Below are 132,313 nucleotides of genomic sequence, written 5' to 3'. Positions count from 1 at the left end.
GGGTGGGGTGGGAGGGATGGGGTGACTGGTGATAGACACTGGGGAGGGTATGTGCTCTGGTAAGCACTGTGAATTGTGCAAGACTGTTGACTCTCAGATCTGTACCTCTGAAACAAATAATGCAATGTATGTTAAGAAAAAAAAAAAGAAGAAGAGGAAGGAGGTAGCAGGAGGGGAAGAATGAAGCGGGGGAAATCAGAGGGGTAGACGAACCGTGAGAGACGATGGACTCTGAAAAACAAACTGAGGGTTCTAGAGGGGAGGGGGGTGGGAGGATGGGTTAGCCTGGTGGTGGGTATTGAGGAGGGCACATTCTGCATGGAGCACTGGGTGTTATGCACAAACAATGAATCATGGAACACTACATCTAAAACTAATGATGTAATGTATGAGGATTAACATAAGAATAAAAAAAAATTAAAAAACCAGATCTCTAAAAAAAAAAAAAAAAGATTATGACAGAAAAAGACTAAGGAGCTGTCCCAGACTGGTGAAGACAAAGGAGACCTGATGACTAAATGTAATGCCAGATCCCGGATTGGCTTCTGGAACACTAAACAGACATGAGTAGAAAAACTGGTGAAGTGCAAATAAATACCGTAGTTAATGCTGTTATACCAACTTCTTTGTTTTGACCATTATGCAAGATGTTGAAATTGGAGAAAGCTGAATGAAGACTATATGAAATTGCTCTACCCTACTCTTGCAACCTTTCTGAAGTCTGAAATTAGGGATGCCTGGGTGGCCCAGTCAGTTAAGCATCTGCTTTTGGCTCAGGTCATGACCCCAGGGTCCTCGGATCGAGTCCCGCCTCGGGTTCCTTGCTCAGCGGGGAGTCTGCTTCTCCCTCTCCCTCTGCCGCTCCCCCCTGCTTGTGCTCTCTCTCTCTCTCTATGACTAATAGATAAATACAATCTTTCTTAAAAAATGGAGTCTAAAATCATTTCAAAAGGTGGGTGGAAAGGAGACAGGGCGGCCAGGAGAGTGCCATTGCATCAAATTCCAATCAACTATGTAGGGTTAGTGAAGCGAGAGATGCGGTGGCGGGTGGCGGGGGGCGGGGGGTGGGTAATCAATGCATGCCTGGCAGGTACCATGGGATGAGATGTGAACTTATAAGATCTCTCACCAGCTCTCCAAATCCACATATAGTCAGAGCTTCCCACAGGGCTAAATGTGGTTGGACTCTTTAGAAAATACAATCCCTAATGCAAGCCAGTTACTTCATCTGGTGCTCAGCTGAAGAAACAGCTCCTGTACTAGGAAAAAGTGATTGCACTGCTTTATGGAATGTGGCAGAGAATACCTCCCAGCTTCCATCTGCCCCTTCTTCTTCAGCAATACACCTCCTGGTCTTCCGGCTGGAACATTGAACCTGGCTAAAAGAAATTGAAGTGTTTCTCTATTTGTTTGGAAAAGAGCATCACGTGGTAATGAAAACCAGAGCTTCGGGGTTCATCATATAGAGCAGAATCAAACCTAGCTGTGTGATCTCAAGCAAGTTATTGTCCATCTTGAGGCTTAGTCACATTGTCTGTGAAACAGAGCGATAATGATAAACTTACTTTATAAAATTGCTGTTACTATTAAATTTTTTAACCCACGCAAATGCTTTTCATTGAGCATAGTAATCTGGCACAGGATATGTGCTCCGTTAAATATTAGCTATTATTTAAAGGCAAAAAGAAAAAAACCTGAAATATGTAGCAGTGGAAGGTTCATGATGAGACATTCACCTATAACTCTGATTGCACACCCCATTAACCCAGTATTCAATAGTTTTGAAATTGTGACCTTGTACTCAGCTTTCTTTTCCCATGCTAGAATTTACTCCTTGGGGGATTCTCACATTCTCTGTATTCTATCATCCAAATCATTGAATCTCTCCAGTTTCCTAAAATGGAGGTGAATCCATCCTCCGATCTAGTGAGCAGAGAAGGGAACCTGGAAAAGAAGGTGAATCTCATTGCCTGTCAGTCCTCTCCCTAATCATGAGATAGCTTAACCTGATGCCCTTGTCATCTTTCCTTCCTTCTTCTTTTCCTTATGTCTACATATAATTGGTACCCCTATTAAATAGCTCTAATTACTAAGATTAGATAGATATGCTTTTATTTTTAAACAGCTGGGAATTATAAATAAGAATTTCAGAATTCATATATATTCATATGTATTCATAGGAATTCATGAATATATATATATGTATATATATATCACATCTTTTTAATCTATTCATCCATTGGAGAACACTGAGGTTGTTTTCTTGTCTTAGCTATTATGAATAATACTGCAGTGAACATGGGAGTGTAGATATCTCTTCAATAACCTGTTTTCATTTCCTCTGGGGGAAAAAAAGGCTTTCAGTTGAATTAGAGCACCATTTTAATAGTTGCCTTTAAAAAAAATCCAAAGTACACGTACAGTCTAAGAATGTGTGTTTTCAACCTGAAAGTGAGAAATGAGGACATTATTACTTACAAGCAGTGCTGGCTTACATAAACTAAGCGTGAATTAGGGTATCAGCAAGTAAATTTCTAATGAGAGCCAACTGTAAAACGATATTTGTGATTGTAGACAAACATCACAGCATCGTCATGTGATACATCATGACTGTTGGACTTCTTATGCTTATTCTATCGTTTTCTATTTTAATGTGGAATCGCACGTGGTGGTGGAGGTGGGGTACCATAATTTCCCAGTACTTAGGATCTCAAGCCATTTTTATCCAGCCTGCTGATGGAAATCACAGGATAAGGGAGCAGGCTTGTGCGGCGGGGGCATTGGGAGGAGGAGAAATCCACTCTCTTTATAAATTTCTCTTAGTGATATCTTTGTAACTTTAGCTACAACCATCGTCATCCTTCTTGATTCTTCTCTTTATTCATCCCCTATATTCAACTCTGCCTTTTTTTTTCCTTTGAAATTATGATCTGGATTTACCTTCCTCTCTTTCCTTCACTATTACCGTCTAGCATAAATCTTTATCACATCATTTCAGGATTATTTGAACAATCTCCTCATCTGGTCTTCCTGACAGCAGTTTATCCCCTGGCTCTTGTCCGATTAATCCTCCCATAATACTACTTTAATCGTATCACTCTACTGCTTCAGAATCTAAAATGAATCTCTGTTGCTGAGTGACTCATCCAAACTCTTCTGTCTGACTTTGAAAGCGTCTAACAATTTTATACCACCTGAATTATTGCAATTTATTGCCCTCTATTTCTTTATGTGGATTATCATCAGACTGGTCTTTGCCTTTCTTTCCACCTTACTCGTGCTGTATTTTCCCTGAGGACACCAAAGATTTGTATACATTCCCATCCAGAATTAATTTTACCTTTTGGGAACATCACCCACCATTTCCTTTGAGAAACATCAAACTCATCAAGTCCATATTTTGGAAGTGGCTGACTCCACAGCCAGTTCTGGGGTGGACATGTGACCCTGGCTAATCAGAAAACCACAACCCCTTGGTCAAGCAGCTGATTCAATGTAGAACACATGACCCAAGTTGTCCAGTGAGACCCCGCCCAGATCTTTTGTTGGAACCTTTAAAAAAGAGTAGTACTTGGCAAAATACAGTACATTACAAGAAACAGCCACTAACAGATTCCTGAGGATATAGTTTGAGCTTCTAGATCTACTTATGCCTGATCTTTTCACTAATGAGAAACGATAAATCCTTCTTTCTGTTTGGCTTAAACCAACTTGAATTGGTTTGCAAAGAGCATTCCCACCTCTTTACCTCTTCGAGTTAAATTCATCCTTTGAGATCTAGCTCTCATGCCACTTTTGAACTGTCCTTCCCTTTCCTTAATTCCCATTACACCTTACTTCATCTATACTACATTAACACTAGATCATCTCAGTTGTGCAGTATTTTCTAGTTTTGCTCCCCTGCTGTACTTAAAAGCTTGGACCATGAATTACATTCCTCTTGTGTCCACCACCCTGAAGAATCTTTCACACATAAGATGCAGAATGACTGATAACTTCTTGGTTAAATTACTTTGCTCTAGGAAGTCAACAGTCAGAATCTCAAAGAGTAAATGAAAAGTGGGCAAATTGTTGCCAATCAGAGCCCTGCTCTGTGGATAATTCTGTTCCCATCTTCCTGATTAGAAACAAATATGGGAGGAGAGAATGAGAGAACCCATATCAGTGACCATGGTATAAAGTCACACTTTGCACCACCTTCCGAAGCTATCTGTTCAGGCTTTTGGAGGGGCCCGATAACACCTACCCGTTCTAGAATGTGGGTTTGCTTTTTATTCAGGAATAGTAAAACCAATAAATCAGGAGGTGACTGCCACTGAAAAGACAGTTACAGTTCCCAAGAGGAGGGGGCCCACCACACCATGCAGGACCATATGGGGAAGCATAGCGGGGGTTCTGCAGATAGAAGGAGCAAGGGGAAAGTATCACGGTCTCCAAAGGAAAGGCAAGGCAAGCAAAGCAAGGCAGAGTAAGCAGGTTCAGGATCGGCTAGTTTGAATAATTTCAGCGGGCTCTAGGGTGTACGGGGAGTCCCAGATTATCCGGTTCCTGGTCCTGGATTGATTAGGGGAGAGGAATATTGGTTTAGTGTGTAAGAGTTTGATAAAGGAGACAGTTGGGGAGATGTGGGTTCTGGATTTGTCAGTTTGCATATGAAAGGTTCTAGAGAGTTATTTGCGGTCTCTGGGAATTAGCTAGCCTTGGAGGGGCAGTCTAGCCCCAGTCAATGATGTCCTGGATGGCAGAGTATCACGAAACCCAGAAAATAAGAACATATAGTTGACACACACCCTTCTTTTCCACCCGAGTTCAGAACACATTGAACAATAAGACAAAGGAGAGGCAGATAGTGGACAAAATATCCCCTCTATTACAGAGAAAGCCTACATTTGAGAATGTGACTTAATGTGAGAGTCAAAAAGGCCTTCTAACCCCATCCAGAATTGGTCAGACTTACTCATGTGGTCATAGGCAGCATTGGATCAGGACACCTTTCCCAAGTGGGAAGGACTTTACAGCATGAGCAACAGACAAGAAATTGTGCTTACTGCCAGCAAATTTACTTCCAAGAGGGGGGAAAAAATCAGGTCGGGAGATGAGTCAAGCACACCCAGTTTATTCTTCCCAAATGTATCAATCAGATAAGACAACCCACCTTGCCCAGGCAGAGTGAGTAGAGTAGGGAATGTCAAGGGGATATTGCTTGACTAAACTCCCTTTTCATGGAGGGACACAAAAACCAGATTTTTCTAGAGATTTAGGAAGACTGAAATTCTGGCACTTTCGTAACCATGATTCCAGCTTCGTGTTTTATATTTTAAATCAGGAGGTTCAGCTAGTCGATAACTACAGGTTGATTCAATTCCCCCACCTCACAGCCCAGGATTAGCAGCACCTGCGTGGCTGCTAAGCCAACTTTCAGACTCTTGGTGTTTGGGAAATATCCTGCTTATGGCTCTTGGTTGTATTCTGTCTCACTTACTTCCACTCTTTTTGATAAAAACAGGGAAAGGGCCAACAGGTCCAGACACTGGGAAACTGTCATCTGGTAGATCAATAAAGAATGACCTAGAGATAATGTTCGAGGCCCCCAAGGGCCTTAAGATGGTGTGGGAAAAAAGGGAAAAACTCATTATGGCAACATACATGTTTATTCTCAACATTTATTCATCTATAACAGGGCAAGAAAACTATATTCCACTGTCTAAATCTAGGCAGTCACCTATTTTTTCTTTTAAATAAGGATTTATTGGAACACAGCAACACCCATCCCTTTATGTGTTCTGTGTGGCTGTTTGCATGGTATAACAGCAGAGTTGAGTGGTTGTGATGGACTTTATGGCCTGCAAAGCCAAAAATATTTACTATATGGTTCTCTGTAGAAGTTTGCCAACATTTGCTCTATATATGCTCATTGAATGCTTATAGATTTACCTACACATCCTGGGAGCAGGGCCAGTCTGTGCCTTAAATGAGCTCACAACCTGCTAGGGAGCCATAGTCTTTATTTATGTCTTTTATTTTTTTTAATTTAAAAAATTTTTTTAAAAATTAAAATTCAATAAGCCAACACTGGGGAACCAGGTATTTTAAACACTACTTACAAAGCAGTGTGAGAAACACAGAACCAGAGGAAGGAGAACTCTGAAGTTGTAAAGGAAGGAATGACTTTTGGGGGTGATAAGGTGAGGGATGGGAGGTGACTCCTGGGACATGACAGGAAAGACTGCCTTTTGCCTACTGGGAAGGATGTTATGTTATGCTCAAAAACTTAGAATTTATCTGAAGGGTAGTGGAACACCACTGAGGGATTTGAATCAGAAAAGCAACATTATCAATTTACTTTTGGAAAAGAAAATTATTTATTGAAAAAAGAATCATATGAAATTTCTCCTATATCTAATACACAGGAAGGAAGTCTGAAGGCTGGCAGATAAGTTAGAAGTATTGCAATAGACCAGATTTTTTTTACCTAAGCCAAGGCCTGCCCCAAATAATTTTTATGTAAGCCTATTTATTAGCAAGTAAAGTACACATCAGGGTTTCATTTGGCATAGAGTATAGAGTGCAATAAAGTAAACTGAAGCCAAACATTAATTATATGCACATGTATAGTTATGCTTCTAGCGTGGGTATATATTAAATCAGTGAGGATTCATTGCTTAGAGAGGATTTCTGTCATCCCTACTCTATTCTTTTTTTTCTATTTACACATGAAGATGAAGTTATTATCAGTTACCCTCCCTGCAAACTCTCCCCTCCCCATCTCCACCCCACCTTCCACCTTTCTTCTTGATAAGAGGTAAGAGGCCTGAGTGGTTTAAGAATCAGGTATGTGTTTCAAGATTATGAAGAGGGTATTAACTAGTCTAAGCCCATCAGTTAATTCTATATCATTTGCCTATGGTCATTTTAGAAATGGGAATGTGATGCACTAATGGGAAGTTGCTGGGAGGCTTCCAGGAAAGGTGTACCTACTGAAGAAAAGGGACATAGGAGGAAACAGACTATCTGCTTTGCTAGATCTCATGTGATGCCTGGAACTGTGGCAGCCATCTTGATTGTGAGGGACTACGCTAACCTACTGAAAATAGCATGAAGGATGGCAGGGACTGGGTTGATGATATGGAGGACTCAACCTGGAGCTGTCTTACCTTGGAACTTCATGTTATTCAAGACAGGAAATGTCCTTATTACTGGAGCTTCTTTTAGTTGGGTGTTCTGCTCATTCTGACATAGGCTCCCAGAGAGAATGACATGTATGAGCTTTTGATTTATCAGCAAAAGGGTTCATAGATACATGTTCTGTGTTGTTTCTAAAGCAGTACTTGTCAAATTTTAATGTGCCTATGAATCACCTGGGGTCCTTGTTTAGCGGCAGATTCAGATTCAGGAGGTAAGGCCTGAGATACTGCATATCTGAGAAACTCCCAGAAGACTGGATGATACTGATGCAACGGCCACACCTTTGAGTGGCAAATGTAGGCAACAGGTGTAGCTCACTGAAGGCTAGACCATGGGAAAACCTCCCAGAAACTGATAGGACTTTTAAAGGGAGAGCCAGGAGTCATGGTGTAATAGTGATTCTGATCATTCAAATAAAATAGGCTGATATTATGTCTTCTTAATAATTTCAGAAAAGTTGGGTGCCTGGGTGGCTCAGTTGGTTGGGCAACTGCCTTCGGCTCGGGTTGTGATCCTGGAGTCCTGGGATTGAGTCCTGCATCGGGCTCCCTGCTCAGCTGGGGGTCTGCTTCTCCCTCTGACTCTCCCGCTCTCATGCTCTCTCTCTCTCAAATAAATAAATAAATCTTTAAAAATAATAATAATAATAATAATTTCAGAAAAGTTGAGGGACAAATGGTGAAACAGGGACAAGCTCTTAGAGACTGTCTGGGCACAGAAGAGAGAAGTAGAAAGTGTCTTTCTTAAGAGGTCCCCAGACAAAGCACAAATCCATGGTTCTGGCAAAGCTTTCAGATGACTACAGAGGCCTTTCGCCCTGAAAATTCAGTGGCACTCAAATTCAGTTTACTTCACCACTGTAGGTAATTTAAACCAACAACAACAACCAAACCTATAAAATAAGTGTCAGGAAGCCCAAACGAACTCTGATTTTTCCCCCCATGATTACTACTTTGATGCTTTCTTTTTTTTTTATTTTTTTAAAGATTTTATTTATTTATTTGAGAGAGAGAGAATGAGAGACAGAGAGCATGAGAGGGAGGAGGGTCAGAGGGAGAAACAGACTCCCCGCTGAGCCCTATGCTGGACTCAATCCCAGGACTCCAGGATCATGACCTGAGCCGAAGGCAGTTGCTTAACCAACTGAGCCACCCAGGCGCCTCACTACTTTGATGCTTTCTTTGGAAGTAATAGTTATATAATTCTTCCCAAATGTTTTTTGAGGGTACATTTGCTTGGCTGTTACCTTAATCATGCATGAGTATGCTTATAGGGTAACTGGACCCTAGATTTTAGGATGAGAAAGCTTGGAACAATGTCAGTTCAAAGCATCTCTTTAATTTGAAATGTTCCCCAAAGGCAGCAACAAAAAAGATTTAGAGCTTGTGGGATGGGAAGATAACTTTGTAAGGACTATGTTAGTGTTCTTGGGAAGAAACAGTGACTCCTAGCAGTGATAATCTATGATATATTTTGTAAACCAACTACCTCTTGTAATTTACACAAAAATCCATTTTACTTTACTTTTTATTTCAAAAAAATTAACAATAGCAATAGAATTTTCATCCCAATTTTGAGAATAACTATTGGGAACATTTAAAAAAAAAGTGCATACAAATATTACAATTGGCTCCTGGTTCCTCTGATTAACAATATAAACAATCACAAAAAATACAAGGAAACCATTTATAAGAGTCATATCTCTAGTTTTATAGGGGAGAATGTGCTTGTTATTTTAAGACCAAATGATGGTATACTTTGTCTAGATCTAGCTATTAGAAGAAAGAATACAAAGGCAAAACAAGCTAGTTCTGAGACAAAGACTGGACTCATAAAGAGCAGAATTAATAGAGGAATTCCAAGAATAAAAATTATAAATCCTAGAACAAGGATCATTATTATATGGGAACTCTGTTAGTGAGCCAAGGAAGTCCCAAGTGGCCTTTTCCTTTTTTCCATGAGATCTTAGGTCAATAGCAATTTGAGTCTGTGTGATATAAAATCAAGATATTTCACACAAGGAGTAAGAAATATTTTGTCTCCACAAACATATTCCTGGGGCAATCTAGTCTCTCAGTTTGGGTTAGCAAAATCTGTCTCTCTTCCTGCCCACCTAGAATGTTAAATCTCTGTAAATAATTATTTGCAAGTTAATAAGGTTTTCCAAAGTAAAGGGACTTATTGAAATTTGTCTAAGGAGAAACAAGACCAACTTCACTACAGGCAGTAGATTCAGTGGTTAATAGTTTTTTTGGGCTTTGTAGACTTGTTTCCAAATCAGGGCTTTCCCATCTAATAGCTGCATGACTTTGATAGAGTCACTTGAAGTCTTTATAGTGTTCTCATCTGTTTTTTTTTTAAAAGGATGGCAACACTATTGTATTAAGTTATATGCAATTATATATGTGCAGTGTTTAGCATGGTATTGGTAGTTATAAATTCACTTATTTGTTTCACAAAGTGGTTATAGAAAATCTTTATATGCCAGACACTGTACCGGATGTTGGGGATCTGGGCATGAACAAAACAAATATGCCTCCCACCCTCAAAGAAGTTTTACCTCAAAGTAGGTAAAGCAGCTGATTAAAAGGCAAACCAATATAATATATAAATATAAACTTCCAATGAAATATCTTCTCATTGTATAAGTATAATCCTCTATACTTAGGCTTAGTAGATGAGTAGGTCCGCAGATTTCTGAGCCTGTATTTTCAAACATTTAATTGTTATGAAACCAACTTGAGAATAATGAGGGAGTAACTTCATTGGCACACTAGGACAACTAAGGGATGCTTTCGTTAACCATTTTACTGAAAGCAGAAGAACAAGTTTGAACTCTTTGTTCAGATAATAGAGCATGGAGTTTCCGTCTTTCAAGTCATCATGTTTATCCACTCTGTACCTCAGTGGAAGATCAGCTTTGGAAATGGTATACAGGAATTCCATGCTGGATACCAAGGTATTTAAAAAAATTGTTTAATAGGCAAATTGAGAGCAGAAGAAAACAACTAAACATAGATAACTGCAGATATGGGACGCTCGGGTGGCTCAGTGGGTTAAGTGTGTGCCTTTGGCTCAGGTCATGATCCCAAGGTCCTGGGATCAAGTCCCACATCTGGCTTCTTGCTCAGCAGAGAACCTGCTTCTCCCTCTGCCTGCCACTCCCCCCCTTCTTGTGCTTGCTTGCTCTCTGACAAATAACTAAAATCTTAAAAAAAAAAAAAAAAACTGCAGATATAAAAATGGCTGACTGACGGCTTTTTCTTTTTGAAGAAGACTGCTTGAAATCAAAGGATATTGCCTGTTAAATTATTTTTAAATCATAGAATGTTAGAGCTAGAAGGATCTTATAAGAACAGTTGTCCAATGGTTTCATTTTATAGATCAGGACAAAGTCCGGGGAGGTTAGTTGATGTCCCTAAGGTCATATACCTACTCAAGTCAGTGTCAACATTATAGCCTAGACCTCCTAAGCCAGATCCGGTGTTTTGGCTCCTTGTCACTTGGACCCAGTCAACCAGCGTTGACTACACTGTTGATTAGTGACACGCAGATAGTCATTCTGGCAGTTACATAGATTAGCTCTCTGAAACCACCTCCTTCCACTTTCCTGCATGCCTTCCTCTATTTTAGAGGTTAGAAAGCCAAAAAGCACATGCTCCGCACTCCTTTGTAACTAAGATTCTAACTTGGAAGGCAGATGTGAGCATGAGTGAGGTGTCGCCGAGAATGGGGAAATTTGATCTTATGGCAGAAGCCTTTGTTTTTTTTTTTCAGGGTAATTGTAACACAGGCTTTGTTATCTGTATTTGGTCCTTAACATTATAAGTGATGAATGGTGGGCAGTAGTTGGATTAGTGTCCATTGAAACACTTTCCCTTGGAACAACAGGTATAGCGCTATATTATTTCTGTATGACATTCAAGCTGGGTTGCCAGGTTTTCCTAAAAATTTTGTGTGCCAGCATTTTAATAAATCATTTTCTGCTTCAAATAGCTAGAATGGATTGTGTTGTGTGCAGCTAAGAAATCTGACTTGGGTTGAGTAGCTTCCAACAGAATCTTAGTGATAAAAGATAGTCCTTTAGCAGATTCATTCACAATTGAGAAGAAAATTGAAATTAAGCAAATTAAGTCTGAAGGCCTGAGACTAGGGGATTGATGGTATACGTCCAGGTCTGAGTCTGACAGGCTGAGAACCAAGAGCTCTGATGTCCAAGGGCGGAAGAAGCTGATTGTTTCAGCTCAGGAAAATTCACCCTTCTTCTGTTTTTTCGTTCTACTCAGTCTCTCAAAGGATTGGATGATGCCCACCTACATTGGTGAGAATGATCTTCTTTACTCAATCTGTTGTCAAGACACCCAGAAATAATGTTTTACCAGCCGACTGGACATCTCTCTCTCTTTTTTTTAATTTTTTTATTTTTATTTTTATTTTTTTTAAAGATTTTATTTATTTATTTATTTGAGAGCCAGAGAGAGAAACAGCATGAGAGGGGATAGGGTCAGAGGGAGAAGCAGGCTCTCCGCCCGAGCCGGGAGCCCGACGCGGGACTCGATCCCGGGACTCCAGGATCATGACCTGAGCCGAAGGCAGTTGCTTAACCAACTGAGCCACCCAGGCGCCCTTTCTCTCTCTTTTTTTTTAAAGATTTTATCTATTTGACAGAGAGAGACACAACGAGAGACGGAACACAAGCAGGGGGAGTGGGAGAAGGAGAAACAGGCTTCCCGCGGAGCAGGGCTCGATCCCAGGACCCTGGGATCATGACCTGAGCTGAAGGCAGACGCTTAATGACTGAGCCACCCAGGCGTCCCCCTATCTGGACATCTCTTTTTTTTTTTTTTTTTTTAAGATTTTATTTATTTATTTGAGAGAGAATGAGAGACAGAGAGCATGAGAAGGAGGAGGGTCAGAGGGAGAAGCAGACTCCCCGCCAAGCAGGGAGCCCGATGCGGGACTCGATCCAGGGACTCCAGGATCATGACCTGAGCCGAAGGCAGTCGCTTAACCAACTGAGCCACCCAGGCGCCCTGGACATCTCTTAACCAGTCAAGTTGACATATAAAATTAACCGTTACAGAAGTGCAATGTCAGGTAGTGCTAAGTGCTCTGAAGAAAAATAAAAATGGATAAGGGACCTGGGGTGTACATGAAAAAAAATAAGATGTCTTCTAATAAAAAATAAATTGTGATATGTTCACCCAAGGACTACCTCATGGGACAAACGATAGCTCTATACAATGTGGATAAAGCTTTGAAACACAGTATTGAGTAAAAGAAGCAAGAAATGATGCCATGAGAAAACGATCAGCCAAATACGGAATATTCTGCAGGTCAAATGATTTAGCTTTCCCCCCCCGCCAAAAAAAGGCAAAAAAGGGCATGATAACAAGAAGAGGGGAAGAAGCAACAATCAACAAGGTGAGGTGAGCTAAAACAAGATTACTAAACTTGACAATTGGTGAAATTGGGTGAAGGATTATAATAATGTAATAGATTGCTTATGTAATTGTCTCTACTTTTATTTCAGTTTGAAAATTGCCATAATTCAAATTTTTTAAAATGAGAAAAGTAATTTGCTTAGAAACTTCTTCTGGGATGAAAAGTAAAAATATATCTATAAGAATAAAGTAGAAGTCACAGGTTTATGTGTCATTATAAAGACCTTTTGTTCTGAGATTATTGTAGGTTCATACACAGTTGTAAAAAATAATTCAGACAGATTCCCTATACCCTTCACCACAATGGCAATATCTTACATAACTATAGCACAATATTGCAATCAGGAAGTTGCCATTGATACAATCAATGAACCTTATTCAAATTTACCAGTTTGGTATGTATTCATTTATGTATGGAATTGTTCTCCTCTGTGCTTTCTTTTTTTTTTTTTAAGATTTTATTTATTTATTTGACAGAGACACAGCGAGATTCATTTAAGTTATTAAGTGTATAAATAAATCATTCCCTTTCTTATTGTCAAGTAAGTATCCCAGGGTATGGATATGGCCCAGTTTGTTTAACCATTCATCTGCTAAGGGACATTTGGGTTGTTACTAATTTTTGGCCTTTACAGATAAAACGACCATGAATTTTCATGTAAATTAGGTTTTTGTGTGAACACATTTTTTTCATTTCTCTGGGATAAATGTCCAAGAGTGCAAATTACTGGGTGTAAGAAACTGCTATACTTTTTTCCACAGTGGCTGTTCCATCTTAAATTTCCATCAGCAGTATATGAATATATGAGTGTGTGAGCTGTAACTGCTTAACTAATAGTTTTTCAAAATAACCGAAGAAAGAATGATGGTTTTTGGTTATTAATGATGAAAATGTTTCAGCCCAAATGACCCCATGGTTTGGGAAGATTTCTATAGGAGAAGCTCATTGCAAAGAAATTAGGTCAAGGAAGTCCTAAAAGTGTTTTAAAACAAGGCCAAAAAAATTATCCTAAAGACACCTGAAAGGAGGAGAGAAAACCAGCATTTAATGAGAAGATATACCAGGTATTTCCCATTCTTTATCTCGTTTATTCCTCCTGATGATCTTGTAAGAAGGGTTATATGTCCATTTTAGAAATAATGTAATCAAGGGGCACCTGGGTCGCTCAGTGGGTTAAGCATCTGACTTTGGCTCAGGTCATGATCTTGGGGTCCTGGGATGGAGCCCCACATCAGGCTCCCTGCTCAGTGGGGAGTCTGCTTCTCCCTCTCCCACTGCCCCTCCCCCTAGCGGTGCGCTTGCTCTCTCTCAAATAAATAAAATCTTTTTTTTTTAAATAATGTAATCGAAGTCTCAAATAACATTTGAAACAGTCACAGTTACCAAATGGCAAAGTGAGAATAAAAAACGCAGCTTCTAGCTGCCTTTAGCTCAGTGCCAGAAACATAGGAGGCAATCAGCACATTTGTTGAAAGGAATGAATGAATAGATAAATGTCAGCTCTGCTATTTATGTACCCCATGGCAAGACTATTAATTTCTCTGAGACTGTGTCTTCATTTGTTAAAGGAAGATGATAATAACACCTCCTTCAGAGTCGTGAACAAATAAGGTGATACAATAGGAAAAAAACAATTTGGAAAATAGAAAACGTTAAACAAATGTTAGCATAATATTCAGTCAGTGTTATAGCCAAATACTGATAAAATACAGGCAGGACACTTGGGTAGGTAAGTGTAGTGCCAGAAATGTACTGTGTCCCGTGGATCACTTAATAGCTGTTTCCCTAGTTTCCTCATCTGTGAAATCATAATTGAGATTAAGGTTGAGCACCTTAATGACACAGACCCTAAGATTCTCACCAACTAATGAGACAGAACCAACAAAGCCTCTACATAAGAAATTAATTTGAAAATTTTGGGGCACCTGGGTGGCTCAGCATTTAAGCATCTGACTCTATTTCCACTGGGGGCCTGATCTCAGGTTGTGAGATCTAGCCCTGAGTCAGGTTCTGCTCTGATTGTGGAGCCTACTTGGGATTCTCTCTCTCCCCCTGCCTCTGCTCCACCAACCCCGCTCTCTTTCTCTCTCTCTCTCAAAAAAAAAATGTTTATTATACTTCCCAGGATGATAAAAAGAATGTTGCTGATTATAATTATCCATGGCATTCTGGCCTATATCAATTAGGTCGTTCAGAACTATATCAGTGCATCAAAATTATTACATATATAATTTGTGTATTGGTGTGTGCATTTACCAACAGTATGAGTAACAGTTAATAACATAAGAATATATGTATAACTTACAAACAGGGGTCTCTAAGAAAAATCCGCACTGGATATAAAATGTGGAAGAGTGGGCAAGAAATTGATATTTTGTGTCTGTGTAGGGGATAAGGCTGGCTAGGGTAAAGAAACTTCACATTTGTAACACTTTGTACTTTCCTTTTGAATTTTGGACCATGTATTACTGCATTACTATTTAAAAAAAGATTTAAAACTTTATAAAAATCTTGTATAAAAATGGAACATTAACATAGAATAACCACAGGACTTTTTAAAGCATTGCCTTTAAATTATTAATTTAAATTATGAAAATATGAAGCTAGTTCCTTTTCAGTATGATTATATGTTTTTACAGAATCTTAGCTTCCTGGGAATGTTTAATTCTTCTGAGTAAAGCAATCTTTTAGTATTTTTTTGTAAGACTGATATGATGAGTGGTACATAAAATTGAATAAAATGAGTTATTTCCTAAGAATAATAATAAATGTGGGTGAGGCACCTGTTTGACTATGAGCTCAGAGACAAATGAGGCAGAAAGTGTATGTAGGTGAAGAAGAGGAAGAAGTTAAGTCTGGCATTGCTAAGGGCCACCATTAGATGCAACTAACGCCAATGCTGAGGCATGACGGCTCCTGTGCATTTTGGTGGTCTTCAAAGCGCGGATACTAGATAGACTGGTTTTAACATCTTCATCTGCTGCCATCACCAGTTAGGGCGGGATTAGGATTTTCGCAAGCCCCTGAATACTGAAAAGATGATGGTGACTCTCTTCCCTATGTAATTAAAAATGGAAATACATTTAGAAAATAAATTAAAGCTTAAATCGGGGTGAACGCAAGACCTTCCCTCTAGATTTTCTTGAATAAAAATTCCTAATACATTCATCAAAGCTGAACTTTTTTTCTGCTTTGCCCTTCTTTAGACTTAGTTCAACTGCCTGTTCCACAATCCAGCACTCGCAGGCTCTTAAACCCAAACCACGCGGCTTCTCGCAGGTGCCAGCCCCACCCCACGAGGGATCTCCTCCTTCGCTCCTCCCACCTGACCCTTCGCCCCGCCCACTGGGCGCGTCGTCGTTACGGCAGCGCGCCGTCGCCGAAGGCCGGCAGCAAATGAGCGCAGGCGGCGGCGGCCCTCCGTCGTACCCTCGCAGGCGCATGCGCGCTCGTGCCGGGCGCTCCTGAAGACCTGGCGGAGCCCGGCGCGGATGGAGGCCTGAGGGCGGCGGGGGCGGAGCGCACCGCGAGCTGGGGGCATGTCCGCGGCGGGCGCCGTCTAGAGGAAGGCCGAGCAGCCGCCACCACGCTCTCAGTCGCGGCGAGACGCAAGCGAGCCAGGCCTAGGGCCGCGGCGGCGATGCAGCGACGGCGGCGCCCTCCGCCGCCAGCTTCTCAGCTGCCCGAGGGCTGCGGGGGAGGCGGCGGCGGCCGCGGCGGGAGCGAGGAGGTGGAAGTGCAGTTCTCCGCCGGGCGTTTGGCCTCGGCCGCGGCGGTTTCGGCGGCGGCGACGGCCGCGCGCAGCACGGAGGAGGAGGAGGAGCGGCTCGAGCGCGAGCACTTCTGGAAGATCATTAATGCCTTCCGCTACTACGGGTAAGAAGCCCGTGGCGGACCCCGGCGCAGCCCATCGAGGTGCCCGCCGGTCGCGGCGGACCCGCCGGAACGGGGGCGCCCGCCGCGCTCGCCCTCGGCCGCCACGCCTCCGGGGCGCCCGGACCGGGCCGCCAGATCTGACCTCCGGGTCCCTGAGTCACCTCGTACCACCTTAGCCCCTCCCGGCCCTGCACAGCCGCGTGTCTGCCGCGCCGTCTGCTGCTCAGCCTCGTGTCTTCTAACCTCAGGATCAGATTAGCTCTCTTGCCTTCCATCCCTCGTTAAAGGTTTGGCTTTGAGGCCGGTGGGGGTGACCGGAAAAGTGCTGTTAACAATTGCAGATAGAAGATGATGGTGGTAAAATCGTCCAGTGCTGGGCATGATCTGTATGTGTTGTCGATGTCCTCCAAACTGAACACACGGAGAACCCAAGTCCACCTACACGTGGGATGCCGTAGGACGAATTTTCCCAAACTGTTGCCAGTTCTTGTGAGAGCTGCATAGGATTTCCACCCCAACCCCCTTGGCGCTCTGAACGTACAGGCACATTAGTGGTGAATGATGGCGCTCAATGTCTTTAACTGGTGGGTGAAATTAAGGTCGGAGGTGGTCCGGATGTTCTAAAATTTGCTAATTATTGAAGAGGGAAATGAGAGAAGGCACAGTAAAGAACCGCTTTAATGATCTTTTGTTCTGCAAATATGTATCGAATTCTCACTATGGGCTGGGTACGGTGGTAGGACTTTTAAACTCCCTAACTTCCACTTTTTTTCTTCCTAGATAGATGTTAAAATAGCATAGTCACAAAATTATAATTTCAAGATCTGAAAGGGACTTAGATTTTCAGGTAAACAGAGCACTTTTATTTGTGTAAGAGTGGAGTCCACCGACGGCTATGTTCTGAGTCTGCATTTGGAATGGGATAGACAGGACCTGCACAAGTAAAACTGTTCCCTTAGATGGGCTCCTGCTGTGATTTATGCAAACTTTTTTTTTCATTGCTTGACTGTGACCTGTTCAAGGGCAGGGACTAAGCCTTATTTGTTTTTGTGTCACCAGTGCTTGGCATATGTTGTTGAAGCTCTGTTTTTAACAAATAAGACAAGTAGTAGCAAAGAAATACATTTGTCCTTCCTGGATAGCATCTGAATTTGTCACAAGTCGGTAGTTTGTTACAATTTTGAATCTGTAAACTTGCTTAATAAAAGCCTAAAGTTATTTAGAATCTGATGGCCTTTTTGTAACATGAGTTTTTTAAGTGCAAAGATCTTGATGAAATAATCTACTGATTAAACCCAGGCATAGGAACTGGACGGCATTACCTATGGAGCCCAAAAGGGAATTAACTAGTGTGGGGATTTTATTTAGTATCAATAGAGGGAGGAAGGCAGACAACCACAGAATTGAATTTGATGCAGTATTGTGTCTGAAAGAATCACACAGGGAAGAGAAACAACTAACCCTAGATTTAGATAGCTAGGAGAGGTAGGTACAGAAAAGTCTGGTACGTTTTACTGTTGAAAAATCTAGAGAAGGTTACTGGACTATGTCCTGGAAAGATAGTGGACCCAATTAGTTACAGTGTGTGTCTGTGCTGGTTCTAATATATTAAGACTAATTTAAAATTGATACTTACGATTAGTTATCATATGGGCCTTTTTGTGGGCAGACAGGGACCTTGGACCTGAAAGTAGGGCTCAAGTGTGGCAATGTAGAAAAGAGTGCTTGTGTGCATATTCTAATGGTTGTGATATAGTTTCCTATACTCTAATCCCTCTTTAGCAGTTTAATGTGGGATTGAGGATAATTTCATTTTTTAAAAACAATCCTTTTTATTTGCGTGTACTCTTGATGAAACGCTTCCAATAGACTGAACATAGTATTAAAAATACGCTTTTTAAAAACATCACTGGAAGGAGTAGGGGTATGGAAAGCACTTTGTAGCAGAAAACACACTGGGTTGTTCCATTCCGACATTTTATGATCTAGACCTGTGCTGTTCAGTACCGTAGTCACTAATCACATCTGGCTAAATTTAAACTTAATTAAAATTTAATAAAATTTAAAGTTCATTTCCTCAGTCTCACTAGCCACATTTCAAGTGCTCAATAGCCACATGTGGCTGGTGTCTGCTCTACTGGACAATGCAGATGTAAGCCTTTCCATCACTGCGGTGAGTTCTGATGCACAATCCTATTGTAAATTTTTAGCAAATACTTCTAAATTTTGGAGAGCTTAGTTTCACTGCTCAGGGTCTTTTAGTCATTATATAGGGGATTTAGATTAACGGTCACAGGGCAAGAAATGGCTTAATATTTTTCCAGTGGCTTCTAATTTTGTGTTTCCTATGGGTTTTGCTTAGATGAAATATTTTGATTAAGGCAAAAATGATTGTAGTATTGTAGCGAATAGTAAAAAACAAAACAAAAACAAAACGTTGTTATCCTTAAAATACCAATCTTGTTATGAATGAAGATACTCCCATTAGAAGATACTACAGTTGAAAAATTAAAGGTCTTGTCAGAAACATCCTACTTTTAGAAATAGCAGTTAGGTAAGATTTAAAGAGATGTAGAGTTCTTTTGTACAGGTGAAGGAATAGGCATATAAAGAGGTGAACACCTTGCCCAGGCTTACACAACCAAATTGTGGTAGAGTCTGGCCTGAAATCCAAAATGGTTCACTGCATTGGTAAATAGTGATATTAGTAAGACAATTTTAACTTTGTGTTTTAATAAATTTTTTAAGTGGATTGAGACAGATTTTCCTTCTGAAAAGATATGCTTTCCTGTTTAGAATGCTAGAGTAGTTCAACAGGTGCAGAGGAATGGGTCTATGACATTGGTCCTTGGCTCAGACCCAGTATCAGACCCACCCTGATGAAAGGAGACTGAGAGTTGGGGTCACTGCCAAGACCAGCCTTCTGGAGAGAGCTGAAGGTAGATACCCTTGAAATATGGCTGGTCACTCTATTTTGTCCCCTTAGTCACCAGAGGATATGCTCTTGCTGCTGACAGAGTTCAGAACCACGGAGAGTCTGAAGGTTGTAAAACATTCCTTTAAAAAAAGCAGCGTTGGGAAACTCTTTAAAGGGCCAGGCAATGAATATTTTAAGGTCAGAGAGCTAGGTAGTCTCTGTTACAACTATTCAACTCTGCCCCTGTGTGGAAGCAACCATAGGCAGTATGTGAACAAATGGATATGGCTATGTTCCAGTAAAAGTCTTTATAAAATAGACCTAGCAGCCAGGGGGGGTCATAGTGTGCCCACCCCTGCCTTAAAGTACATTGGTAGTGTAAGCATTTCCAGAATAGTGAAGTTAGCCCCATTTAAAATAGTAAAGATTGGACTCTTGTGTCAGCTTCAGTAAAATCTCACTTATTTCAGGAGACTCACTGTGGATGTACGTTATGGATAGTTTTGCAGACCATTAAAAAATCAAGGGTTAAGAGATATGCAGCAACTCATCCTGTTCTGTGTAGTTACATCACTTCTGTTATCAGTAATTGACAGCAAATATGTGTGGGCTCTTCTGACCAATCCATAATTTACCTCAACTACCCGGCAATCATGGAAGTTAAGTAGTCCTCATGGAGAATGAAAAATGGCACCTAGGGGGTATATAACTGAACATTTATTGATTGTTATTTGCACGGGCTGAAATCTGGAGATTCAATTGGGACAAACACAAGACTTATTTCAGAAGAATTCATTGGGAGTGGTAGACTTTACCTGGGGACAACATTCCTAGGGAGCAGGCCTCTTAGGGATCTTTGAGAGACCTAATGAGGGCCTGGGAGAGGTAGTGATTGCAGAGAGTTTATGAAGTAGAATCAAAAGGATCTGGAGCTTGTGGTTGTGGGGTCTGTGAGAAGAGGCATTTTAGGATGACTCATTTGTTTCTGACTTGAATGGATGTATGGCATACCATTCATCAGTGTCAGCCATATAGGAAGAAGTGCAGGGTTTTTGGGGGGGGCGGTGATCATGTGCTAAGTTCAGTATGAATATGTTGAATTTTGAGGTATGCTGAAAGGGATATGTATGTTGTGTGGCATCCAGTGCCCAAGAATACTAGAAATGAAGTACTGTGAGAATATTTAACCAGTTGACTCTGAGTTGTAACCCTTCACAACTCTGCTGTTTGCCTAACACATTATGGTCACTTTAAATAGTTCCTTTAGTGTCCTGCTCTATTTTATAGGAATGTAAATTGATACAATCCTTCTGAAAATCAGTTTGTATCAAGAAGCTTAAAAAGGGGCACCTGGGTGGCTCAGTTGGTTAAGCGACTGCCTTCGGCTCAGGTCATGATCCTGGAGTCCCGGGATCGAGTCCCACATCGGGCTCCCTGCTCAGCAGAGAGTCTGCTTCTCCCTCTGACCCTCCCCCCTCTCATGCTCTCTCTCTCTATCTCATTCTCTCTCTCAAATAAAGAAATAAAATCTTTAAAAAAAATACCTTTTTTTTTTTTTTTAAGATTTATTTATTTTAGAGCTAGCCGGGGGGGAGCAGGGGAAGAGGGAAAGGGAGAGAAACAGACTCCCCACTGGGCATGGAGCCCACTCAGGGCTCAGTCCCACAACCCATGAGATCATGACCTGAACCGAAACCAAGAGTCAGATGCTTAACCAACTGAGCCACCCAGGCGCCCCAGTACTTAATCCTTTCTGACTTGGTAATTCTTCTTTTGGGAATTGGTAGTATTTTTTTTCCCTAAAATACAGACAGATTTAGAACACAGAAAGTTTATCATATAGACAAGTGAAAGTATCTAGATGCCCAGTGTTTGAGAAATAACTAAGTAAATTTTGGTGTGTAGATGGCATAATGAAAAGTCATTACAGTCATTTGCCCTGTAAATTAGAGAAGTTTTTTCTGATCTGGGAAAATTCTTTGATAAAGATGAAGAATTACAAGTTCTTCTAAAAAGTTGATGTGCATGTGAATCATTTTGAGATCTTGTTAAAAGGCAGATTACATTTCAGTAGGTCTTAGGTGGGGTGTGAGATTCTTCATTTCTAGTTACCTCCAAGTGATACGCTGTTCTGTGTACCACGTTTTGACTGGAGAGGCACTTAAATGACTTTGTCTTGACAACAACAAGGAGAAATATGCCAAAAAGTTAGAAGTGATTGCCGTTAGGAGAGGGACTATTAGTAGCTTTTTTTGCTGGAGTACTTTTACTTCTCTAGATTTTTTGTATTTTCTCTGTGAACATATTAGTTATATAAATTAGGTATTCCTACATGTTTGAGCTATGTTTCAGGCCCTGGGCTAAGTGATTTGTGTGCATTATTTTGTTACATTTTCAGTGAAATCCCATTGGGTTGGCAGAGGAATATAATGGTACCTAACCTTGTGGGGTTTTATGGAGATGTTTCAGAGTAATCCACGTCAGTGACTTGGTGTAGGGCCTGGCTTTTATTAAATCTCAGTAAGTGATAGCTTCTGTAATCATCATCATCTCATCATCACTGTAGTTATGTATTACCTTGTTTTGTATGTGAGACAGTGGGGGCACAGAGAAAGGAAGTAACTTGCCAAGGGTCACGTATCAAATAGGTGGCATAACCTGGATTTCAATCCAGATCTGTTTGACTCCACAGCTCACTATTACACTGTCTCTAGGGGGACAAAAGCAAACATCAATGTAGCCATTGACAACTTAATCTTTTCACGTTACCCTGCCACCCCCCCCCCCCCGCCCCCGCCAGCCACCACAACCACCACACACAAGCTTCTAAAAACCTTGTCAGGTTATTGCTTTACTCAAGAGCTCCTTCAGAACTTCTTTATTACTATCCAGAAATTAGAGAGTGATTTGGCATAAAAACGAGACAATTTGGGTGAATAGAAAGATTCAAGCAACCAAATGAAAAAGCGTTTTTCGTTTTCATTTAGTATGGAGTAAATGCCAAAGAACATTGAGAAGAAACACAAACACTGGTTTGTATATATAAAATGTAAAGAATGATACAGTGAATACCCATGCACCTAACACCTGGTTTAAAAAAAGAATCCTTTCTCCTCAAAAAAATCACTTTCTTGAATTTTCATTTCCTTGCTTTCTTTGTAGTTTTTTTTTTACATGTGTTCAGTCCCTGTAATATATTATTTTTATATAAGATGGAATTGTACATTCTGTATTTTTCTGCAACTTGCTTTTTTCAACAAATATTTACATTCATGAGTTTTATCCATACTGTGTATAGTTGTAGTTTATTTAATTGCATTCCATTGTATGATTATACTGTACTTTGTTCATTTTACTGGTGATGGACCACTAGGTTGTTTGCAGATTTCTTGTTTGTTATATATAACAGCGCTAATAAGAAGATAGTTTATGTTTCATGGTGCCCATTTGCCAAGTTTCTTGAGTATGTGTCTAGGACTGTAATTGCTAGGGAGTGTGCATATTAAGATTTACTGGGTAATGCTAAATTATTTTCCAAAGTGGTTGTACTAATTTATGCACCTCTCATCAATCAGTATATATATTCAAGTTATCCCATATTTTTCAGTATTTCCTAATATTTTTTCCATATTTCCTATAGTCAGGCTTTTAGATTTTGCCCATCTGATTGATGTAAAATGGCACTCATTGCAAATGTAATAATCAGCTTTTGAAAATGATGGGGTTTTTTGTTTGTTTTCAGGTTTTATAAATAGGTAATCCCCAGAGTGACCTTTAGAGTTATCTGGAAACTTCTGGAATGCAAATTGTGAATAATATCATGTAAAAGGATATAGAATTACAATTTTTCCTCTGTTTACTACTTTTGTAGTACATAAGAGCCTTTGTGTTTTTAAAAAAAAATTCAGCTTGGTTGGTTCTTAATTTCAAAACACATTTTGTATATTCTAAAGTAACTTCAGAGCAGTATTCTGCTACTTGATGGAGAAATTTAAAGTATTCATCTAGTTCGATGAAAATTTTAAGTTTGGAAATTAAAATCATAAAAATAAACTAATTGTACATTAATCCTCTTTATGTTTCCTTTTTCCCTCCTAATTGGTGCAGATATTTACTTTGCTAGTTATAAACTATTTGTCTTTTGTTTGGTTGCTTAGAGAATTTGTAATAAGGTAAAAACATAAAACTTTCTAAGATGATATTCTTTAAGAAACCAGAAGATTGTAAATCACAGGACAGTATCCCAACATTATAAAGGAATAATTGTACAGAAAGACAACCTTAAAATAAGATTGGCCCTGGTGAGAATTCTTTTGCCAATTTAAAAAACACCTTTTATGTTTTAGCACCAGTATGCATGAGCGAGTGAACCGAACAGAAAGACAATTTCGATCACTTCCAGATAATCAACAGAAACTACTTCCTCAGTTTCTTCTTCACTTGGACAAGATTCGGAAATGCATTGATCATAATCAAGAAATACTACTGACCATTGTGAATGATTGCATACATATGTTTGAAAATAAAGAATATGGAGAAGATGTATGTGAAAGTTTGTTCTATTTTTATTTTAGGGTTTAACCTCTGTATTTTGAGGTCTTTATCTTTCTGGATTTCATTTTTATATTTTGCATGGGCCATTTGCTCTACTCAGAATGTTTTCACTTTTATGTTCAGGTATTTGATTAGGCTTAATAGAATAGTATGCCAGAAACTGGATTTGTTCACAGATTCTTTTTTCTAAAAATAGTAAGATAATTGTTGGCATATTGCTCTACGTTTCACATAGTGTTCTGGCTCTTCTAGCATACAGAGTTAGTGACTTTAATTTTTATAACCAACTTTACTAGCTGTGTAAAATTAATTTCTCTTGCTAAATTCATTTTCATTATCTTGTATCTATTGATATTTATCTTTTACTTTAAGAAGTTATTTTCACTTATAAATCTCAAGGGACTGGCAGTAATAGAAACTGAAGTCCTCTTTTTGTATCCACAGGATAGATACAGTTGGGCCACTGCAGTGTGAGCCTCTCCATGCTGCCCCATCAATGACCTGGAGGGACTTTCTTCCCTCTCTTAGAGAGAGAAGATGTCCTGTCTCCATAGCAGCTCAGTTCTGGTCCTCTCCTGAGTAAAGACTGCTTAATTTTATGGTGGTTTCATGATTAATGGACCTTAAATCTATTGAGGGTAGGAGTGAGACCACCAAACTCTTTTCATGTAGGATCTCAAGCTGCACTTGAACCCCGGTTGAGGTGAGAGGCTAGTGATTTATCCACTAAACCATCCATATAGCCCCTTAGTAGCACGTGCCTTTGACCCTATTCAAGATTGATTCCTTGGTCAGAAGCTAATTGATTTCTGTTTTTAAACAGGGGAATGGAAAGATTATGCCAGCATCAACATTTGACATGGATAAGTTAAAATCTACACTGAAACAGTTTGTGAGAGACTGGAGTGAGACTGGGAAAGCAGAGAGGGAAGCCTGCTACCAACCAATCATTAAAGAAATTTTAAAAAATTTTCCGAAAGAAAGATGGTAAATAGTATCTTATTTTTAACCAGTTTCTTTAAGATACGTAAGCACTAAGTTTCTCTGTAATAAATTTCACAGTCCTGATTCATGTTTATAGTTGCTGCATGCCTGTATTTTTCCACATATGGGTGTGTGGTGTTGTATGTGTTCGTAGATGCTTTCTATAAGGTTGCAGTTAATATTTTTGAATACTCTTTGCTCCAACAGTTAAGGGAAATCACTCCATCTGGAAATTAATAAGGTTAGATTGTTCATTATCAGTGATGGGTTCTTTTATAATTTGCTAATGGCAACGCAAAAAGCTGCAGACTTTCCATTTTCCTCATTATGACAAACTTGTAAGTAGATATGGGATCTATAGCTGAGAGCAAAGATTCTTTTTTGTGCCATGAAAAGCCCAAGCAGTCCACTTTTCAGAATAACACTTATAAATAAAAGAAAATGCATAAGATTGCAAAGAAACCAATTTTGAAGAATAGTTACCAAAATATTTAAAAAGCAGATTTGTGCTATCACATGCTTCGTATCCTGTATCACATTAAATAAGATCTAGCAGCAAGTATAATCACTATATTTTTGAAAATACCAGCACATGTGTTATTTTGAGACTCTCAGCAACTTCAAAATAACTTCAAGATAAGTTGCATGCATTTTATAGTGCTATATACTTTACCTAATCACTAATTCTTAACGTTTTACATTTTATTATTTCTTCTTTGTACTTCCCTCCCTCCTCCCTCTGCTTTATGATTATGTCTAAAACCATATATATGCACAACTATTATTTAAACCATTTGAGAGATCAGTTTGTATATGTCTTTTTTTTTTTTTTACCTCTTAATACTTCAGAGTTCATTTCTTAAGAACAAGGATATTCTAACATAAACACAGTGCAGTTATCAGATTGAGAAAATTTAACCTAGAATACTGTTTTCTAATCTATAGCCTATATTCAGGTTTTATAAAATTATCCTGAAAATGTTCTTTATAAACACTTCTCTGTCCAGTCTAGAATCCAGCCCTGGATATTATATTACATTTCATTATAACATTTTAGTCTTTAATCTGGAGCAGTTCCTTGGCCTTTCTTTGACTTTCATGACATTGGCATTTTTGAAGAATACAAGGAAGTTATTTTATGGAATATTCCCTCAGTTTGAGCTTATCTGATGTTTCTTTATGATTGGATCTGGATTACATGCCTCTTTTCAAAATAATACATAATTGATATGTAATTGATTGTTCCTCTCAGGATATCACATTCAACAGTGTCTGTTAGCCCATCATTTTTTTTTTTTTTTAAGATTTTATTTATTTGTCAGAGAGAGAGCGCACAAGCAGGGGGAGTGGCAGGCAGAGAGAGAGGGAGAAGCAGACTCCCAGCTGAGCAGAGAGCCCATGCGGGGCTCAATCCTAGGACCCTGAGATCATGACCTAAGCCGAAGGCAGACGCTTAACCAACTGAGCCACCCAGGCGCCCCTGTTAGCCCATCATTGACAATTTTAATTTGATTACCCATTCAGAATGTCACTTAGTTTCTCCATTGTGTAGTCACTATCTCTCCTCTTGCAACTAATAAACAATCTCTTAAGACACACTTTGAGACCATACAATTAATATCCTGCTCCTTCTCAGACTTTCTCTGCCTTAGAATTGTCAGCCATTGATGATTCTTGCATGAACTGGTCTGTCCTGTGCTGGTTATGGAAAGGTGATTTTCTAACTTTTCAATTATCAGTCAGCATTCTACTGTATCTATAAACTATTACACAAAGGACTTATGGTTCCTGTTTTATTCAGTGGGTTATGATCCATTACTATTGGTTTTTTGTTGTCGTTGCCTCAGATTTAGCCAGCAGGAGTCCCTTCAGGTTGGCCCCTAAGTCCTTTCACATAGCCCAATTCTTCTTGAGCACTTTCTTATTTTCTGGCACAATAAGATATTTCAATCCCATCATGTATCTTCCCTACTTTAGTCCTGGAATTGGATATATTTCCAAGGACCTCTTTCCTTTAATGTGAAATGATATGTAGAAACCAAGATCTGGCACTCGGCATGTTCATTGTTACTAAGATGTCAGCTTTTGAGCCTTTTAGTGGGTAGAGCGCGCACACACACACACACGTTAGAAAGCATTCATTCCTACTGATCCCTTCAATTCCAGTCCAACCCCAAAGGTTTCCTTCTTGGCTTCCCCTGTTCTGTATATCTGTCTTTTTCCACAGTGAGAACCTGGCTCCTGACAACATCAGTACATTTACTCATTCACTCAGTTCTACAGTAATCACGTAATGGTTTCAGAATTGCTACCTCCATACCACTATGAAAAACAAACTACAAGCAGGAGTTTAGGATTTGCTAGCAATCAGTTTTTCCCCTAAAAGAAGGGTATTCACAAAAATATTCTTCACAAGTTACTCAAATTAGCTTTCCTTCAACCCCCTATCCTCAGTGTGGTTGTGTTTTTTATTTGAAACTCAGTATATTGGGGGTTTTTTTTGTTTGTTTGCTTTCAGTTTTTAGGGTTCTGTCTTGCCTCCACTCCCCATCCTTGTTGATTTATATTTATTTTTTGATTTGTGGGCTATCAGTTATTAACTGTGATACTCAGAAAAAGTGTTATTCCCTTCCCTGTTCCTTTGATAGCCCATCTCAACTCCTCATTCTCAATCCCACACACCATGTAGGTAATCAGTATCATTAATTTCTTGTTTATCCTTCTTGTTTTTATTTTTTGTTTCTTATGTAAGCAGATAGAGGGTTTTTCTTCTAAATTACCTCCTTTTGTTTCATACACAAAATGCAGCAGCCTGTGTATTCTATGTTGCACTCTGCTTTTTCACTTAACAAAATATCTTAGAAATAGCTACATATCAGTGCATGGAGATCCTCCTCAGCCTTTTTTACAGCTGTAGAGTACTTCAACCAATCTCCTGTATTTGGTTATTTAAGTAGTTGGCAGTATCTTACAACTATAAATTATTTTACAATTAATAACTGTATGCATGGGTATTTTTGTACTTTTGGAAGTATCTCTTTAGTGTAAATTCTTTTTTTTTTTTAAGATTTTATTTATTTGACAGATAGAGAGCATAAGTAGGCAGAGTGGCAGGCAGAGGGAGAGGGAGAAGCAGGCTCTCTCCTGATCAGGGAGCCGGACGTGGGGCTCGATCTCAGGACCCCAGGATCATGACCTGAGCCGAAGGCAGCTGCTTAACCAACTGAGCCACCCAGGCGCCCCTAGTGTAAATTCTTAGACATGGGATTGCTGAGTCTGAAAGGTAAATGCATATGTAGTGTGGCAAGTGTGTTAGTTACCTATTGTGTGCAACAGATTACCACACATTTAACTGCTTAAAACAGCATAGATTTATTTTTTTTTTAAGATTTTATTTTTTATTTGTTTGACAGAGACACAGCGAGAGAGGGAACACAGGCAGAGGGAGTGGGAGAAGGAGAAGCAGGCTTCCTGCAGAGCAGGGAGCCCGATGCGGGACTTGATCCCAGGACCCTGAGATCATGACCTCAGACGAAGGCAGATGCTTAACTGACTGAGCCACCCAGGCGCCCCAAAACAGCATAGATTTATTATTTCACAGTTTCTGTGGGTCAGAAGTCTGGGCATAGGATCTTACAAGGTTGCAATCCAGATGTCTACTGGGCTGTGTTCTCATCTGGAGGCTTGACTGTGGAAATACCTGCTTCCAAGCTCACTCATGTTGGCAGAATTGATTTCATTGTGTTTCTAGGACTGAGGGCCCTGGCTTTGTGTTAACTGCCTTGGTAGAAGCCAGTTGCAGTTCCTTGTCTTGTGAGCTTTCCCAAAATGGTCGCTTACTTCATCAAGCGGGCAAGGAGAGTCTTTAGAGCAAGCAGGCTTTCAGTGGAGTCTTTGATGATGTGATGCTATCACAGGGGTGGCTGTTGGTTAGAAGCAAGTCACAGATCCCTGTGCACACTAAAGGGAGGGGATTATAAAAAGGTATGAACACCGGTAGGTGGGGGCCACTTTAGGGTCTGTGCCAGTTATTGCCACATACGCCTCTAAGGGTTGTGGTGTTTTGCCTTCTTGCCAGTGATGTATGAAAGTGCCTGTTTACTCACAGCCTTGCCAAACATTGTTCTGCCAAGCTTTTGAACTTTTGCCAATCTAATGGGTGGAGAAGCATATCTTGGCCTACTTCTCGTTTGGATTTCTCTTGTTATGAATGAAATTGAGTATCTTCATATGTTTGAGGGCAATCTATACCTTGTTTTGAGAAATATATATTCATGCTTTTCCCCTCATTTAAAAAAGTTGAGGTGAGGACGCCTGGGTGGCTCAGTCGTTAAGCGTCTGCCTTCGGCTCAGGTCATGATCCAGGGTCCTGGGATCGAGCTCCGCATCAGGGAGCCTGCTTCTCCTTCTGCCTGCTGCTCCTCCTGCTTGTGCGTGCTCTCTCTCTCTCTGACAAATAAATAAAATCTTTAAAAAAATAAAAAATAATAAAGTTGAGGTGAAATGTGTAGAGCAAAAGTGATGTTTTTAAAGTAAACAGTTTGATGGTATTTAATAGATTCACAGTAGTGTGTATCCATCATCTCTACAGAGTTTGATAACATTTTCATGAACCCGGAATAAATCCCATACCCAGTAGGTGGTTATTCCCCATTCTCCTTACCACCCCCCTCCCCCCCCCCGATCTCTGTTTGTCAGAAGTTTGACTATGAGGTGCCTAGGTGTGGTTTTCTTTGAATTTATCCTGCTCGGTGTTTGTTTTGCTTTGAAGGGTTTGGGTAGATATGTATCACCAAATCAAAGACTGCTCTTGTTTTTTTTTCCCTTCTGGGACTTGAGTTACTTGTATATGAAACAGCTTGACATTGTCTCTCAAGTGTCAGATGACTCTTTTCTCATGAACTCTTTATATTTTAGTTTGGATAATTTCTATTGACCTTACTTGAATTTTACTGATTGTCATGCCGGTGTGTTGATAAACTCATTGAAGGACTTAACTCTGATACCAAAATAAAAAAATGTCTAGGACTTCCATATACACATATATTTCCATGCGTGTGTTCTCTCTGTGCTCACATATCCTATTTGTGCATGTGATCTACCTTTTCTGCTTGATGCTTTAATGTATTTTTTATGGTTAGTTTTAAGTCCCTGTCTGATGATTCCAACATATGTGCTATTTGTGGGTCAGCTCTGATGATGGTTTCCTCTCATAACAATGGGTTACATTTTCTTTCTGGTTTGCATGTCTCATTTTTTGTTGAATGCCAGGTGATATATGGAAAAGAATAGTAGAACCTGGAAGTAAATAATACTGACAACTAGAAAAAAAGGCATTCCCCTTCTGTAAGCTGTGAACATGGGGGGATAAGTGAAAGTTGTATTTTTAATTTTTAATATTATTACATATATTAGCTGTTCCAATTACCTAAGAAAAAATTGTCTATAAACCTTTCATCTAGAAATGTGGCAATGTAACAATTGTTGCTTTCTAGAAAATGAAATAGTTTCTAAGTTTTCATCTGCATCTCACCTTTTACTTCGCGTACATTGATTTTAGTATCTTTCCTGTGGTAGATTAATAGGAAGATCTTTGCAATATTAAGAAACACTCGGACTCTCAGGCATGAAAATATAGTTACTTCTTCAGCAGTAAATGAACTACTGTGTCCACAGGAAACCATTGGTGTATTGGAATTGTCATCTGCAAAGTAAAGGATTTGGGCTCTTGTATCATTTAGTCGGCCTTCGACAGGTAATGGCTGCTAATCCACCTGGTTTGGATCTCTACATGGGTATGCCATGTAGATTGTCTATAGCTGGATGCCATGAAAATCACCCACTGTTTTTTCCTTGTGGCCAGTACATTTTTGACGTGCTGTGCTATAATTACCTGCTGAACACACAGTTGAAGGAATAATAGATTCATTATAGACTTTGATTCCTGTATCACCTAAAGCTTTCATTATTTTCATTCCATTGTTGATGACAGTTGTGACATTTCACTGATTTTTTTTTTTTTTACACGATTTTATTTATTTGACAGAGAGAGCACAAGCAGAGGAAGTGGGAGAGGGAGAAGCAGGCTCCCTGCTGAGCAGGGAGCCCCACTTGGGGCTCGATCCTAGGACCCTGGGATCATGACCTGAGCTGAAGGCAGACCCTTAGTGAGCCACCTCACTGATTTTCTTTTTTTTTTTTTTTTCTTTTTTTAAAGATTTTATTTATTTATTTGACAGAGAAATAGCGAGAGCAGGAACACAAGCAGGGGGAATGGGAGAGGGAGAAGCAGGCTTCTTGCCGAGCAGGGAGCCCGATGTGGGACTCGATCCCAGGACCCTGGGATCATGACCTGAGCCGAAGGCAGACACTTAACGACTGAGCCACCCAGGCGCCCTGATTTTCAATTCTAAAAATATTTCTTCAATCTGATTTGTAGTGTTCTGGGTCTGAGGCCCAGAAATAACTCAGTAAGTGAGTAGCATTGGAAGCACAGGTGAAATTAATATTCCAGCCATGTTATCACTCAAAAAAAAAAAAAAAAGAGCAGTGCTTCTAGTGCTTGTTTCTACATGTCCAAATATCTGATATACAAGATTCAGAAGTAATATAGGTAATAATTCACTGACTTTTTTTTAAAGGTATAATTTAGGAGGTTTTCTCATGACATGTTTTTCTGGAAAGAAGTTTATTTATACGCTTTAAATCTTCAAATACTTCAACTACTAGAAATGTTTGACATGTATAACACTCATTTGAGAAGCTTTTAATTTACATTTTTACTGTCCATAGACTTGTTAATGAATTTTATATTCCCAGTTTTATCAGTGAGGATACAGTATGCTTGGGTTTCCTAATTTTTTATAACACTGACTCTTTTCTTCATGCTTTTTGTAGTCTTTATTATGGTTGGGTTGAAGATGATTTGTCAGAGATGAAATTGTGTGGTTTTTGTGATCTTTGCCCCCCCCCCCTTTTTTTGCTTGTATTGATTCTTTGTTGGATATATGATTTACAGATATTTTCTCCCAATTCTGTAGGTTGTCTTTTCACTTTCTTGATGTCCATTGATGTACAAATTGTATAATTTTGGTGAAGTCCAATTTATCTATTTTTTCTTTTGGTGCTAGTGCTTTTCATGTCATGTTTATGAAATCATTGCCAAATCCAGTGTCATGAAGATTTTCCCCAATACTTTCTTCTAAGAGTTTTATGGTTTTAATTTTTAAGTTTAGATCTTTGATCCATTTTGAGTTCACTTTGTATGTGGTATCAGGTAAGGGTCTAACTTCATTTTTTTACATATAGATATCTGGTTTTCCTAGCACCATTTGTTAAAAGACTGTCCTTTCTCCCATTGAATTGTTTTTGTACTATTGTTGAAAATCAACTGACTGTACATGTGAGTGTTTATTTCTGGGCTTTCTGTTCTATTCTTTTGGTGTGTACATTGGCCCTTATGGCAGTTCCATAGTATTTTAATTTCTGTAGCTTTTAAGTTTTGAAGTCAAGAAGCATAAGTCCTTCAATTTATTCTTTTTCAAGATAGTTTTGGCTGTTTGGGGCCCCTTGCAATTCCCTATGAATTTCAGACAGCTTTTTCATTTTTGTGAAAAAGGCTATTGCAATTTTGTTAGGAATTGTGTTAAATATGTAGATTGGTTTGGATAGTATTGACATCTTAACAATGTTAAATCTTTCTGTCCATGAACACAGAATGTCTGTTTAGATCTTCTGTAATTTCTTTCAACACTGTTGTGCAGTTTTCAGTGTACAAATCTTTCTTTTTTTTTTTTTTAAGATTTTATTTATTTATTTGACAGAGACAGTGAGAGCAGGAGCACAAGCAGGGGGAGTGGGAGAGGGAGAAGCAGGCCTCCCGCCGAGCAGGGAGCCCGATGTGGGACTCGATCCCAGGACTCTGGGATCATGACCTGAGCCGAAGGCAGACACTTAACAACTGAGCCACCCAGGCGCCCAGTGTACAAGTCTTTCTTGACCTTGGTTAGATTTATTCCTTAAGTATTTTGTTCTTTTAGATGTAATTGTAAATGGAATTGCTTTCTTAATTTCCTTTTGGATTAGTCATTGCTGATGTATAGAAACACAGCTGATTTTTATGTGTTGATTGTATAACCTTGCAACTTTGCTTAATTTGTTTATTACCTGGAGGAGCTTTCTTGTGGATTCTTTGCAATTTTCTACATACAGATTCAGAGCATCTGCAGATAAGAGATGGTTTTTACCTCTTCCTTTCCCCTTGAAAAGGTCTGGCCAAAACTTGTAGTACAGTGTTGAACAGCGGTAGTGAAAGGGGGCATCCTTACCATGTTCTGGGTCTTAGAGGGGAAACTTTCCTCCTCTTACCATTGAATATGATTTTAGCTGTAGGTTTTTCATAAATACCCCTTAACATATTAAGGAATTTTCCTTCTATTCCTAGTGTCCTGAGCATTTTTATCAAGAAAGAGTATTGCATTTTATGAAATGTCTTTTCTGTGTCAAGTGAAACAGTCATGTTTCTTTCCTTTGTTCTATTAATGTGATATATTACATTGATTGATTTTCTTATGTTGAACCACTCTTGCATTCCTTACATAAATTCCTTTTGATTATGGTGAATAATCCTTTTAATATGTTGTTAGGTTCAATTTGCTAATATTTCGTCGAGGATTTTTACATCTGTAAAAAGGGTATTATTAATCTGTTCTCTTTCTCTTTTGTGAAAATTCTTGTGAATTTTCTATTCCTGTCATGTTATCTAATTTTGGTATCACGATAATGTTGGCCTCATAGAATGAGTTATAGGACGTTCTTTAATTTTTTGGGAGTTTGAGAAGAATTGGTGTTCATTCATCATTAAATATTTAATAGAATTTACCTCTAAAACCATCTGGTCAGACTTTCTTTGTTGAGAGACATCTCTGCCTCTTTAACGATGGAATATTTTTTTTTTTTTTAAAGATTTTATTTATTTATTTTGAGAGAGAGAGAATGAGAGAAAGCACATGAGAGGGGGGAGGGTCAGAGGGAGAAGCAGACTCCCCGCCAAGCAGGGAGCCCGATGCGGGACTCGATCCCGGGACTCCAGGATCATGACCTGAGCCGAAGGCAGTGGCTTAACCAACTGAGCCACCCAGGCGCCCTTTAACGATGGAATATTAAGGTGGCAATGTTGAAATATGCTTTTAAGTTTTCTTTAGGATATGAAGTCTTTCTCAATAATGCTTGTTTTGAAAACTGTAGGCTTTTGTTGGAATAAGTAGTTAAAAATCACACAGTTTTTAAAGGCTACCTTTCTTTAATAAATGCTACAGGTCATTCTTTTTTTTCTTTTTTTTTTATTAAAGATTTTATTTATTCATAAGAGACAGAGAGAGAGGCAGAGGGAGAAGCAGGCTCCCCGCTGAGCGGGGAGCCCGATGCGGGACTTGATCCCAGGACCCTGGGATCATAACCTGAGCCGAAGGCAGACACTTAACCATCTGAGCCACCCAGGCGCCCATGGTCATTCTTTTTTTAAAAAAATTCTGATCAGTAGTCCTACATTAAATATTCTATGACTGTTAGACTTATGATACAATTATTATGGACTTTTATAAACATCGATGTATTGTTGTAGGATGTATTGTTATATTGTAGGATGTTATATTCCTTAAAGTTTCTAGGTGGTACTCTCTGTCAATGTATATATTCAGTGCTCTGCTCTAAAAATAATATATAATAGTTGAATAGCTTCTGTGAACATAAAGTCCAGGTCTTTCTCAAAATTCAAAATATTTGTTTTTGAAAAGTGGGTTATGAAGTAAGACATTACAATTGGACTATACCAAAGTTTGCATATATTTGGAAGGCTGAATGCCAGATGCTTATGTTATCATCTTTCTAACACTTCCTTTTTTTTAAGATTTTATTTATTTGACAGAGAGAGACACAGTGAGAGAGGGAACACAAGGGGAGTGGGAGAGGGAGAAGCAGGCTTCCCGCAGAGCAGGGAGCCTCATGCTGGGCTCGATCCCAGGACTCTGGGATCATGACCTGAGCCGAAGGCAGACGCTTAACGACTGAGCCACCCAGGCGCCCCCTAGCACTTTCAACATGACTTTGTTCATAGTCACTGAATCATGATCATTGAATCATGTGTATTACCATGGTGTCCAAACAGCATAACAGTGTCAGCTTTACCAAAGGGCATGCATGCTATTGTTAAAGGTACTTAGTGGACTGACACAGAGTATTACTTTACTGTTACCTGTCTACTATTTTATTATCCTTATTGCTACCAACAAATAGAATGTGGACTGGTGAGGAAAGAATGAATTAACTCTTAATGAATCTAATAGGTTATTTTAAAATAAAAGAATACTTTTTTTTTGATTAGGTAAAACATACACAGTGTTAAAAATTTTTAAAACTTCACAGTAAAGTCTCTTTCCTATAACTGTTACCCAGCCGTCCATTTCCCTTCCCTGAAAATAATCAATATTATAAGAGCAGATGGGCAGATAAACTTGAAATGAAGAGTGCCAAGATCTCTGTCAAACTTCTTTTTGGTGCCATTCTTGGCCCCAGTGGAAAATTTTCGTTATCTCTTCCTATGTCATTTGTTTTGCTTGTTTAATTTAGATTGGTTTCCTTATAGTTAATAAGATGAGCTATCAAAAAACCTTAAAAAAATAAAACTAATAAAACAGTAAAGTCCATATCCATGTTAAAGGCATAATTTTGCCATAAAGAAGTAAACCCCTAGGCCTGAAACAGGCACATTGATTACAACCCTTCAGTATCCAGGTTGATTCTTAGATAAATCCTCGTCAACTTTGGGTCTCAGATGAATTTCCAGGATCCTCTTATGCCACAGTAAGCACATGGGAATTTGATGTCCTTACACTTGGCTGGATTTGACTCAGATTTATGTCAGCTTGTGTTTGTTCTTTTTGAAATTTCAGTAAAGGCCCTTTCTAACTGAGCTGTCTATAAAAGATAGTATACTTAAATATGCATAGAATTAACCATACCTGTGTGCATTAAAATATTTTTTCCTATGAAAACACACTTGTCTTATTTGTCCAATTTGTCTCTGTTTAGAGTTTTTATTTATTTTACTTTTTATTTTTCTTAAGTAGGCTCCACACATGAGGCTTGAACTCATGACACTGAGAGAGAGAATTGGATGCTTTACTCCCTGAGCCAGCCACACCCATGTGCCCCTATTTAGAGTTTTTAAATGCCTGAGTTTGCAAGCACAAGCAGCTTTGAAGCCACAGAGTGACATCTATATTGGGGTCTATTTGTTAATTAAGGAAATGCTATTTTAATTGTGCTGAATGCCAACCATTTCAGGAGTTATTAGCCTCTAATCTATTTTGGTTTTAAATAGATTTGAACTGTACTTTAATGAGCAGTTGCTCATTGAAATTAGCAATACAATTTTTCTTGAAGTATGAGCTCAAAATTTAAACTTTTTTCTCAAATATGAACATAAGCGCAGTAACTTTTCATTTGATGGTCTGAGCAGTATGTATTGAGAGTTTCAGTTTTTCAAGTGACTAATCATGTTTGTGCTATAAAGTTTATAGTTTCTAAGGAAAGAAATTCTTAAGTTTGAGTCCTACCTGAAATGAAAAATCACAACCATGTGGAACCATATTCTCTTGTGAATCCGGAAAACTGTTGGACTATATTTTTATATCTTAATTTCATTAACCCAACCCACTTTAGAAGAAAATGAAGTGATACTTTGCATGTGGGAGAAAAATCGATCATGTCTTTGCATTTCACTCCCAGAAGATAGAGATATATTATTGACCAGTTGAATATAGTTTTTCTTTCATATAGTTGGACATTAGAAAAATACATGGTAAGCTTTGAAGAAGCGTTTTTTTCTACTTACATTAAAGAATATAAATTGTAATTTGTAAAATGATTCTTTTAGCTGAAAGAAACCATTTAAAAAGAGAAAATGGAGGAAATGTAGACTGCCAAATAATGCAAGAGTAGAGGTTGAAAATTTAGATTTATCCCTCATCCTGAAAGCCCTCTTAGACCAAAGACAAATATTTATTTCACATCTTTCAAAGAAGATCTTAAGCTCTTAAAGTTCAGGATTTCAAGAGCTTATAAATCTAGAGTAATAATTCAGTGGAAAAACAATTCAAGACTAATAACCCAGTAGAAAAATAGTGTAAATAGTTTACAGAAAAAGAAATACAAGATCCTCAATCTCATAAGAATATGCAAATGTGAAAACCAAGCTAAGATGCCATTTTTTCCCCTGTTACACTGCACAGTTTAAAAAGTTAAATAACTTATTAAAGGTATGAGGAAACATAGCTTGCTGAAGGAAGAATAAATCAGTAAAATCTTTTGGAGGGCAAAAGATTGGTAATATCTAACAGAATTTAAATTCCTATCTTTTGACTCTTGGAATTCAATTTTGGGGAAGTTTTCTACAGATTCCTGCATGTGGAAGATCATTTATGCCAAGGATATTAGTTTTAACATTATAATAACAAAAGCTTGGGAAAAAATCTAAATGTCATTAATTAGTGGATTTTGATACGTTATGGTACAGTCATGCAGTGGAATATTTATTTAGTCATAACAGATTAAGGAAGCTCTGTGTACAAATAGGAAAGACGTTCAAGATGCATTTGATCAGAGATGGCCAACTTTTCCTTAAAGGGCCAGCCAGTAAATATTTTAGGCTATTCAGGCAGTGTAGTCATTGGGTACGACTCTGTTGTTGTGGGACGCAGCCATAGACAGTTTGTCTATGTGCATGACTATGTTCCAGTAAAACCTTATTTACAAAAACAGGTGACTGGCCTGTGGGTCATAGAAAAACTTGGTATATAAACTATAACAGAGGTATGAAGTGCTGAAATTATTGAGAGGTGAATTCAATCCCCATGCCTGGGATGTTTGGGAAAGACTTCATAGATAATGTGATAATTTAAACTGAGTTTCTGTGGGTGTATAGGAGCTCTAAAGATTAAGGTGAGAAAGTGTTTTCTAGAATTGGTGAGAAGTTATTTGATACATGGGAGTTCTTTGTTGAGAGTGGATGAAGAGGTGAACTGGAATATTTTTGAAGGGGCTAGACACTAAAGGAATTTCTAACCCAGTTGTAGTTGGGTTTTTTTAAGATTTTATTTATTTATTTGAGAGAAAGAGTGCACAAGCAGGGAAAGGGGCAGAGGGAGAGAGAGAAGCAGACTCCGCTGAGCAGGGAGCCCAACATGGGGCTCGATCCCAGGATCCTAGGATCACGACCTGAGCCGAAGGCAGACGTTTAACAGACTGAGCCACCCAGCCGCCCCCCATTTTCTACTTTGAATACAAAATATTTCAATACCTAGATCTGTTAAACCTTGAAATTTTGCCATACTTACTTCATTCAGGGTTTTGTTTTGTTTGTGTGGTTTTTTTAATGTATTTTTTAAAAGAAACATTACAGATACAGTTGAAACCATGCCCTGAAAAGCTCAGTATATTCTCTTTCCAGAAGTAACAACTAATATGAAGTTGTTACTCTGATCTTACCTTCCTACAATAACTACATATTTATATACCTTTAAACAAAACATTTTATTGTTTATATTGTAAAAGCTCATAGACGGCTTGTGGTGTCATTTCACAATTGGCTTTTGCTCAAAATTGTGTTTTTACTATTTCTCTGTGTGGATCAAGCACTGGTCAATGGAAATATAATGCGAGCCATATATGTTATTTTAAATTTTCTCGTAGCCACATAAAAAGCCACAGGTGAAATTAATAATATACTTTAATAATTCAGTTTATTTCAGCATACAGTCAGTATGTGAGATTATTAATGAGCTATTTTACATTCCTTTTTTATACTGAAATCCAGCATCTGTTTTGCACTCGCATCACATCGGACTAGCCACATTTTAAGTGTTCAGTAGCCACAAGTGGTGAGTGGCTTTTATTGTACTGAGCAGAGAACTGCTGGGATTCAGACAGAATCGAACACTTTGAGTGCTTGGAAGTGTGCACACCCCTAACCGCCAGGGGTCAGCTAAGTGTCAGCATGTTGACTCAAGAGAAGGTATTTTGTGTGTTGGGACTTGCTAATCTGCAGCTGCAACGCAAAAACCATTCTGTGTCCAATGAAGGGAAACCTCTCTCAGGAACCACATTTACTGCTGGTAATTGTTGGAGCACAGAACGTGGTACCAGCGAGGGCCACGGCCTGTTTAGATACACGGGAGCTCCATGTTCTATCCGTATAGGTATATCTCTTTCTTCTTGCTTGTCTGGAATGAACTGTTGAAATTTTCCCTGCTGTTATCAGGGGTGTCATATTTGTAGTAAATATACTGCTTGTCCGTAGTTGGACCTTAATAACTAGGTAAACTTGTCTGCTTACTTATTTTTGCTAAGAATCTCCAGCGGCACCATTTGAGTACTGAGCCAGATATTATGTGCCTCTGTTCCTGGTTTTCTAAGTTTTAGCCAAGCTTAAAGTCACATCACACTCAAGGTCTATATGTAGACTTTATTTCCCTTATTTTCCACAGAAATACCTTCATAGAAATGCCCTAGAGCTAACATGCAGTCATAGCAGGAACTGCCTATTAAAATGCTTTATTTTTATACACGTAATTAGAGGGACTTTCCATTATGCTGTTAATGTCCCTCATATAATGACCCAATGAAAAAAAAATCTAAGAACAAAAACTTAGGGAAAAATTCTCTCCATCTCCCTCATTCATTGCTTGATTTTTTTCCTTTTTTTTTTTTTTTTTCAATTCTGGGCATTTGTTTTAATGTGTCTCCTTTTGTATGGCCACAGAAATCCTTTTGTCATAATATAGATAATTGATAGATCTATCATAATCTTTGCTAACTCCTAGTCAAGGGCCTTGATAAACAGTCTGCATTCCTCGGCTTGATGACAGCCTTTTAATAGCAGTTTTATACAGCACTTTCTGCCACAAGGTGGGGGTAGAGAGTTCTGTCGGCCTGTTTGGGTACGGAGAATTTGATAGTACCAGTCATAAAGTTAACTTTGCATAAGTTGGCAAAAAAAATTGTCAGTACCATTATTAACACGACTTTGCCTTAGGATTAGCATGATTTCTAATTTCTTCTTGGTAGTTTTTTACTCAGCTTATCAGCCATCCAGACGTTATTAGTGATTATTTTTGTAATGATTTAAATACTCTGAATTTACTTCTAAATCCATTTACTTTTGTTGCATTACTTTGCCTTTTTTTTTTTTTTTTTTAAATCTAAGGTGAGAACAGCCACTTGGTAAAAGTGGGTGTTTTGATTGGGCAAATGGGAACTGAGAAAAGAAAAGAGGTAATTCTGGGAGAGTACGGGTTTGGGTGGGTCTGATAGGGAGTGGAAGATGAGAGAGAGGCCCTGGGCCCGGTGCCACATTGGTAGGTCCGTCATACAAAGGGTAGCATAGAGTGCGGCCAGTAGCTTTTCAAATTCTCATACTAAAAATATGTATATACTTTATATGCTTGTTAGATAACTGATACAGGTAGGTCTAAACCACATGGGAGGATGTTACCCATTCTTTTCATTAGAAATTTAAATTAAATCAATTAAAAATTAAAGTGTTCACACACAAACATGTGTGTGACCTGAAATGAGAAGAAAGCATTTTATATGGCAGCTTGGCATCGGTTTGCTCATACCAAGTATTAAAGGATGTCTCCTAATCCTAATAAGCCTGTTTGTCAGAAGTCGTTTTTTTTTTTTTTTTTAAAGATTTTATTTATTTATTTGGCAGAGAGAGAGCGAGAGCAGGAACACAAGCAGGGGGAGGAGTGGGAGAGGGAGAAGCAGGCTTCCCGCTGAGCAGGAAGCCCGACGTGGGGCTCGATCCCAGGACCCTGGGATCATGACCCGAGCCGAAGGCAGACCCTTAAACGACTGAGCCACCCAGGCGCCCCGTCAGAAGTCATTTTTAACAAATTTTGGTTTATGTCTTATTGTATATATAAAATTCAACAGTGAAATTAAGTAGACTTTGTTAAGGTTTTTATACAAATACATATACATTTAAGACTGGATGACCTGGGCCAAAATTGCCATGTTACTATATTTGTAGACTGAATTTCCAAAAGCCCTGTAGTTCTCTTTGTTTCTTCTTGATTTCAGAGTGGGAAGGGGCAGCGGTTACCATATGGGCCCCTAGTTGCTGTTTGGAGCTCACCAAACTTAAAGACTATGTAGTATAAAGATTAAAAAAAAAGAGAATTATCCATGGGGTAGATTTGGAAGTTGGTTATGATTTATGAACTAAATTTGGAGAATGCAGATAATAGTGAAATTCTTTGTAATTGATATGATGACAGCTGATTATACACATTTGCCTTTGGTTTTCTATAAGAATACCATTTTGGTTTCCTTAGGGTTATATTGATTGGCTGGAATTCCTGAGAAGGTCCCTTGCTTTGCTAAGGCTTTTTAGCCATTTGAAAGTGGATGGTGGATTTTAGAGTGAAGAGAATTTGTTTCTGTAGTGTGATGCCAATAAGTGAAGAGCAGTTGGGTTGTGAGTCTGTGATTTGATGTGATGTACTTGCAATTAATTATGCTCAGTTAGAAGGCAATTCCTCATTTTCTGCATGAGAATACCCTCCCTCCAAATTCTTTTGCCAGCTAAAATATATAGGATCTTAAAGATATAACTAACGCATTAAAAATCTACATATATTTCATCTATTTAATCACACAAACTATTGTATTAGTTACAGAATTTAGGGATAATGTTTTGTTTCAGTGTCTGATGATAAAATGATTTTGTTCAATCTTTGTGTGTGTTGGGATCCCTTTGGGATAATTTGTCTTCTTGAGATAGTTGTTCAGGTGACAGCTACTATGGGGGTATGAGTGTCTTCTAAGTCTTTAGATATAAGGCGACTCCTTTTTTTTCCTGAAAAGTATTTAGGGCATAAAACCCTCATCTGATATTTGAACATATGATAATTCCTCATGCCCTTATTTTTCATTTATATTTAGAAGTATTTCTCAATTTTAAAAAGTCAATTTTGAGTGACCTTATTCTTACTGAATATCTAAGTTTTTAGTTGTTAATGTGGATTTTGCCTTTTCTTTTTTTTCTTTGAGGGGTTGGACATAATTGCCTTATTTCATTTCAGGGATCCTTCTAAAGTAAATATTCTGGTACCTGGTGCTGGACTAGGAAGACTGGCCTGGGAAATAGCTATGCTAGGTTATGCTTGTCAAGGAAATGAATGGAGTTTTTTTATGCTCTTTTCTTCCAACTTTGTACTCAACAGGTATTTAATTTACTTTTTGCTGGAAATAGTAATTTCTCAGAATCAGATTGACTTACCTATTTTGAACAATTCTGAATTTGAAGATAAATACAGAGTGTTTAATTATGATATGTAATCATAAGTGTTTCTTATATTAAAATCAAGTTGCTTATACAAATTACCACTTGTAATTAGTTCTTAGTTAACAGAATGTTGAAACAGGATGGATAAGTGACTTTTTAGAAAATGATGGGACATCCCATGAAACTGAAATGCTCCCTGTGCAGAATTTCAAGACTTTGGATGATCCAGGAAGGAGTATTTTCTCATTGTTCCTTGAACTTCTTCACCCCTTTGTTTCTTCAGTGGAATAAGTGCAGTGTAGCAATCATAACTTTTCCCCTTAATCAAATTCTTATAAAATGGCCAAGTATGCTCATATGATTGAGTTGGAAACATCTTTCAGAATTTCTGTGGCCTCTTTTAGAAAATAGTGGAAAAGAGTTGTTATTTTTAAAGCCAGAAGAGGTGCATTGGAAAAAATAACTAGCTGCCTTGTTTAAATAATATGTTGTCCAGTATGGGTTAGGGAATGGTGAGAAGGTAAAACGGAGAGAATGAGAATAGTTGGGTAGCAAACAAAACCCATACCACTTTTTTGAGAAAAGAGGTGGTCTGTTTTTCAGTTTGAAGTTTGGAAGTTTGGAAATACATTTTTTAAAATGTGAATGAACAACACATTTATATCTCTGAAGTTACTTTAATTTTTTTCCTGTCTTTTAAGTCATGATTGGTTACTCATCTACATATGTGTATATGTGCATTTTCAGATAATTGGTTGGGATGTAGTGGTAACACCTTAAGTATTAATGAATTACATAAGTAAATCTTCAGATTATATTTTAGTATTTAAAGTAGATTTTCTTGGTAAAATTTTTAGTTAACACTGAATTTTGTGCTCATATTTTGCAGATGTTCTGAAATTAATAAATATAAGCTTTATCCCTGGATCCATCAGTTTAGCAATAACCGGAGGTCAGCTGATCAGATTCGACCTATCTTTTTCCCTGATGTTGATCCCCACAGTCTTCCTCCTGGTTCTAATTTTTCTATGACAGCAGGAGATTTTCAGGAGATCTACTCAGAATGCAGTAAGTCCAAAACAAGCATTTAAAAGTTCTTGTTCTTTATTCTAAATTTAATGAACTAATTTTATACTAAGCCAAAGTATTGGTCATTCGTTTTAATAGCAGAATATAAGATATACTTCAGTGGCAAGTTAGGATATTTTCAAAGTCCTCTATAAGGTAATGATGGGAAATATAAAGAAGTATAAGATCCCACCATTAAGAAATATAGAATCTGTTGGGTCTATTAATATAAGACACATGTGAAAAAAGTTCATGAATAATGAATATAATAAAGGTAAAAGATTATAGTGTGGGAAAGGAGATCTTTGTAGAGAGAAGGCTGTGACTTCAAGAATAGGGAGGCAGGAGCGCCTGGGTGGCTCAGTCAGTTAAGTGTCTGCCTTCAACTCAGGTCATTATCCCAGGGTCCTGGGGTCGAGTCCTGCATCAGGCTCCCTGCTCAGCTGAGAGCCTGCTTCTCCCTCTCCCTCTGCTGGTCCCCCTGCTTGTGCACACTCGCTCACTCTCTCTCTGTCAAATAAATAAATAAAAATCCAAAAAAAGGAAGAGGGAGGCAGAGGTAGGAAGATATAAATGAATAAGGTAATCAGGGATGGTGGGATAGCCTGACTGGAAGGAAAAGAGAGGTTGGTTTGGTAGTTTAATAGGAGATATGGCCAGAAAAGTAGGTTGGTTCCAGATTATAGAAGACCTTTAAAATCAGGCTATGAAGTTGGGACTTCATCTTGGCAAACTGTTGAAGTTTGAGCTAGCATTAGAGAAAGGGAGATGGTAATGGAGAGAGGGGTGGTGGTGGGGGGAGTAGATTAGCTTTAGTAAAAGGAAGAAGAAAAATAGTATCCTAAGAGGTCAGCAAGATCATTCATTCAACAAATTTATTTGAGCACCTGCTAAGTCCCAGGTATGTTCTAGGCATGGGAAAGAGCAGTGAGCAAAGCAAAGTTCCTGGTCCACAGGGAATCTGTGTTCCAATAGGGAGAGAGGGGCAATAACAAATTTAAAATTCTGAGGAAGAATACTAAGGCAGGGTAACAGGGATACAGAGTGACTGGGGAGAGGCTGCTATTTATAGAGTTATCAGGGAAGGCTCTCTAAGCAGAACTTTAAAAAAAAAGTTGAGCAGAGAACCTTGAAAAAGTGAAGAGGCAAACCATTAGATATTTGGGGGGGAAATGTTGCAGACAGAAGCAATGGCGAGGGAAGAACGATTCAGTGTGGGAGGGATGCTTGTTCTGCTCAAGGAAGAGCAAGAAGCCACTTTGGCTGGGGTGTAGTGAGCAGTGGGTGCAGTGGTGGGAGGTCAGGTTGGGGAGGGTTTGGTGAGGCTGACTTTGATTGTACTCAGAGAGGTGGGAAGCCATTGGAGGGACTCGAGCGGGGAGTAACAAGATTTAGTCAAGTTTTTGTTTATTTTCCCCTGAACTCTGACACTGGGAAAACCTGTGTTCCGAAGGTAGAAAGAGATGGAAAATGTTAAGTGCTGGGGATAGGATAGAGAGAAAGTTCTCAAAAGAGAGGTGACATAATGGAAAACAGTCACTTAGGCGAGTACAGGTGACCTTGTTCTGTAGCAGGGCTTGAGAGAGCAGATGGTGAAGGTCATCCTCGGTGGGATCAGTGCCTTTATGGCACCGAGATTTGTAGAATCCAGCCTCTGTCCCTGGATTGTGCCCTGCGACGGCCTCCACGGGGCACTAACAGCCTCGTTCCCCTTTTCCACTGCTGATTATCTGAAGTACTGGTGAACGGTTTAAGTATTTTCATGCCGTTTGTTTCTCACTTGGCAACAAGTGCATACAGCCTTTCTGAAACTTGCCAGAATTGGTGGTTAACAGTGGCTTAAAACACAGTTTAAAATTCAAATGACAATTACATCATCTTAACCAATTTGAAATGAAGGCTAGACATTGAGTAGATCATAAACAAAACTCTTACAAGTACCATTTGGTAAAGATACCTAGTTATATAGGCTATCAAAAATGGTTTCCAAAGTGATTATCAAATTATTAGTAAAAACTTTCATGAACTGTGAAGCATGTCATAAATGATTGCTTAGTTACCCTAATTACCTTGTTGATTGGAAGTTTAGCTTCTGTATTCCTCCAGTTAAATGAAATATTCATAATCTGTAAGAGGTAACATTTGTAGAAGTAATTAAAAGGAAAGGAAATATAACATAATGAATGTAGTAATGTGGTTTTCCTTGAATAGATACCTGGGACTGTATTGCTACCTGTTTCTTCATAGACACAGCTCACAATGTCATTGATTATATTGACACAATATGGAAAATACTCAAGCCAGGTGGAATTTGGATAAATCTAGGTAAGTTCCTCAGTGTTTATTAGAATCTTACACATGACTCTGAGTACTTATAGCTATCCTCTCTTTGGTAACTTTAGGGTACCAAATGTTCACAAAGGTGATAGTTATGTTGTACCATTTCCGTTAGACTGTATCCCAGGTAGTGTGGAGTTCCTCTCAAAGCAGTGGAAGCCCCAAGAGATAACACATTGTTGGAGTCCGTGGCCTTCAGGATCAGTCTAGTCTTGTTGTTGGGTTCTGTCACGTGCTCTTTTTTTAATGATTGGACTTCACCGCAGATTTTGCCATTAGGACTAAGACTAGAGATAGAAATAGATCTTTTCAAACTTCTCTCTAGAATTTCATGGGACAGATGAGAGTGGCTGTAAAATGTAACCATAATATGAAAGCTATCCCAAACTTTAGGTCCTCTTTCAAAGGAGTCACTTCTTTAAAGTAAGTTTCTTTAAAAATTTCCCAAGGAATGATTGAAATGTGATACAGTTGACCCTTTAACAGTGTGGGCCTTAGGGATGCTGACCCCTTGCACAATCAAAAATCTGTATAACTTTTGACTCCCCAAAAACTAACTACTATTAACCTGCTGTTGACCAGAAGCCTACTGATAACATAAACAATTAGTGTGTATTTTATTTACTACATGTATTATATACTGTATTCTTGCAGTAAAGTAAAGTAAGCTAGAGAAAGGAATGTTACTAAGAAAATCATAAGGAAGAGAAAATACATTGACAGTATTGTGCTGTATTTTTATCAACAAAACAAAACGTGTAGAAGCAGACCTGTGTAGTTCGAACCTGTGATGTTCAAGGGTCAACTGCATTACCGCTGTGGGTGAGCAAATACCTTACTGAATCTCAAAACAACCCTATGTTGAGATGGTATTTTTATAGTTGGTGAGTCTGAATCTCGCTGTAAGTAACTAGCAGGGGCGTCCCAGAGCTTATATACATGGCAGAGACAGGCTCACAGCTCAGATCCAACCCCTTTAATGCCTAACCAGATAATTCTGCAGGCTCATCCTGAGCCTAACAGTTCATGTTAATTATGTGATTAATATTTCTGACTCCAATTACTGAGTCATGGTAAGGTTTCATGTATTTCCAAAGCGTTAACTTTCACAGAAACAACTTTTCTGTTTGAACTTTTATTTCATTTGGCTTATTAATATTTTATTCAGTTATGTAATAACAGTAATTATAACTGCCTGGAACAAATAAAATTGGCTCTTCATAAGCCTACTGTTTGATAAGAGCAGACACGCTGGGCCGCGCTGTGATCTGTCCCAGGCATGAGGTAATAGGGCACTTGGGTTAGGGGGGAAGGTCAATTTAGGAGAGCTTCTACTCTTCATACGACAGAGTTCCAAAACAATTCTGAGCATTGGAATAATGGAGAAGCATAGTCCTTAAAAATAGTTATTTGGAAGGTTAGTACTTTCCAAATAAAATTCTTTACATGTATAAGCTGAAGAATTTAAAAAATGACGATTCTCTTAGACTGGTGCGCTCTGGGTATCTGTTCAGAAGAGTGTTCTTACTCTTCATGCCGTGTGCACATCCTTTACTCCATGTAATTCCTATCGCGGCTCCTCCTATTCTTTCATTTCCCATTCTGTATCTCTGGTCCAACTATCTGTTATGGTCCAAGCCACTATGTACCAACTTGGATACTTCAAAATCCAGGAAAAACCCCTTGTCTTTTCTGATCCATCGTTGACGCAGATTCCCCCAACCAGAAACCTGTGCGTCCTCCTTTACCCCTCTTCTTCCTCACCATCTGCACGCAGTCAGTCCACAAGGCATGTCTCCTAAAGCTTCTCCGTAGGTCTTGAATTTCCTTCTGTCCCAGGGTTTCTCAGCAGTGGCACCGTTGACATATGGGGCTGGATTGTTCTTCATGTGGAGGGTGTGGAGAAGGAGGGTTGTCCTGCTCATTGTGGAATGGTGAGCAGCATTCCTGGCTTCTGCTTATTCGATTGCAGCAGGACCACCCAGTTGTGATGATGGAAACGCAAAATCAACCCATTTGAGAACCATTGTTCCAACCTCATGCTAATTCCTTAGTTTAGGCCCCACATCACTGCTTGCCCGGATTACTGCATCCGTTCCATTGGGGTAGCCCCACCTTCAAGTTGTCTCCAACCCTCTGTGCCTCTTTTAGTCCTCCGTATGTTACCACTAGAATGATCCTCCTAACACGTGAATCTATTCCTGTCACACTCCCTACATAAAATTCTAGCTTTCTAGATACCCGAAACTCTTCAGGGTTGGGCATAGTGCCCTTTGTGATCTTTGTGTCTTAGCTTCATTATTTCTGTTTTGTCACTGCCCCAGCCCTGACTGCAGATGCCCTTTCTCTTTTCCCTCTGTTCTCATGTTGGCTTTTTCCTGGGTGCTCTTAACACTCAGCTGAGGTGATCCTTTCAGGCTGGAATAAATGTTTGTTGTATTCCTCTTTTATATTCTCGCAGAATCCGTGAGCATTTAACACAACATGGTGTTGCCACCCATATGTTTTTGTTTTCTCTAGTAGTCTCTGAGCTCAGTGAGGGCTGGAAGCTAATGCTCGCTCTTTACCTCCTGCAGAGCCTGACAACCAGTGGCTCTTCATTAACTTCTGCGTATGAGTGTATTGTTTCAAAATTTGAAGGTGGAAGCAGAGTAATGTTAAGATGACACAGAAGACTGGCTGCCAGGAGACAGGACAAAGTGGCATTTCTTTTAGTAAATTCGTAACATTCCCATGGTTTTGGCGTCAGTCAGATGGACCTGGAAAGATAATTTTATCTGTAAACTGAGAGTGCATCAGCCCCTGGGGGTTGATTTCACCCTAACCATGCTGACACAAGACCATAACGTCACTATATTCATAGAGAATGAGAACAGTCCCTGCTAGCCATAATGGAATACTGAAAAGCTACATTGGAAGTTAAATTACAGTGAAGATATTGTCTACATTCTACGAAATCACAAGTGGGAATATTGTTAATTTAAAAACCTCTTTAAGGGGGATCTGAAGTATTCTAATATTCCTCAGGTTAGGGAAAGCTAGTGAGAGTGAGCTTTTTAAGAGAACCGTTTCCCTGTGTCCTTTGGGAAAGGCTATGATTTAGCAAAATGTAGAAAAGTGCCTGTGCATCCTGTTCTTCAGTTTTTCGTGGTGACCCTTAAACCCATGTATGTGTAATTTATTGTACAACCTGTGTGTGGGTGCATGTCCATGCACTGATGCGTTTATAGTCCAGTAGTGGAGGGCAGGCAATTAGCAGACGGAACCTAACTTCATCTGGAAGAATAAACAGGTTAAAGTACTAAAAAGAAAGACCCGCAGTTTTTTCCTTCCTATGTGGGGAAAAACCCAGTTCTTCCCTGTGTGTCTCCTTTATTCCTCATATAATAAAACACTCAGACGTCTGACACGTCGTCTAGTCACCAAATGGGGGTTTTTTCCTCTACAACAAGCAATTCTCTGTGATACCAGCTGGGTGCCCTACACTTTAACTCCTGATACTGTCTACCTGGAGATACTGTGAGATACCACAGGTGAAGGGTGCAGTCTCACAGGACCCTCTCCCTTCACTCCCACAACTTCACACGCTAGTCACAAACTGTCACTTGTGCTTCTGACCAGCTGTAGATCTATAGGCTGCAGATTGGAGGTTCCAACAACCCCCTCTTTGGGTTTGATTGCTACAGTGGCTCATGGACCTTAGGGAAACACATAGGTTGACCATTTTATTAAAGGATATGAAGGATCCACGTGAACATGCAGATGGAAGAGATGCGTATGGCAGAGGATCTGGGAAGGGGTGTGGAGCTTCCATGCTCTGTCCTCGTGTTGCCACTCTCCCAGCACCTCCACATGTTCATCCCAGTAGCTCTCTGAACTCCGTGCTTTTGGGATTTTATGGAGGCTTCATCATGTAGGCATGATCAGTCATTCCATTTTTAAGCCCTTCTCCCTTTCTTAAGGGAATAGTGGGGCAGGGCTGAAAATCCGAGCTTCTAATCATGGCTTGGTCTTTTTGGTGACTAGGCCTCATCCAGTAGCCGTCCAGGAGCCCCGTGGCAGGGACCTAATATTTGAACAAAAGATGCGCCTAGTGTTCTTATCACTTAGGAAATTACAAGGGTTTCAGGAGCCCGGTGCCAGAGACCAGTGTGTATATTTTCTATCATCTCACAAGTACCAAAGGAGAGCTTTATAAAGTGTAATGAGTCCTAACAAGTTTTCAAGCATTCTAAAGCTGGATATTTTTTGAAACATGAGAGGTTTCCTGTAAAAGGTAGATAACGGACACATTGTCTCCTTTACACACTGAGACCTTGTTACGTTGGTTGTAAAAATATAAAAAGGGTCTAAAATAATGTCAGAAAATGGCAGGGAGGTCATCAGGAGACAACAAAATGTAACATTTTTTCAGATGGGGTAGCTGGGTAGGTTTTGCAAAAAACCCAGTGTGAACAGAGCCGGTTGACCTGCAGTAACCCTGGAAAACGACTGGCTGTATGGAGAACCTGGAATAATTCTGGAATATGAGTGACTATATGGGGAAAAACAGAAGTTGAAGATCTTGACCCCTATGTAACCAAGTAACCAAGATGCCTACTCCATGCTCAGGCAAAGACCAGAAGTTTAATTTACTGGAAAAAGTGAATGGGAAAGAATACAATTTATGAAGACATGACCTAGTAGAGAGTGAGGGTGAGACGTAGGACAGAAAAGAAGGAGATTGGAAAATGAGCGGATGGTGACCACCACCCCCCCACCCCTGCGACCTGCACCCATGAGAGCTCCCTACCCAGCCGTAAAACTTTTTGCTGAGGTTTGAGTGCCAGCTTTTTTGTTTTGAACAATTGCAAGCCATGTTTCTTTTTCTTTTTTTTTTTTCTGGGGTCGCTTTTCACATTTTATTGGCTCAGGGGAGGGGCCTCCTCCATGTCACCGGGGGTGCTCACAAGTTCTTCAGCCACTCCAAGCTTGGGCCCTGGGGGTCCTGGGGGTGGCTGGGCACGTCGGGCATGTTCCCATCATCTCGGAGGGGCACTGGATAGTTGTAGGGCGTGGCCTGGTTGATCATGGTGGCATATTTGGTGAAGGGACCGAGGGTGGGCAGAATTAGAGCAAGGCCCCCGATGGTGAAGGACAGGACCAGCTCCTTGGCCCAGGCATCCTTGAGGAAGGTGGCGACTCTCCCTGCCATCTTGGTCGCAGCGGAGGCGACGGCTGCAGCAAGGACGCGGAGCACTCACAAGCCATGTTTCTTTAAGTGGGCATTTCAAGATAGCTACCACAAGCTTTCTTCTAGTTAATGTGTATCTTTTTCTGTATCTTAAATCCTTTCTATATCTTTGTTTTAGATGTGTTTTAAAAACAGCATAGTTACCTTTTGTTATCCAATATAACAATCTGTCTCTTAACTGGAATTTTTAGAACCTTAAGGAGATAAATGGTTTAAATTAACTTGTCCCAGATTTGGCACGTGGGGCCCCCTTCTCCTTTGTCCATTTGACATGTCCCTGTCCCCGTTTGAGCGCCTCCTTTCTGGCACCACCAGTGCTCCAAGCTCTTGTACTCTCTCTGCCAGGCCCTGAGAGCAGCCATTCTCCCCCACCCCCAAGGATCCCTGGTTCCTTTTTTTTTTTTTTTTAAGATTTTACTTATTTATTTGACAGAGACACAGCAAGAGAGGGAACACAAGCAGGGGGAGTGGGAGAGGGAGAAGCAGGCTTCCTGCCGAGCAGGGAGCCTGATGTGGGGCTCAATCCCAGGACTCTGGGATCATGACCTGAGCCGAAGGCAGACGCTTAACGACTGAGCCACCCAGGCCCCCCCCCTGGTTCTTTATTTAATAGAGAATGATATGTAGAAATGTTAGATTGGTTATACTTGTAGAAGGCTAAAATATGCACAAAGATATTTGTCGAAGTACCATCTGTAATAGACTGTAAAAAATATACAACTGTAATGGTTATATTTGGGTGGTAAAATTACAGATGCCTAACTGTACACTGCTATGCTGGGCATTATGGTGGACTCACAAGAAACTGAAGATGTGTTCCTTTACTCATGTAGCTTGTAATCTGGTTAAAAGTGCAGATTATATGAAAAATAATCCGTGAGCAATGCCATACTACATTACATGAATTTTAAAGTAGGCTATATTAAGAGAGTGAGCAATAGGGCTGGAAACTTGGGTGGATTATGTTAAAACTTCATTTCAGGGGCGCCTGGGTGGCTCAGTCGTTGGGCGTCTGCCTTCGGCTCAGGTCATGATCTCAGGGTCTTGGGATTGAGCCCCGCATTGGGCTCCTTGCTCTGCGGGGAGCCTGCTTCTCCCTGTCCCTCTGCCCCTGCTTGTGTTCCCTGTCTGTCTCTCTGTTAAATAAATAAAATCTTTAAAAAAAAATTTTTTTTTAAACTTGATTTCAGCAAGGTTTTGGAGCATGGCTAAAGCTTGAGTTGGGGAGTTGGAGCCTTCTAGGTGGAACACAACATGAGTATAGAGGTACAATATGACCATAGTGTGTAAGAATCATTGGAGTGTTTATTTAGACATAAGAAGACAATAATGCTGGAGGCTCTTAAAATAATGGAGCAGGAACATCATACACTTTAGAGCTGGGCAGATTGCTATGAGGCTCTTCATGTTTATAACAAGGCTTCAAAGGCCTCGGGATGGTCTAGGACACAGCAGTGCTCAATAAATGGTAGCTACTGTCATTTTTAGTAGTACTAATAAAACTAACAGGAAATTAAGCTTGGCAGAATAGTTTGATGGTGAACCATTGTTTTCTTCTAAAAAGAGTACTAACGTATATATTCATAGTCATTTTTCCTAGTGGTTTATGTAGGGTAAAAAAGAGAGGAAGAAGAATGTTTTAACTGTTCCTATGTTCCACAGAGTGATGAGCCTTTTGGGAGGAGAATCTGTCCTGTTGTTACGCTTACTTCCTGTGATTAGCACATTGTATGAGGGGTAGGAGTGGTGAGATGGGCACTGGATCTGTAGTTAACCCAATGAAAGGTAAAGAGAAGATTGTTTAGATTAGTCCTGAAGTAACTATTGAATGATAGTGTTGCCTGGATGAGGCTGATGATGAATTGGGCAGAATGTGAGCGATTGAAAGATTGGAGACTCTGGTTTGAGTCAGATGATAGTTCCCTGGATACCTGGAATGAGAGAATAGCAGAGGGGGAATGTCATTTTAAAAAGCTGTGATTGCTATCATGTACTGAATGCCTTCTCTCTGCCAGGTGTATTGCATGTTACCTCACACTGAAGTCCTATTAGATGGAGCAGAGCTAGTGACTTGCCCACAGGCACACCATTAGTAACTGTTAGAGCTGGGATGTGAGTTGTGCCCTCAAAAAGCCAGCTCTGGTGTCATGTCTTCCTTCTAGGAAGCCTTGCCTATAAATTCCCACCATCCCCAGACCCTCTCTTAGACCTAGGCTAGCTTGAGGACCCTTCTGTTTTCACATGATACCAGTTTGTAGCTGCAGCTGTGCATTTACTTAAAGAATTATAATTACAGTATACCTTTGGAATTTAGGGACTTCGCATTCTCTGATCCAGTTGCTCCTTCAGTGGTTTAAGAGTTCCAGGTGTAAGGCTCATATGTGGAGAATCACAGTGCAACCCTGGTGCACCAGAGGGACTCCCTCCCCACGAGTGTGGGCCCAGCACTTGAATGGGCCAAAGTTTCAGGGGTCCGGACACATGCCCTTGGCAAATGTAAAGGTTCTCTTCTCCCTTTTATGTTTGTTTCTTATACTCCCTATCTTATAATTCAACTTGGCAGTTCTAACACAGCAACTAGTGCATGTTTATATTTAAGTAATACTTTCATAATATCTTTAAACCGTAGGTCCTCTGTTGTACCACTTTGAAAATTTGGCAAATGAACTTTCCATAGAATTGAGCTATGAAGATATAAAAAATGTCGTTCTGCAGTATGGATTCCAGGTGGAGGTAAGGATGGAATCAAGTTTCACTTCCAATGCTCTTAGACAGGAATGGGACTGTTATGAGTTCCTGGCTTTACCTCTTAATCTCTTTGTTTTCTCATCCATAAAGTGAAAATAATACTTAGCTTTTAGAATTATTAGGATTCGGCATAATGTGTAAGTAAATGGAAAACTATAATCCCTGGTGTCATCAGTCTGCTTTCAGTACATGGCAGTTTACCGTTATCACAATATCGGCCCTGGTAGACGGGGAGATACCAAGCTGACTAGCGTCTGGAAGAGCAGATGAAGGGGGGAGGGCAGTGATATTGTTCACTGTGTGTACTTCTGTAGTGTTCAGTCTTTTTTATCATGTGATTATAAGGTTTTATGATACTTTGACTTGTGTTTTAGTTGTGTGTTTATTTAAAACCATTTCATTCATTAAGAAAAATAAACAACAGATTTGTTCTTAAAAATGAAGAGAAGCAATATATCACAGTCACGTAGAGCTCCAGCTCTTATTAGTGGTGTGACCATGAGCAATCTGTTCTTTGTAAAGTGCGATTACTAATAATGCCAATCTTAAGGGGGTGTTTGTATGTAATAAATGAATTAATAAACAGAGTATGTTTAAAATAGCACCTGTCACAAATACTGTGTGTTATCATCATGGTCATCATCATCATTATGATTATTGTTTGCATTCCAGGTGGAAAAAGAATCTGTCTTGTCAACATATACTGTGAATGATCTCTCCATGATGAAATACTACTATGAATGTGTCTTGTTTGTGGTCCGTAAGCCACAGTAACGTTCTCAAGTGGTATCAGCAGAAAAAAGTTTGATAAGAGCAAATGCTGAAATAAACAACTCAAAATCAACTATCCCAATGACAGGACACAACCTCAAATCAGTGGTGCCTTCTTATTCCTAACAAAATTTAGAAATAGCGTCTATTTTCTTAATACGTCTATTGCTTTTTCAGAAATATACTATGCCATGCATATTTGTACTACAGAAGTAAAAATGGAGGAAATGTCTTCAAGTATACTTTTTCCTTGAAGCCCAGAATTGTCTTTCAGTAGAAAAAACTTTATCTCCAGTGGTCTTCATGAAGCTGTCTGTTGCCAATCTGCCATACTAATGACTACTAGTATTGAAGTCCCCCAAATCTCTGTTTTGTGTGCATTGCACAGGTTATTTTTAAAAGAGTCTGAGGATCCTCTGTCACATTCAGCATCTGGAATTGGGACTTTTGTTTGTGTTGGACCTAAGCAATCCATACATAGAATGTGTGTCTGTCCTTTTATCATTCAAATTATTTTTTTTTCTAGCTCAGCTGAACTTAGAGAAGCATCAACCATTCATTTTTATGAAATGCTGAATTTAATAAGATCACAGGCCAGTAAAATGCATTCAGGCATTCAGGTAACTGAGAAATTTGTCTTTTGGGCACACTAAACTGAACACTATTTGAAAGCATACTCATCATGAATCACTCTGAAATGTATGAGATCTCAACAATCTTAAGTGAGGCACAAAAGCCTTTATTCAAGGTACTGCTCAGAAAATGGGGAAATGAGAATAAAATCTCCCATTTGAAATGTATGATTTTAAACTAGAAGTGAATACAGTCTGTCAGTGAATGTTTACAATAATGTCTTTTCTTTAAATTACCTGGATCACAAAAGCAAGCACTTTTTTTTTTTTTTTTTTCAGTTAAACAGTCATGGTGGTATTACCGTGGGGAAATTCTGAATGTGAAATTCAGGGATAAATTACTGCCCATGGTAGTAATTTAATATTGTGTCTTCAATATTGTAAGAAGCAGCCGTTCATGTGATTTCAGATTAACACCAATTTTGTTCCCTGATAGCTGGAGTTAAAACAGTATCTGCTGCTTTAAATTTCTACCTCTAGCAGATCTTTCCTATTGGAGGGTGTTTTCCTTTGTATTTTTTGTATGTTTATTTTGTTTCCAGTAGCTTGGAAAGCAGAGATGACTAATTTCATGTTTTAACCTTTCTTGGGAAAAGGAAGTACTCTTGTTGGATATTTTCACACGTGATTATGATGGCATTAAATGACCTCTGTGGCAATTTGAATTAGATAGACTTAATTTCAATAACATGCTGTAGGATTAATGTCATGTTCTAATAGGAAAACTTACTTGTGAATCTTTAGGCCGTTTTTGTTAGTTAGGTTGGGGGAGTCTGCGCAGTTTGGCATCTTACTAGTAGGAGCTTTTCCGTGGACAGTAAGGAGCTCTTGTGGCCTTTGGTCCTGTTATGCAGTGAAGGGCCCTGTGAAGGTTATTTGACTTGCTAAATTATGGAAGCCTGTAGCCTCTTGAGTTAAAAAAAAACAAAAACAACCCAAAAACGATTTCTCTTTTTTGTCTCCCCCCCTCCCATACTTGACAGATGTTCAGTTATTAGAATTCTCATTAACTACCACATGAATGAATTTTAAATTAATTGGTAGGGGGAAAATATCCAAATTTGGTTTTGTTTGTTTAAGAAAAAAAAGCTTAAAAGGATCCTAAGTATTTAAAAAATCCATTGAAAGGAAAGGAATGCATGCTATTTTTGAGTACTGTAGAAAGGCCTTTTATTCACTGACTGGTATTCACTTTTTTACTTGTATCAGAACAAATGATCTTGTTTTTCTCATAGAGGCAAAAATATGTTGACAGCAGGGAGTTGGCTTTATTACTTAAAATTTTGGCTATCAGGTTTTATTCTTTAATAATGTTACTTATATTTCTAAATTACAGCTTACGTTTTAGTTAATTCTGCAATCAGTTATTTCATTTGTTTTTAATTTCTCATATCATGACTACTGTTTTTCAAATATTCTACACAAATTTGCATCACTTTTTTTCTCCTTGCTTTTGTAGTTAATGTATTCTAAACTTGAAAATTGTGGTATCAATCAGTAATAGAAGTGTCACTGGAGGATTTAATTTTGTATTTCTTATGTGTAGTCCTAGCTACTAAAGTATGTAAGCCTTAAAAATTTTTGTTCTTTTTCCTTATATTAGCTCTATATACAAATGTTTTCATTCATTTTCATAAAGCAGGAGGAGATAGGTCATTGTGCTTGCTTCCCTCCCTCCCCCCCCCCCCCAATATTCTGAAGCGGTGCAGGTTAGGGTATTTTAATCAAGTGAGCAAGATGGGAAATGTAAAATATAGAGAAGCTGTATAAATCACAGTATAAAATTATGAAGTTTGGGAACTGTAAAATGTACTGTATTTATATGTAATTCTCATTCTAAAAGTTGCCACAAAGGCTGAATTGGAAGCTTCATGTCTGCATGAAATTTCCTATATTTTTAATGTGTATGATGGACTTAATTTTTCTTGAATATTAAAGTCTGCCAATTGCTACGAAACAGTATTTGCTTGGTTGTTTCCATCTAAGTAGTAACTATAGATGTGGGAATTTGAATTAATGGAACACATGCTTTTTAATCCTTAGATGAGCTTATTCTTATATGCTTCTAGAAAGTTGGTAATAAGAATACTTGGTCTTTGGGTATGTTAGGCCTGATACTAATTAATCTTGCTCTTTGCTTTTGTTAAATAATAGAGAAATACCTATAAAGGACACGAGTACAAGAGTTCCAGGACCAGCCATTAGTAGCACAAGCACTGGACTTGGCTCTTAGATACTCTGGGTGTGTTTCCCTGAACTATTGTTTGTGATCTCAGGCAAGGTGCTCTGAGTGTGTTTCCTCACCTGTAAGAGGATTGATACCACTTACTTCAAAGGGTTGTATGAGGTCCTGTGCTACTCTGTGCAGTATTATATGTGAAAGCACCTGGTAGACAATGTAATTTCAATCTCTTGACCGCTGTATAGTGATAGAAAAAGATGAAGTTTAGTCACAGGACATTAGCTTTAATGTTATGGTGAAAAAAACGTTTCAGTGGAATCCTGGGGAGATTCAAAGATGACAGGTATGTATGTATAGATTCTTGAATATTAAAGTTTGGTGGGAATGGTAAAGAAATAAAATGGTAGGTAATGGGAGCGAGGCACAAGCAAAACTTCGTGGAGGGTTACTCTCACTTTTAGAAACATGCTAGTACCTGCCTCTTACATGTTGGATTATTTCTGTTCAGTATAGATACATAGAATCATTCAGCCAGGATGTATGTGCATTTTCAGTCAAGTTGCCTTTGAGAATGATGAACATTTTACACATCACTGACAGTGTTTTGGAATAGCTTTGCATCCATTCTCTGGCCCATACTGGATTTTGCTAAACTTGTCATTTTTGTCCATATGATAGGAAAAAGTATCTAATTGTAATACTCATTTCTTTAACTGTTACGGAAGTTGAGCAGTTTATTAAGTCTAATGCCCGGAGAGAGGTATCTTTAATCCGCCAGCCTATAGGTGTTCAGCTGGCATACCAGACAAGCCATTGGCAGCCATCCAGAAGTCAGTAAAAATGTATTGAACTTCGTCAAGGGGAGGACTGGCCAGTCTTGAGCACTGCTTTGAGTTCTAGCCACTGACAGGAAGGACCGTATCTGCTGCTCGTTTTACCCGGCTGGCGCTGAGGCTGAACGCCCACAGCCCATTGCACCCCACTGGGTTTCAACTTAGCCAGCCAGGGATCTAGACCTGGGAGTTCAGGTAACGTCTGTGAGTCAAGAGCCCCACCGAACCAGCGGCTTTGCTTTAGGTGGCAGAGCGGGGCATAAAGTTCACCCCCAAAGGAATGGCTGCCATTTTATCATAGTACCAAAAGCTGCTAGGGCCAGGCCAGCTACACCCTTGAATATGCTATTTGTTTTGACTTGGGAGGCTTGTTGTCCTTTTCACCTTGTTAGTCATCAAGTCCAAATTGACCCACCTCCAAATGAGAACGTCAGACCAAAGAGGCATTCAGTCTCAAAGCTTAGTAGCAGACTAATAACCTCCTCCTTTTGTACAAAGGTGTCTTTGGTGATTGTCAGGCAGTTGATTCTATTACAGTACCTGGCTATGGCCTGTAAGAATTTAGGCAGCCATTGAGTCTTTGAAGCTGTGGATTCTCTCTCCTGGAGTTCAGTATTATTTCTGCTGGGCCACCCAGGAAGGGACAGTCCTTGAATGTGACACTTAATTGGAAGGAAAAGTTCAGGTAAATAATAGATCCATGATACATGTATTGAATTGGCCCAAAGGGCCTCAGTGAGAGGTTATTTTTGAGGTGTCTGACTCCTTGGTAAAAAAAAAAACAAAACCCAAAACTGTGTTGTTGTTTTTTTTTTTTTTTTCCAGGCCTGAACACAGGTAATTACAAAGGCTTTACCTGGCAGGTCCATGGAACAAAGCTGGCCTCCCTGGACCAGAGTTGCTGTACTGCAGTCTAGTGGGACTTGCAGTCCAGAACTCAGGCTCTTATTCACAGCTTCAGTCCTAGCCCAGTGCCTCTTTGTCAGGGGCTCTGGGAGAGGCCTTCCTCAGGTGCCTCTGCTGAGACCTGCTTCTAGGAGGGAAAGGGGTAAACTTGAAGACATTTCTACACTCTGACTCAGTACTCTTACCACTCTTAGGCCCTCCTCCTCTTTCACCCCACTCCCCAGGTCTGCAAGCTTGCAGGAGCCTGTCTGGACTTCCATTAGCAATGAGACCACTGCCATGTCTGGGCAGACCCAGCTGATGCCTGACTGGTGTGCTGTTCCATGGGAGAAAATGGGAGCAGGGAGCTACCAATGGTTTGTCTGGTTTAGCCTCTTGCTTATATTATTGAAGGGATCAGAGGTTTGACTGTTACTTTCGCTTTGGCTTCTCGTATTCACCTGCTATTCCAGCACTTTGCAACTCAGCTCCCCCTGGCTCAGATGAGGTGCTAACAATTTCACACCTTCCTTCCCACTACAAGCCCTGTCCAAACTATCGGTTGAATTCAAGTGTCTTTTTCCCCTACACGATCACAGACCAAGAAGTTTAACACGTGCATCGGGCTACAGCACAGCTGCCAGGAGAACCAAGTTACCCCGAGCTGGGAGGCAGGGGGAGGCCAGTCCAAGGAGACAGTGGGAGGAAGGGGTGGGAGGGAAACCGGATTTTCTCCATTGACCTCTGAGCCCAGACTTAATGCCGGAGCACTGCTGCTTCCTCCCCTGTGAGCTCCCAGCATCCAGTGAGTGCCCAGCCCCCGGGGCCCTTTACTTTGTGCTCCTGCACATGCCACTTGTGCTGTCCGGCCCCAGGCTTCTAGCTTTGGCCACCCTGGCACCCAGAGCCCCAACTTCACTGCCAGCCACGTGTGGCCGTGGCAAGACTTTACACTAACAGGCAAAGCTTCTTCCACACTTTCGAGGGGCCACCTACGCTCACTTCAACCAAGTGGCCTTCTGCTTTCAGGTCACCCAAAGCTCTATATTGAATAGCAGATTCCTCATTGCTGACACTAATCTCAGTTGAGGACTCTTTCCTTAGCAGCCACAGCCTTCTGGCCTTCTGGCTGGGACCGCAGGGCTTGCTGCTCCATAGCGGTAACATCCCTGTCTCTTCCTGCCAGGAAGAGTGAGCAAATTTGGGTGACTCATCTCAAACCCACCTCTAGCTGTTCAACATCATTAACAAGACGGAAGGGGTCTCATTACTTCCCTGCCATATTAACCATGTAGGCAAGAGCATTTGCTGCTGTATCCTAGGAAGTCTCAGATTCCTGAACTGGCCTGTGCAATCTTGTCCTTCCAAATCTGGAATGCCAAGTCTGTCAGCATCCCAGACTTGTCAACAAAACTGTTGAGTCTGGGGTTTGGTCTTAACCCTGCTGACGAGTGAATAAGTTAGCCTATTAGTTTCATGCACGTTGCCAGAAGACAGGAGAAGTTACACAAAAGTAGAGGGTTCCTTTGTGCCCGTCACCCAGCTTTCACCCCAAAATAACATTCCATGTGACTGTAAGACAGTAATCAAAACCATGAAATGGACATTGGCACGACTCTTGTTACTGAACTGTAGACCTTGTTTGAAGCATGCCAGTTTTTTCAAGTGCTTATTAAAAGATCCTACTTTTAAACTTTCCAATTTATCTCTAAAATGGGTTACTTATTGATAGTATGTACCTAGGTCTTGCCTTTTTATTCATTCCGATTATCTTTTTTTGATAACTTGTAATTGGCTATTTAAACCATTTACCTTAATTATTGACATGGGTGAATTTAAACCTACCATTTTGCTAGTTTCTACTTACTCCATTTCTTTCTTTTTTCCTCTTTTCTCACTTATTTCGGGACTATTTTCTTGATTTCATCTCCACTACTGGTTTATTAGTTACAACTTTTTTTTTTTTTTTTAAGATTTTATTTATTTATCTGAGACAGAATGAGAGAGACAGAGAGCACATGAGAGGGTGAGGGTCAGAGGGAGAAGCAGACTCCCCTCCGAGCAGGGAGCCCGATGCGGGACTCGATCCAGGGACTCCAGGATCATGACCTGAGCCGAAGGCAGTCGCTTAACCAACTGAGCCACCCAGGCGCCCCTAGTTACAACTCTTTACAAAAAGAAGTTTCAGTGGTTTCCCTAGGGCTTCCAATATACATTGTTAGCTTGTCACAGTCCACCTTCAAAGTAGTATACCACTGAATGTATTAGTTGTAAGAATTACCACTCTTACAATATATTTCCAATTCCTCTCTTCCCGCATTCATGCTATTGTCACACATTTTACTTTAATGTGCATAATAAACCGCAGAATACATGGTTACTATTTTTGCTTTAACTGAATTCTTTTGAAGCAATAAAAATAACAAATACATTTTTTATTTATCTTCATTTTTATAGTTTCTGGTGTTGGTGCTTTAAAAATATCTCCACAGATTCTGTGATACTCCTCCCTTTGGTATAGCCTCACTCCTCTCCCTCTCAAAGTGTGGCCTGTAGGGACTCACTTCTAATGAATAGAGGTAGAAATGTGTGATTTCCACGAGGCCCCATCAGCAGCAGCTATTCTGTGTATCATACTGTAAGCCAGGAGGCCTTCCAGCCTCCTGACCTGCTCCAGGTCTTTCTCTTGAGCACCCAATGCAAGGCCATGAGAAAAACCAAATCTGTGAGTACACACATCCCTTATATCTGAGACTCCAGCTATTCCAAACAGAATGGTAACCCACAATTGCCAAGAATGTAAAAATTTTTGCAAGTCATAAAAGATACTGTAGCTTCCATTCTTCTCTCAGATCACTTGGGTTAGGGGAGACAAGAAGACATGCCAGGCGGACATTCAAATAACCCTATGGAGAATTCCACATGGTGAAGAAATAAAGCCTTCTCCAGTTACATGTGTAGAATGAGCTTGGAAGTGGGTCCCCCAGCTCTAGTCAAGCCTTCCAATGAAGCTCCAGCCAACATCTTGACGGCAATCACATGAGCAACCCTGGTCAGCAACCCTAAACTACCCAGCTGAGCTGATGTTGAATTCCTGACCCACAGACTGAGAAATTGGGTCAGGTTTGTTGGTGTAAACCACTGAGTTTTGGGGTAATTTGTGACAAAACATTCCATTTCTTTGTGTGCATCCAAGTTTCCATCTGGTAAACATACTTGCACCTGAAGAACTTTCCTTAACATTTCTCATATCAGGTCTGCTGGCAATGCATTCTCTTAGATTTTGTCTGAAAAATCCTTTATCTCAAGTTTTATTTTGTAAGAGATTTGTTCAATACAGAATTCTGGGTTGACTTTCATTCTTTAAAGACCACCATTGTTTAGATGAGTACTGTACTGTAATTCTTATTTTTGTCTCTCTGAATGTGTTTCTTTTTAATCTGGCTGCATTCAGTTTTCAGTAGTTTGACTATGACGTGTCTATGCATGTGTGTTTTGGTTTGCTTTTGGAATTTATTCTGTTTGTCCTGTCTGTGTGTTTGATGTTACTATTTCTGAAAAATCTTATTTCTTCAATTATTCCTTCTGCCCTATTCTTTCTGGGACTTCTATTGCATGTACATTAGATGGCTTGTTCTTGTCCCACAATTCCTGGATGCTCTGTTCGGGTGTTTGTTTTTTGTTTTTATTTAGTTTTTACTATTTTTATCTTCTTCTTTATGTTTCCTTATCTTCAAGTTCCTTGAATCTTTCCTCATCTGTGTCCATTCTAATAATGAGCTTGTTAAGAATTTTCATCTGTTATGCTTTTTATTTCAAGCATTTCCATTTCTCTTTGTAATTTCCAACTCTCTGCTGAAATTCCCTGTGCATCAATGCATGTTTTTCACCATTTCCACCATATCCTTTAATATATTACAGGAGTTTGATTGATAAAGACTGATAACCCCAATAACTTGCTGAGTCTAGTTCTGTTAATTGCTTCATCTCTTGACATTTTTGTTTTCTCCTATTGCTTTTTTCCCGAGTCTTATGTTATTGAATTCTATCCGTTGTGTAGAAAAACAACAACAAACAGAGATAAACAGTATTTATGTCTAGGTATAAATATATGCCTGGTAGGCTGATATGGGAGGCTGAGTCAATCTTGCAAGAAGATGAGTTGGGTTTGCATTTTATCAGCAGTGCATCATGGCCTTCAGCCTCTGCTAGCAGTAACTTGTTCCTACCTTGTGCTGAGGACAGGATGCCAGAGGGTCTTTCCCAGTGTTGTTGTACTCTCTCCAGCATTCAGCTGTGTCTGCATGCCTGTGTCACAGAGGTATTTTTGCTCCATGCTCCTACCTCTACCCCAGGGGTAGGCCACTTATTGTTCCTTGTGAGTCTGTGCTAGGTTCATGGTAGGGAAAATGGGAATTCTTGTTGTCTTGGTGTAGCCTCAGTCTTAGGCAGGCTCTGTCACCTAGGCCTCATAAGTGGGTTTTTCTCAGCATTCCCATCCTCTTCCCCATGTATTTACGATTGGTCTTAAGCAGGAATTTCCTGATTTTTGCTTTTAGTTTTCCTCTAAGGATCTTTGCCCTTGTCCTGGGGATAAGAGGTTTTCCTTCCCCTCCCCTGAGGCAGAGGGGGTTTGCTTCCACTGCTCCCAACAAAGAAACAATGTCTGTCCCTTCCAGTCTCCTGCTTTACCCCAAGTCTTTGTCTTGAGCAATGGAAGGCCATGAAAAAAAACTCTTATGAGTACAAACATCCTTTGTGTAAGCGACTCCCAACTATTCCAAACTGAGATGCTAATGCACAATTGCCAAAAAGGAAAAATTTTTGCAGATTTCTTAGCTTATGAAACAGCCACTTTTGACACAAAACTCCTACATCAAAGTCAAAGGAGAATTTACAACTCACAGCAATAGCATTAGCCAGAGTATTAATTTTGGGTCTTACCTTGAGACCCAAACCTCAGAGTGACCCGAGCAGCACTAGGTGACACGTGCACAAGCATTGGGTTGCATTACAGGAGAACCTTGAGCTTAGGAAAGCTTACTCTTCTATGATGGGCAAGCAGTAAGTGTGACTGACTCTGCCCTAGGAGAAGACACTGTGCTAGACAGTAAATAAACCTACCCTCTGTTCCAGAAGGAGACAGTCTCTATCTTCTGAGCCCATTCACTTTACACACATCCTTGAAAAGATAATCTAGACTAAAGCTAGCCAGTACCTCTGCTTGCAAAATACGCTGAAATGCAAAGAACCATGGGAAATTGGCTCCCAACAGAAGGTAACAGAAGCCAGACACTGTAAGTGTTGCCCTATAGTAAGGAAACTTGTAACCCAGACAAAATACCAGTGTCACGGAGATAACCTGAGGTGGCCCAAAGATGGGTCCCATATGCCTTCTACCCATGTGTCCTAATACCCCACCCCAATGGCTATTGGTAACAGTCTTGTCCCAGAACCTTTTATGCAATACCAAAAAAACGCACATATAAATGTGTGTATATACGTGTGAACCTTACTTTTTTGACTTAATACATTTTCCCAATTGTTCTATATCCATACAAATAAATTCCTTTAATAAAATCTGTATGTCGGGCGCCTGGGTGGCTCAGTCATTAAGCGTCTGCCTTCGGCTCAGGTCATGATTCCAGGTCCTGGGATCGAGCCCCACATCGCGCTCCCTGCTCCGCGGGAAGCCTGCTTCTCCCTCTCCCACTCCCCCTGCTTGTGTTCCTTCTCTCGCTGTGTCTCTCTCTCTGTCAAATAAATAAATAAAATCTTTAAAAAAAAAAAAAAATCTGTATGTCTGTATGTATAATACACACACACACACACACACACACATAATGCTAACAAGTAACATTTAGGTTCTTTTCAACCTTTTGCTATTCAGCATTAAACTACAATGAATAGTCCAGTACGTACTGCTTTGTGTCCATTCTCAGTGGACACATTCATACATCTGGTGTAAATTCCTAAAGGTGAGTAGTGTATTTTAAAATTTTCATAGATGTTGTCAGACAGCTCTCTTAAAAGGTTACACTTTAAAACAAGGTGAGTATCTGTCTCTCAGTATTTTCACCAATACAACCTACTATTAAACATTTTAACGATGGCCAAGCTTATGTTGAAAACTGCATTAAAATCTTGTGCAACATGCAATGTCTTTGTTTTCTTGTCCGTTTGTTTTGCTCTTCACTATCACAGACGCCTGGGAAGCAAGAAACAGACTGTAGGAACACAGACCAGGTCAGTGTCCCAGCCTATTTACTGCGTGGTGTTCACTTTTTCCTTCACCCCACAAACATTTATTGAGAACTGCATTGTGTCAGGTATAAGGCTTGATCTTGGGGATTCAAAGGTCAGAAGTTAATGTTTTTCCCACCAGAGCTTACATAGCAGAGGAAAGGTGTCAAACAAGTAATTACAAAACAACAATGGCAACAAGTAATTACCTAATTGTAAGAACTGAGGTCACCATTATAAAGGACAGGTACAGGGTACTCTGAGCAGTAGGGAGGTACTGAGATGTCTCTAAAGAAATATTTGAGCTGAGACCTGAAGGAAGAACAGAACTTATCAAACACATATACAGATACAGTCAAGGATCTGTATTTCATTTTTCAAGTGTTCCTGCTATAATCACCATTTACTTCTACCTTAGTTAGTACAAAGAGGAAATTTATACAATTTTCTTTATACTGGTTGAGTTCTTAGAGAATAAAATCAGATATGTCATAGTCAGTGGTTTGAATATTACAAGGTTGATGAATTTCCTTTTGTATATTATATATATTAATATATGCTATATATTAGTATATGCTAACACATACTATACTCATATATAATGAATAAATACACTTTCCTACAACAAGGAAGCAGGCATATCTCAAAGTTAAAATTTATACAAGAATATAACCTTGAAGTCAAAGTAAAATCTTACAGGAAGGCATTTTCTGCTTCGAGTCAAGATGGAATAATGGACCACATTTACCCTCTCACCTAAAACAACCAAAAACCAGGACACAATATATAAAACAACTGCCAACAAAGGCCAGTGATCAATGAGAGACAGGAAACAAGGTGAGCCCTACTCACTGCTTTGAGTCTCCAGGATATGGCCTTAGGAGGGGAAACTCGGGCCAAGCCTGGAGGTGTGCCTGAACTGAGGACATGATGTTGACAGTCCAGGGAAACCAAGGCAGCTAGAGTTTGCAGGACAGAGTACCTGAGAGGAGGAAACCACACAGAGAGCACTCTGGAGATCAGAGCAGAGTCGTCCCCCTCCCCCACCCCCAGAACACTGATCTACAGAGTACTGATGAGTGCATGTGCGTGAGGTAACTTCCCAAGGCCAGAGCAAGAAGCAACAACAAAGTAAACTCATAATACCCGGTATCCAATAAAAAATTACCATGTATGCAGACACAGAACAAAACAACATCCCTAGAGAGGAGAAAGACTAACCAATGGAAACCAACCCAGAACCGACACAGATGTTAGAATTACCAGAGAAGGACATTAAAACAGTGAGCATAACTGTTCCATGTGTTCAGAAAGTTATACAGAGATGTAAGGAAGACCTACACTAAACTTCTGGAGATGGTAAGTACATTGTCTGGGATGACAAATACAGTGTATGAGATTAACAGCAGAAAAGGCATGAGAAAAGAAAAGGTTAGTGAGCTTCAAATCATAGCAATAGAAACTAGCCAAAACACTAAGGGAAAAAAGGCCACACTGGCTTTTTTGCTGTCCCAAGCTCATGCCAGACATGCTCTTGCTTTAGCACATTTGCACTTGTTATTACCTCTGCCTACAATTACGCACCATAAATACTCAACTCACCCCTGATTTTCCTCAGGTCCCTGCTCAAAAGTCTCCTTATCTGAGAAACCCTTCTTGACCACCTAATATAACCTCCCCCATCCTTATTCTGCTTTGTTCTTCCTCGCACCTGACAGATGTACTTGTTTACTGTCTATCTCCCTCAATATAAGCTTCACTTGGGGAGTCACAAGACAGGGATTTTTGTTTTGCTTACTGTGGTAACTCTAGAATTTCCCCTGGTCCATAGGAAATGCTATTTTTCAAGGAATAATAAGTGAGCATAAGGTTGTGAAGGGGCAGTTATACTTCTGATATGAGTACCTGGTTGGATGAATGATGGGATACAGGGGACACAAGAATGGACTATGAGATGCCTGTGAAGCATTCAAGCAAAGTGATGAATAGTCATTCATTCAACAATTATGTACCGAGCACCTGATACATGCCAGGCACTGTTCTAGGTGCTTGAGTATATCATAAGTGAAAAAAATAAACAAAAAACAAAGAACCCTACCCTCAAGGAGCTTACTTTTTAGAGAAGGACACAATAAGAATAATAAATAAGTGAATCATGTAATAAATTGGAAGGTGATATGTGCTATAGAAAAAAAAAATCAGGCAAAGGGAATCTCTAGAGTCCTGGGCAGCGCCGAGTGAGTTGAAATTTTAAATAGGGTGGTCAGGACTGGGCTTATTGAGAAGTTGACAAGGGTCTGACGCTTTGGGGTGAGGTTTATCTGTTAAATTGGCAATAATACCTGTCATGGAATTCTGAGGATTAAATGAGATGTGTAAAAGGTCTGGTGAATACATAGTTGCTAAAAAAATTTTAAACCACTTCCCCACCCTAAACTGCTGTAGGGCTTTAATCAGTCTGAAACAGGCAAATTTTAAGATAAGCAGAATGTGAGTGTGCATCCCTTCTTTACCAAGAAGACACGAAGAGAAAAGTATCTGTCTTTGTTGCTTTGCTGTTACTAATGATGAGTTCTGAGTCATTATCCATAAGAAGTGCTGGGGAAAGAAATCAGAGTTACTTATACAAAATTATAGGATAGGAAGAAGATTCTATTGGGTCAATATAAAAGTGCATCTGGACAGGGTGAGGGTGGGAGCGAAGGGTTGCAAGATTTCCACTTTATATGAAGTGATACAGTGTTAACTTGAAGTAAACTGTGGAAAGTTAAAGATGTATATTGCAATCCTTAGAGCAACCACTGAAAATTCATGCAAAGAGGTATTTAATTTAATAGATTAAATTAAATTTAAATTCAAAACAATACTGAATTAATCCAAAAGAGGTCTGGAAAGGACGTACAGAGTCAAAAAAGAAAGGGAACAGACAGCAAATAAATAGTAAAAGACTAGACTTAAATCCAGTCATCTCAATAATTTCTATCAAGTGTTAAAGCACTAAACAATTAAAATATAGAAACTTCCAGAATGTCAGAAAAGCAAGATCCAACTATGTATGTTGTCTCTAAGAGAAACATTAAAGATACAGATAAACTGAAAGTAAATGGATGGAAAAAAAGATGTGCTGTGCAAATGGTAAGCATAAGAGGGCTGGAACTATTATAATATCAGAGAAAGACAACTTGAAAATGAAGAGCATTACCAGCTATAAAGAGGGATATTTCATAAGAACAAAGGGTTAATACATCAGAGACAGAACAATCATAATATATGTGTGCCTAATAATGGAGCTTCAAAACACATAGACAACAACTGACAACTAAAAGGAGAAACAGAAAAATCTACTGTCCTAGTTGGGTATTTAACACCTATTTCTTAGCAATTCATAGAACATTTAGACCAAAAAATCCCCCCAAAAAACAAAAAACCCCAAATCTGTAAAGACATATCATATCTGAGAAACACTACCAACCATCTTGACCTAAGTAACACTGATAGAGCACTATGCCAAATACCTGCAGGATATTATGTTCTTTCCAAGAACACAGGTTACATGTACCATGATAATTCATATGCTGGGTCATAAAATAAATCTCAACAAATTTAAAGTGATTAAAACACACAGATAATGAATTAAATGAGAAAGGAATTAAACTAGAAATCAGTAAGGAAAAGATATCTAGGAAAACCTCCAATACTTGAAAAGTTAACACAAATAATTTATAGGTCAAAAAAGAAATCAAGGAATGCAATGTACAGCATAGGGAATACAGTCAATAATTTTCTAGTAACTGTAAGGTGACAGATGGTAACTAGACTTATCACGGGGATCATTTCATAATGTATAAAAATATCAAATCACTGTGATGTACACCTGAAAACAGGATACAGCATGTCAATTAGACTTCAATTTAAAAAAAAATCATGAACAAGTATGCTCATTGCACACTATTTCTTTTTTTTTTTTTTAAGATTTTATTTATTTATTTGACAGAGAGAGAGAGACAGCGAGAGAGGGAACACAAGCAAGGGGGAGTGGGAGAGGGAGAAGCAGGCTTCCCACGGAGCAGGGAGCCCGATGCGGGGCTCGATCCCAGGACCCTGGGATCATGACCTGAGCTGAAGGCAGACACTTAACGACTGAGCCACCCAGGTGCCCCTGCACACTATTTCTAACTGCAAAAATCTGAAAAAAAATCAAATGTTTATCAATAGATTCATATGATGAAATACCATGCTCAATATAAATGAATGAAATATGATTACATGCACAAAAATATTAAATAAGGAAAATAGGAAAGCAAAGAACTCAATATTTTAAGTAGGCAAAAGATTTGAACATTTTACAAAGAAGAGATACAGACAGGGCACCTGGGTGGCTCAGTCGGTTAAAGCGCCTGCCTTCAGCTCAGGTCATGACCCCAGGGTCCTGGGATGGAGTCCCGCATCAGGCTCCCTGCTCAATGGGAGTCTGCTTCTCCCTCTACCCCTCCCCTCTTCTCGTGATCTCTCTCACTTTCCCTCACAAATGAATTATTTAAAAAAAAAAAAAGAGATACAGATAGCAAATAAACTATCATTAGTCAACATCATAAGTCATTAGGGAAATGTAAATTAAAATTATAATAAGATACATGAGATACCTGTTTAGAAAGACTAAAAATAAAGTCTGACCATACCAATTGTTGGAGAGCATGTGTAGGAACTGGAGTTCTCATACACTGCTGATGGGAAAGTAAAATGGTATAACCACTTTTGGCAATTTGCTAGAAAACTGAAGACACCTACCACATGGTCCAGCCATTCTACTCCTAGGTATGTACCCAAGAGAAAAGAAATCTTATGTCCATACGAAGCCTTACACACAAATGTTCTCAGCAGCTTTATCTGTCTAGCCCCAAACTGGAAGCAACCTACATGTCCATCAACAGGTAAATGGAGAAACAAATTACGATACAGCCACACAATGGAGAAGTACTGAGTAATAAAATTTTGAATGAACATGTGATAGCATGAATGAATCTCAAAATAATTGTGCTGAAGGAAGCCAAACAAGAACAGTATATACTGTGATTCCATTTATATAAAACTCCAGAAAATGCAAATTAATCTATAATGACAGAGAGTAAAGCACTGGTTACCTTCCCCTGGAAGGAACCAGGGGAAGAGATTGGAATCACAAAAGGGAAAATGGAAACTTTTGGGGGTGATGGAGATGTGTATTATCTTAATTGTGGCTATGATTTCACAGGAATATACATATGTCAAAATTCAGCAAAGTAAACACTTTAAATATATGCGTTTTATTTTATGTCAATTAAGGCTCCATAAAGTGTTAAAAAAACAGCAAAACCAAAAATGTTATTTAGGAACACAAACACAAATGAGAAAATTACAAAGTAAAGCAACGGGATGGTTAATTCAAAATTCAAAACAGCAATTACCTGGAGTGGAGGTAAGAGAAAAAGGCACCAGTGGGAGAAGCAGGTAGGGACCTTGTCATGTTCTGGCCCAAGTAATATTCTATATATAAAACTGGGTGCTGGGCATCTTACTATCATTCCTTTGTGTTTTATACAACCTTTTGTATATATGATGTATTTCACAATTTAGAAAAACAAGAGTCTGTGGTGAGGACCCCAAAGGAATGTATCTCTATTAGCTAACCCGCATTTTATCATTTTTGGGAAGGACACCCTCAAATCTTTTCAAATAAAAGTAAGGTCTTTCATATCTGATCTGTGTGATCTGCTCTTTGAGACTGACAGGTTATCAATTTCAAAGAAGAAGGAATGGAAAGATCAAGCAGAAAAGCTATTGTTTAACACCCTAACTTATTATATTTCTGTGCCTATTAAGTAAGTCGTTGCCTATCTTCTCACAACCTTGGCATGGGGTAAATAGTATATAGGTAAGTACTTACCAGTTAAGAGTACAGTTATCCTCCTTGCACTTTCTCTAGATCATGCAGCTCTCTTCCTCATTTTTGTTTACTCGGTTACTATCCTTATCAACCATCAAAATACAAGCTATAGTAAATTCACTGCTCTCATCCCCCTCCCTTTGCCTGATAACAAATTCTGCTGGAAGGAAGGTCTTGGAATCTCACTTTAGATCATCGCACCGAGTAAGAAGGGAACTCTGTGCGCTTCCCACATAATTTAAGAGCCAAACAAGTTTAGGTTTCATTTGGAAAAGGAGAGCTGTGTTCCAGGCTTGGCTCTGGGATGAGCTATTTTGGATGGCCTGCACATGTCCTCTGCAACTTCATCAGTGAATTTTTAATCAAAAGATCTTCGAAGAATGTGGTGCCAATTCACTTTCCACGACAGCCACTGCAAAACATACACTTCGTTGGGTTTTGTTTTGTTCCGCTTGGTTTTTGCGTGTTGGCTTTAGCGACTTCCCTCAGCCGCCACCCCCGTACAACAGTCCGCCTGAAATGATGATTTAACGTGGCGCTGGAGCCTCTCAACACTAGTTTGCTTAAGTCTGTACCTCCTGGAGATGATTTTAACCTCCTGAAAGCGTCCCTGAGGCCACTGACTCGAGTTAAGGGAATATTAACAAATACATTCTAAAGGTCTTAAACCTACACCGCTTTACCGAGCTCGAGATTTGCACAGCGGCTCCCCACCCCTGGGCAAACAAGGTCACGCCCTCCGGGGGACCAAGCCCCTGGGCCTTTAATAAAGCCGCTGCCGCCTTCCCGCCTCCCCCACCCAACCCCGAGCGCGCACTTCCGGCCGCGGGGGCGTTCGGGAGCGCGCCTCGCGAGTCTCCACCAACCAGCGGCTCCGCCTGGCCGGCGCGAGGACGCGCGCGCACATTTGTGCGCAGGTTCGAATCTCCGCCGCTTCGCGGTAGCTCCCCAACGTCCGGCAGTACCTCGGCCGCAGTGAGGGCAGCGCGCGCGGGCTGCGCCGGGCCCGGCCGCCCCGCCCCCTCCGCCCGCCCCACCCGCCCGCCGCCCGCTCGCCCCGAGCAGGTCTTCGCCCGCCCTCGCGCGCTCCGCCCTCGCCCTCCGCCCCCGCAGTTATCCGCGCTCGGCCTCCCGCGCCGGGCGGGCTCCGCCCGAGGCTCCGGGGCCCATGGCCAAGCGGCGTGCGGCCGAGCCGCTAACGTTCCACGTGCCTTGGAAGCGGCTCCTGCTCTGCGACTTCCCCGAGGAGCCGCCGCCGCTCTGGATCCCGCCGCCGGGGGCCTCCCATCCCGGGCAGCCAGTCGGCGCCCCGGAGCTGCCCCGAAAGCGCAAAATCGACGCGGGGGCTATGACTGAGCCTTCAGCTTCGCCCAGCAAGCGCCGCGACGGCCGGGACAGCAGCGTTCCGGGCGGCGTGCAGCGTGAGGGCCGAGGCCTGGAGACTGGCGAGCCGCCGCAGCAGCTGCCTCCCGTGCGGCCCCGCGGGCCAGGGGAGGAGCCCCGGGGCGCCCGGCCCCCGAGGGGCGGTGGCGACGACGGGGCGGGGCGCACAGAGCCCCGGCGGGGAGACTGGGGGGCAGCACCGCGCCAGGTAGGGGCTGGGGGCTGGCTGAGCTCTCCAGAGGGCGGGCGGGGTGAGGGGATAGGGGGTCACCCTTTACGCAGCCACTGCGCGCCCCGGGAGGGAACAGATTGTCCCCGTCTTGACTCGGGTTCATCAAGAAGCCCCAAAAGGCGAAAAGCAGGGGTCCCTGCTGCAGGAAGGACTCGGACTCCCAGGCTACACAGGAAGGGCCCCAGAGCCCTTGGCCTCTTGGCAGCGTTTGGGGAGAGTCCTGTGGGCTGAAAGCACCTGGCTAAACGAGGGGGAAACAGTCCGTCCGGTGAGGTATACGTGGGCTTGCACCTTCAGTGCCTGTCCTGTGTAAGAGGGAAGCAGGAGGGTGGGTCACGACAGACCTGAGCTTTCTGGAGACTTTGTGAACCGCGATAGGTCTGCTCAAATGGAGAAAGGTGCAGCGCGCCTTCCTTGGCTTAACAATGATTTCTTCTAGAATTCGTGGTAGATTTTTTCCTAAAGAGTGTGACCAATGTGGTGGCCATCAGTTGGATGGCCTGTAGGCATGGGACAGCACTTCTGGTAGAGGAAGGCCTCTCCTCCCTATCTTGGGAAAAGGCATTAAAAAACTCACAGGGTTAGATCGGATCCAGTGAAGAAGGACCATTGTTGAAAATTAATTTGGACTCTAAAGTAAACCGTCTACTAGGATCATATATAAGAGTTCTTATTCTTTGGGAAACGAGCCTGCCCCATCTCTGCACCTAAGAGCTGACTTGTCTAGATCTGTGCTGTTCAATATGGCAGCCACTAACTGTGTGGAACGACTGAAAACTTGAAATGTGACTAGTCCAAATGGAGTTGTGCTATAAGTGTAAAATACACTCTAGATTTCGAAGATCTCAAAAATTTTTATATTGATTACCCATTGAAAGAACTTGGAGATACTTGGTTGAATAAAGTGTATGAAAATTTACCTGTTGTACTTTTTTTAGTATGGCCACTAGAAAAATTTATGTTCGTGGCTGGCCTTATATATTTATTGGACAGCTTTGGTCTAGACTTAGGAATTCAAGGCTGCTTTTTGGCAGTTCTGGGTTGACTTACCAGAAGCTTTGGGAATACGAAGACCAAATGTAGGGCTCAATTCACCAAACTCTTCAAGCACCACATCATAGCATCCGTCTCACATTTTGCCATTGTTTTAAGTATCTTATGTAGAATTTACCAAATGCCTTGCTAGACAAAAAGTGAATTGAGGTTCCTTTGGCAGGACGTCTTGGTGAAAAACCCAATAAAATGAGAATTTGGTAGTTGGGAAGGAGCTTTTTCTGTGGTTGTAAGAAATTACCTTTGGACAGTAACGATGAGGATTTCTGGATGAAATTCTAAATTGTGAATATTTCCACCCCCAGTTGTCTTGGAATTTAGAAAACGGGTTTTTTTAGACTTTTTTTTCAGGTTGCTTTTGGATGTTCAAAATCTGCTTACTTAAAACCGAATGATAGCACTTACGTTTTGAAAACAGAATAGTTAGAATTTACAGTTATAGCGTGTGTTGCCAATGGCAAACCCTAAAATAACCCCAGAATGATAGTCATCCAGACCTATTTGATATGGAGATAACTACCGTGCACTTTGAAAACTTTTCCTCTTGAGACCATTTTGGTACCCCACCCATATATGGACTTGTCTTTTCTACCAGAACATATTGAGTGCAGTATGCCACAGATTGATAAGAAGGAAATATGGAGAATTTTTTAGTGGACTGACACACCTTCTTAGAATCTCTTAGATACACCAGTATTTTTTTTTTTTTTTTAGATTTTATTTATTTATTTGACAGCCAGAGAGGGAACACACACAGGGGGAGTGGGAGAGGGAGAAGCAGGCTTCCTGCAGAGAAGGGAGCCCGATACGGGACTCGATCCCAGGACCCTGGGATCATGACCTGAACCAAAGGCAGACGCTTAACAACTGAGCCACCCAGGGGTCCCATACACCAGTATCTTTCACAGCAGTGGCTACATCTGGCCGCTCTGCTTCCTAGTCACTATAGGTCCATGGCAAGGACTAAGCTTGGCCATAGGGGTACCTTCTTCACCAAGACAATCCCTGTTCTTTTCTTTTGGCAAAAGCCTAGGAATCCTCATGTTTCTTCCTTTTGTTAGTTTTGTTCATTAGCTTCTTGTCTTCTGCAAATTTAAGAAGAACATGTTTTCTCCAGCTCCTCTCTTTCTGCCTCCAGAGATGGAGGTTTTTTGTTTTAAGAGATTTCCAGTGAATTATCAAGATACAGGGTATAATGAAAATATGGAGACGTTAAAAAGTCTTCTCAATTCATGCAGTATATGTCTCCCTGGTTCCTGGCACTCAGAATAGTCCCTACCCTCACCCTTGGGATCTCATTTAGGAAAAAGTTTCTCAAAAATGTCCTTTCTACATTAAGAATTCAATTTAGGCAGAATAATGATACCTTTTTTCTGTCCTACAACCTCAGAATATTTTTTGAGTTGTCTCAGATGGTTTTTTTGTTGTTTTTTTCTGTTGTTTTGTTTTGGTGTTTTTAGCCAGAGAACTAAAATAAAACCAGGTATTACTTAATTAAATATTTGTGTGTTTTCTCATGATAGTGTTACTATATGCAGATTCATTGCTCTGTGCTGACCCTATTAGCTATTTTTAATGGAAAGTAAGAAGAAACGGTTTTTTGTTTTCTATTCCTAAGAAGAAAGTAATGAATGATTCATGGGTTTCTTGGGCTAGCAGTATTGAGCAATTACAGTACTAATCCTTAATTTGAAAGAGAGTCCTGGGGGCGCCTGGGTGGCTCAGTTGGTTTAGCGTTGGACTCTTGATTTTGGCTCAGGTCATGATCTCAGGGTTGTGAGATCATGGATCTAGTTGGGCTCTGTGCTGGGCATGAAGCCTGCTTAAGATTCTTCCTCTCCCTCTACCCCTCCCCCCTAAAATAAATAAATAAGTAGATAGGTAGAAATGTATTTTAAAAAAAGAAAAAGAGCCCTGCATTTTACCGATGAGGAAACAGACTTAGATCAAGGTCAGAGTTAGTGGGTGGGGGAGTTATCATGCAAACCCAGGTCTATCTGGTGGCAAAGTTTGTGCTCTTAGCTACTAGGTTACACTGATGTCATTAAAGAATCTTTTTTGGGCCCATGTTTATAAGTAGGTATTTTGAACAGTAGATTTTTTCCAAAAGGCAGAGATACAGACCCTTGTTTTTAACCCTTCTTGCTTATCAAAATGAATTTTTTGGGGGGACATCATTTGAATTACTGCATTTTTTTTATCCCAGCGTAAAGGAATTCCAAAGACACTCTTAATTCTCTAAGCCTTAGTGTCTAAGGCACTCAGTGTACTTCCTACTGAAATTTCCTAATAGGCTTGTGTGGTCCAGTAAAGTAACTAGCAACATGTTGCTATTGAGCATTGAAATGTGGCCAGTCTGAATAGTGCTGGAAGTGTAAAATACTTGCCAGATTGTGAAAACTTAGTATGACAAAAAGAATGTAAAAGATTTCATTAATTTTTTAAAAATATTGACTGCATGTTGAAATGATAATATTTTTGATATATCAGGTCAAATAAAATATTGTTAAGAGTAATTCCATCTGTTTCTTTTTTACTTTTTAAAATTACATACGTGGCTTTCATTATATTTCTGTTGGATAGTGGTATTACAGCAAGTATGAGCCTAAAGTGAAAACACAACCAAGTAGAATAGATATATAAATACTCATCTGGGTAGGGTGTTAACCTTCAAACTGGTCACCTTGGAATCCTGTATATAATTCCAGTGCTGCTTCCTTGCACAGAGTATTTTTGGGTTGCTTTTGAAATTCTGTGCCAATTTTGAACTTCATTGGAACATCAGCTTCACTTCATAATAACTTGAAACAATATTATAGCCATTCAAAGGAATCTGTTGAATTTTAAACGGGACAGTACTCAACTTGGATTTATCAGTGTTAGTATACTGATTTAAAAGTCCTGCCATGTACCAAATCTTGTATCTTTAATAAAATAGTTTAAGATTTTCTTGCTATTTAGCATGTTTATAGCCTAAAGTTTTTTGGCAAGGTGTCAGAATATTTTAGCGTATGTAAAGTCAGTCCCTTAAAATACCAAACCTCAGGGGAAAGACCAAAAATAAGTTTTAGGTATGTGTGTCCAATTGTTTCCTCACTGAAAGGTTAAAAAAAAAAAAATTTAAGACCATTTTCCAACGTTTTCTTTGGTTGAAAAATAGAAGAAAATTATCAAGAAGAGATGCTCTTGGGGGCACCTGGGTGGCTCAGTCGTTAAACGTCTGCCTTCGGCTCAGGTCATGATCCCAGGGTCCTGGGATTGAGCCCTGCATCGGGCTCCCTGCTCCGCGGGGAGCCTGTTTCTCCCTCTCCCACTCCCCCTGCTTGTGTTCCCTCACTTGCTGTGTCTCTCTCTGTCAAGTAAATAAATAAAATCTTTAAAAAAAAAAAAAAAAGAGATGCTCTTGGAAGAAATTCTTCTAAATTTAAACTACTAACAAAATATTTTCACAAATCCATGAATATGAAAATGCACAGATTTGACTGAGTCCATGAAGCACTTTGATTAGGGAGAATTTAAAGGTGTATTTGTTGAAGATGCAAAGTAAAAGACCACAAAATCTTAATGTGAGTTTGCTTTTAAAACAAAATTTGTTTCCTGAAAAAAAAAAAAGTAACTTTCTATAAAGCGTTGATGTACTTTCATCTTTCTTTTCTCCCTAAAGCTCAATGAAGAATTTTGGCAGTATAACACCTTCCAGTACTGGAGGAATCCTTTACCACCTATTGATCTGGCAGACATCGAAGATGTAGTTGAAGACAACCCGCCAGAAGCAACGCTTCAGGGCAAGGATGAAGTGGTTGAGATTGACATGGAGTCCTGACAGAAGGAACTGAAGAATAGGTTTCTCTGAATTTGAGGAGGCACCTCTTAAGTGAATTCACATATTCTTAAGGAAAAAAGTTATTTTCCATACTTGATGTGATACCATTCCCAAACCTGAAAAATGAGGAAAAGTTGTTTTAAAGATAAATGCCTACAGTCAATACTGAAACTTTCAAAAGGGATTTGTCAAGGATGTAGTGCAGTTACAGGGGAAGTGTTTTATATATGTACTCTTAAAGAAAAATTTATGTTTAGACTCAGTTTGAAAATACTGATCTTATAAAAAGGAATTCTGGCAGTTTTAGAAATAGGTGGGGAACACTCAAATATTCCTCTTCTCTGTACCAAAAAGTTAATTTGTGGTACATGAAATGAATATTGTTTTATAATAACTCTTATTAATAAAATGCTTTCTAGTACATTGTATTGACTCTTCTTAGTTGAATAGATAGCTGACTTAAACATCTATGCAAACTTAAAATGTAGGGGGTTAAAGGTGGTATAGTTTTAAAAGAACTTTCTAAATGTAAAGTAGTGAGAATTTCATTTGGGTAGCATGTTTGCATAGTTTCCAATGTTTGATATTTTTTGGGGAATCCTAAATGGGTAAAGAACAATGAGGAGCAAATAGGTGCTTCCCTCCCCGTTTTCCTAGGATGAAAAGAAAGAAATTTAGTTGTATTTCTTAATTTCTTGGTTTTGAATTGTTTTGACGGCATGGTTTTTATTGCTTTTTACTTAAGACTTGTTCTCAACACAGACAACACTTCAGATATCCTTGCCTGAGCCCCACTGGAGAGATTCCCATTTAATTGAGATGGGCCTTGGTTATAGCTATTTTTTTAAGCACCAGTCCTTCTTTTCCCCAATCCTAATGTGCAGACAACTTTGAGAACCACCAGACTAATGGTAGTTTTTCCTATTTAAAGGAGATAACTAATTTGAGATGAAGCAACTCCTCTTAATTAGCTTTGTTTTTATTTCGCTCTTTCGGTGGCTTTGTTACAACTTAAATTATTGTGTTATTACTATTTCATTGTTAAAAAATAAAGTAAGCAGTTTGTGTTTGAGTTGAGTATCAATGATTAAGTTAATTAACTTTTGTACTACATCTAGAATGTTGGCTTTGTAATCGAGTAACTTGTCCTTGTATATTTTTTGTTAATGACAGTAGATCCAAAATTCAGAAAGGGTGATAAATGCCAATGAGAGAGAAAAAAAGCCCAATGTTTCTTATATATCTGTAGGATTTAAGTATGGGTTGACATTAATGAGAATATTCTAGAACAAAAGACATGTACTATGGTTAAGAATTAAGGCTTTGGTGTCAGACGTAATTCAAAGGCTTGTACTGCCACTTTCTACCTATGTAACATTAAGCAAGTTATTTTTCATCTTCAAGCCCCAGGTTCCTTAATTGTAAAATGAGAAACAATAAATAGTATCTACCTCAGAGAGGCTATGTTTATTGTCAAGCAATATACTAAGTACTTTAACTGCATCTTGTTTAATTCTCATAATAACCTTATTGTAGGTTAAAAAAATAGAATAAATATGCTTTTTGTAGTTATACTTAATTCCACTTTTACTTAATTCCACTTTAAGTTGCCACTAGAAATTTCAGGATAAGAATTGGAATTGAAATAACAAGGATGGCAAGCAAGTGGGGGAAGCAGTTAAATTGCTGTGGAAAAAAAAAAAGAAAATGGCAAACTTTCTTCCCTCTCCTGTTTGACTTGAGGGTAGGAAGGGGTCTGTTTTTGTTCACTGCTCTTCCTACTGCCCAGAACAGTGCCTGTTACATAGTAGATAGTCAATAAAAATTGCATGAGCAAATTAATACGTGTTCTATTAATGGGAAAGTAATGGCAACCATTTTCTAGGAACATATCACAAAGCTAGGCATTTTACCAAAGATGTGCATACAAAAGATATGTCACAGAGAGCAAATAGTAAAACATTGGAAATAGTAAAACACTGGAAACAAGAATGTAAAAACTAAGACATGTCCACCTAATGAACTGTAGGAGGTGGTCATCTACTTTAATGAGAAATTTCATAGATACTACATTGCAGGTGAGTGAATAGGAGATTCAAGAGTGCTCAGACGGGTTTCTGGCTGATCAGTTGGTAGAGCTATGCAACTCTTGATCTCAGGGTTGTGAGTTCAAGCCCCACCATCCGTGTTAAAGCTTACTTGAAAAAAAAAAAACAACACCTCAGACAATTTTTTTGAGTTTTTGAGCATTATGTGTCAAATAGCATACAAAACTATAAGGTAAAGATTCAGGAAAAATACTTGCTATCAATATGTTGAAGGCTGAACATTTTTATATAGGTGTATATATAGTTTGATACAAATATTTATGTTTAATATATAGAATATGGGGCGCCTGGGTGGCTCAGTTGGTTAAGCGACTGCCTTCGGCTCAGGTCACGATCCCGGAGTCCTGGGATCGAGTCCCACATCGGGCTCCCGGCTCAGCGGGGAGCTTGCTTCTCCCTCTGACCCTATCCCCTCTCATGCTGTTTCTCTCTCTCTCTCTCTCAAATAAATAAATTTTAAAAAAAAGATTAAAAAATATATAGAATATGAATATGTAAAGATGTATACATACGTGTGTGTGTGTGTGTGTGTGTGGAGAGAGATTTGAAATAATCCCATTCTTTTAGAAAAAATTGTTAGTCACCAGGATGATTTGGCGAAATTGTGTGGTGGATAAATTAAGATGGAAATTTAAAAGAATTTTTTTTAAGTTGTATACACTTCACCCAGTTTCCCTAATATAGCATCTTACATTAGCACAGTACAATTATGAAAATGAGGAAATTAATGTTAATATAATTCTATAATACTATTACGAAGAGTGAAGTGACTCATTCCACTCCCATGGAAAGAGTGACTTCAGGCAACTCTTAAAGGATATGTCGAAAAATGTATAAAATATTTTATCGTCATCCTACTAACATCTTTTTTTGGCCCAGGATTCAATCCAGGGTCACATTTTATATTTAGTTGTAGTATCTTCTCAATCTCCTTTAAATCAATTCCTTGGAATTTATTTGCCTTTCATCACCTTAGTACTTTTTGTAGAGTCCTGATCAGTTATTTCATAGGGTAGCTCTCAATTTTGGTTTGTCTGATGTTTCTCATACTTAACACGTTTTTGGTAAGAACGCCATAGAAGTGATGGATCCTTAGTGCATTACACCAGAAGGCACTGGATGTCAACTTGTCATTGGTGATTCTAACTTTGATTACTTGGTTAATGTGATGTTGGCCAGGTTTCTCTATTATAAAGTTAATATCTTCTCTTACATAATAATTATCTTCTGGAAGATACTTTGAGACTATGTAAATACCCCACTTATCATATTCTGCCCATGAATTTTAGTAGGGTATGTTGATGATTTTTACATGAAATATTTATTACTCTGGTATATGTCAAATGGTAACTTTCTATTTCCATTATCCCTCCTACATCTATTATTTGGAATTCTGTAAAGCAAGAGCTTTCCTTTCACCCCCATTTTTTATTCAGTGATTTATAACAGTATAGATTAATGGGCATATATTTTATTCTATGAATTATAATGTGTTGCTATCATTTTGTTGTACAAATAACCACAACAGATTTAGCCATTGAGAGGCCCTCTGAGTTGGCCCTTGTGCTCTTCCTCTTTTTTTAACGTGTTATTTATTGTGTGAATACTGGTTAACGTTGGCCGTGCACTTTTGCATTTGCAAGGTTAGTGGATGGAAATTGTGCCACTTGTGCAGTGCTGTGATTTCTCACTGAACAATTTGAGCCTTGGCATCATCTTCAGAGAATGGGGACACTAATAACCACCTCAGAGGAGCAGAATGGGGATGAAATGACACAATGGTTGTGCCGAACCTATAATGGGCACTAAATATATGTATCTTTTCCTTATAGTACATGAAAATGCACATTTTTGCCATCTTCCTGATAGGTAGATAGATGGACTACTAGTGATCTCTGACAATACCTGAAACTGAGGCAAACAGTAAGATTACTTTTAAAGAATTTCAACACTTACCTGGAGTCCACAGACTTAAATGATAGTGTTCTAGCAATTTCTATTTATTGGTAGCTGTATCTTGTGTCTTTTTGATACAATCCTGTGGTGGAGAGAATTCTCATATGGCCCCAAGATTGCCAGACCACGGTGTATCATCCAGTCATTTGATCAATCACTGACTTAGGTACTACTGTGAAAAATTTTGCAGATGTAATTAAAGTCCCAAACCAGTTGATCATAAGATGAAATGACCCGTGTGGGTATGACTTAATCACATGAGCCCTTTAAATATGGTGGAGAGCTCAGAGACAGAAGAAGTCGGTGCAAAATGTGAGAGGGATTCAATATAAGAGCAATTCTGGCTTCAAAGATAAAGGGAGCCATGTGACAAGAACCTGAGAACAGCCTCCAGAGGCTGAGTGAGTCCTGGCAGCCAGCCAGCAAGGAAACAGGGACCTCAGTCCTACAACCTCAAGGATCTGAATTTAGCCAACAACTTGAATGAACATGGAAGTGGGTTCTTCCCTGGAGCCTTCAGAGAGGAACACAGCCTGGCTGGCACCTTGATTTCAGCTTTGTGGCACTCTTAAACAGAGAACCTTGCCTGTCAAGTGGGACTTCTGACCTCCTGGACTAAACTGATTGTGTGTGTGTGTGTGTGTGTTAAGCTGCTAAGTTTGTGGTAATTTGTTATGCAGCAATAGAAAAGTTATATAGACTCTATCATTTTTAGCACTTCCATACCTTTTCACACAGACGTTTTGGCACAAACATTTCTCTTGTAATATCTCCACTCTAGTCTTGGAATCATTTCTCCAAATAGCCCTGGTTCTTTTACTGGAGAATGGTACTTAGAAATGAAGGTCTGGGTGCAAGATCTACTCATTGTACTGAGTATCACTGCTTCTAGATCCTCTCAACTGACAGAACTACAAAATATATGTGTATACAACTATATGTATTTCTTCATCTATCAATATACTTGTGTCTATATCTGTATATATACTTTAAAAAAAAAGAGTTCATACTGATACTTCCAATTTCAATCCAACACCACAGTGTTGATTATAAATTCTGTTCTTATTTTTAATTCCTTTGAAAACTAGACCTCATATCCACTATTTATTTATTTATGTATTTATTTATTTCCTCAATTTTCAAATACACCTAACACTGTTTAGAAACTGCTAACCTATAGTACTATTCTAAACAGGCCTGCTAATTGGAGTAGAATATCTGTATGTACTTTTGTGTTTAGCCTTTGGATATTCAATTAACATTGTTTTCTAAAGTAACTTAGGTTGGTTCTTTCCTTTCCATCCTTCCCTTTGGAGTGGTTATGTTACAGTAATACAGTTGGATTCATTTGTTTCTGTTTCTATATCAGTTTTTATTCCCCATCTATTTTTTTTTTAAGTTTGTAAAACATTCACATGGTTCTATGAGTCAGAACTATACAAAAATTTATATTCAGAGATGTGTCACTCACACTAACTCTTCTCCCCCATTTTCATTCCCCTGTTTTTCCTACTTTGTTCCCCTTACTCCTCCCCCCCCATAAATAAACAATTTCATTAGTTTCTGGTTTGTTCTACTGCTTTTCTTTTGCACTAATGGGCAGATACACATATAATTTCTTCTTTATATATTTATAACTCATACAATTTTATTATAAAACTATAATTCTAATAACTGGGTAATAGAAAAATAGTTTACAAAAGAAAAAGTATACATGAGGATAAAAAATAAACATTTCTGCTTAATTGTGATCCCAAATTTTAAGAATCTTTTTTTCTATATAAATTGGCAAAAGTTGCACATAACACTTTATTTCTATTTTTTTTTAATTTTTTTTATTTATTTATTCATGAAAGTCAGAGAGAGAGAGGCAGAGGCAGAGGGAGAGAAGCAGGCTCCCCGTCTAGCAGGGAGCCCGATGTGGGACTCGATCCCAGGACCCTGGGATCATGACCTGAGCCGAAGGCAGACACTTAACCATCTGAGACACCCAGGTGCCCCAACACTTTATTTTTAGTAAAGCCTTTCTGAAAAGCAGCTTGGTAATATACTTTAAGAGCCTTATCATAATCTTCGAACTAGTCTTCATTCTGTGTCTAAAAATATTTCTTAAAGAAATCAGAAAACTAGATGCAAATTTACACATCACTCTAATAATAAGATATTAGAAATAAAAAAGTAGCTTATGAGAATTGATGGATTATTAAAATACACATGCTAGACTATAATGAGATCACAAGTTGGTATTATTAAGAGTTTTAATGATATAGAAAAATGCTCAAAAATAAAAATATTAGGACTTTCAGAGCTGATCAAACTCTCTCTCCCACTAATCACAACTAAAAGCCCAACTAAAATATACTCGTGCTCACTGAAAACTAAATGAAGGCATTACTGGATAGAGAATGGAAGTCAAATTAGCAAAGCAACTCATACGGAGTAAAGTTTTATGGTTTTATTTTTTACTCTCCCAGCTTTGAACCAAGAGTGACCACCTAGTAGAACTGCAGTGGCCAGCATGAGCAGCTCAAACTCTGAGAGAAACCTATCTTTTTGGCCAGAAGACCAGGAAAGGGAGCTACTTTGAGCAAGAGTTGAGGAATTCCAGGGATGAGAGATCTGGGTAAGTGATCCCATAATTCTATATATAAACATACTAGTCCTAGGCTCAGTCCCCCGTCCCCTTTTTTTTAAGTAGGCTCCAACTGAGCTAGCTAGCTGCTCCCCAATCCCGGGCTCATTTTTGAGGGACACATGCATGGGACAGATTGAGAGCCATATAGCAAAGACTTTGAGAACTAAAATACAATATAAACCCATGCTCAAATCCCTCACTAATGTCTGAGTGATGCATGCATCAGACAGGCCTAAAGCAATATAGCCAAGGGTTTGAAAACTTAAGGCCTTAGAACTATGCCCATGGAAGAAGAGATAGTACTTATGGTACAAAACTAACTGGGTTGAGTAGGAAAAAAAAAAAATCAATATCCTCTAGAAGATTTTAACAAGACCCATAGTCTCACAAAGTAGTATTCAGGACATAATCCAAAATACTTGACATTGAAAGAATAACAACAACAACAAAAAACGTGGCCAGTTTTAAAGGGAAAGAATAGTCAACATGCAAGCCATCAGGAAAATGTGACCAGTTTTCAAAGACAGTTAACAGATGTCAATTCTAAGATGACCCAAATGTTAGAATTACTCCAAATTTTATTTTATTTTATTTTTAAAGATTTTATTTATTTATTTGTCAGAGAGAGAAAGCACAAGCAGGGGGAGCAGCAGGTAGAGGGAGAAGCAGGCTCCCTGCTGAGCAAGGAGCCCAATGTGGGACTTGATCCCAGGACCCTGGGATCATGACCTGAGCCAAAGGCAGATACTTAACTGACTAAGCCACCCAGGTGTCCCAAAATTAATCCCAAATTTTAAAGCAGCTATCAAAACTGTGCTCCATAAAGAAAATGAACTGAATGAAACCATAAAATTTCTCAAAAGAGAAATATAAACAATAGGAAAAGAAACAAATGAAAATTTTAGAAGAGAAAAATACAGTACCTGAAATAAAAGATTTAGTAAATGTGCTAAGTAGCAGAATAGAGATGACAGAGGAAAGAATCAGTAAATGTGAAGAAAGATCAGTAGAGATTCTCCAATCTAAAAAAGAAGAAAAAATTAAAAATGAACAGTCTCTGCAACCTATGAATGTGTATATATTTGTGTCACTGGAGTCCCAGATATTATGAACAACTTTATTCCTATAAATTTGACAGCTTAGATGAAGCAAATTTTTCAAAAGCATAAACTACCAAGATCATTCAAAAAGAAACAGATCATCAGAATAGTTCTTTATCTATTAAAGAAATTGAACTCCTAGTTAAAAACCTTCCAAAAGTAAACCTCCAGACTTACATGTTTTTACCAGAGAACTCCACCAGATATTTAAGGAAAAATAATATAATCTCTTTCAGAAAAATAAAAGAGAACACTTTTCAATTCATTTTATGAGGTTAGCATTACCCTGATACCACAGACAAATATATTGCAAGAAAAATCTCCAGATCAATACTTTTATGAACATAAAAAAATTCTCAAGAAAATATCGACATACCTAATACATTAAAAGGATAACATAGAGGAAGATGGTGACAGACTAGGAGGACCCTAGGCTCTCTTTGTCCCATGAACACAACTACATAACTATCAAGTCATTCAAAATACCCCAGAAATCGACCTGAAGACTGACACAATCCCAGAAATTGACCTGAAGACTAAAGAACAAACTTCCCACAGCAGGCAAGGAGAACCTCTGCAGATGACTGGCCTGAAGAATAGAACAACCAAAACACAATAGCAGAGTGCACACAGCACACACCACATACACTCCCTGAAGCTCCAGGCCCTGGGCACTACAGGACGTCCTCACAAGGCCATTAATTTCAGGAGCAAAAGCCATAACTGGCTTTTCTAACACACAGAAGAAGGCAGAAACTTAGAAAAAATGCCAAGATGGAGGAATTTATCCCAAATGAATAATAAGTCTATGGCTAGAGATTTAAGTGAAACAGATATAAGTAACATGCCTGATGGAGAATTTAAAACAACAATCATAAGAATACTCACTGGGCTTGAGAAAAGAATAGAAGACATCAATGAGACCCTTACCACAGAGATAAAAGAGTTAAAAAAGAATCAATCAGAGATGAAGAGTGCAATAAATGAGATTAGAAACAGGCTTGATGCAAAGAACAGAAGGCTGGAAGAAGCAGAGAACAAATTAGTGGCCTAGAGTACAAAGTAATGGAAAGTAATGAAGCTGAACAAAAGAGAGAAAGAAGAATTTTGCAACACAAGAATGGACTTAGGGAGCTCAGTGACTCCATCAAATGTAATTAACATTCATGTTATAGAAGTCCCAGAAGAAGAGAGAGAAAAGGGGGCAGAAAATTTATTTGAAGAAATAATAGCTGAAGACTTCCCTAATGTGGGGAAGGGAACAGACATGCTGATCCATGAGGCACAGATAACTCCCATCAAAATCAACAAAATCAGGCCAACACCAAGACATGTAATTAAAAAAATATATAGTGACAAAAATCTTAAAAGCAGCAAGACAGAGCACCTGGGTGGCTCAGTCAGTAAAGAGTCTGCCTTCAGCTTAGGTCATGATCCCAGGGGCCTGGGATCAAACCCCACATCAGGCTCTCTGCTCAGCAAGGAATCTGCTTCTCCCTCTCCCTTTGTGTTCTCCCTTTCTCTCTCTCTCTTTCTCCCCCTCCCTCTCTCTCTTTCTCTCTCTCGCTCTCAAATAAATAAAATCTTTTTAAAAAAAGTATCAAGACAAAAGAAGTCCTTAACTTACAAGGGAAAACCGATAAGGCTAGCTGGAAATTTCTCAACAGAAACTTTGCAAGCCAGAGTAAGTGGCATGAAATATTCAAAGTCCTGAATGGGAAAAATCTGCAACCAAGAATACTCTTATCCAGAAAGGTTATCATTCAGAATAGAATGAGAGATAAAGAGTTTTCAAGACAAGCAAAAACTAAAACTGTTCACAACCATTAAACCAGTCCTGCAAGAAATATTAAAGGGGGCTCTTTGGATGGAAAGAAGAGACGAAAATGGACAAAGCCAAAGACAAAGAAGGATCAGAGAAAATCTCCAGAAACAACAACAAAACAAGTAATAAAATGGCAATAAATACATATTTGTCGATAATTACTCTGAATGTAAATGGACTGAACACTTCAATCAAAAGACATAGGATGCCAGAACCAATAAGAAAAAGAAGACTCATTTATATGCTGCCTAAAGACACCTGCAGATTGAAAGTGATGGGATGAAGAAACACTTATCATGCAAATGGACATCAAAAGAAAGTCAGAGTAGACTTTAAAACAACAAAGAAGGGCACTATGTAGTCATAAAGGGGACAATCGAACAAAAAGATATACAAATTATAAATATTTATACCCCCAACATAGGAGCACCCAAATATATAAAACAATTAATAACAAACATAAAAGAACTAATTGATGATAATACAATAATAATATAGGACTTTAACATCCCACTTACCTCAATTGACAGATTATATAAACAGAAAATAAACAAGTAAACAATGGCTTTGAATGATACACTGAACCAGATGGTTCATATATAACTTAACAGATATATTCAGAGCATTCCATCCTAAAACGGAATACACATTCTTTTCAAGTGCACTTGGAACATTCTGCAGAATAGATTACATATTAGGTCACAAAACAGGCCTCAACAAATACAAAAAGATTGAAATATTTTTCTGACCACAATGCACCTTTTCTGACCACAATGCTATAAAACTAGAACTAGAAATTAACCACAAGAAAAAATCTGGAAAGGCCAAACATACTTGGAGGTCACACAACATGCTACTAAACAATGAACGGGTCTACCAGGAAAACAAGAAATCAAGAAATTTTTAAAAGTACATGGAAACAAATGAAAATGAAAACAGATGTCCAAAACTTTGGGATGCAGCTGAAGCACTTTTAAAAGGGAAATATATAGCAATATGGGCCTACCTCAAGAAATAAGAAAAATCTCAAACAACCTAACCTTACACCTACAGGAGCTAGAAAAAGAACAACAAATGAAGCCAACAGCCAGCAAAAGGAAGGAAATAATTAAGATTTGAGCAGAAATAAATAATATAGAAACTAAAAAAACCACTAGAACAGACCAATGAAGCGAGGAGCTGGTTCTTTGAAAAAATTAATAAAATTGGTAAACCTCTAGCCAGACTTCCAAAAAGGAAAGAGAAAGGACCCAAGTAAATAAAATTGTAAATAAGAAGAACACAAAGAAATCCACACAAAGACACATTATAATTAAAATGTCAAAAATTAAAGACAAGAAGAGAATATCAAAAGCAGCAAAAAGAAAAAAAAAAAAACAACTTCTTACATACAAGGGAACCCCCATAAGACTATCAGCAGATCTTTCAGCCACAACTTTGTAGGCCCAAAGGGAGTGGTATGACATATTCAAAGTGCTGAATGAAAAAAAACTTCAACCAAAAATATTCTACCCAGCAAAGTTATCATTCAGAAATGAAGGAGAGATAAAGAATTTTCCAGACAAGCATAAGTTAAAGGAGTTCATCACCAGTAAACTGGCCTTATAAGAACTGTTAAAGAGACTTTTTTTAAGCTAAAAAGAAAGGGCACTAATTTTTAACAATAACACATATGAAAGAATGAAATTCACTTGTTAAGATATACAGTAAAGGTAGAGTTGCTTAGTCTCTTACAAAGCTAAAATGAAAGTTATGAAACAAAAGTACTCCACAGAAATACAAACAATTATAAGAGAATATGAAAAACTATATGCCTATTTATTGGACAACTTGGAAGAAATGGACAAATTCCTAGAAACATAAATTAACAAAACTGAAACAGGGAGAAATAGAAAATTTTAACAGACCAATAACCAGCAAAGAAATTGAATCAGTAATCAAAAGACTCCCAACAAACAAAAGTTCATGGCCAGATTCCTTCACAGGCAAATTCTACCAAACTTTTAAAGAATTAATACCTACTCTTCTCAAACTATTCCAAAAAATAGAAAAGAAAGGTAAACTTCTGAATTCATTCTATGTGGCCAGCATTACCCTGACAGCAAAACCAGATAAAGACTCCATTAAAAAAGAGAACTACAGGCTAATATCCCTGATGAACACAGATGCAAAAATTCTCAAGAAATAATAGCAAACCAAATCCAACAATACATTTAAAAAATCATTCACCATGATCAAATGGGATTTATTCCTGGGTTGCAAGGGTGGCTCAGTATTCACAAATCAAGTTATGTTATACACCACATTAATAAAAGAAAGGATAAGAACCATATAATCATTTCAATAGATGCAAAAAAAAAAAAAAGCATTTGACAAAGTACAACATCCATTCATAATAAAAACCCTCAACCAAGTAGGTTGAGAGTAAACCTCAACATAATAAAGGTCATATATGAAAACCCCATAGCTAATAGCATCCTCAACAGAAAAAAACTGAGAGCTTTTCCTCTACCGTCAGGAACAAGACAGGGATGTCCGCTCTCACCAGTTATTTAACATAGTACTGGTAGTCTTAGCCACAGCAATCAGACAACAACAACAACAAAATAAAAGGCATCCAAATCAGCAAGGAAGAGGTAAAACTTTCACTATTTACAGATGACATGATACTCTATATAGAAAACCTGAAAGACTCCACCAAAAATATTGCTAGAACTGATAAATGAATTCAGTAAATTTACAGGATACAAATCAATGCACAGAAATCTGTTGAATTTCTAGAAATCTATAATGAAGCGGTGGAAAGAGAAATTAAGGAATCAATCCCATTTATAATTGCACCAAAACCAGTAAGATGCCTAGGAATAAACCTAACCAAAGAGGTGAAAGACCTGTACTCTGAAAACTCTAAAATATTGATGAAAGAAATTGAAGATGACACAAACAAATGGAAAGACATTCCATGCATATGGATTGGAAGAAGAAATAGTCTTAAAATGTCTATACTACCCAAAGCAATCTACACATTTAATGCAATCCCTATCACAATATCAACAGCATTTTTCACAGAGCTAGAACAAACAATCCTAGAATTTATGAAATGACAGAAGACCCCAAATAGTCAAAGCAACCTTGAAAAAGAAAAAAGCAAACCTGGAGGTATCAAAATTCCTGACTTCATGTTGAATTACAAAGTTGTAGTGATCAAAATAATATGGTATTGGCACAAAAATATACACATAGATCAATAGAACAGAATACAAAACCCAGAAAGGAACCCACAACTATATAGTCAAATAATCTTTGACAAAGCAGGAAAAGATATCCAATGGGAAAAAAGACAGTCTCTTCAACAAATGGTGTTGGGAACACTAGACAGTGACATGCAGAAGAATGAAACTGGACCATATATGCAAAGACATACACGTCTATATGCATAGATATATATATGCAATGGGATATTACTCAAACATAAAAAAGAATGAAATCTTGCCATATGCAACAACATGGATGGTGCTAGAGTATTATGCTAAGCAAAATAAGACAGAGAATAACAAATACCATATGATTTCACTCATATGTGGAATTTAAGAAACAAATGAGCAAGGGGGAAAAAGAGAGAGAGAGCAGCAAACCAAGAAACAGTAGAGTAGTTAAGATAACTACAGAGAACAAATGGATGGTTACCAGAGGGGACATGGGTGGGCGATGGGGGAAATAGGTGATGGGGATTAAGGAGTGCACTTGTGAAGAGCACCGGGTATTGTATGGAAGTGTTGAAACACTATCTGGTACACCTAAAACTAATATTACACTCTATGTTGACTAACTGGAATTCATTACACCTGTATGTTGACTAAATGGAATTCAAATAAAAACTTGAAAAAAATAAAAAGATAATATATAAAAAAAATAGATACTCCTCTCTGATCTACTAGAATAAATTGAATAGATATAAACATTATTCTTTTCTCCTCATATTAAGCTAATTCAGATTTTTGTTTTGTTTTGGTTTTTAGTCTAAGTTAGAATGATGTTGAATTTTTTATTTGAGTATTTCTAAGGTTTAATGAGTCTTTTGCACACTTGGCATTTTTTAAATAGTATTGCTTTCCATAAAAATGGCTCCATATTTTTAATCACCTCTTTAAAATATGTTGGCTTGCCCTTTAGAAGAAAGGTGGTAATTATTAGAATTACAAAGGGCATTATTACATACTTCTGTAATGCTTATTAAAATTTGAAAACAATGTTTTTATTAACATGATAGGTTTTCTAACTTGAACTTGTAAAACTACTGGTGCAAAAATGTAGGTGTATCCAATAATGTCTGATGTCATTCTAACCCTAATCTTTACAGGCATCATTTGATTACTGTGTTCCATTGTTAAACAAGCACCTGTAGTCTTGCAGGCAAAGGTATTAGTGTAATACATGGCTCTCTATCTGTACATAACTATTAGTTTATTTTTTTTAAAGATTTTATTTATTCATTTGACAGAGAGAGTGAGAGGGAACACAAGCAGGGGGAATGGGAGAGAGAGAAGCAGGCCTCCCGCGGAGCAGGGAGCCCAATGTGGGGCTCGATCCCAGGACCTGGGATCATGACCTGAGCCAAAGGCAGATGCTTAACAACTGAGCCAGCCATGCACCCCTATTAGTTTATTTTTTCCCTGTTTCTCTCACCCCTCACTCACCACATCTGGCAATCACCAATCTGTATCTGTGAGCTTGGTTTATTAATTTATTATTTATTTAATTTATAGATTCAAAATGTAATTATCTTTCTGACTTTGACTTACTTCACTCAGCATAATTCTTACTAAGTCTATCCATGTTGTTGCAAATGGCAAGATTTCACTCTTTTTTGTGGTCGAATAATACTCTGTTGTATATATATACCTCAGCTTTATTCATTCAACCATGGATGGAGATTTAGATTATTTCTATATCTTGGCTACTGATAAGTAATCCTGAAATGAATATCGAGGTCATATATCTTTTCAAGTTAGTGTTTTTGTTTTGTTTGGATAAATACACATAAGTGGAATAACTGGATCATATGTAGTTCTATTTTTAATATTTAGAGGAACCTCCACACTGTTTTCCTTTGTGGTTGTACCAATTTACATTGCCACCAACAGTGCACAGGTGTTTCCCTTTCTTCACACCTTTGCCAACACTTGTTATTTCTTGATAATTAATGTTGCAGAGCCTCTTTTCATGCACCTGGTGGCCAAGATATGTCTTCTTTGGAAAAATGTCTATTCAGATCTGCCTTATTTATTTATTTATTTATTTATTTAGTTTTAAGGGTTTTTTAAAAATTAACATATAATGTATTATTTGTTTCAGGGGTACAGGTCTGTGATTCATCAGTCTCACACAATTCACAGTGCTCATCATAGCACATACCCTCCCCAATGTCCATCACCCAGCTACCCCATCCCTCCCTTGTTTCAAGTTTTTATTTAAATTTTAGTTAGTTAACATATAGTGAAGTATTGGTTTCAGGAGTAGAATTTAGTGATTCATCACTTACATATCACTCCCCGGGCTTATTGCAAGTGCCCTCCTTAATACCCAACGCCCGTTTAGCCCATCCCCCACCCACTTCCCCTCCATCAACCCTCAGTTTGTTCTCTATAGTTAAGAGTCTCTTATGGTTTGCCTACCTGTCTTTTTTCCCCTTCCTCTATGTTCATCTGTTTTATTTCTTAAATTCCACATATGAATGAAATAATATGGTTATGCTTAGCATAATATACTCTAGCTCCATCCATATCATTGCAAATGGCAAGATTTCATTCTTTTTGATGGCTGAATAATATTATACCACATCTTCTTTATCTGTTCATCAGTTGATGGACATTTGGGCTCTTTCTGTAATTTGGCTATCATTAATAATGCTGCTATAAACATCGGGGTGCATGTGCCCCTTTGAATCAGTATTTTTGTATCCTTTGGGTAAATACCTAGTAGTGCAATTGCTGGGTCTGGGGTAACTCTATTTTCAACTTTTTAAGGAGTCTCCATACTGTTTTCCAGAGTGGCTGCACCAGTTTGCATTCTCATCAATAGTGTAAGAGCAGAACTGCCCAATTTTTAATTGGACTGTTTTTTGTCATTAAGTTGTTTGAGTTATTTATATATTTTGGCTAATAGCCCCTTATCAGATATATGATTTTTAAATATTTTCTTCCAATCAATAGGTTGCCTTTTCATTTTGTAGATGGTTTTCTTTCCTGTGCAGAAACTTTTTAATTTGATGTAGTCCTATTTGTTTATTTTTGTTTTTTGGTGCTTTTGGTGTCAGAGTCAAAAAATTATTGCCAAGACCTATGTTAAGGAGCTTACCACCTATGTTTTTTCTAGGATTATTATTTCAGGTCTATGTTCCAGTCTTTTTTTTTTTTTTAATTTTTAAAGATTTTATTTATTTATTTGTCAGAGAAGAGAGCACAAGCAAGGAGAGTGGCAGGCAGAGCAGGCAGATGGAGAAGCAGGCTCCCCACTGAGCAAGGAGCCTGATGTGGGACTTGATCCCAGGACTGTGGAATCATGACCTGAGCCAAAGGCAGCCCCTTAACCAATTGAGCCACCCAGGCATTCCAATATTCAAGTCTTTAATCGATGCTTTTAATCTTTTTTTAAAGTAAACTGTACTCCCAAATGTGGGGCTTGAATCAACGACTCCAAGATCAAGAGTTGCATGTCCTACTGACTGAGACAGCCAGGTGCCCCTAGTCTTTAATCCATTTTGAATTAATTTTCATGTGTGGTGTAAGATATTGGTTCAATTTCATCCTTTTGCTTTTGGCTGTTCAGTTTTCCCAATACCATTTATTGAAGAGACTCCCTTTCCCCATTGTATATTTGTGACTTCTTTGTTAAGTTAATTGACCATATATGTGTGGGTTTATTTTGGGGCTCTCTATGTGTCTATGCCATTACCATAGTGTTTTAATTCTCATAGCTTTGTAATATAATTTGAGATCAAGATGCATGATGCCCCCAGCTTTGTTCTTTCTCAAGATTTGGCTATTCAGGGTCTTATATGGTTTCATACAAATTTTAGGATTGCTAGTTCTATTTCTGAGAAAAATGCCATTAGAATTTTCATAGGGACCTGGCTAGCTCACTCAGTTAAACATCTGGCTCTTGTTTTTGGCTCAGGTCATGATCTCAGTGTTGTGAGATGAGTCCTGTGTCAGGCTTCACACTGGGCATGGAGTCTGCTTAAGATTCTCTCTCTCGGGGCGCCTGCGTGGCTCAGTCGGTGAAGCATCTGCCTTCGGCTCAGGTCATGATCCCAGGGTCCTGGGATCAAGTCCCATATTGGGCTCCCTGCTTGGTGGGGAGTCTGCTTCTCCCTCTGCCTTTGCCTGTTGCTCCCCCTGCTTGTGTGCTCTTTCTTTCTCATGCTCGCTCTCATGCTCTCTCTCTCTCTCAATTAAATAAATAAATAAAATCTTTAAAAAAAAAAAGATTCTCTCTCTCCCTCTCTCTCTGCCCCTCCCCCTTCCCCCCTTCCTCTCTAAAAAAAAAAAAAAAGAATTTTGATAGGGATTGCATTGAATCTGTAGATTGCTTTGCAGAGTTTTGACATTTTTATTTTATTTTATTTTTAAAAAGATTTTATTTATTCATGAGAGAGAGAGACAGAGTGAGAGAGAGCACAAGCAGGGGGAGAGGGGAAGAGGGAGAGGGAAAAGCAGACTCCCTGACAAACAGGGAGCCAGCCCAATGTGGGGCTCCATCCCAGGATCCTGACATCATGACCTGAGCCGAAGGCAAACATTTAACCGGACATTTTAACAATATTAATTCTTTCAATCTTGAGCATGGAGTATCTTTCCATCTGTGAGCAATGGGATGTCTTGTATTGTTCCTGATCTCTAAGGACAAGCTTTCAGCTTTTCACCATTGAGTATGATGTTACCTTTATTATGCTGAGGTACATTCCCTCTTATACCCACTTTGTTTAGAGTTTTTATCATAAATGGTTGTTGAATTTTGCCAAATGCTTTTTTTCTGCACGTATTCAGATGATTGTATGTTTGGTGGTGATGTATGACATTGACTGATTTGTGGATGTTGAACAATCCTTGCAACCCTGGAATAAATCCCACTTCATCATGGTGTATGATTCTTTTAATGTATTTTTAAAATTTCATTTGCTAATATTTTGTTGAGGATTTTCCCATCTATGTTCATCAGGGATATTGGACTGTAATTTTCTTTTCTTGTGGCATCCTTGTCTGGTTTTGATATTAGGATAATGCTGGCCTTGTAAAATGAGTTTGGAAGAGTTCCATCCTATTGTGCTTTTTAGAAGAATTTGAGAAGGATTGGTCTTAATTCTTTGAAAGTTTGGTAGAATTCACCTGTGAAGTAGTTTGGTCCTGAACTTTTGTTTGTTGGGAAGTTTTTAATTACTGATTCAAGCCCCTTGCTAATAATCAATTTGTTCAGATTTTCTATTTCATCATTATTCAGTCTTGGTAGGCTGTATGTTTGCAGAAATTTTTCTATTTCTTCTAGGTTATTTAATCTGTTGGCATATAATTGTTCCTACTAGTCTCTTATGATACTTTGTATTTCTGTGGTATCAGTTGTAACATCTTTCATTTCTGAGTTTATTTGAGCCCCCTCTCTCTTTTTCTTGATGAGTCTAGCTAATGGTTTGTCAAAGGTTTATCTTTTCAAAGAACTAGCTCTTAGTTTCATTGATCTTTTCTGTTGTCTTTTAAATCTCAATTTATTTCTGCTCTAATTTTTATTTCCTTCCTTCCACTAACGTTGAACTTCATTTGTTCTTTTTTATCTAGTTTCTTGAGGCATAAAGTTAGATTGCTTATTTAAGACCTTTATTTTTGTTTCTTGAGTGGGCATTTATTACTATGAACTCTCCTCTTAGAACTGCTTTTGCTGCATCCCATAAATTTTACTACATTACATTTCTTTCTTTTTTTTTTTTTTAAGCTTTTATTTATTTATCAGGGAGAGAGAAAGAGAGCACTAGCAGGGGGAGCAGCAGGCAGAGGGAGAGGGAGAAGCAGACTCCCCGCTGAGCAAGGAGCCCAATGCGGGACTTGATCCCAGGACCCTAGGATCATGACCTGAGCTGAAGGCAGACACTTAATCGACTGAGCCACCCAGGCATTCCAGTATGTTACATTTCTATTTTCATTTATCTGAAGTTATTTTTTGATATCTCCTTTGATTTCTTCAATGACCCATTGGTTATTCAGTATCCTGTTGTTTAATCACCATGTATTTGTGTGTTTTCCAGTTTTCTTCATGTAATTAATTTCTAGTTTCATACCATTGTGGTCAGAAAAAAATGCTTGATATGATTTCAGTCCTCTAAAATTTATTAAGATTTGTTTTGTGGCCTAACATATGATCTGTCTTGGAAAGTGTTCCATGTGTACTTGAGAAAAATGTGTATTCTGTTGTTTTTGGGTGCAATGTTCTATAAATATGTTAAGCCCATCTTGTCTAATGTGTCATTTCAGGCCAGTGTTTCCTTACCGGTTTTCTGTTTGAATGATCTATCCACTGACATAAGTGGGATATTGAAGTTCCCTGCTATTATTGTATTGCTCTCTATTTCTCTTGTTGGGTCTGTTAATATTTGTTTTACATATTTAGGTGTTCCAATGTTGGGTACATAAATATTTACAAATGTTATATTTTCTTGTTGGATTGACTCTTTATCATTATGTAATGTCTTTCTTTGTCTCTTATTATAATCTTTGTTTTAAAGTCTATTTTTTTCTGATATAAGTATAGCTACTCCAGCTTTCTTTTGGTTTCCATTTGCATGCAATATCATTTTACATCCCTTCACTTTTAGTCTCTGTGTGTCTTTATATCTAAAGTGAGTGTCTTCTAGGCAGCATAGAGATGGGTCCTGTTTTTACATCTATTCAGCCACTTTATATCTTTTGATTGTCGAATTTAGTCCATTTACATTTAAAGTCATTTTTTTTTTTTTTAAGATTTTATTTATTTGACAGAGAGAGCACAAGCAGAGGGAGAGAAAGGGAGAAGCAGGCTCCCTGCTGAGCAAGGAGCCCGATGTGGGACTCGATCCCAGGACCCTGGGATCATGACTCGGTCCGAAGGCAGCCGCTTAACCGACTGAGCCACCCAGGTCTCCCTACATTTAAAGTCATTATTGATAGGCATGCACCTATATATATATCAATAATGACTTTAAATGTAAATGGACTAACTCACCCTTTGGTTAACTACTTTCTGGCTGTTTTTATATTTCCTCTCTAGTCTTTTCTTCTCTTCTTTATTCCTTTGTGGTTTGACGACTTACTTTAGTGGTATGCTTATATTCCTTTTTCTTTATCTTTTGTGTATTTACTTTAGGTTTTTGTTTTGTGGTTACCATGAGACTTAATATAACAACTTACATCTCTAACAGTCTATTTTAAGCTGCTAACAACTTAAGTTTTATCCCACTGGAAAGCTCAACATGATTATTCCCCCACCACATATTATGTTTTTTATATCACATTTTACATCTTTTTATCTTGTGTATACCTTAATTATTGTAATCTTAGCTTTTAGTACTTTTATTTGGTAACTTTCAGTGTAGCTTTGTAAGTGACTAAGCAACTGTGCTTTTACTATATATTTATCTTAACAAGTGAATTTCATTCTTTCATATGTGTTATTGTTAAAAATTAGTGCCCTTTCTTTTTAGCTTAAAAAAGTCTCTTTAACAGTTCTTATAAGGCCAGTTTACTGGTGATGAACTCCTTTAACTTTTGCTTGTCTGGAAAATTCTTTATCTCTCCTTCATTTCTGAATGATAACTTTGCTGAGTAGAGTATTTTTGGTTGAAGTTTTTTTCCTTCAGCACTCTGAATGTGTCATACCACTCCCTTCGGGCCTACAAAGTTGTGGCTGAAAGATCTGCTGATAGTCTTATGGGGGTTCCCTTGTATGTAAGAAGTTTTTTTTTTTTTTTTCTTTTCGCTGCTTTTGATATTCTCTTCTTGTCTTTAACTTTTGACATTTTAATTATAATGTATCTTTGTGTGGATTTCTTTGTGTTCCTCTTATTTGGAATTTTCTGGTCTTCCTGGACCTGGATTTCTGTTTCCTTATCCAGGGTAGGAAAGTTTTCTGCTCCTACTTCTTCAAATAGGATTTCTGTCCCTTTCTCTCTCTGTGTTCCTTCTTGGACTCTGATAATGTGCATGTTAGTCTGCTTGGTGTTGTACTATAAGTCTCTTAAGCAAACTTTATTTTTAAAATTCTTTTTTCACTTCACTGCTCTGATTGCCTTCTAGTTAATCGATCCTTTCTTCTTCTTCACTTTGTTTGTTGTTGAACCCCTCTATTGTATTTTTCATTTCAGTTATTGTATTCTTCTGTTTTGTGACTTCTGTTTGGTACTTGCTTTTTTTTTTTTTTTTTTTAAATCTCTCTGTTGAAGTTCTCACTGTGTTCCATTCTTCTCCCAAATTCAGTGAGCATCTTTATGACCATTCCTTTGAATTCTTTATCAGGTAAATTACTTATCTCCATTTCATTAACCTTTTTTTTTTTCCCCTGAGGTTTTTATCTTGATTTTTCATTTGGAACATATTTCTCTGTTTCTTCATTTTGTCTTACCCTCTGTGTTGGTTTCTACAGCAGATGAAACAGCCACCTCTCCCAGTCTTGAAGGAGTGTCCTCGTGTAGGAGATGAACCCTGTTGTTCAACCCTGCCTTGGCTCTTGCTTGTCTCTCAAACCTTTGTACTTGTTCAAGCAGCCTATTATATTTTTAATAGCTCCCACTCATTCAGGATGTGCCAAGACCTGTCAGTGTCCCAAAGGGAAAGGTCTTAGCACCTAGATTCCAGCTGACTGAAAGCTGGATCCTCAAGCATCAGCTTTTAAAACTGCAACTATATACAGTCCTACAGGACCACAAACATAAACCCCATTTGCCACCAGGGCCGGGTGATCTGGTGGTATCCACTGTGCAGCAGTCACAAAAACCCAGGGCTCCAGATGAGTATAAAAGCCCTTTTCTGGGAGATTCTTACAAACTGGAACAAGGCAGGAGGAGAGCACCAAAGTGGCATTCGCAGCCTACATTCCTGGAGAGCAGCTCCATGGACCACTAAATGTGTGCCAAACCAGAAGTGTGCTCCTCAGACCAAAGCTCCAGGACAAGTAAAGGAGGTTTCTTCATAGAAAAATTAGGGGTTGTGCCTCAGCCTGGTGTCTGTGTGGTACCTTGGGAGCAGTAGTCTGCCAAGAGCCATCTTTCTGATTGCCAATGTCCTGTGGGACCTAGGACTGGAAGCACACCACACCCAGACTTTTAAAGTGAAGAAGGGACACCTGCTTCTGTTAAAAGCATTGGTCTGAGAAGCATGGCCACCAGACTTAGGTGATCAAGAGGTGTCCCCTGGGTGGCAGCCATGAAAGCCAGTGTCGCAGATAGGAACATGTAAAGCCACCCTCCAGGAGACAGTGGTGCCCCGAAGCATGTCAGCAAGTGAGCATGAATACAGAACCTGCCCTCCGAGGTCTCTGGAATTTTTGGATTCCAGTCAGCCCCAAGATGCTCATTTCATTAGAAGCCTGCCCTTCAGGCCACACTTATGATAATTAGCTAATAGGCCTCCTTCATGGAAAGACTGAGCTCCTGGGTCTGTTGCCTCTTTCTATGCCCTGGACATGGTAGCTATTTAAGAACTTTTTTCTGACTCATGAGTGTAAGCCCCACTGGCGACCAGAACCAGATGATATAGAGGTGTTCCCCAGCAACAGTGACAAAAATCAGGGAGCCAGACAGGGGTATGAGCTCTATGGTCGCTTGAGAGCAGGAACATAAACTCCCCTGGCTCCAGAGTCAGGAGATCAAGAGGCATGCCCTACGCATGCCTTTTGCAGCTGCAAAAGTCAGGACACCAGATGCTTATAAAAGCGCCCATCAATAAAATACTGGGGCTTTGGAGCATGGCAATGGAAGAGTGTGAAGATGGTGCCTGTCAGTCTCCATCCCTGGAAAGTGTTTCGGCAAGCTCCTAGATATGTGCGTTCAGTCAGACGCCTGCCTCTCAGACCAATGCTTTTAACAGAAGCAGGTGTCCCTTCTTCACTTTAAAAGTCTGGGTGTGGTGGGCCCCCTCTGGGCTGGGCCCTGGGACAGATGAATGTGAGCACACAAGCCCTTTGAGAGGTGTTTCTCAGATCATTTCAGTCTTCTGCGTCTCGGGGTGTGAGTCCCATTGATTTTCAAAGTTAGACAGTTTGGTGGCTCATCTCTCAGGCACAGGTCTTAAAAGTTGGTGTGTCTAATATGGGTTTTAAGCCTTTGCTCCTCAGGGAGAAGCTCTGGATTTTGCATTCCTTCCTGGTTGTGGGTATCCTTGAAGGGGATAGGATTTAATTGCAAGATTGTGTTCCAGCCTCTCCAACCTGGTTTGATGTGGTTTTCTTCTAATTAACCTGATGTATAGTTGTCACTCAGCTAGGCTTTAAGCTCTTTAAAGAGAAAATTTTTCTATATGTAGCTTTAGACTCAGTGTGAGAGAAAATGAATTAAGGATCTTCCTATGTCACCATTTTGAATGAGAATGTTATCAATTAATTTTTTAAAATAATGTATATTCTTTTCCTGATTATACAAATAATATGTTCCCTCTTTGGAAGTTCATGAAGGGAAAAGAATATATAGAAAAAATTAAAGTCCTTTTTCCCACAGGCAGCTACCTTTAATATTTCAGTTTGTTTTTTAATCTATAGTTATACATATGTATCTGAATTCATCATTATTTCTTTAGTTAATCAAAGTAATACACAGACAGGGTTATATATATATATATATTTTTTTTTTCCAAATTCACATTTGTATTAGAATACTCTTGAATTGTTTTTTGTTTTTGTTTTTTTTAAAGATTTTATTTATTCATTTGAGACACAGAGATACAGAGAGCGGGAGCATGAATAGGGGGAGAGGCAGTGGGAGAGGGAGAGGCAGAAGCAGACTCCCCGCTGAGCCAGGAGCCCAATGTGGGACTTGATCCCAGGACCCCAGGATCATGACCTGAGCCGAAGGCAGACGCTTAACCATCTGAGCCACCCAGGCACCCTCTTGAATTGTTTTAATATGCTCTTCTTTTGTAACCATTCTGTGAACTCCAAATTCCCAAATATTTAAAAATATAATTGCTTTGACTTTATTAAAAAGAAACATAGTCATAAATATTTAAGCAATACAACTAAATGCAAAGAACAATGTAAAAAATGTCAACCCTATCACTTAGAGACGTAATGTTTGATAACATTGAGAATCATATCTAACACCTCTTGATGGATAGGGGAATAGCTAGATGGAAATGCAGAGTGGACAGAGGAAAGATAGAAGTAGTTTTTATAAACTTGCATCGTAAAAGGAATTACGTGCAGTTTTACTTGAATTTAATAGAAGACACTGAAGTAAAAGAGAAGAAATAGCTAAACCTCAGATAAATGTTTCTTCACCATTAAATTTTTTAGCTAATAAAGATTATCAGAGGAGCGCCTGGGTGGCTTAGTTGGTTAAGTGTCTGCCTTCAGCTCAGGTCATGATCCCAGGGTCCTGGGATGGAGCCCTGCATCAGGCTCCCTGCTCAGTGGGGAGCCTGCTTCTCCCTCTCCCTCTGCCTACCATTCTGCCTGCTTATGTGCTCTCTCTCTCTCTGTCAAAAAAAAAAAAAAAAAAAAGATTATTAGAACTTAAAAAGGAAAGACCATGAAGAATGTACATGACCTAGATGCTCTAATTTTAGATCCCGTTGATTAATTTCCAATTTAAAATTCTTTATTTTTTTCTGTTTCCCTTCTTTTTCTTTGTTACTTATGTTATTTTTACTTTGTCAAATAAAAAACATTTATCTTCCCTCAGTAATCATAATTTCCATATTTATTTACTTTTAGTTCTTCATGTAAGTGCATTAAATACTTGACTTTTTTTTTTTTTTTTTTTTTACCACATCCCATCCATCCTAGAGGATTAAAAAATAAATTCATCTCTTGGTTGGCTGGTTTTATGCTGTATAGTTTTTTTCAATTTCATTTTTATATGTGTTGCTTGTTCAAGAGTGCATATGCCCTAATCTTATATTTGTATTAGACCTTGACTAGTATATATTTTTAGTTACACAATCTTTCCTGGAGAACAAATGTTACAGAACCTGGACTGGATCACCCAATGGAAGAACCAAGCAGCACTTGGAGATCTTGGAGGATAGGAGGTTTATTTAACACCAGCGGGCTCAGAGGAGAATGATCTCTGAAGGTCTGAGCCCCGAGCACAAACAAAGGGGGTAATTTATACACTTCTGCTTCTGCATACTTGGCACTTTTGGCACGTGCTGAAAGCGGGACAGGGAGAAGAACCTGGAAGAGCCCTGGGACAGGAACTGGGACTCCCTTGCTGGCTCAGTCAGCCATCTTAGGACACAGATTTTTCCCCTTCATTCCCTCCTTTTGATGCCTTTTCTTACTTGAATGGGCATTGATTATTATTAGGGTTCTTGCCAGTCTAGAGGTCTGTATTGGGTTACCAGTAATTGTAATTTAATTGATTCTATCCGAGAGCTGATGAATCGGGTGATGAGATTAATAATACATGGACCGAACAGGAATGCCAATAGGATCATGGGGAGAGGACCGGTTAGGGGAAGGAGCCATGTAGCCCCCAGCTCCAGATATTAAACCAATTGCCCCAAGAATTTGCTAATTCTGCTCTCCTGTGTGCAACCTGATCTTGTAGTTGTTGGATCATGTCTCTGACTAACCCTGATTGGTTCATATAAAAACAACATTCCTCATTTAGGAAGAGACAAAGTCCCCCCTTTTCATCAGTGAGCAGGTCCAAGCCCCTCCAATTCGATAGTACCACTCCTGCGAGGGAGTCTATCTGATCTTGTATAGTCATTAGAGACTTGGCCACCTGTTCCCTATCTTCTGTGAGATTTTCTGACAGTTTCTGGTAGTAATAGGAGGATGAGGCAATTCCTTCTATTCCAATGCCCACAGCCATTGTTATGCCTAATCCAACCAACAGTGGGATGAATGGGACGGCCCTTTTGGGCCGTGTATATGCCAACAAGGGAATGGGAAGGGATTGATTATTGGGGATTATATCTACCTGAGGAGTAAGAAGCACCAATGCACATGTCCCCACCCAGTTAGCCAGTAAGCATCGATAAATATAGCTTCCACACATGAAGAGGGTGCCAGGTTCTGGAGTGCACCACAGCATGGCAGACATGCACCCATCAAGCGAAAGGCTGCTGTGGGTTTGGAGACATTGGGTGGCAGATAGGCTTCCTACTGAATGTGTTTCCCCAGGATTATGGACACAGTCAGGGGCTGGGTAAGACAAAAATACATCGGCCGGTTTTGGGTCTATTTCTGTGGGTTTGGGAGGGTCACCTGTGGGCCTGATCAGGTTGAGGAAACTCAGTGGGCTTGCTATAAGCTGAGGGAGCCTGGTTTGCAGGCAGAGCCAGCAATCTGCAGCCAACTGAGGGTTGATTGTGCTGAATAAATGGTGGACCCCTTCTAATATACCATTTACTTGAGGGTCTAAAGTGAGAGGTCCCCAGTGAGGAGGAAGCCTCAGCAGGGGTTGATAAAGGTCAGGTTTCCAGCAGGTTAGGTCCTTTTCCTCGGATATCTTAGATCCCTATATCCCCAGTATAGTCTGGGCCTAATTTTTCCTGTCATGAGTGTCTTTCCCTGTCATGACAAATAGTAACTTCCCTCAAGTCATAACGTTGTCTTGGCGTGCTAGGGTACACCGAGGTACAAGAACAGGGAGACCATGGGGTTGGTGTTGTCTGTTCTCGGTTGGATGTGGCTGCAGTTAGAGTGAGAGTGGGTGCTCGGGCAGGGGCCTTCTGGACAGGAGTGGGAAGAAGCCGTGGAGGGTCCAGGGGGTCCCCATGGGGTAGGGCCGCATAGCAGTTGGAACATCGGTCTGTTGGGCAACCGGACACGTAGAACAGACCTCGTGTTGGCAGAGGGTTGGGTGGCGTTTAGCACACGCATCAAGGTTATTTGCCCAAGAGGGCTTGTGGTAATGCTGGCATGTACATGGCGGGTAGTTGGTGCTCCCTAGTATCCCTATGGCCTGGAGAGTGAGGGAGAGGAAACCTGTGAGCAAGTGAGTGCAAAAATATATCCTAAGGTGACCCAATAAACAACAACAATGGCAAGTCTCTGGGGGAAAGTCCAGTCAGAAGGGGCAACAGTATGGAGTCTGACTCCTAGGATGAGGGATATCACGCTGATGACAGCTAGGGACCACGACGAGCAGGTGTCCATTAGTCGGTGGGTCTCATCGAAGGCGAAGCCGGAGCAGGTCTGTGGGGTTTGGCTGGACTTTCCACTGGCGTGACTCCTCGTCCGAATGATGAGCTTTCTTCACTCTGGGGTGGTGGACCCATGGGGTGACACCTGAGACCTTGAGAGCAGTAGGGGTGGTTAGTACAACGGTGTGGGGCCCTGCCCACTGTGGTTCGAGGGGGTCTTTCTTCCCATCTTTGACCCAAACTGAGTCCTCTGTTTGGGAGGAGTGTCCCTGAGACCCTAAAGAGATAGGGGTCCACTCAGTGGTGTATTTTTGTAATTCATTTAGGGTGGCCCCCAGGGCCTGAAGCTGCTCCTTTATTTTTTTTATCTCCAACCTAAGGGTGGAGGGACTTCTTCCAGGAGTGTCAAGGCTATGGTGAGGGAAGGGGCTCGGACTAATGCATACAATTCAGCCCGTTGAGCTGATCATCCAGCTGGTAATGCCTTAGCTTCTAGGACTTTAGTCGTTGTGGTTACTGCATAACCTGTTTTCCAGGCACCCTCTTGTAAGTAACTGCTGCCATCGTTGAACAGAGTGAGCTCTGTATTCTTTATGGCTTGATCCCACAGATCTGGACAGCTTGCGTAGACTTCATCAGTTACCTCAGAGCAGTCATGGTCTGGTTCTCCCTCTTCTGTGGGGAGAAAGATTGCTGAGTTTAATGTCTTTACAGTTTCGAGGGTGACCCAGGCACGGGGGAGTCCATCCATATATTAATTCGAATGGGGAGAAACCTAATGTCCCAGGCGTGCAGCAAGCACACAGGAGAGCTAGGGGTAGCTGATCCGGCCATGGGAGGTTAGTCTCCTGACAAAACTTTGCTAAGGTTCTCTTGAGGATGCGATTCATTCACTCTACTTTCCCTGAACTTTGGGGCCGGTAAGCGGTGTGGAGTCTCCAGGTGATGTTGAGAGATTTGGTCAAGACCTGTACAATGTCTGCCACAAATGCAGGTCCATTGTCACTATGGATTGTTAATGGCAGGCCAGACTGGGCCATGATCTTCCACAAGAGGACTTTACTTCCCAGCTTTGCTCTGTTCTAGTCAGGAAGGCTTCGACACCCAGGGTATGTGCATACTATTAGTAGGAGATATCTGAACCTGCTTCTTGGCTGCACATCTGTGAAGTCTACCTTTGAATCTTCGAAGGGGGTTGCTCCCATCCTCTGGACACCTGGTGGGGGCCGTGGTGCAGACCGAGCATTATTTTTAGCACATGTTATGCATCGTTCACTCATTGCTCGGCATAGTGCTGGCAGCTGACTCATGTAGCAGTGCTTCTTGAGAAGGGCCTCTAATGCAGTTTTTCCCAGATGAGTCAGTTGGTGGTGTTCCTTGACTAGATGCCCTCCAGTTGCTGTTGGAACGAAGACGTGCCTGTCTGGCACCATCCACCATCCTTTTTCAGTCAGGGTTGCCCCCTCAGCCATGGCCCATTCTTTTTCCTTTTTAGTGTAACTGGGCAGAGGGATTTCTTCTGGCGGTGTCAGGGCCATGGTGAGGGAAGGGGCTCTGTCCATGTCCTCACTGGCTGCAGTCTTGGCTGCCTCATCTGCCAGACAATTTCCCTGCGCGATGGGGTCGTCTCCTTTCTGGTGTTCCTTACAGTGCAGGATTACTACTTCCTTTGGAAGCCAGATGGCTTCGAGGGGTCTCAGTATCTCCTCCTTGTTTTTGATAGCTTTTCCTGCAGTGGTTAGGAGGCCCCTTTCCTTTTAGATGGCTCCATGTATATGTACAGTAGCGAAGGCGTACCAAGAGTCAGTATAGATGTTGACTCACTTGCCTTCACCAAGGGTGAGGGCTTGGACTAAGGCACACAATTCAGCCTGTTGAGCTGACCATCCAGCTGGTAATGCTTTGGCTTCTAGAACTTTAGTTGTTGTGATTACTGCATAACCCGCTTTCTGGGCACCCTCCTGTAGGTAACTGCTGCCATCACTGAACAGTGTGAGCTCTGGATTCTTTATGGCTGTTATATCGCCTGTGTCCTGGTGGCCTCAAGGATGGTCACAGTCCTTTTGCTGAAAGCGGCCACTGGGGAGGTAACAGAGTGCTTGACCCCAGTATCAAATATAAAAGTCACTGGTTGGCTCCCTACTTTCATTCTGATCATGGGCTCATGGGGGCCAAGGAGGAGAGAGCCCAGTCCCCCTCAGTCTGAATCTATTCCCACAAGGCCTATGAGGTCCTCCTCTTGGGGTTCTTCCTTGTAGAGGCTGGGCTTCTGAGACTTCCCCGGTTGGGACATTCATTTTTCCAATGCCCTTTCTCCTTACAGTAGGCACATTGATCCTTCCCTAGGGGGTTCTGGGTCTCCCCCCTTTCAGTGGTCGGGATCTCCCCACATTTGTGTCGTCCTTTTCTTTCAGGGCTGTGACCTCCCTGTTCATGTAGACCTTATTGGCAATCTCTGTTAGCTGGGTGATGTTCATCCCGGTGAAACCCTCTAGTTTCTGAAGTTTTTTTCTGATGTCTGGGGCTGCCTGAGCCATGAAGGAGGTGTTTACCATCTGTTGGCTTTCCTGTGCCTCAGGATCAAATGGAGTGTATATCCTGTAGGCTTCACATAGTCTTTCATAGTAGTCCCTGGGGCATTCCCCTGGTTGTTGAGTGACCGAGGATACCTTAGTCATGTTCATGGGTTTCTTAGCTCCTGCCTGGATTCCCCGGAGGAGGGCCTCCTGGTATTGGCAAATGTGGGCCTGTCCTTCATCCATGGTAAAGACCCATGCTGGGCACTCCTCGGGTGCGGCTCTGTTAGCCCAGGCAGTAGGGTTGATGACTCCTGCTGGTGCGTGCTCTTCTAGGCACTGCTGTGCCCCTCTCATTATTTTCCTCCTCTCTTCTGTGTTAAACAGGGTGCGGAATAACTGTTGGCAGTCTTCCCAGGTCGGCCGATGAGTCTGGAAGAGGGATTCCATGAGGTCTACCATAGCCTGTGGTTTCTCAGAGTAGGAAGGAGTGTTGTGTTTCCAGTTGAGGAGGTCGGTGGTGGAGAAAGGTTAATAATACATCATGGAACGACTGGGTTGGACTGTCCCCTCTTCATCACGCCTCTCGGGTTCCCACGTCTCTCATACCAGCATTTGGAGGGCGCTTGCGCCTGGCCTGGGGTGCAGCCTGGCTGCTTGTCCTGGAGAGAGTGGATCCTCCAGGCCTGGGGGCGGTGAGGAGACTGATGGCAGTGGAGTGTCTGGAACTGGGGGTGCAGAACTTTGGGGTTCATATGGTGGAGGCAGGATCAGTTCATCTTCAGGATCTCCAGCTAGAATCTGTGGAGGCTGGGGCTTCTGTCAGTCCTCTTTGGGCTGCTTGGATGAGGGGACTAAGACCCCGGCCTGTCCCTGCCTAATACAAGTGAATCGCACCCAAGGGGGAAGGGTCTGGGGCAATTCCTAGCTGGGAGTCAATGTACAGGAACTGGTTGGGGTGTCCTGGTTCTCCTGTTATGACTCGCCACACTCGACAGATCATTGGGACATCCAACATTCCTTCTGAAGGCCACCCAACTTTAAAGGTGGGCCATTCCAATTCACATAGGGTTTTCAGTTTGCCAGGATTCATCCTGACTCCATAGTCTCCCAAGAACCCCTTCTTGAAATTTTTGATCATGGTCTCGAGGACCGTGGGTTTACTCTGTCCTGACCCCATGGTGATGTTCCCATGTGCGATGGTACAGAGACAGACAAAGCGGGGGGTTCCTCCTGAGGTGAGGAGACCAATCAGATGCCTGTCTGGCCGTGTCCTGAGGGAGCTTAGGTGAGGCTTAGCCGTAGCGGTCTCAGCATTGTGACTTACGATCAGAAACTATTCTGATGTTGCCCTACACTGTATGCTGTTCACCACGGAATTGCAGACGGGCCCACTCAGACTCCGTAGGCTTCTGGGGACCTTAAGGGTGCCCGCCTGTGGAGCCACAGAATCAGTTTGCCTGGTGGTAGTCAGGTCGGACTGCACACTCACTCACACATTCACTCCAGAGGTTATTACATTCCCTCCCTGGGAATCCCTACCTGTGAGACCTCTAAGAGGTCTGTCTGGGTCTGGGGCCCCGGGCCTTACCGTGATCCGACATCGGGACTGGGTCCTCACCTGCCAAGTCTCCTCAGGTCTGGTGGGAACAGCAGAGCGGGGCCAGTCTGAAGCAACCGGGCGGGAGACTGCCGAATATTAGGCAGGGTGTGCCTTCTCCCTTATGGATCTCTCGTTCCGTCACCACCCCGCCATTGCCCCCAACCCGATGGCAACAATGGGCCACCGTGGTTTGTTTTCCCGGTCAGGGAACCAAATGTTACAGAACCTGGACTGGATCGCCCGACAGAAGAACCAAGCAGCACCCAGAGATCTTGGAGGAGAGGAGCTTTATTTAATGCTGGCGGGCTCAGAGGAGAATGATCTCCGAAGGTCTGAGCCCCGAGCACAAACAAAGGGGTTAATTTATTCACTTCTACTTCTGCATACTTGGCACTTTGGGCATGTTTGTGAAGCGGGGCAAGGAGAAGAACCCGGATTGGTGCCTGCGGGAAGTGGGGCAGGGAGAAGAACCCGGAAGAGCCCCAGGGCAGGGACTGGGACTCCCTTGGTGGCTTGGTCAGCCATCTTAAGACACAGATTTTTCCCCTTCACAAACCCTACAGATATTGTTACACTATGGCATTTATTGGTGTTCTAGTACTTTACCAAAAGTTCCTCCTTTCATTTTCGATTGTCTAGAATTCATAATTGAGGAATATTTTAAAGAAGAGTGCTCAATTCCTGTATTTCTTCAGCTCTTGCTTGGTGGACATTGTCTCTCTTTTGCCTTTACACATGAACAAAACTTGACTGGGAATAATATTCTTGATATAACTTTTTCCCTCTTAGAACCTTTTAGGCATTATTCTAAGTAAAACACAAATAAAAGAAAACTGCCTAAGGGGCGCCTGGGTGGCTCAGTTGGTTAAGCGACTGCCTTCGGCTCAGGTCATGATCCTGGAGTCCCTGGATCGGGTCCCACATCGGGCTCTCTGCTCGGCGGGGAGTCTGCTTCTCCCTCTGACCCTCCCCCTCTCGTGCTCTCTCTCTCTCTCTCATTCTCTCTCTCAAATAAATAAATAAAATCTTTAAAAAAAAAAGAAAACTGCTTAAAAGTGATAAATATCATGCTAAACAAACAAATAAAAAGGCTGAAGCATTTTTTCCTAAAATCAAAAACAATATAAAAAGGTACAGTATCATTATTACTCAACATTGTTTTGGCATTCCTGCAAATACAGTTGATCCTTGAATAATGAAGGGGTTAGCAGTGCCAACCTTCAGACAGGCAAAAATCTGTGTGTACTTTTTAGCTCCACAAAACCTTAACTCCTGATGACTTACTGTTGACCAGAAACCTTACTGATAACAGAAAGAGTTGATTAACGTATTTTGTATTTTGTGTGTATTATATACTGTAAGCTAGAGAAAAGAAAATGTTATTGAGAAAATCACAAGGAAGATAAAACACATTTACAATGCTCTATTATATTTATTGAAAAAAATCTGCATATAAGTGGACCCACACAGTTCAAACCCATGTTGTTCAAGGGTCAACTATACAAGAAAATGAAATAAAAATAGTGAACCACTGAATCAATTTCTAGAGAGATTAAGAGCAATGCAGAATGTCCATCATCACTATTTTATTTCAAAAATTTTCTGGAGGTTTCAACTCTTCCCGCTGATTATTTTGTTTTATAGCCTATTAAGCATCCAAACCAAAGGATGAAAAGAAAGTCAAACTGTTGTGAAATTCTAGAAAAGTGGTAACAAATAAAAGCTAAATAACATGCTTTTCTTACTATTTCTTGGTTAGCTTTAGGTATTATGTTTTGATGCCTCACATGGAAGGTAAGGGTTTAACTCTCTTTTACCACCTCCAGCACACTTAGACACTCATTTTCCCATATAGGTGTGTTATATATAAGCTTGGTTAGTTCAGTATTCAGGATTTACGGTGTCATGACTAAGTAAATGCTATTCACAGGTGAGTTATGCAGTATGCTATGATTACTGTCCCTCATTTGCATAGAAAAGGAAAATATAGTATACTATGATTTTTTCTTTTCCTGAAATTAATAATAGCTTTTTATTGCTTGCTCAGTTTTTTTTTAGGTATTTATTAGTATTTTAAACCCAAACTCTCCCCCACATTGATAATTTATTTTCAGTATGTTCTAGGAATTTTATTACCTACAAATTATTGAAGAAAATTTCCCTGCATTTTCCAGGCCTGCTCAAGTAGGACTCATTGGACCTGCTATACAGTTCTCATCTTGGCTCCCCTTTTACTGCTATCCTCTGGATTCTCTTCACTTTTCCTTGTACTGGATTTCATTCCCTGAATACCAAGCTTTCCTAGGCTTGGTTTATTCCTTTGTTTTTGTATAGCCAATCCTCTAGTAGCCTCCTAGGAAGGGGAGCATGGGGAAAGAATATTGGGATCTTGGACACCTAAAAATGTCTTTATTTAATCTTACATTTTATAGTCTAGCTGGATTTTTTTTTATTTTAGATTGGAAATAATTTTCCCTCAAAATTTTGAAGTCATTGGACTATTGTCTTCTAGCTCCCAATATTGCTGTTGAGATATTTAATGATCTGATTCTTCAGTTTTTGCATGATGTTTTTCTCTTGAAAGCTTGTAGGAGCTTTTATTTGTTCCACTTTTCTAGAATTTCACAACAGTTTGACTTTCTTTTCATCCTTTGGTTTGGATGCTCAATAGGCTCATTCAATCTGGAAATTTAGACTCTTGTATTCTAGGAAAAGATTTTGAATTTATTCTTTGATAATGTCTTTGACTCTGGTTTTTCTCTTCTATCTTGACTTCTTGGCCTGGTCTCCTAATTTTCTTTTTTTTTTAAAGATTTTATTTATTTATTTGACAGAGAGAGACACAGTGAGAGAGGGAACACAAGCAGGGGGAGTGGGAGAGGGAGAAGCAGGCTTCCCACAGAGCAGGGAGCCCATCGCGGGGCTTGATCCCAGGACCCTGGGATCATGACCTGAGCCAAAGGCAGACACCTAACGACTTAGCCACACAGGCGCCCCAGGTCTCCTAATTTTCTTAGTTTTTCTATCCATTTTTTCACATCATTGTCTTTTCATCTTACTTTTTGTAAGATTTTTTTCAACTTTATCTTCTAACCATCCTGTTAATTTTTTTATTTCTGGTACCACACTTAATTATTAAGAGTTTTTGTTTGTTCTCAGAAGTCACCCTTTAGAAATAATCGTATTCTTTTTTTTTTTTTCCCCTTTTTTTCTTTTGATAGAGAGCACAAGCAGGGGGAGTGGCAGGCAGAGGGAGAGGGAGAAGCAGACTCCCCGCTGAGCAGGAAGCCCACTGGAACTCCATCCCAGGACCCTGGGATCATGACCCCAGCCACAGGCAGTCGCTTAACCGACTGAGCCACCTAGGCGCCCCCAAAATAATCCAATTCTTGTTCATGTATATAAAATATTCCTTATTCTCTAAGGATAGGAATAATTTAATTTTTTGTTTTTTGTTTTTGTTTTTGTTTTCTCTGGAGAGGGAGGGCAGGCAAGGAGTTAAGTTTTTTGGAAATGTGTTCGCCCTACTTTGTTGTGTTAACCCCTTGGCTAATTTGTTTATATTTAAGATTTACATACTAAAAAGCTATTGAGAATATCTGTGCATGTGTGAGCTTTCTCAATTGGGACCTTCTTTATAGAGTGGTCTGGCAAGGCCTTATTTGGAGAAACTCCTCCCTTTAGGTCTTTTCTTCCAACTAGTCAGAATTCCTAGAGAAGAATTTTTTAACCTCTGTTCTGGAGGGGAAAGTCCTGACTGAATGCATTCTGATCATCAAGTAAAGAGAAGAATTGTGGTCTAGACATTTATTACATAAAATTTCAATCAAGTTTTCTACCCTCAATTGTGCTTAGTGTTTCCTAGTGTAACCATTTTCTCTTTTTTAAAGGAAGGATTTTAATTGAAATATAATATACAAACAGAAAGTACACACACATGAGTATATATCTCAGTGAATTCTTACACAGGGGACACACCTGTGTGAGCACCACCTAGATGAAGACATAAAACATAATCAGCACCTCAGATGACTACCTTGTGCATCTTCTCAGTCATTCCTCTCCACCACCAAAGGTAATTAACATTCTGACTTCTGTCATTCTAGATTAGTTTTTGCCTGTTGTTAAACACATACACACACACACACACACAAATATATGGAATTTCCTTTTGTGTTGCCTTCTTTTACTCAACATTATGTTACTGAGATTTATCCATATTATCACATGTAGCTATTGAGAATTTATCACTTATCTATGTGGCTATTTAGAATTTTACTATTGAAGGACAGCTGAGTTAGGATCAAAGAATTATGGTTCTATATTTCAGTCACTGTGTTTTTTAATTTTAACTTTTTGAGGAATAATTGACAAGCATAGTTACATACATTTAAACTATATAACATGATGTTTTGATACATATGTCTATAGTAGAATGATTACCAATAACAAGATAATTAACATATTTATCACCTGACACAGTTAATGTAGATAACTCTTTTTTTGTGGTGAGAATGCTTCAGCTCTACCCTCAGCCACTTTCAAGTATACACGATTGTATTATTAACTATAGTCACCACCATGCTATGAATTAGATCTTAAGAACTTATTCTTCTTATAAGTGAAAATTTGTGTCCTTTGACTTTTCCCTCCCCCTATCCCTGGCAACCACCGTTCTATTCTCTGTATTTATGAAATCAGTCAAGCAGTGTGTTAAATGCTTTATGTATGTGATCTTATTTATCTTCATAATAATCCCAGAGTTAGGTCTTTTATTCATTCATTCATTCATTCCTCATTCAATTAACAAATATTTATTTATACCTATTATATACCAGGCACTTTTCAGCCAAAAGAAAGACATTTATCTATGAATAAAACAGACAAGAATCTATACCCTCCTGGAGCTTACATTTTATAAGCAACATATTTGGTATATTAGATATGGATAAATGTTGCTGAGAAAAATAGAGGAAGGAAGGAAATGTGAGGAGCTGCTGATGAAGGAGGGATGTTTGTAATTTTATTTTATTTTATTTTTAAATTTTTTTTGAGAGAGAGCGCACACCAGTGGGGAGTAAAGTGGGGTGCAGAGGGAGAAGGAGAGAGAATTCCTAGCAGACTCCACACCCAGCACAGAGCCTGACACAGGGCTTGATCTCATGACCCTGAGATCATGACCTGAGCCGAAATCAAGAGTCAGATGCTTAACTGAGCCACCCGGGTGCCCCAGCATATTCGCAATTTTAGATAGTGGGTGAAGGAAGATACCACTGAAAAAAATGACCTTTGAATCCAAGCTTAAAGGAAGTGAGGGAGTAAGACATGCAACTATTTGGAGGAAGAGCATTCTAGGCAGAAGAAAAGGCAAGAGTAAAAGTCTACAAGAAGAAGCTTTTTGGTGTTCTGAAAACAAGGAGGGTGGTGTGGCTAGAAGGAGAGGGCAAGGAGGTAGAGTTACGCAGGCAAAGGCTGGATCCGATCTTGCAGGCAACTAATTGTAAGGACTTTCTTTTTGCCTAAGTGAGACAGGAGGCTTTGGGGTCTTTGATCAGAGGAGGGACAGGATACTGACAAAGTCATTCTGTCTGTTTTATTGAATGGGGCAAGAGTAAGGGCAGGGGTTCGCTTGGGTGGCTCAGTCATTAAGCGTCTGCCTTCGACTCAGGTCATGATCCCAGGCTCCTGAGATCGAGCCCCGCATCGGGCTCCCTGCTGGGCGGAGAGCCTGCTTCTCCCTCTACCGCTCCCCCTGCTTGTGTTCCCTCTCTCGCTCTCTCTCTCTGTCAAATAAATAAATAAAATCTTAAAAAAAAAAAAAAGAGTAAGGGCAGGGTGGCCTGTTATTAGCTATTAGTCTCCCCATTTGGCAGGTGAGGAGAATGAGACTTGGACATGACTCAGGTCATAAACTCTTAACACAAGCAGAGCAGCCCCATCCACAACACCTGGGACCTAGAAATGCAGACTCTCAGGCTCCACCCCAGACTAGCTGAATCCCAATCTGTGTTTTAGGAGGAGCCTCAAGTGATTCCCATGGCATTAAAGTTTGAAAAGCCTTGGTAAACCTCTAAGAGATAACTGTTGTTGAAGCTCATTGATCAGGGAAGAATACTACTGAAGTGATGTTCTAAGGAAATGCTAACTTGGTAGCAAACAAATAAAGAGAGAGGGATACCAACCAGAAGGAAATTATAACTCGGAAATGTGGGGCTGAATGGCTGAAGTAAGATAATGACAATAGGAATGAAAAGGAATTTTTAACAAGGAATAGAGGGAAGTGTTTTTTAATGAAGGAGAAAGCCCATAAAATTTAGGCAATGATTAGACATACTGGTGTGTGGGAAGGGACCATGAGACAGAGAGTTAGATAAAACATGACACTGAATTTGCAAACCTTGGTAGGAGAGTAATTGGACCATTCCTGGAAAAAGAGAAGTAAGAATGGGGATTGTGAGGATGAGGTCAAAATAAGTTTTGAATTCCTGAACTGAACTTGGTGATGGTTGCAAATGTTCAGCAGATAGTCAGGAATCTCTGGGTGGAGAAGACGTGGAGCTGAAGTAATAGTTTTGGAGTCATTTGCCTGGATGTGCCCACTGAAGCAACAGTGACTGAGATATTGGGGGAGAAGACAGAAAGAAGACTGTGGCCACACACCTAGGACCAACACCCCTTTTAGAAAAGGTAGCAGGCAGAAGAAGGGCAGTCAGAGAGGGAGGAAAAGAGTGTAACATCTCTAAAACCAAGGGCAAGGAGAGAGTTTCTATTAGCTACATGCTATGGAGGTTAGGAGAAATCAAAAGAGACGGATCTTAGCAAAAGTCAAATCAAGCTGTTGGTGTATTTCAAAGAATGATGTCACGGGAATGAAAGCCAGAGGCTTATAGAGAGGGCGGATGGTCAGGAAACATGATCTTCACCTTCAGAGATGACCCAATTATCAGAAAGGTAGATAAGATAACCCCATTAGGTAATTATCTGAGAAGATGCACTTATTGACAACTACACATTTATAGATGTATGATTCATATTAGGTATTTTTGTAACCCATCAACATATTATACAGATATATGCATGGTTCTAGGATTTGCAAAGCTCTAAATGAAAGTCAAACTTCAGACCAGATATATTTCCTCTTGGCCTTTTCGAAAAACCTGATTAGATTTTTTTTGGTCACACTTTATCTGATCAGTGCACATTTTTACTGTGGCTCTTACTGTTTTAATTGCGGCTCTTACTGTTTTAATTGCTGGTTACTTAGTGTAAGACATCCGTTTTTGTTTGTTGTTTGTTTACTTGTTTGTTTTAGCTCCTCTTTGCTGCTCATCAAGGGTTACTCCAACAGTGACTCCATTGTTAAGGGAGCGTTAATGGCTGCATGAAACAATCAGGCCTGTGTAAATGACCATCATGTGACCAAGAACTAGGGCTTTGTGGGGCCAAATGTCACTCAGTGATGCCAAGTCAAAAGAATGCTTTAAGAGCTGCCCTTGCAGTAAAAATCACTCATGTATCACCCATGGGATACATCCTATCAGAATCATAGTCGTAATAGATTTTATTTAAGTAAATATTTGACAGCGTTCTATTCAATGGCTTCTTAAAGATTAAATATGCCAAAATATATCTTCCTTTACCAAAGAAAATGTTGGGGTACCTAGGTGGCTCAGTCGTTAAGCGTCTGCCTTTGGCTCAGGTCATGGTCCCGGGGTCCTGGGATCGAGCCCCGCATCGGGCTCCCTGCTCTTGGGGAAGCCTGCTTCTCCCTCTCCCACTCCCCCTGCTTGTGTTCCCTCTCTTGCTGTGTCTCTCTCTGTCAAATAAATAAATAAATAATCTAAAAAAGAAAGAAAGAAAGAAAGAAAATGTGGCTGTAAATATGAAAAAAAAGCATGAATATTAAAGTGTTTACAATTCCACTTTTTTTTCAAAGAAGCCAGAAAAGTGTTTATTGTTGTCTCTCCGCTCCTTGCGGGGGTGACGACTCTGGACTGGCTCATCTCACACTTGTACTTGAGGGGCTGTGTGTGTGCGTGCAGATGGATTGGTTGCGGACTCTGGAGGAGAAGAGACCAGGTAGGCAGCAAGCGTAGTATTTCTTCAGAAATGAAGAAATAAAGGCTTACACTAAATGAGAATAAACAGAAGTTAAAGATAAAATTTTGTAATGAAAATTGGAGAGTTCTGGTGTACTTCTTTCCAAGTCACACTACTTTGAGCTTAAGAAGATTTGGTCTGTTAAATGGGAATAATTATAGTGTCTATCCTATAGTGTTGTGAAGAATAAATGAGAAAAATGAATATAAAGCAAACACACAGCGTTTAATAGGTGCTTGACAAATGATGGTGGTTATGCTCCTCCCACATGCCCTCTCCTCCAAGGCATTTGTTGGGGAAGAATTGTATTTGCTCTCTCTCCTGTGGAAGGAATTTGGGACAGGGTGGAAGTTGGTAAACCTATGGAATCTTTCTAGAAAGGGAGCCGAAGCTCTGGGAGAAGGAATGGTCCCCACCTCCTCCAGACACCCGGTTACCACAGAGACCTGTGGGTGTCCAGCAGTGGCAGCATGGATGAGACAGTGGGTGTTCCCCCAGTCAGAGACATTCCCTGCTTGAGTTCAGTTGCCAGCCCTAGGCTTTCATTCCCTGTCCGGGTGTTCTGCCTTCCCCATTTCTTTTGAAGCTAGATGGGATTCCTTCTCTCTGCCCAAATGCCAGATATGCAGAGTCCATTCCTTTGGGACTTCTCTGCGACTCAGCACCAACCCCCGCTCCCCGCCCCCCCCCCCCCAGGGTGAGGGTAAGGATGAAATCAATCAGGACTCAGGTAGCATCCCAGCATGATGCTTAAGGCTGGTATTAGGGTTATTGCAGCTATTAACAAAGCATGAAAAGAGAGAAATTTTATTAGACCACATAAAGGTAATGTTGGTTTCAGGCTCTTGCATGTTCTTATCATTTGTGTCTAATTACCTTGTAACACCACACACACAGACTCAGTTGAAACTGCACCGAGATCATCTGTTCATTTGTGTTTATTATGCTATAATGATAGTAACCTTATAATATTTGTAATAAAAAAACAAAGGTAAGTGATATTGTATGTTGCTCAAGATAGTTAATATTGCGTTTTGCCATAATATGGAGATAATATAATCCTTTGCTGATAATCTCACCCCAACACTAGAGTCTACTTCACAAGCCACCCCTGGAGACTACATTTCTTTCCTCCCCCACCCCCCCTTTTTTTTTTGGAGACTACATATTTTTAATACTTCTCCGGGATGGTGGTTCTTGCCCTTTTCTGTGTGTGTCATTGACCATTAAGTTAAGCATCTGAAAAATTTCCCCAGAAAAATGCACATAATCATAAATTTTACATGCAATTCGGGGTTCAGAGAACCTTTGGTTCCCTTAAAATCTACATTAAGAACCTCAGTTCTGGAAGATTTGGAATTTTTTTTTCCTTTTTCATATGGACAACAGAATAATAATGGCAAATGAGTGTTGGGTGCTTACTATGTGCCAGACACTGTTATAATAATAAACAAGTAAGGTGACTTAAAGCTTGCGTGTGCATGCGTGTGTGTGCGTGTGCGCACGCGCGTGCATAGCGTTTTTCTCCAACTTCCCAGCTATTTGTTGTAGCCCAACAAAAGGAAATGAGGGGGTAGCAGTAAAGACTTTAAAGTGCTCATCATTTTATGCCTGCTAAGAGTATGTGAGATTCACTTAGAGCACTCACTAAATTTCAGAGACAAAGCAATATATGGGTGTAGAGGGAGAAACTCATTGAATTTATTTGGAATGGTTTTACAGCATTGAAACAGTTCCCACTTGCTTTCGGGGGGGGGTGGGGGGGGGAGTAAGAGGGTGGCGTGGTGATGCAACTGAGTTCCTAAAATGAGCTTGGCAATTCGTGGAAAATACCTCAGGAAGGGTGATAAGAACTCTGAGTCATCAATTTACTTCCAAGTCAGCAATCTAAGGGCTACGAGGAAAATGAAGTTTATAGCATAATAAACACAACCGACAGCTAGCTCTGAAGTTCCCTATTCAGCACTGTATTTAAGATCCAGTTTTGGCTTTCCTCAGCCACTCGACGGGAAATGCATAATCTACTTCGCCCTGTTGGTGGAGTGGAATTCCACCTAAAAGAAACCATGTGTTTGCAGATACTCTATCAGGCTTCTGCTCACAAGATACTGCACCGTTTATCTAAATAAATGTCTGCCATTCCTTTCTCAAATCTGGATGAGATTTCTCTCCCCCACCCCCGCTTCTTCTAGAAGCATTTATGAAGGACTGATCACGTAGTAGTTGCTCTTTGTAATAACCATCTAAAGAAAAAGAACATTCCGTTGATGACATGTACACGGATTCATTAGTTCTTCCTCATCTTTCCGTACCCGGGGTTTCCAGAAAAGCGAGAAATTGCAGTTCAAAAGGGCACTGAAGTTTTTATTTATTCATTTATTTTTAAAGATTTTATTTATTTATTTGACTGAGAGAGCGAGAGAGCACAAGCAGGGGGAACAGTAGAGGGAGAGGGAGAGGCAGGCGTCCCAGCGAGCAGGGAGCCCGATGCGGGGCTCGATCCCAGGCCCCTGGGATCACGACCTGAGCCGAAGGCAGATGCCCAACCATCTGAGCCACCCAGGCGTCCCGGCACTGAAGTTTTTAGACTCAAGCATGGTGGGGAAGAAAACAAGGCTGAGGGAACCCAGAGACCCTGCTAATGTTTCCGATTAAACTTTGGAATTATAAAAAAAAAAAAAAAAAGGATCTAAATGATAACCCATCTTTCAAGGTGAGGCACCGAAATGAAAAGTAAAAATAAGCCCTTTCGTACTTGAGTGAAAATAACCACTAACAAAGTTGGCAGAGGTTCTCAATACATTTTTATTTTATATAACTTAATACCAAAGTCGAACTTCAGGACAGCGTGTTCAAGCGCCGATGCCCAGGATTGATGAGGTTCCCTCAGCCAATTTGCTGCAACTGGGGAGCTCAAGCAGCTGATGACGACAGGAGTGTTAATCATTGCCCCGACCAGGCAATCTTAGTCACAAGTTCCTGCTGAAAGTGAAATCGTCCCCTCTGGTTTAGAAACGGCTAAAAACTTTTTACTAGGTTCACGTTGCAATTTCTCGTTTTCAGGTTAAGCACATGGAAATTTGTTCAGCAATTCTTTTTACAGCACTATTTCCATTAGTTGCTCCCACAAGCTGGAGTTTATCTGATTGTGTGGTGGATGGAAACTTCAGGATAAAATTCAATGGCCGAAGGCTGAGTGAAATTTACCCTGGCTGTGGTTATGAAGAGGGTAAGTGAATGAACCTCTTTGTTGCTCTTGTGTTTATTTTCTCTTATGCTAGATTTTATATGCCATAAAATGCAAAAGGCATACTCTTGCAATTACAATTAACCATTTAGATTTGCTTGATGATTGTTTTTAAGTGATCACAAGCCAAAACCAAAAAATTAAAACACACAATTAAGCATGCATGCCAAACAAAATTGCTTCAGTTTCCTCTTGAAAAAAATATATTAATTAAACAGCTTGTTTCGTTAATTGAACTGTTAGTGAAATGTCTTTCTACACTGATGGAAAGTTGAACTGTTCAGGAAATAGATTTCTTCAAGGCCTAAAACAGTCCTGGGCGCATAGAAGATTTTGTGGAAATAGCTAATAATTATTTCTCTCTCTTTTTTTAGTCTGCACTACATTAATGGGTTTTAGGAGGTATTTTCCAGTCATTTGCATAAAATCTTATGTACTTGATACATCAGCGATGAATGAAAAAGGAAGTAGAAATAAGGTTTTTACTTGAAAATAATTTCACTTCTTTCCCACTATGATTCAAACTATGATTTCGTTTTTGAGAATATTAATGAACACTTTTCTTCTGAGTGTTCAAAAAACTACTGAGATAACACACGTTTTACAATATTGCCCAGCATTGTGAAAACCTGGAAACAACCAAATAAATGTTCATGAACAGGATGGTGGCTAAACACACTGGAATACTACATAACCCATAAAAAAGAATGAAGAGAATCTGTATTTATTAACATGAAACCAGACCAAATTATACTGCTAAGTTAAAAGCAAGTTTCTAAAAATAATACGTTAGTTAAATATAGCATATTTTCACTTTTTTTTTTGTAAAAACAAATACCACTATCTACATACAAGTTTGTAGTAATATTCACCAAACCATTCACAGTGGCTACTTTTGGGGTGCTGAATACGAAAGTTTTCTATCTACTCTGTAGTTATTAGAATGCAAGTAGTAGGGATATTGTTTTATTTACTGCTAAAACCTCAGTGTATATAAATAATTGTGTCTGGTACATAATAGGCATGCAATAAATACTGTTGACTGAATGAATACATGAATGAGGAGATTTCTGTAATACTTAAATTATTTAGAGTTGGCATGGGTAATTTGTAAGCAAATAAAATCCACAAAATACCTTAATTTTCATTGAAATCACATTCATTTCTCAACATATATTTCTCCCTTAAAAAATATATACCTCTATTTACAGTGAGGAACTAGAGGCTCAAACAGATGAAACTTGCCAAAAGGCCAACCAATGAGTAAGATAGGTCTGTTGGGCCCCAGATTGCATATTTTCTCACAACACTACAATTGCAAATGTCAGACGTGGGTTTAAAGGTAAACTCAGATGTTGGATGTAGCAACTAAATTTATCTGACTGAAGATAGAGTATACGGAACAGGCAGGAAGGAGGTTCTGAAAAATTGACAGAGGTGACATTATCTGCAGAATGGTTTTAGGGCCCGTGGGCCAAATCCAGTCCACAGCTGCCTTTGTAAACAAAATCTTATTGGGACACAGCCATGTTCACTGTTTACGTATTGTCTACAGCTGCTTTTGTGCTAAAGTTAGCAGAACTGAGCAGTCAGGACAGATACCATATGGCTTGCAGAGCCCAATATATTTACTACCTAGCACTTCACAGAAAAAGTCTGCTGACCTGTGACCTAGAGTTTACATTTTTGTGTGATCAGCAGTTCTGGGAAGGGATGAGATTGCCATTATCAATTCAGGACTGATAATAACTCTTAGTGCTGTATGAGTAGGATTCTCCAAGCATCCACTCATTCATTCAATCAGTTAACATTTCATTTCTTGAGCATTTATGAAGTGCCAGACACCCTGAACTCATAGTCTATTAGGCAGATAAAACAGTTGAAATACAGTGCAATAAATTCTACAGTGAAAAATAGGATAATGAGATACAATAACTTTTCTCTCTGCCTCTAGGCTACATGAGGACAGGCTTTGGTTCTGTTTCAGCTTATCACTTGTGTGCTCAGCTTTTAGCAGAGTGCCCAGCAGGCTGTAGTAGGGGATCAGTAAGCATTTGATGAGTGAACTAATGAATCAGTTAATATGATCGAGGTAACCATAGGATGCCAGGAGAACACACATAACCCAAACTCTGATAGGATGAGGTCAGGTTATGCAGCTGAAGAAGCGGAAGAAGTGAAGGGGGGTGGGGACAGCAAAGAGAGCAGGATTGTAGGAGTTCAGTGGCCTCACCTTGGTGGTCTACTGCAAAGTCTACCCCCCTGGAACTGGACGGAAAGAGAACTGTGAGCCTGAGCAGTATTTGGTGGGAGATTTGATGTGATAAATAAAATAGAAAACTCTGTCTGGTTCCTGACTCAAACACCTCCAGAAGCTTCCTCCTGTCTACAGGATAAGATCAAGTCCTCTAGAACTTGTTTTCTGCTAATTCAATTTTATTGCCCTTACTTTCTTATGTCAGTTCCCAGTGTCTAGTTTGATGCTTTCTGATTGCACTTCATTTGGTCTTAACTCTGCTTTGTAAAAAGATATGCTTCCCCCTTAGGATGTCCCTTCCTCTCTCTCTAATCTATACTGCTCATCCTATAAGGCCCAACATAACTATGGCCCTTCAGGCAGATTTTTCCCACCCACCCTGAGCCTCTTCGCTGATGTGTCATCTATGGATTCCATTACACATTCACACCCACCACTCACTCTCAGATTTAGTAATCAGGACTGCTGTGGGTTGGTTTGAGCCATTTCATGGGTTAATGCTTTGTAGGAAGCTTCATTAGAATGTGGGTTCCCAGAAGGAAGGAGCATGAGAGGTTTCCCTCATATTCTCTTAGTACCCAGAACAATATGTACACAATATTTGAGTAGACACTTAAATACTTATTGAATAAATACACGAATGAGTCAGAATAAATGAATAAAAAGTTATGAGGTTGGAAATACTGCCAAAGAAGGGAAGTCAGAGAATGGAAAATAATTAGAGGAGAAGCTTATAGGACAGGGAAATAATTAGTACTTTGTAATTAGAGGTATTCTCAAAAAGTATAGGTTTTGAGGGAAAATATTTAAGTTTATTTAAAAAAAATTTTAGTAGAAATTCAGATGTGGAGAAATGAGTTAATCAACTTCTCTGTTTAGGGCACTTAATCATCATTGATCTGTGTAAGGTACTGCTCTTGTTTTTATGTATTCGTTTGTTTATTTACTTATGTATGTTTTCCTTACTGTCCTCTTTACCTATTGCCATTCCGCTTCACTACCACAGGAGTGGCTCTAATGTGGTTAATGTGTATCCTCTTTTTGTGTCTGTTTTTGAAAACTGTTTGTTTTTTTAACATGTATTTAAAACATTTATATATGAGATGATATGTTATGAATCTCAGTCTGCTTCTTACCTTTTTTATGAAGCATTAAGGTCTTTAAGATCTATACATATTGCTATAGTATAGATCTATTGTTTCTGATTGCTACATAATACTTCATGAAGTGAATTTACCACATTTCACTGATTTACACCTCCAGTGATGGAAAGCAACACGGCCTCCAAACCTCTGTCACTACAAATTATAATGAACATCCTTGTATCGTTCCCTCCTAGACCTAGTATGAGAATATATTTGGGAACAGTCACCAGGAATGGCATTGCTGGATCACAGGGTATATGTCTATTTAATTTGACTAAAGAGTAGCAGCAGATTCCCCTGCAGAATGGTGGCGTTAGGTTATGCACACGTTCCCTCCCTGCCCCATAAAGCGATGCACAGAGTTTCTATAAACTATGACCCTACTAATATTTAGTGTTGCCCAGCTTTCTAATTTTTGCTAGTCTGTTAAAAATTGATTTTTCATTGTTGTTTTAATTATTACTTTATTATTATTATTTATTATTATTACCTTATTTATGAAAAAGTTTCAAAATCTTGCTTGACTCAGTTTCTTTGAGTTTTTGTCCCATAAATTACCTGTTTGTAAATATTTCCCAATTTTGTTCTAAGGGAATTCTTGTCTTTGTTGTTGTTGTTAATTTACAATTAAGAGCTTATTAAGTCATTTTTTCAACCAAGAAAATTAACTTAAATTGTAGCATTGAATCACTTTCCTGAATACCCCTTACTTAATAACTCTATTTTTATTAAACATTATTTTGATTTTGAGAAGATAGCAGTGGCTCTATAGTTGTTAGATCTTCCCAAATCCCCACTTATAAAATATATGGCAAAAATGAAAACCCATGAACAATATTTGCAACAAAACTAAGTAGACTTCAGTCTCTCTTCTGGCACATAAGGAGATTAGAAGTTACCCTTCCTGATGCCACAACAAGAACAAAGCTGAACAAACTGAGAGTTAACAGTTCTTTGAAGAAATGTCAATAGAAACTTCTAAAACTGAAGTGCAAAGAGAAAAAAAGAATGAAAAAGAAACAGATAGCCATTCTCTGAGACAAGTACAAAATGTTTGACATGTGTAATGGGAGAAGAGGGAAGGGTACACAGAAATATTTGAAGCAATAATGACTGGAAATTTCCCAAAACTCATGACAAGCACCACACCACAGATCCAGGAACTCAGAGAACACCAAGCAAGATAAATACCAAACTAAGTGACAAGTAAGCGCTAGGAAACCCCCAAATACAACCAGGTGGAGAGAATCGCCAATAACCAGACTGTATATTATGATCATCGTCTATGTGGGGGATAGCAAAGGGAGGCAATGGGGTGGCAAGTATACTAAGAACAGGAGAAACTCAAAGGAGCCAACAGATATTCACTGCAAAGTATGGTGGGTTAATCAGACCAGCAGATAAAACCAGGAGGGGTTTGCCTACACTAGGTGGAGGTGGTGAGTGGCCTTGTGGTAAAACGCAAAGGGACTTCTGAACTCTCAAAATGGTCCTGCTACAGTTTCTTTCCAGAAGGGTCCAAATGGGGGAAAAACTACTGGGAATGAAACCAAAATTGAGCAAGAGGAGAAACCAGAGAAAGAAGAAAGAGAAGATCCCAATAAAAGTTGGAAGTGGGGGGTAGAGTCAAGAAATCTCAGACTCACCATATTTCTGCACACTTCATGGAAACCATAAGAGAGGGAGCTCTGTGAAGATTTAAAAACTATCCTAACTTCTCCTCCTTCTAAAACAGCAGGAAAATTCATTTCATGTAAAATGAGCAATGGCAAAGTATTGAGTTAAAATCTCACACAAAATTGCTGTAAGAGGGTGCCTGGGTGGCTCAGTTGGTTAAGCAACTGCCTTCAGCTCAGGTCATGATCCTGGAGTCCCGGGATCGAGTCCCGCATTGGGCTCCCTGCTCGGCGAGGAGCCTGCTTCTCCCTCTGACCCTCCCCCCTCTCATGTACTCTCTCTCATTGTCGCTTTCTCAAATGAATAAATAAATCTTTAAAAAAAAAATTGCTATAAGAAATAAAGAGAATAAGGGTCACAATAACATCCCTAGGCAATGAAAGCATATCAGAAAATATGATTGAAAAATAGATAAAAACTGTAACTATTTCAAAACACACTAATAGGCAATAATGAAATAACACAAGCCATGAGAGAGCAATATAAATCTGAAATAGAAAAATTCAGAAATGAGGCAACAGGACTCCAGAAAGAATTAGAATAAAACAACAAAAAATTTTAATGACTAAACTAGAAGTTACAAAGGAGTACATAAACACAGCAAATAAAATCTTAATAAAAATAGAAGAAGAACAGGAGAGAAAAAAAAACAAAAAGAAAAAAAGGGGGAAAACAATTTGAGGGGAAAAAAGAACAAATATTGAAGATAGAGATGATTTGACACATGGTTCATAAGAGTTGCTGAAGAAGAAATCCTAAGTAGGAGAACAGAACAAATATTAAAAAGTACAATTTTAAAGATTTCCTGAAACAAAAAAAAAAATTGAAGTCTCTATTGAAAGAGGACAGTGTGTATCTGAGGACATTGATCCAGAATAACAATGACCCAGTCTTATTCTGGTAAAATTGATGAACTTTAAAGGAAAAAAAAAAAACAACCAAAAAACACGGAATAACCTTTGGTCATCAAGGAAAAAAATACCATGTGATGTATAAGAGAAAGAAAATCATATTATCATCAGACAGTTTGACAGCAATAATCTATGCCAGAAGATAAGGCAGTAACATATTTCTGATACTCAGTGAAAGCACCTGTGAGCTGAGGATTTTATACCCAACAAAACTGGCCTTCGAGTATGAAGCGCATAAGCTTTTAGCAACGTGCCAAGGACTCAGAAAATATTGTTTTCATGAGCTTTTCCTGAGTAATCTACTAAACAACAACTTAACCAAAATGATGTGAGAGACATCATCATGAATACTGGTTCTGGCATTAAATATACTGTGTGGTTACCTGTAGAATTAATGATGAATAAGCATTAAAAAGGGTAAGTGTATAGCATGTAAGGGCTTATGTGATCTGAGAATGTAGACATGGTACAACTATTGAAAAGGGGGAGAATTATGGTACCATGGGCAAAGTTTTTTTCAGAAATCATAATGATCGGTGGTAGTATTGGAATTGGACTGCTGTGTTTACATGGGATAAAGTAATGAACAATTAATGGGTATTTCATTTTACTGTCTCTGTCCTTGAGAACCAGGATTCTTTGTGTAGTTGAATAGAATACAGATTTAATATAAAGGAAATTAAATAAAAAATGTTTAACCTGAATTTCAATTGTAATTTAAGTATGAACTAATAAGATATTTTATTTCTCTACTGAGAAATTCTAGAAATAATGACAAACTAAGCTTTTGTGGCGCCCAGACTATGGTCTTCCTCAGGACCTGCCCAATAAAATAAAACAGGACTTCTTAGAGAAATAGCTAATTCTAGTTTTGGAGCTATAAAAGATTGTTTGAATTATCTCAAATAACTCAAGAGACAATATGAAGAGGCCCTCACTGATCAGAGATGGGACAAATTGAGTTTCAATAATAAGAATTGCAATGGATTGCAAATTAGTTATCTGGTGCTTTGCTTAAAGCCAGACACATTATATCACACAGTTTCTCAGAGTCAGGAGTCCCAGAACAGCCTAACTCTCTTACCTCAGTCTCAGAGTCCCTAATGAGATTGCAGTTAGGCCATTCACTGGGGATAAGTTCATTTGCGTTTGGGTGTGGAAGATCCACATCAGAAAATCACTCATGTGGCTCTTGGCAGGATGCTCCTGTTCTTCACTGTGTCAGCCTCTCCATAGGGCTGCTTACAATATGGCTTCCCTCTGAGTGCAGAGAAACAGTGAGAGCAGTCCAGGGAGTGAGCACCAAGGATGGCAGCTGCAGAGGTTTACAACCTGGTCTCAGAAGTGACACACCATCACTTCTGCTGCAGTTTATTGGTTACACAGACCAAACCCCCTCCTTGTGGTAGGGGACTGTGCAAGATGTGAAGGCCAGAAGGCAAGGATCACGAGGGGCCCTCTTGGACTCTGGCTCCTACAGTGTGAAACCATCAGATAGGCTTAAATCCATGCGTTCGCAATAATGTTCAAAAACCAAAAACCTAGTTGGTCTCCTGAGGATGACAGCCAGCCATACATTATCTTGAGAACTGGGGAAATGAAAGAATCAAGCTTTCCTATATGAACTATAACCAGAGTATTGGGCAAGCAGAGTAGACGAGTGAAGGATTCTTCTTATAAAATTATTTCAGCTAACGAACTAGGGTTGGAATATTACCCATATTACAACCCCCCAGTAAATGAATGAATTTGGGCATTGAACGTGAAATGCTGCTGACAACGAAGAACAAAGAAATTCAGACACATGTGCCATCTGATGAAACACCACACCACCACCTCGACCTTGCCGAAGGGACTGAAGCTGAGGCCCATCAGGCCTCTGGATTCAATTGTCAATTTGCAGCAGAAGCAATGGGAGAAACACATTGAGCTCTACCTCGAATGTGCCATCAGCACCATCCAGACTGGAGGAAATCTCTACAGGCCAAATGGCCTGGGTTATTCAACAGAAAAAGCGTAAGGGAAAGAAGGGATGGATGGGAAATACAAGCAACATAAAAAAAATTAAAAAAAAAAAATGGACAAGACTAACTATAGCAGCTAGGAATGCATGCTTGGTTGATAAAATTATAAGGAAATGCAAGACAGTTGTCGAAGCCAGGACAGTGCAAGAAGGAAGATGATTACTATGTAAGTCAAGACAGTGGTTGCTTTGGGGCGGGGGACAGGACTGTGATTAAGATGGGGCACATGGAGGGGCACTTGGGTGGCTGGCAAACTTTTATGTCTTGACCCAGTAGGTAGCTACCAGAGCAGGTACCTTATAATCACTCACTAAGGTATTAATTTGTTTTATGTGATATCCTTTATCTGTGTTTTATCTTATGATAAAAAGGTAAAAAAACATTTCTGAAGATAATGTGTGAACGTAGTGAAGTATTCAAATAGTGGAAAAGTTTATAAGGTGAAAAGTCAGTCTCCTTTCCAACCTATCAGTTCTTGAATTTTTTTTCCCCAGAGGTAGCCACGGTCACCTGCTTCTTGTGTATCTATCCAGAGGGATCTTATGCATATAAAATCTCACACACACACAGACATATGTGTGCTTATTATATATGTATATATATGTGTGTGTGTGTATGTATATGTGGATGTGTGTATGTATAGAAATATATACATATATAACATATATAATTCCTTCTCATTTTATTTTTTTATTATTATTTTTAAAGATTTTATTTATTTATTTGACAGAGAGAGAGATAGTGAGAGCAGGAACACAAGCAGGGGGTGTGGGAGAGGGAGAAGCAGGCCTCCCGTGGAGCAGGGAGCCCGATGCGGGGCTCGATCCCAGGACCCTGGGACCATGACCTGAGCCGAAGGCAGATGCTTAACCGACTGAGCCACCCAGGCACCCCATTCCTTCTCATTTTAAAAGCATAAATGGGGGGGCACCTGGTAGAATTAGAATGCCACGCACATGTTCTGATCTTTGTTTATTTCCCTGAATATTTTGTAGACTGTTCTCTATCCCATAGGGCCAAATTAGATAAAACTGATACCGTCAGTCCCTCTTTCTAGGCTGCAACCAATATATTTTGACCTGTAAATAGCAGTTTAAATAAGCAGGTACATTTTCTAAGAATATACGTTATTAAGTCAGTAGATGTGTTCCTAGTTTCTCAATGTGGAGATACTGCTCATATTGATTTTGAAGGTACACCTCTTTCATAAAATTTAAAATCCACATGTCCTTTCTTTTTTTTTAAACCCAAGGTTTCGGTTTAAACAAACCTGCTCACCCTTTGATTCAGACAAGATAACCCCAAGGGAAGGGTGGATTCTAGAGTTAGCAAAGTGCTCCTTCAGCATTTCCCTTAATGAACTCAGAGGTATTTTATGGCAAGTGTCAAAACAACACACGTGTGACTAACCTTTGTGCTTCTCAGTTGATAACCACCGGTTTGTGGTGGTAAGTAGAATTAGAGCAGACAGACATGCCTTTAAACTCTAATCTTGGGCTAGTAAATGTTTTCTGGGCATCAAACTGTATTCTTAAGGAAAAAAAATGAACTTGATGAGGTATTTTAACTAACTCTTTATTTCCTTCAATTTTTTTTGCTTTTTCAGTCACTTAAGTAGTATCTATTGAGTACTTACCCAGCACTTAGCAGTGGGCAGCGCCCCAATGTACCAAGGAAGGAGGTACAAGACAGAGCTTATGGTCTTGCTGGGGATTCACGATATACACACATACGAAACAGCTAGTGAACAAGAGAGTCTTGTATACATCTGTGTGTTTGTCTCAGTGGATGTAAGCATGTGTTAATATTATGTAACACACATAGAAATATACGTGTATGCTAAGCGGTGTGGCACAGACAATTAGAAAGCAGGCAAGAGTTTGGAAATTATGTTAAGGGACAGTAAGCCAAAGCAGCTGCAAGGCGGTGTGAATCTGGTTGTTGGGCAAGATTCTGCTGCCGAAAGCTCCGGAGCTGAGCTTTTCTTTTTCTTTTGAAATGATTATAGATTCATGGGCAGTAGCAAGGGTAGTACAAAGAGGTCCCACGGACCCTTCACTGAGCTTCCCCTAATCTAACAGTCTACATGACTACAGTACAATATCAAAACTGGCATACTGGGGACACCTGGGTGGCTCAGTCGTTAAGCATCTGCCTTCGGCTCAGGTCATGATCCCAGGGTCCTGGGATGGAGCCCCGCATCGGGCTCCCTGCTCAGCAGGAAGCCTGCTTCTCCCTCTCCCACTCCCCCTGCTTGTGTTCCCTCTCTCGCTGTGTCTCTCTCTGTCAAATAAATAAATAAAATCTAAAACAAAAACAAAACTGGCATATTGACATTGGGACAATCTACAAATCCTTTCCAAGTTTGCATGTACATACTTCTGTGGAACTGAGCTTTGATAAATGAAGTTCAAAAGATAAGAGGAATGAGGAAAAACCAGAGTAGGCAAACCTCACAGGGCAGTTACTTTCCAGAAATGTCTTCTTTCTCTCTTCTTCCACCATGTAGGCATCCCCCATAATCCTTTGTCAATTAACCACACCTCCTTCCCCACCAGGGGTTGGCTTGCTACCTCCTGTTCACAAATGTTACCTAAGCACAATGTGTTCTTAGTCCAGCGGTCCAAACACAGGCAACCTCCCTGCCAGAAATCATTTGCTCTGTGAGCTAGTTTGCTAAGAAGTCGTCTGGAGACCAGGACCGATTTTCCCTTGGATTCAGAGATGCATAGGTGATGGGTTCCCCAGCCTCTCTCCAGGCCTATGTAACTCAGAATGAAACTAAGCCCCATTCAGACCAGTATCTGTCATTGCTGTACATGGTGGTAGTGTGGGGTTTCTGGGAGTTAGGGAGGAGGATTCTCTGCTGTGTCAGATGGACTCCAGTCTTCACAGGTCCCATTCTATTGCTACAAACTGCCGCTGTGTCCAGTGGGTAATGTTAAAGGGAAAGCCCTTTTTTGACAGTTTTAATTACACCAAATAAAATCTTTTGTAATTCAAGTATTGACCCACTTAACCCTCAGTTCCAAAAGAGATGACATAGGAAGCGCAAGACAGGGAGCTGATGAGGAGAACTAGATAGAGAGATACTGAAAAGTGAGTTCTAGAAGGAAACTCTGAGAGAAGGAATTACCAGGGATTCATTCTTCATATTCGCTCTCTCTCTGTCCCCCTTGTATCTTTCTGAATTCTCCGAATTATCTACGACTAAGGCCTTACTGCCTTTATACTCAGAAAAATTAGAGTGCTTCTGGGATGAAAGAGGTGCATGCAGGTTTTTGACACAGTTTCTAGCATGGCTAGGAGATGAGGAGGCCCTGGGGCAGTGTGCTCCTTAAGGCAGAGGTGAGGCCCTTTCTAGCTTCCGCAGCTTTGGGTAGGAGCTCTGAGCACACCGAAGCACGTACATGATTCAGAACTTCAGAGGAGAGGTGTCTACACAGAGAAAGAACAGAGGCCGCCCTCTCTTTGGTTTTCCTGATGCAACATGAAGCCACCATTGGTACCTGCGGACAGAGTCCTACAAGAGTCAAAAAAGGAAGTCACAAGTCCTTTAAACCCTGGGTTTACAGTCATCATTCCAGAAGAGGTTACACTGGAAATCCCACACTTCCGCTAAGGCAATGTTGACAAACATCCTGCTCTTTCAGTTCTTGAACTGAACCTGCTATCCCTAAGTGTTCATGCTCAGCCAGGGAGAAAGAAGGGCAGGTTTCCAGACATTCTCTGAGTAATAGCCACCTGAAGTACTTTTGTTTTCTTGGGTGGTCCTGATACTGATTTGGTCCCATGCTCATGACTGTAGATCCTTTTCTATTTCTGTACAGAGCCTCAAATAGCAGTGATGGGGCTTCCTGTGTCCTCTCTGTGCTGTCCTAGATGGAACTGGTTTTTTTTTTTTTTTTTAATTTTTTTTTTCAAATTTTTAAATTTTTATTTAAATTCTAGTTAGTTAACATACAGTGCAATATTGGTTTCAGGAGTAGAATTCAGTGATTCATCACTTACATACAACACCGAGTGCTGATCATAACAAGTGCCCTCCTTAATGCACCTAGATCACCTATCTAATCCATCCCCCACCCACCTCCCTCCATCAACCCTCAGTTTGTTTTCTATCATTAGAAGTCCTGGGGTGGAGGGTGGTGCCTGGGTGGCTCAGTCGTTAAGCATCTGCCTTCAGCCCAGGTCATGATCCCAGGGTCCTGGGATCAAGCCC

General features: G+C 39.7%; 2 protein-coding genes, 1 long non-coding RNA gene and 1 pseudogene across 4 annotated transcripts; 2 read left to right on the top strand and 2 right to left on the bottom strand.

The window, feature by feature from the left end:
• Positions 1–15,330: 15,330 nt before the first annotated feature.
• Positions 15,331–56,173, top strand: CARNMT1 (carnosine N-methyltransferase 1). 2 transcript variants are annotated; one of them, XM_006731256.3, is made up of 8 exons: positions 15,331–16,506; positions 23,770–23,965; positions 24,801–24,964; positions 42,109–42,249; positions 43,201–43,379; positions 45,591–45,704; positions 53,579–53,682; positions 54,370–56,173. In XM_006731256.3, exons 1-8 carry the CDS (start codon positions 16,271–16,273, stop codon positions 54,469–54,471), a joined length of 1,236 nt encoding a protein of 411 aa, XP_006731319.1. In that variant the 5' UTR covers positions 15,331–16,270; the 3' UTR covers positions 54,472–56,173. The 2 variants fall into 2 exon arrangements, with proteins under 2 accessions (XP_006731319.1, XP_030881711.1); XM_031025851.2 differs by lacking the exon at positions 15,331–16,506 and adding an exon at positions 16,522–17,090.
• Positions 48,873–50,925, bottom strand: LOC145716990 (NADH dehydrogenase [ubiquinone] 1 alpha subcomplex subunit 3 pseudogene; annotated as a pseudogene).
• A 595-nt stretch (positions 56,174–56,768) lies between the features above and the next one.
• LOC145716991 (uncharacterized) lies at positions 56,769–60,953 on the bottom strand. Its single transcript, XR_014139947.1, has 2 exons — positions 58,972–60,953; positions 56,769–58,777 (listed from the first exon to the last, which is right to left on the bottom strand). It is a non-coding gene; the product is annotated as an uncharacterized LOC145716991 (long non-coding RNA).
• An 11,220-nt stretch (positions 60,954–72,173) lies between these two features.
• On the top strand, positions 72,174–79,112 carry C14H9orf40 (chromosome 14 C9orf40 homolog). Its single transcript, XM_006731255.3, has 2 exons — positions 72,174–72,757; positions 77,499–79,112. The coding sequence occupies exons 1-2, from the start codon at positions 72,335–72,337 to the stop codon at positions 77,655–77,657; spliced, it is 582 nt and encodes a 193-aa protein (XP_006731318.1). The 5' UTR covers positions 72,174–72,334; the 3' UTR covers positions 77,658–79,112.
• Positions 79,113–132,313: the final 53,201 nt, after the last annotated feature.

Source organism: Leptonychotes weddellii, chromosome 14, assembly GCF_054177405.1.
Source record: "Leptonychotes weddellii isolate Sample4059 chromosome 14, ASM5417740v2, whole genome shotgun sequence".
Lineage (NCBI taxonomy): Eukaryota > Metazoa > Chordata > Mammalia > Carnivora > Phocidae > Leptonychotes > Leptonychotes weddellii.
Note: the sequence above shows the minus strand (reverse complement) of the source record. Positions and strands in the feature narration are given on the sequence as shown.

What these genes read in the sequence shown, in the direction of transcription:
- CARNMT1 (XM_006731256.3), top strand. Translation starts at nt 16,271, where the DNA reads ATGCAGCGACGGCGGCGCCCTCCGCCGCCAGCTTCTCAGCTGCCCGAG. An exon ending in AATTTTCCGAAAGAAAGATG is followed by an intron (nt 24,965 to 42,108) that starts GTAAATAGTATC and finishes ATTTCATTTCAG; the next exon opens with GGATCCTTCTAAAGTAAATA. An exon ending in AGTATGGATTCCAGGTGGAG is followed by an intron (nt 53,683 to 54,369) that starts GTAAGGATGGAA and finishes TTTGCATTCCAG; the next exon opens with GTGGAAAAAGAATCTGTCTT.
- C14H9orf40 (XM_006731255.3), top strand. Translation starts at nt 72,335, where the DNA reads ATGGCCAAGCGGCGTGCGGCCGAGCCGCTAACGTTCCACGTGCCTTGG. An exon ending in GGGGGGCAGCACCGCGCCAG is followed by an intron (nt 72,758 to 77,498) that starts GTAGGGGCTGGG and finishes TTCTCCCTAAAG; the next exon opens with CTCAATGAAGAATTTTGGCA.